The sequence below is a fragment of the Urocitellus parryii genome, chromosome 1, assembly GCF_045843805.1.
Source record: "Urocitellus parryii isolate mUroPar1 chromosome 1, mUroPar1.hap1, whole genome shotgun sequence".
Taxonomy (NCBI): domain Eukaryota; kingdom Metazoa; phylum Chordata; class Mammalia; order Rodentia; family Sciuridae; genus Urocitellus; species Urocitellus parryii.
This window is the reverse complement of record NC_135531.1, coordinates 6,077,200-6,221,378: the sequence shown is the minus strand read 5'-3', so window position 1 is coordinate 6,221,378 and position 144,179 is coordinate 6,077,200. Positions and strand designations below refer to the sequence as shown.

Sequence of the window (144,179 nt, the reverse complement as noted above, 5' to 3'; positions counted from 1 at the left end):
GCCTTGAAGATAAATGTATCTAGGCCCTCTGTTCCTGGAAAACTGGACTTCAAAATTCCCAACACGAATACTTCATCCAAAGTAGTTTTGTTTGTGCCACTATCACAGGGGTAGAAAGACCCCAGTCCCCAGGTAAGGCCACCACCACGGGTCCCCAGCACCTCCCCCACCCCCAGCATGGCCTCCTCTGGCCTCTGTACCATCAGCTGGGCTTGCTGGAAGCAGGAAGGAGACGGGAGAGGAAAGGACGAGGACCAGGGGGGCACAGGGAAAGGGGAGAGGAGCGCTCCCTGGAGGAGGGGTGGAAGGGAGGCTGCTAACGTGCCAGCGGTTCTGGCTCAGAACAGGAAGACAGACGGGGAGCCCTGGATCTGAGAGGCCCCCCTAGTAGGAGGCTGGGGACAAGCCCTGAGGAGGAGCCCAGGGGCCGGGCCAGGGACCACAAATCTGCAAGGGGTCCAGCTCTCGTGGGCTCCATCCCTCATGGATGCGAAGTTGGGTGCTTTCCTTTTCAGCAGTTTGCCCAGCGCCATGAGCCCCTCTCCAGCTGCGCCCAGTTTAATCACCTCTTTTCTAGAATCACGTTGAATACGCGGCTTCTTTCCCGCTCTCCAGTCATTTTTCTCAAACAAAACAAACCCTGCGAAACCGAGGGAGATGCACGTGGACCTCCACCAACATCTGGGGTCATCTATGTTCAGGAGAACCACAAAGAAGCGTCATTCTCCTTGAACAAGCAGTGAATTAGCAAATGCCTTTCCCTGTCATAAACATTTGCTGAAAACAGCCCCAGGGTTTTGCATGAAGGATGCAGAACAGCTATTTTTAACTCACAAATGAGAGCAGCAGCATCTAATTTTGGACTATGCTCAGTCTAGTGCTGGGGACTGACTGGGAATGGAGGGAAATGCAAAGAAAAATGTCCTCCTGGTGTGGCCCCCACCAGCCACTGCAGAACAGACCCATTTAGCCATGGGGCCGGTCACTTAGTCCATGAGGCCATAGCAGTGCTGACCAGGCTGCCCAGCCCGCCCCATCCAGGCGATCTGGAAAAGAAAGCACAGACATTGGAGAACGGTGCATGTGGAGAAACCCAGACCATTAACAGGAAGACCCTTAGGTGGAGAGGGGGGAAGGGCTACAACTTCCTGGAAGAAAATTGGCAGCAAGCCCCAGTAGGATGAGAAACTAGGCCTTTATGGTGCTTTGAAGGGATGCTCTGACATATGAACTTTTAAATTTCTTTAAAAGAATATAAATAGATGGCATTAGTAGTGCTGAAAGTAATTAAAACCATTATCTCTCATGAGCAACCCCCAAATTAGCAGTTGTCCAAAGAGCACCATTAATCCACCTTCTAAAGCATCAGATAAGTGCCTGGCTCCCCATTTCTGCCGGGTGAAGTCTCTCTCCTGCAAGGAGCAAGCTTCAAGTCCTGGTCACCCAAGACCTGCCCTGTAACAGGGGACGCGAGCAAGTAGTAGAAGGAATTAAGAGACGAGGGAGAAAAGAAAAGATGTTGCAGCCCGATTTCCTTGCTAAGGTCCTCTCTCACAATAGAATGTCTCAGGATCCGTGATGCCGGCAGATCTCTGAGGGAAATAGAGCATGCCAGTCCTTCTGACTCAGAACAAGGAGACAGGGAAGCCCGGGTCAGAAGGGCAAATGGTGCCTCCTGGCTACAAGGGATAATGTTATCTGAGCAGAGCGATGAGGGAGCCAGCAAGACAAGTCTCCACAAGGCCCTGACTATCTTTTTAAGGATACTGAACAGCCTTGGAGAATTGAGGGCAGATCTCCATCCAGAGCAAAGGACAGGCATTGTATTACCAACTGGTAAAAGCTTGGGGTCCCAAGCTTGGGTTCCCGTTGCTCTCATGGAACATGACCCAAGTGTGAGCAACTTCCTATTTGCTTTGCCCTGTGGACATCAAGGCAGTCGATATGACTGTGAGCAATACTCTGCCCTTTTCTCTGACCCAGGAGTTTCATGTCTCCTACCAGTATCCATGAAGGGCAACAAGCTAACATTTTACAAACAGGATAAAATCTTGGACCTTTCATAGTTTTGTCCACCTGATTTTGACAACAGCTGTTGATGCCTTTGAACAATATTATCTCAGGTGTATACAGGATACTGAGAGATTAGACCTTCAGGCAGAAGCTACTAGTAGCCCTCTTTAATATCCATTTTCTCCATCTTCTGATCCACACAGAACCAGGCTGGGGCTCTCCATGATTGAAACCACATTCTCCAGCTCTCTTGTAAGTGGTGTGTTCCTGACAGTTCTGGATTCTGAGATGGGAGGGAAGTGGAAGGAACACTTCCAGGCACATTGCCTCTGAGAGCCGGGATTTTGTACCTTCTGCACCCTCTTCCTCTCTTCTCGATTTTGGAGCACAGCTGCGATGATGGGCTGCAGCCGGCCATGAGGACGAGGGCCCTGCTTGGCAGCATGATGAAACTGCTGATGTTTTGAAGAACCACAGCTGCCCTGGACGGATGCACGAAAATCCATCTTGTTCAAGAGATTTTGAATTTTCTGTTATTATTTTATTGTTATTATTATTCTGGTGCCGGGCTTGATGCCTAAAGTGGAATGCAGCAAGGAAAGACCCCCAAACCTGGAGCAAATGACTTGGTATCACCTGGCCTGGCCTGGCCAGTCTGAGGAAGGGAGGAGGCGAGGCCCTGCCCACCTCCACCTCACCATCCTGGCTGTGCCCTCTGCCCCAGTGGCTCTCAAGCCCCAGGTACCCTGGGGATCCTGCCGCAGAGCCTCACCCAGGTCCTGCTCCAGGTTTTCCACGACCTGGACTGTTCCCACCAGAGACAGCCACCTCCCCACAAGACACATGGAGGGGAAGGTTTTGAGAAAACAGCTTCCAATCTCCTCTTGCTGCTTAAAATTCTTAAAAATAAATCAATCTGGAAGCACATCTCCACAGGGACTTGAATCATGGCATGGCCCTCTCATGGGGGGACTCAGCACCCGTCAATGAGGTGGAAGCGAAGTCGGGACAGGAGTCCTCTGAGTGCCTTAACAATCCCACCAGGAGGACTGAATCAGAGGCCCATGCCCAGGCATGATTGGCAATCTCTGCCCAGAGAAGCAGGCCTCCCCTGAGCAGGCGCACCACCCCAGGGAAACCCCGTCCACATCACACACTGAGCACCAGGCCACATCCCATCTATAGTTGGTTGTCTACTCGCTCACTTAACATACACTTATTAGGCACTTAGTATGTCAGGACCTACCACACACAGGGAATGGGAAGGTGAATTTAGCAGGATCCACTCCCTAAATGTGCACAAACTCTAGGCAGCCTCAGGCTCACCCAGGACAGGAACTGGAACACCATTATCTGGAGATTGTCACCTTCATTGAGCAAAAAGGGCACACAGTGAGGGTGAACCCTCACACATGGGAGAGGCCTCACAAATGCCCTGTGATATGGCACTCGTCAAAACATACAGCTTCATGATATACAGCCCTTTTCTGAGCTCTAGTGGCAGGACAGGATTTTCTATGAAATATTTTTTAAAGGAATCATTCCCAACTCTGCCCACTGAAATTTCAATCCTAAAATCCTAAGTGAAGTGTGTATATGTCTATATAGTTACACTCACATATGGTTCAGAAAGGAATGCTTTAGCATTTGTTTTGTTGTTTTGTTTTGTTTTTGTGGTACAGGGTATTGAACCACAGGCCTTGCACATGCTAGGCAATGCTACATCCCCAGCCCCCAGAAAGGAATGCTTTGGGCTGCAAGTAAAACAAAAATTCAACCAGTTGGTACCATTTAAAAATAGAGATTGATGGTGAGGTCTGAGTTAGGTCTAGAGATGAACTAACAGAATGTGACAGCATCGGTTTCCTGGCTTTGACAGCGTATGGCAGTTATGCAACACCTCAGTGGGAGACTGACCAACAATATACAGGCACTCTCTATTCTTTGTGCAACTTCTTGGGAGTCTTAAACTACTTCCACATTAAAATATTTTTTTTAAAGCTACAAGTTTGGGGTTTTTTGCAATTAGAGCTCCAGAGGTTGCTGGCAGCTGTTGGCATTAGGTGTTTGTCCAGGCCATCCATGGCCCAAGCCTCTGTCTTCCTGTTTCCCTACCCACTGCCACTGGTCTGCCCTAGTCCCCACGTGGTCTCAGATGTGGGTGGTGGCTGCTACTCCAGCCCTGAGCCAGAACCACATCAGGAGAATAGGAAGGAGAAGCCAGTTCCTGTCCTGCCTCCTCCCAGAAGCCAGGACTCAGACACAGTTCACAGACCGTCCCACCCTTCCTCCTTCAGAATACAGTGGAGACTCGCTCCCCTCATCTTGAAAGCTATGGTCTGATGCCTTGTCCCTTCCAAAATTCAAGTTGAAATTTAATTGCCACTGTAATAAGATTAAGAGGTGGCCTTTTAAGAGGGGATGGGGCACAGAAGCTGTGCCCTGATGAGGGAGAATAATGCACTTAGGAAAGGGCAGTTTCAGCAACCCGCCCCCTCCTGCCTTCCACCACATCAGGATGCAGCAAGACCCTCACAGAAGCTGGCACTTTGATATTGCACTTCCCAGCCTCCAGATTTGTTGGAAATAAAACTTCTGTTCTTTATAAACAAGCTGGGCTGTGGTATTTTTGTTACAGCAGCACAGAGGAAGTCAGTTCCCTTTGTACAACTAGAAGGTAACAGGACAGAGTGATGTGGCAGAAAGACACTGAGGCAGGTGCCTGTGGAGGGTCCCCTCCCCTCCAATGTGGGCAGTGCTGTGACTCCCAACCCATAGAACACAGAAGAAGCAATAGGCTGTCACTTGGAGACTGTGTGGAATACGGACAGCTACAGACACTCCCTACTGACGCTTCCTTCTGGGCTTGGACAAGATGACCGAGTTGAAGAGGCCCAGCGCTGAGGCAGCCTCCAGAGAAGACCAGCAAGCAGCAAGGCCTCCAGTCAACTAGTGCAAAGGCCTGAATCTTGCAGATAACCGTGAACTTGGACGAGCCTTCCTCATGGAGACTCAGATGAGACCCCAGCTCTGGCTGACACCTCAATGGCAGCCTCATGAGGGTCCCGAAGCAGAGGACCTGGGTAAGGTGCCACCAGGATCCTGCCCCAGAGCAGCCGTCCGAAGCAGCTAGGTGAATGGTGATTTGTTACCCAGCAACAGTATCATGATGCCACATGGCCCCAGGGCAAGGTCCCAAAATGGACAGCTACCCTGCTCCTGACTCATCCCTGTCTCCCTCAGCGGCTTGCTCCTGGGGAAGACAGCTTGTGACACAGTGGAGAGGCCCATGTAGGGACCACTGAAGTTCCACCCAGCAGGCTCACAAACCAGCCAGCCATGAAACGCAACCCCTTAAAGGTGGACTGTCCAGCCTCAGATGCCCACAGTCCACGTCAGTATCCTGACCCCAAGCTCTTAGGGAAGAACAAGCAGGAATGCCCAGCTGACCCCCTCACACAGACAGTGGGACAGGAGGGAGGCACTCACTGTCACCTAAGCCACCGTGTTTTAGGGGAACTTGTTGTAAAGCCACAACAACTGTCCAGTCCCCTGGGCTAGCGCTGGCCAACAGGAGTGGGATCACCCTGGCCGGCTGAGCCCTGTCGGGACTCATCTTCCCTAGGACCTTCCAGATTGGGGTTTTGTTAGCATTGAGGAAAAGGGGGGGAGAGAAAGAAAAAGGATTTGACAGGCAAATCTTTGCATTTGACACTCAGAATAAAAAGATGAACAAAAAACCCAGGAGGAAGATAAAATTTAAAACCAACCAACTGAGGACAACCACAACAGAACCCCTGGGAGTCAGGTTTGGAGGTGGAGCCATGCTCGGCTCCTGCTTCCACTCCCACGGCTACACCACAGACAGAGATCCACCAAGCAGAATCAGTAGTGAGTGGGTGTTAGTAAAATACAGGTATATTTATCTCTATGATTGATTTGGGAAGCCAAAAATACACAAGTTAGAGCAGGTTGATAATGGGGTGAAAAACTGCACTGGACCCCCAAGTCTGCTGCAGTCCTTTGGTGAAGCTATCATGTGCAATACTTCCATGAGAAATTATAACATCAGAATTTCCATGAAAAAACAGCAAAGAAAGGCAAAATAGATTTAGATAGCGCACACTTGGTGTCCAAGGCTAGAGAGTGAGGAAGAGCTCTTCCAAAATCCTGAGCTGCCGGCCACCAGGGTAATGGGAAGACGTGGGGCAGAGACCCATGACCTGAGCCCAGCCATGCCAAGGGGACATGCCTGGGGAGGGACAGACAGGTGTGTCCCCACATCAGTGACAGGAGGCCAGTCTCAGCCCATGTCGTGCACTCCCAGGATCTGCGGGCAGGAAGCAGCAGCTCTGCTCACTGCCTCTGCCACGCCCTAAGGATGGTGTGTGCTCTGAATTCCGCCATCAGTGACCTGCCCCAGGGGATTTTCCATCTCCAAGGCTGTGAAAATGCTCAACTGAACACTGAAGATTCAGATTTAACTACAGCTTCCCCCCAGTCAACGCAGCTTAGATTCATGAGCATATTTGTTTATGAGGAAAGAAATGACTTCAAAACTCCAGCCAGGCAAATTATTTATAATTAAACTTCTTTCTCAAAACCTGATACTGCAGCATAATATAAAACAGCAATTATTCAAAAGGGAGGAAAATAAACAGAGGACAGAGGAAGCAGGAGGAGGTCTACAGTGTGCTCACTGCCCATTTGGCTCCCCGGATGAGCACTTGGGGACAAATTCTAAGAAAAGTCTTTCTGAACAGAGGTTTTCAGGAGTGTTTATGTGCACTTTAAGCTAGTGAGAAGCAGCCAGAGACAATGGCGAAACATTGCCCCAGAAGATCTTTCCAGGTCAGAGCAGGCTCATGGTGGGGACTCAGCACGCAGTTCCTTTAATAATTAGCAAGGGCAACCATGCTAAATCTATTAAGACTAGTCATTTCAGTGCACAAATGACAGGCTGCCAAAACCTCCAGCTCCCAGAACAAGGGGATTAAAGATTTCTTTAATGCTTTTATCAGCTACTAATTAATAGTAGTGCTTGGCTTCAGTGATTTAGTCTGAATGCATGACAAAGCTTCATTAGGCAGGAGAGTCGGAGTGTTCTTCTCTAAATCCACCCGCAAAGCCAGCCGGACTCCCAGACTGAGCTATGCTCACTCAAGTCAGGGAGCTCAGTGCATTCAGGAGGGGACCCGGCCAGGCCTGACTGCATTTCATTATCTGAGTACCTGTGCTGGTGACCCTCACATCTTGTGGGGCTGAACTAATACTGTTAGTCAGCACAATGAGTCCCCAAGGCCCTCACACAAAGAAAGATCCTTGTGATCACAAGAGAGACCCAAACCACAACCAGACACCTCAGAATGACTTAAATCACTGGGGTCTCCAGGGAGAAGAAGATATCTTAATACGTTGCACACTAAGGTGCCCATGGACAACTAGAATGTTCTATACATTTCAAAGAAGTTGGAAGCAAGGATTTTGAATGTTTCCACCACAAAGAAATGCTCAGTGTCTGAGAAGATAGATCTGCTTACCCCGATTTGAACACTGCATGATGTTTACATGCATCAGAACATCACATGGTCTCCCACGAATATGTACAATTTTTTGCATCAATTTAAAACATTTTTAAATGCTTGCCAAAAAATTGCTCAGGAGACTCCTCTTAAAAGGAATAAATGCCACTCTAGTGGTCTTAAGACACATCAAACTTTCTGAACCATTTTTTAAAAGGCATGAATCTAAGTGCTGCAAATTTTCAATTATCTCTGCTAATGCTGGTGAAGAGAGGTACAGATAATTCAAAATTAGAGATGCTAAAAGGTTGTTGTACTTGGCATGGAAAAGCAATTTGCATGTACATTTCGATAAGAGTGAGCCCAGCCTTCTGAGGATATTTGACAATTAATTCTCACCGAATAGTGACGGGCTTAAGAGCAGCCTGCATTGCCTTTCCTGCCCTCACACCTCATCCTAAGGATGAACTCTGTTCCTTTTAAGCTGGACACCACCTGACACCTGGCCTCAGAGCGACATAGTCCAGAACACCCATGTGTTGACCCAGAGGGCTGAGCTGGATGGCTGTTGACACAGGAAAAAGAGGCAAATGGATCAAATCCAAGGATGGGGGCCTCTGCTCTCCTGTCACCAGGGAAAGGCTCCAAATCTCTCCTTGAGTTTTCCCATAAAGCTTCTCAGTCTCCACTCCACTCAAAAGGGTACTGTAGAGCTAGGGAGCAAGGCCTGAGAGCCAGCCGTCCCCGCCACAGGGCTTGTATTTTGGCAGTGACATAGGACATGCCAACCTGGCCACAGGCATCAGGAAAGATGGCACTCGGAGCCGTCACTCCCGCAGCCTCCAGCACGTTACCATGTCTGAGAGATCAGAGAGCTTGCATTGCTGGAGTTCATTCTTCACGTCTGTAGAGAGACTTCACCTCTCTTGTCTAGAGAACAGCTCAGTCTACCAGCGAGAAGAAAGAAAATCCAGGGCAAATCTATTGTCCTGGAGTAACCGCCACCCCATGGTCAGCTTCCAGGTGTGGGAGTGATCTGCCCCCTTCCAGATTATGGCCACCGATGAGCTGATTCCTCAAAGTGATTTCTCACCTTAGCCTGCGGAGTTGGGGGACAAAGAGCCCCCTGTAGAGCACGTCCAGGAAAGCCCTGGAGGTGCCCAGCTGCCCTGGCTTTGGTACAATGCCCACCCAGAGGGAATGCTAGGGGAGCTCCACCTGACCTTCCCAGCCATCCTCCACCTGACACAATACCTGGAGGGAGGGGTGACTAGCGGTCCCACAGGAAGTCAGCTTTCCAAAGGGTGCCAGGTGCACTCCAGGGAGTGACTGATCTCCACGAAGCCAAAGCAAGAAAACAGTTTTGACATCCTCTAGGATGAGCCCATGACAACACATCATTATTTTTCAGTTCCTTAAAAATGTTACTCAATCAGCTAAAATGATGCACCTCTGGAGAACCTCCAGACAGCAAGCAGAGACAGAGCAAATGGATCTCCCAGCCGGAGGATCATAGCATGGGGTGGTGCCGCTGTGCTCCAGAATTAGACACACACATGCATGCTCACACATATCTGCACTCATGAACATGCATATATACATGTGTGCACACAACTTAGCACCCACTTGCAAATGCAGGCACACATGTGTATCATGAATGCACACACATTTGTATGAACACACACACTTGCATGAGCACATACACACACACTTGCATGAGCACACACACACTTGCACACCACCATAGGCACAGCTCAGTGTCCTGAAAGTCCAGTGGCTTTAATACAGCAATCTTTTCCTGACTCTCAGAGGCAGACTCCAGGAGCTCTAGTCTTGTGATTCCACTCACCAACGGTAAGTCCCTGATCTCTGAGGCAGAGAGATGAAGAGCTGATGCTGACACACGTCACAGGGAGAGAAGGTTCTGAACTTCTAGGGGGGCTCCAGAAGTGGGCAAGCCATGGGTGTCGAGTGGGCAGTGTCTCTGTGACAGTGTCCTTGAACATCTCACTTTTCAAACCCCCCTCAGAAACTTTCTATGCTTCAAAGTAAGGGTGCAGTGATTAATTTTGTGCATAAACGTGGCTGGGCCATAGTACCCAGATATTTGGTCAAACATCTCTGGATGTTTCTGCAGGGGTGTTTTTGAAGGAGATAAACATTTAAATCAGTAAACGTTATGTAAAGCAGACGACCCTCAGTAATAGAGGTGTGTTCATCCAATCAGTTAAAGGCCTGAAAAGAATAAGGGGCACAGTCCTCTGAGCAGGGAGGAAATATACAATAGAGACCCAGATGCCAACTGGCACGCTATGGTCATCTCAGCCTGGAAGTCCACCCTGCAGGCCAACTCACCAAGTCCTCCACAGGTACATGCACCTCCTTAAAATCCATCTGTCTCTTTCCCTGCCTCTGTCTCTATCTCCTCTCTCCCCCTCCCCTCGTCTCTCTCCATATAGTGTGTATAGAGAGAGAGACCACCTGAGTGAACCCAGAATATCACCCCAGGTTACACTTTGAGTACCTTATATCTTTAGGTCATTTTTTTAACACCCCACAGTAAACAGATGAACCAATGTTTTATCCTGGGCTTTTCCAAGTAAATACATAAAAGACTTGCTACCACATGGCTCTCCTTCCAGCCCTGTTCACTCCACAGCTCTCTGTTCCCATGAAGAGGAGCCACTGAGCCCAGGTGAGGTCACTGAACCAGGTATGCACTTCTCTGTTCAGCCTGTACCCCTGAGGCAGGAGGCACCCCTGCTCTGCCGCACGGGCAGCACCACCAGTCACCATGCCAAAACTGGCCCTAGTCTGACCAGGGAAACAGAACAGCCAGGAACGGTCTGAAGCCATGTGCAGAGACCACGGGAGCACACACAGCACTTTTCCCTGGGTCAAGTGGCTCATCACCATGGCGCATGGTGGAGACAACGGCTCCACCCCTCAGCACGGTGCAGATTCCCACCCTGGCCCATCCTGACTCAGTCTCCCTGTTGATGACATAAAACAGAAAGACAGATATTCCCTCAAATTTCTTGCAAGGAATCGTGTAAGCAGTGGCAAAACCCTCCATACATAGAAAGCGTCTTAAATCAGTACCTTACAATCAAGGAGCACAGTCTTCCCTCAGAGAATCAGTACTCTAACTAGAACTATGCTTTTCTTCCTTGTGGTCATCTTCTTCAAATGAGGAACACATTGTTCACAAGAACCACCTGTTGCCCTCATCTAAGTCCTAAGCTGAATGCTTCAGAAATCGTTCTACATCATTAAAAATAAAATCCATGCAGAACCTAAAATACCAGTGTCAAATCATTGGAGCTGAATCCAGTTTGTACTTTTAAGAGCATCTATAAAGCCATTTATAAATAGGAAGTCTTCCCTGTTATTTTTTTTTTAAAGAGAGAGTGAGAGAGAAGAGAGAGAGAGAGAGAGAGAGAGAGAGAGAGAGAGAGAGACAGAGAGAGAGACAGAGAGAATTTTTAATATTTATTTTTTAGTTCTCGGCGGACACAACATCTTTGTTGGTATGTGGTGCTGAGGATCGAACCCGGGCCGCACGCATGCCAGGCGAGTGCGCTACCGCTTGAGCCACATCCCCAGCCCTTCCCTGTTATTTTTAATGACTTAATTTTCAGCAGATTCCACAGATTAGGACTTGGAGACAGCACCTAACACTTACAGCTGCAGTCAGGGTCAGTACAGGGCCCCCTCCTCCTGGAGGGAAGGCCAACTCTGCCAAGGACTCTGGGGTGAGGTGTGATTGCACCAAGTGTCTCTGGGGATTTCTCCTTCTGGTCAGTGGCTGCAAAGCCTCCCTGGAGTTATCCCAGGGTGTCACCATCCTCCTAGGAGTCTGCTGATGCTTCGGTCCACTTACATTTAGGTTCCAAGTGGACCCTGAGTGCTTCCTGGGAGCTGGGGAGGGTGCTCCAGGGCCAGCCCCTTGTGGGCGGGCCAGCCAGGCCTTGAGAACAGGGCAGAGGGAGGCTCACCACTGCCTCACAGTGGCCAAGGGAGGGTGGAGGACACCCAGGGGTGCTCTGGCAGCACTTGCTTGCCTTGACATCTGGCCAGATGTTGGGGGCAGCTCTGGTCTGCCCAGGAGGGACGGAACACAAGGCATCCCGCTGACAGGCAGAAGGACTGGCCCAAGGAGAGATGTCTTGCTGTCCCCGCAAGAGCCAGGTCTCCATGACAGCCCAAACCACTGTCTGCTGCTGTACAGGCCACCTCAGTGGCCCAGAGCCATGGTGGCCATACTGCTGCCCAGACAGACATAGGACGTCCCTGTCTCTGCACTCCTGTCTGGGTCACTAACCCCAAGGTCACAACGAGCCAGGTAATACTCATGGAGGGACCTGAGGCTGTCACTCTGCCGGTCAACAGCTGTCCCTTGGCCCTTCAGAGCCCCTCTGTTGCCTCACCTGCACCTTCTCTTGGGGCCATGGTGAGGAGCCTGGAGAAGGTCCTGGCACAGAGTCAGCCCTGTATCCAGCTGGGTGATCACTAAAGGCACAATGTACATAATTGTATCCTGGATCCACAAGAACAGTCAATGTCACAGGAACGCTACAAAATTGTTCTAATTGAGTCTATTCTGTCCAAGAAGAGGGCAGAGTCTCCTTGGCGACAAAGTGCCACGTGTGTGCTCCTGTCTGTGCAGGTATTGTGGTTCACTTGATTTCCTCCCAGGATGGCGGTTTTATCATTTTCCCATCTCTCCCCCCCTCCCACAGAAAGCAGGTAGCAGAGCCATCCCTTCGTATGTGTAAGGTGAAATGTGCCCTTCAAACAGGAAGCCGTGACGAGCCACCACAGCACCTACTCTCCTACGCTTCTGGCCATGCCTCCCAGTGGGGAGGACGAGGGGGCTCCCTCCTGGCCTTCCAGGGTGGGGCACTCGGGTGTGCAGCAGGAGGGCTCCGAGGACACGCAGAAGAGCTGGAGCCAGGGCCCCTTCTGCCACCGAGAGAAGCCACACCGCAGCGCTGGCCGTCAGCCTCCCGACCCAAAAGGGGATTTAACAAGACTAACTCCAGCCCTGCTCGGACTTCTCAGTTCTATATCGCAGAGTGAGAGTTGCTCAAAGAACCAAAGGAAGAATAGAAAAGAAAAGAGAGGAGAGGAAGATTTACTCATCCATGACATTTAGGTCTGCGGGATACATCAGTGGAACTCTGTAAGAATCCCCTGGTGATTTTCCAGCAAGCAGAGTTCCTTCCACACCTCTGGCCAGCTCCTCCTTCAACCTTGTTTGTTTCTTCTTGAACAACAGCTTCATAGGCGCAGGTCTCATGAGCCCGGCTCACTTCATGATCAGAACAGGAAAGGCAGCTACTGAGTCCAAAGCTGGCCACAGCCCACCCTGGGAAGGACATGCTTGTCGTAACAGAAGCATCTATGGAACCTTCGAGTGCCAGCAGGACAGGAGGACACTGGCAGAACCCACCTGACCCCAGAGGTCTTCCAACTCATGAAGTGAGAGACCACAGCACGTGGGACATTTTGCATTCATAGTGAGGGACTGTGGTGGGGGGTAGGGGTAGAAACAAAACACTGGAACTACACTGGAGTCCCACATAAAACTGTATAAATGTGAAATTCTATTCAAAAATCAATGCCATGCTACCCTTGCACTGGGCCTCTGCTCCACGTCCCCCCTCATGGGGCCTGCAGGATGGGTCCTTGACAGATGAGGATGCTGCCTGCAACACAGTGCGTCAGCGTGATGCTGGGATCCAGCCTGTAGGAGTGTGGGCAAGGTGCCTTCACCTGCCCCATGTCACCTCCAGCAGATCAGCCTCTGTGCCTCAGTCTCCCCCTTCCCACCATGGGAATGCTAGGACCTCTCTCAGGTTCATGGTGATGGCTGGCTGAGCTAATGTTCATAAGTGTTTCAAACTGCTCCAGACACATCATTCACTGCTGTTACCATGGTTACCGCCCAAGCATGCCATCTGACCCTTAGTCACCCTGACCTCGCTTGCTAGGACACAGGATCATGTCAGATGCCCAAAGACTTATGCTTAAGTTTGTGGCATCTTTAAGACAGAGAATCAAAAGCATTCAGTAAAACAGAGGGTTTACAGACCATTGTTGAGTGTTTAAATGCATTAATTACAACTTGAAAGGTAAACTGAGTCAAGGTCATAATTTTGTAGAGAGGTCAGCGAACTGCAGCCCACGGGACAAATCTGACTTGAAAACAAAAAAAATCAAACCAAGACTAATATCCTGGGACACATGAGAATCACATGAAGTTGAAATTTGAATATCCATAAATACTTCGGCACACGGCCACCCTGGTCACTCTGTCTTGTCTCTGGCTGCTTTTGTGCTACAACAGCAGGGCTGGCAAGTGACCCAAGTTCAGAAGCTCATCCCACAGAAAAACGAGTGTGTGTTGGGAGAAAGAAAAGCTTTACTCGGCGGCCACAGAATGGAAAAGAGGAGCTCTGCTCACAAATCCGCTTCTCACCTCCTGGGGTGAGGGGTGACAGAGGTCAGATGGAAACAGTGAGGGTGAGGGACAGCCACAACTCTTCTGGGAATAGGCCCAGGTGAGCTCTGGTGCCTCCTCTTTTCACTCCTGGCGTGGTCTGTTGCCTCCTGTCCTGGAGGCTGGTAGGTGTCCTTAGCCTCCAAGCAGGGGAGAGGGTAGACAAGTCTAGGTCAAGTTCACCCCGTGTCATGGCATTAGACAAAACATTTCTCAAATGTCCAACAGGTCCCCCAAGAGCCCAGTGGAATCTGACCCGGAGGTTAAGACAGCGAAGGAGACAGACATAACATGAAGGCAGAGATGTTGAGCCTCCTCATCCTGGTCCATCACCATGGGACACCTGCAGGCCCAAGTCAGTGTTTCCAGTAGAATCAGCCTTCGGGTCCCTGAAAAGTAACCTAGGCAACCACTATCCTCATGAACCACAGGTCAGCAGAAGGACCTACAGCAAAGCTAGTGGGAGACCAACCATGCATTGCCCAACTCTAAAAGTAGCAATTTTTGAGTCGATCAAGAGCAAATAAAGCTACAGGCCTTTTTAGCTTTGCCTGGTATTTGTCCTTTACAGAAAATTTTGCATACCCTGATTTATTCCCTTGTTGGCTCCATTCTTAATTTTCCTTTATCCATTTTTGCTGACAAAGTTTCACAGACTTGAAGAAATGAAAGGTAAACCCAAGAGACACAGGCTTAAAGGCAAGCTCGTGAGTCTCACCCAGTTCATGTCAAATGACAACTGATTTCCAGTGAAAACCAGAGGGGAAATGTCAAACCAGACGTTTTTCTGAGGAAAAATAAAAAATGGAATAAAATGACCTTCATTCCCACACCTTCATGGTTCTCCCGAGTAATGTATATATTCATGAAACCTCAGGAAGAAAGATGATTAAAAGTTAAATATAGGGCTGGGGTTGTGGCTCAGTGGTAGAGCAATTGCCTAGAATGTGTAAGGCACTGGGTTTGATTCTCAGCATATAAACAAATAAATGAATAAGGTCCACTGATAACTAATAAAAAGAAAAACACATGAAAATGTTCCTTGGGTTTGTTTGACCTTTTTCATGCTCAGTGTTTGCTAGGGACTTTTTTCCTCCTGATTTTACCTATAGATGTCTTCCTTCTAATCTTTTTTCAAGATTCCCTTGAAGGAATCATATAAATCAAAGAAAGCTCTTTATCTTCAGCTGATTTGTATAAAAATACATAACAGAGATGTTTCTCACATACTGTTCCCCACAGGCTGTTTTTGTAATCACTGTAAACACCTAGGGCTCCAGAGAAGGGATAAGGGAACAATTTCTGTCTTAATCTCCCCAGCTGGTGTTCACTTGGTTCATCCCTGCAGCTGAGGGGCAGGGGCTGGGCCGTCCTGAAGGGCACAGAGATAAGAGCACCTCCCACACCCAGGCCTGGAGCACGGTTCAGCAGATCCAATCTCACACTTTCTAGGGTGATTTTTTAGGAAAATCAGGTGGAGCAATAATTTCAGTGCTGATAACATGATGCTTCACCTTGTGGAAAGAGTCTTTGGTAGCATACTTTGGGGTTTACTGAATGCAGCTGGTTTTCATTCTGTTTTAGGGCTGGGACATAACCTAGAGCCAGGTGTGGACGATCCTCTCACTGAGTCCCTCCAGGAAGAGCAGAGTGCCGGGAAGCCAACCTACCAGTTCCCCTAAGGGCCTGGAAGTGAAGCAACAGGCTCCCCCGACCCCAACCGTGCTGTCCTGGATCCGTCGGTCCCTCCTCCCTCCATCCCTCCACCCTCCACCCCTCCCTCCCGGGTCACCCCTTCTCTCAGACACCTTCGGCCTCCCCTCCAGGGCTACTGGTCATTTTCAGAAATTTCCAATGGAATCCCCCACACTAACTTCCTTGAAGGAGTAACTTTCCGGGATACGTGGAATGCAGTTAAGCGAGCCCTCTCGTTACACCAGACTCTCCCGGTGCCCCGATCTGCTTAGTAGCCATGTATGACTTCATGTCCATCACATGAAAGAACTAATGTTAGCTCAAGTGTTAATGGAATGGACAGAGTCCCGGCCTCCCTCCTCCTCCATGACATTCCCATTTCATGAGGTTCAGGATTCCAGGTGTTATCAGCCCACGGAGAAGGTCAGGGTCAAGGCTGGAGGAGGAAGAGAAGAAGCAGGGGAAGAACAAGAGCCACAGCTCAGAGAGACGGGGCTCCTCAGAGGGAGGCCTTCTGGGGCAGCCCAAGATGGTTGTAGTTAGGCCCTCACCGAGACCTCCGGCCAGCTATGTTTTAGCAGGTAGCCAAGGTCATGAATACCTTGGTGCAGCATATGGACTCAAGGTCAAAACACCTGCTCCTGAGCATGCACACCTGAGGACACCTGTTGGCACTGCCTGCCTGTGTCTGGCCTGACTATGAAATAGGCCTGGGGAAGGATTCCGGAGATTGGGGCTACTCCCACCTTCAAATAAAGCATGTCTGCTACCCCAACTGTGCCTCTGTCTTCCCACCTGCTGGATCCCTAATCTGTTTCCAGGGTCTGAGCTCCTGCAGGACACCCTCCACAGGGAAAGTCAGAATTCCAAACCACAAGCACTCAAAGATGGCCAGTCCCCAGCCTCCCCGGCTCAGGAGATGCCCAGGCCCCAGCCAGGGTGCAAGAGGGGAGGGTGTGGCAGCGGGGCCGCGGCACAGGGGAACACCTGAGCCAGAGACCATGGAGACAAGAAGGTGGCAAAAGTGGGCTGGGCTCGGTCCTGGGTCCGTGTCACTCCAGGGAGCTCGGTAGGGAAGGAAACGAGAGCAGCACCAAGGCAGCCTTGCCTGTGGGGAGCTGAAGAGGGGTCACTATCTCAAGCGTCCCTGGGCTTCCCCGCCAGAGCCTCAGAGGCCAAGCACATGGAATTCCCGGCTGAGCAGCAGTTGGTTGGGCCATTGACCTAGATTGTGCCCAGGGCCCATGGGCAGGCAGTGCTGTGCAGAGTCCATTCCAGGAATCACACCGTGGACATGCAGAGAACCAATTCATAAGAACATCGAGAATCAAGGGGGAAGATGAGCCAAGACAAACTCTCCCCAACTCCTCCCTTCACCCCTCGAAAGGACAAAGGGGAACACCTGATCTTCAAAGACAAAGTAAATCCACTAGGCCTGTGAAGTAGCCCCTCAGTGTTCTGGATCAATCACGTGTGCATCAGCTCACGTGAATCACCCAGCCAACACAAAACTCAGTGACCTGCAGGAGGATGCAGGCCCAGAGTCCCTCCTGCAAGATGCTTGGCATCAGGAATGAGGCAGAGCTTGGATAATGAGATACCTCAGAGAGGGGACCCAAGGCTAAACGTGAAATTTACTTAAGCTTCATATATTCACACGGCCTGAAGGTAATTTTACATGCCGTTCTTGGCGCCTGTGTTTGGGCTGTGACCCGTCTACGAGGTCTGCTGTGGGATTTCCCACTTGCGCATCATGTTGGTGCTCAAACATCCCAGATTTGAGAACACTTCAGATTTCATATTTTCAAATTAGGGATGCTCATCCTGTACTTAGTATTCTAAAAGAATAATAAAACCTAAAATAGCAGCTTTGGGGTTGTTGGTAAAAAAAAAAATGGTACTAAAGACAGGGAAAAGTAAATCAACAACCTTGTTGGAGCAAGATACTCAGTAAAATTCTCTGACTAGTTCTTGGAAGGCAGGCCGTGCCAGAAGACCTTCAGTTCTGGAGACGAGCAGAGGATGTTAGCAGAGGGTACTGGCTAGAGCTGTACTTGGAAAGCAGTTACAAGAGACAAGTTTAGAATAAAAAGGGGCCGGTGTGCAATCAGCAGTCACAGAACCCTGAGCCCACATGGTTGGGATGGAAGGAGCTCAGCACATCAAATCATCACTTAGGGGAAGCTGGCCCAGCTGCCATCAGAGTCCTCATCAAGAGATTAAAGACCCTGGTGTGAAAGGACTGAAACCGTGGGGCTGCTTGTTACAGCCTCAGATATGAGTCGCCCTAACACATTTCTCCATATGCTAGTCACAGCAGTGAGAAAGCATAATAGGCAAGAACGATCCCAACCGTGGTATGGTAACAAGAGAACAAAAACTCAGACATCTCTGACGAAAAAAATGGGCAAGAGCTTCGTGGCTGCCTGTAAGAGGCACCGGTGCTCCCAATCTGTCCACAGTTCCCAAGCAACCCTGACGGAAATCCCAACAACATGGTTTTTGGAACCTGACCCACTGATTCTCACACTCACCTGGCAAAGAAAACCAAAGTACCAAAGCAACTAATGCAATTCTGATTTGAACTGTAAAACAAGCTGGAGACGGAGCTCAGTGGAAGAGTGCTTGCCTGGCAGGCAGGGCCCCGAGTTCCATTCCCAGCGTGACAAAAAAGCACACATGCATGAGAGAGAGAGAGAGAGAGAGAGAGAGAGAGAGAGAGAGAGAGAGTGAGTTAGTTAGTTATGGGTTGGATGTAGTGTCCCCCAAAAGCTCACAGTGAGACGCTGCAAGAATGTGTAGGTCATGAGAAGTGTGACCTAATCAGTGGTTTAACCCACGGATGGGGATTAACTGGTGGTAACTGTAGCCAGGTGGGGTGAGGCCGGAGGAGGTGGCTCACTGGGCCTTGCTGTTTATATTCTGTCCCTGGTCGGTGGAGCTCTCTCTGCTTCCTGCTGTCATGTCCTGAGCTGCTGTCCCCCGCCACACCCTTCCGCCATGTGTGCTGCCTCACTCAAGCTCAGAGCAGTGGAGTTGGCCGTCTACGGACGGAGACCTCGGAAACCAGGAGCCCCGAGTAAACTTCTCCACCTCTAATTGTTCTTGTTGGGTCTTTAGTGACAATCAAGCTGTCTAAAACAGAGAGAGAAAGAACATAAAACTAAGAAAAGCAGGCCAGATAGCTAAACACACCGTCTTGTTAAAGAAATTAAAAATGTCTTTGTGAAGGAACAAACCACTAAAACCAACAGAACTGAACGGAAATCTAGACGTGTCACTGATGTGCCATTTCAAATCAGTGTGATAAAATACGCTCTTCAGTGACTGGTATTAAAGTAGCCGGCCAACCATTAAGGAAAAAAATAAAGTCAGGTACTTGTATGTTGACCCAAAATTAATTTAAACCATTTGAATAAATTAACAGCAAAATCTCATGATGGGGGCATTCCCAAGTGGGTCACAGAACTCAGAAGGAAATGCCAATGGTTCCCCACATGGAAACACAACCCAGGCACATGACCAAGGAACAGGGGACACTGGAGTACGAGAAGAGAGATTTGTAACAAACAGCTGAAGATTAACATCCAGGATATAGGGTGAAAAATCACTTACCCCCACAAGGACGAAAAATCACATCAGAGGAAAAGGAGGGACATCACCGCCAGTGAGCAGGAGGAGCTAATGGGACAGAACGAGGAGGGTCCTCGAGGTGGGACAGAGGAAAATGGGAAAGCCCCAGAGAGGTGCAGAAAACGGGAGCCTGCTCTTCCATGTTATAATTATGTGTGTGAGGTTGTGTGTTGTGTCTGGGGTGTGTGTGTATGCTGTGAATGCCTGGGGTGTGTGTGTGTGTGTGTGTGTGTGTGTGAGTGAGTGTGAGTGTGTGTGTGTGAAGGTATAGAAAAGAATCTAGAAAACAGGATTGTTCACTGTGGAGCAACTGTGGAAAGATCATTTAAAGAAAAAAAACAGCAAATCTATGCTTTAGTGTAAGGTCTCCATATTATTTTTTAATTATAAGGAGATTGCTACAGTATATGTCTATATGTTAAAAGACTATATATTTAGGGCAGTTTTTAGGTTGACGGTAAAACTGAGCAGACCATGCAGAGCCTTCCCAGAAACTCCCTGCCCCACTCACGCCCAGCGTACCCACTGTCAACAGCCCCACCAGAATGCACCACCTATAAACCTACAGTGACACATCCTCATCACTCGGAATCTACAGGAACATTCGGTTCCCTCTTGGTATTGCATGCTTTCTGGGTTTCCACAGATATACAAGACACACCCACCACTGCAGCATCATGCAGAGAAGGTCTGCTGCCCTCAGCCTCCTCTCGCTCTGCGGATTCATCCCTCCCTCTCACTAAATCCCCACAATCACTTTTTTTTTAACCATCTCCATTGTTTTGTTTTATCCATCATGACAGAGACAGAATCATACAGGATGTAATCTGTATTTCAAAGTTTCCAAAGACACAGATGTGCATCTGGAAGTGTCTGTGAACTCAGACATGCAGTTGACAGCTGCTGCAGCTGTCTAGGCTGGAGAAGTGCAGGAGAGCCCCGTGGACAAGACCAAGAGGAGCTGACCAGAGAGAGAAGAAAAGCAGCCTGTCCATGCTGAGAAACCCTAGCACAGGGTGGCCTCACTGAATGTGAATACAACCCTCCCTCCATGGGAGAACCACACTGTCTAGGACAAGTGCACTAAACACTCAGAATGGGGTGAAATTCTATAAGATGGAAAAGAACTAGGCTTAGAAGAGAGCAAGAAAACAGACAAAGGACGTAAATAAAGCGAAGTGTCAGCCTGCCTAAAAAATAAAACCAGAATGAACGCAGATCCAACGTGCTTAACCAACACCTGGCCATGTCAAGGTCAACTCGTTAGACCTTGACAAAATCCATTGTTTTTTCACCTACTAGAGAGGGAGGCTGCTAACCTAATCATGTTGCACCTGGGGTACCTCCAGATTGTAAGCTCAAGTGTAAAACCATATTCATTTAAAAATAACCTAATTAGCCACCGAGGACTTTTATGGGATATTTTACTATGCGAAAATGCTGTGGAGTCATTAATAACAAGCAGAGGCTGTTCCCTAACCCCAAGCAGCATGGCCCTGCACCCAGTGGGGGTGGGGGATGCTGTCAGGAGGGGGTTTCCCAAAGGGATGTAAACAGCGGGAGGCTGTGTGTCCTGGAGAGGGAACGGAGGTGGACAAGGGGAAGAAGAGAGTGGCACAGTCAGTGGGAGGCCACTGGATTCACCAGGGTCTTCACACAGGGAACTTAACACAGGGGGTTGGTCACACCTGACGGAGGGCCAGATACCAAGCAGGAGGTGATAAGACCCAGAGGCCAGCAATGACAGGAGCAGAGACCACCCTAGCCTGAGACTGGAAGCAGCACAGTCGTCTGACTGGCGGACACTGGGCCTCAGAGGGGACACTACCTGGGCAATCAAGGGAGAGGCACCTGGGTTCCCCCCCAGAACCCCCTTCTGTGCCCATGTTGGTCTAACCCAACCAGAAGCCACCCAACTGGGACCCTGTGACCACGGAGCAGAGGGTGGAGGCGGAGGAGAGCTCCTGCCCTGGAGAGGCGGCCGAGCAGAAGCTGCTCCCCAGGGCCTCATGCACCCCCTGGAGGGATCCTCACAAAGACCAGGCAGCTCTGCTTTGGTCAAGTTCCTGGAGAAGGTGGCCATATTGGCTGCCATTCTCTTGGGAAGAAGGAACTACTTTGCAAGGCCATCTTCAGTAGGGACTGAGAAAACCAGGATAGAGAGAGGTCAGCAACCTGCTAGGCGCTGGAAAACAGTCCAGGGAGGGCCTGGCTGAGGGAGCCTCCTTGGTGGAGGACATCGAGGGCAGGGACACCAAAGCCAAGGGACACCTGTGAGGCATGTGCCAGCCTAAGACTGCTCTAAAAACAGACCCTTCAGAGAATGCGATGGAAGCTCCTTCAGCTGTGCTTTACAGAAGAAGGCACAGCTGGATCTCCTTGGCTGTGCTCAGCTCTTACTTGGTCACTGCCAGCTTATAGCTTCCTTGACACCAAACAAGGGCAATGAGTCCTGCAATCAGGGCATGATCTCCAACCTTGATATTGCCAAACTTTTTCCAGACCTTTCAAACATTAGAATATTTAAGGGCTGTACCTGGAAACATCCAATAGCGTTTGAAATGCCCTCGCTATCCACTCGGCCCTCCCTGGCTGCGCTGCCACCTACAATGCAGGCAACCCCCTGGCGTCTGGACCAAACGCTGCCAACTCAAGCTCAACTCACCCGCTGAGGTAAGCACAGGCCCTTGTGGGGCACCCAGCTCCACTGGCCCGTCACTCGCTTTGTGGCACCTAACAGACTGGGTGACAACACTTCACATCCTCCTGTGGAGCATGAGGCACACCCACGCCTCCTCTCCAGAGCCTTGGTCCGTCTGCTCACCTGGGTGCTTTCATGCCAAGCAGGACCACCCACATTCTGCCCATCAAAACAAACACAGCTGTGCCCAGGGGTCCATCTTTCTGTGCAGACCCAGGGAAGAGTCCTGCAAACCCCTTTCTCCTGGAAATTCTCTGAATCCTCTCAGAGCTTCCTGCTTCATGTTTTCCCAGGCTGAGTTCTCTCTGGTGCAAGAAAGAGAAGTCTACGAAGAAGCAAGCAAGCAGCTCTGGGGGTTTGTACTCTAATCTCAAGATTTTAAGAAAGATTTAAAAAACAAAAATCAAAAAACAGCACAGGCTCAACCATTAGCCAGAAAGCATGGGTCACCTGCTCTGGGTTCCCGATGAGCAAGAAGATAATCTCCTGCCATTCAGCTAACAAAGGAGCCTCTGGGAAGGGCCCCAGGAATCATCCCATTATTTCCTGGCTGAGAAGAACACAGAGTGCAGGAAACTTCAGTCAGATTTGTACCGTGCTTGTGTAAGCATTTCTTTATTAAATCTACTTCTAAAATGTTGCCACAAATAAATTATAATCAGTAATGAAAAGAAGTTGGAAGGTCACCACTTAAAGAAACCCTGATGGGAATGATTTTGCAGATCATGCAATCACTCTCGAGTTTATTTCATTCAATATGTACCTTCACAAACACTTTGAACTTTACTAGGAAAGCAAATATCTAAATTTAGGGGATAATTTCAACTGAACTCTCTAACATTGATTTTAAAGACTGCTGCACATAAAAAATTACTTCCAGAATATAAAAACAACTCAAGTTTCTCGTGGTCTTCATCACTCCCAGCAGCCTTCATTGACCTGGCTGACCAGCTATCGTGGGAAGGTGGCGGCCCCTAGAGGCCAGCCTCGGACCTGTCTGGTGTGAACCCCTGGCCATCCCCAAATCCTGAATTCTCTCTGCCTCTCCTGATCCTCACGGCCACACCCAAGGTACTTGCACCTAAGGTGACCCTTTCCTCACACATACATGGAAAATGTGTCCCCTTCCCTTTCTGATATTCTTAGAAGAGGAATTTTTCTTTCTGTTTCTACTTGTGAGTGAACATTCCTAAAGACTATGCCTGGAGCCGGTGTCAAGGTCACAAAGAAGATCACCTCTGAAGGGAGAGCGAGAAGCCTTGCTCACTGCCAGCCTTGATTCTCCCAGAGGCACATTCCCAGGAACCCCACAAACCCTTTCCTGAGCACGAGGGTCCCAGTTTTCTATAGGGCTACTGAAGGGCGCCTGCCTCTTTGTTGACACATTCATTCCCTCCTTAACTGCTGCAGCTGTGCTGGTTTCTAATGCTAAAATGTCTTGCATACTCATCAGCAGAAGGTGAGTTATGCTCAGCCACAGGCGGATCCTGAAATCCAGGGGCTCCTTGCAGGAATCCCCAGGAGCCCCACGCTTCCCACCCACCCCCAGAGTCCTGAGCCATCTCAGCTGCCTCTAGGGATCTCTCAGTGAGTTGCTTCCCACAGCTGCATGTCTGCACCTCATGGCTTCCATGTCTCTGCATCAATGCAGACAGAACTGGAGGGTCTGGATCCTGTCTCCTGTTCACAGCTTGCTGTATGGCCCTGCCTAACCCCAAGGGACTGGGAAACATGGTTGTCAGTGGGCATTCACTTAAGCAGGAAATACTGCTGACACACAGGAGTGTATTTCAAAAATACTTTAAATTTGATATGCATAAGGGAGGGGTGGATCTAGCCCACAATTTCAACCATGCGTATACCACACTCCATAAGAAAAAGTAAACTTCTTTGTAAACTGCTGTATCACCTTTAGGAGTACAGAAAGGGAGGGGGAAATGCAACTTCCTTCAAAATAAAAGTCTCAGAGGCACCTTAGTCAGGAACCTCTCTGAGATGAAGAGATGAGCCTGGTCACTGGGAGCAAGCTGTGCCGCCAGGCAGCAGCTGAAACGATGCTTCATGGGCTACAGACACCGCAACACAATCACGGCCAAGAGAGAAACGTTAAATAGAGCACCGAGTCCCCAAGGCTCCGTGGAGAAGCAGCGCCCCCCTGTGGCCCCTCCTCATCCCTTCCCTTCCTGCTGGTGGTTTTATTTTCTCATCCTGAGCATCCCTCACAGGCAAAGGAGTTCAGCTTGGCTTTACTGCAGGGGTGGAACTCTGACACATTTCTGGGCATTTTAAATTGCTTCCCGAAAAATGGATGGGCCACAATCTTATATAACCGTCCATCACAGATGATTTTTCAAGTAGCTTTTGGAGCCAATCAATGGCACTAAAAATAGATGCAGTGAAACAGCATAATAGCCCCCCTGTGGACATGGTCCACAAAGAGGCCAGACAAACAGGGTAGAAGAGAAGGAAGAGAGCAAATAAGAAAACAGGATTCATGGGGGCAGCTCAGCCAGCTGTGTTCAGCACTGCCTACCATGGAATAGTGACCACATGCTGCATGTGAGGCTTGGTCCTCCAGGAGTGAGACATGAACCAATTCTGCTTTCCTCCCTTGCAGCCCCACAGATGCACAAGGAAGCCCACAATCACACAGGGCATCCGGGAAGCATACTATTGCAAAGTGTCAGGCTCCGTGAGAGGTTTCCAGGTGAGGGGTTTCCGGGCACTGCCCTCTGGGACACAGTAGTCTCACAGAACACTCACCTTGGTTTGTGAGATTTGACGAAGTGAAGCAAAGCAAGGCCACAAGTGACTTTGCTTATGCACAAAACAAGGCCATTTCCCCACTCCCCACGTGTAATGCCAACCAAGCCCTCTCTGCACTGCTCTGCCTGTCTTGCCCGGCAGTCTACCCTCCCTGTAGGGCAGGTGCATTGAGATGTCTTGTTCCCTGCTTTCTGACAGCACCCACCTACTGCAGACACCTGCGTCCTCAAACCCTCCCTAATCACCCAGCCCAAGTGCCTCCTGACCCCCCCCCCCGACACTGAGATTCCCCATGGCGGCTCACATGTGCGTGTTCCCTTGCAGAAATGAACTGCTAACCTGCAGAGGAGCTCCTGGTGGCCCCAGGTGCTGCTGTTGACACAGAGTGAGACTGTCCCGCCTGCAGAGTGCACACAAGGGCCCTCCCCACTGGGAGAGGAGGCACCAAAACAGGCTGGAGGATCGGGGAGAGGAGGGCTGTGAGGACAATAAGGAGAGAGAGTTCCTTCTTGTTTGCTCTCCCCTCTCCAGGGCCCTGCATTGCTCTGGGTGCTCACAAACACACAAAAGCTCAGGGGGTGAACGTGTTGGGAAATAAAGTGCTGATTCTCATTCCTGCTGGGGTGTCTGCATGCCAGGACCCACAAACATTCCCGCAGCACCGCAACAGGGAGAAGGCAGTATGGGGGTGAGAGGGGCGGTAAGGACATGGGACAGAGCAAACACCCATGCAGCCAAATTTGGCACAGCCAAACACCTGTTTCCAGAGGGGGACAGCAGAGAGCAGAAAACCTGCCACGTTTCCAGCCCCAAAAGGCCCCACAAAGCCATCCACCAGAAGACGCCCCCATCAGAAGCTGACTCCTGTTGGGCAAGTGGCTGCTCCACTCAGGTCCTCCAGTCAGGGGACCCTGAGCAACCACCTGGATTTCTAAGAACAGGATCAGCCCTCAGGCTGCTGAAACCAAAAAAGCAACAATGTAGCATCTGGAAAAGCTGGTACAGAGACCATGAGGAACTGGCAGGGAGCCCACAGTGACCGCACATGCTCACCAACTGCAATGCTCAGGAAATCCTGGGAGCTGACACCTCTCCTGCTTCAGCCTCATGCAGCAAGTGGCTCAAGCTGTATGGAGTAGGGAGAGGAGACCCAGCGGGAAGAGGGGACCTTGAGAGCAGTTGGATTAACCCCACGATGCCAGAGGAGGCTCATCATAGAATAGAAGTGACCAGAATGCCTAGGACTCAACTGAAACAATGAAAATGCCAGAGAAATTAAAATGGCCAGCAAAGTTATGTGCATAACATAAAAGAAGGCAGTAAGGAGGTTCAGGAACCAGCATAACACAGGACATTGAAAAAAATGCATTTCTACAGCAAACCAGCAGACACAACTGCACCCACATCAATGAATTCAACCCTACAGCCAAAGGCAGAGATCGTCAGAAAGGCAAGCAGGGTCCAGCTCTACCGTCTGCGAAGACACGTTAGAGGTGAAGATGCAAAGCAGGTGAAAGTAAAACCATGAAAAAGTGTCCATCTTGGAAATAGCAAGCATGGGTGAGCTGGACAGGCAACAGTAACGTTAAACAAGACTGAAGACTAGATACACTGTCGGTACTCTATAGGCCAAAGAAGAGACCACAGGAGAAGCTGGAAGCACCTTCAACTGAATGGAAATGAACCCATGTTGCAAAACTCCCCAACAGAATTGTAAAACCAGATCCAGCAAGATGTAAGAAGAACTGTACACCACGGTAAGGTGAGGCTTATTGCAACAAGAGTCCAACATCTGAAATTCAGTTAAAGTAACCAACCATGCAAAGAGAATAAAGACAAAAACTTCTTGTTCATCTCCATATATGCCAAAAGATCATGTGACAAAGTGCACTACCAATAGGGTTCCTATGGCGAAGGCTGAACACTTCTCCCCAACTTCAAAGCCAAGGTGAGGAGCTCTGCTCTCACCACCCGTGCTCCACGTTATACAGGAGTCTCGCCTGTCAAGAAGAGAAGAAATGGAGATTAACTGCAGCCAAATTAGAAAGGAAGGAGCAAAATTGTCTTTATTCTCAGAGAAGATGAACTTTTATGTAGAAAATTCATGTTGGAATTTCCAAGAAACTACAAAAAAAAAAATCTGCTAGAACTAAAAAGTGAGTTTAGCAAGCTCAATACACAACAGCAATATATAAAAACCTATTGTATTTTATATACTAGTCATAGCATTCCAAGTGAAATTAAAATTCTATTTCCTTTAACACCAAAAATAATTAAACATTTAGCAATAAATTTAACAAAAGAAGTGGAAGATCTGTATATTGAGAACTATAAAATACTATAGAAGTAAATTAAAAATCTAAATCACTGTAAAAATATCTTATACACATGTTTGGAAGGTCCAAAAGCGTCAACATAGTAAGGTTCTCCAAAACTGTTAATAAATGCAAACAAGTCACTACTAAAATCCCCTCTGGGAAATATCTCCCATGTTCATGGATAGGCAGAATTAATATCATCAAAATGGCCTTACTACCAAAAGCACTATACAGAGTTAATCCAATTCCTATTAAAAATCCAATGACATTACTCACAGAAATAGAAAAAGTGGTCATGAAACTTATTTGGAAAAATAAGAGGCCCAGAATAGCCAAAGCAATTCTTAGCAAGAAAAGTAAAGCAAGAGGCATCACAATACCAGACATTAAATTATACTACACAAGTTCAGTAACAAAAACTGCATGGTATTGGCATCCAAATAGACATGAAGACCAGTGGAACAGAATGCAAGACACAGAGACAAACCCACATAAATACAGTGACCTCATCCTAGACAAAGGTGCCATAAACATACACTGGAGAAAAGATAGCCTCTTCAAAAACTGGTGCTGAGAAAACTGGAAATCCATACATAGCAGAATGTTTTAGTCAGCTTTTTTGCCACTGTGACTAAAAGACCCAACCAGCACAATTGTAGAGGAGGAAAAATTTATTTGGGGGCTCACAATTTCAGAGGTCTCAATCCATAGACAGCCAGCTCCTTTCCTCCAGGCTCAAGGTGAGTCAGGACATTGTGGAGGAAGAGTGTGGTAAAGGGAAATGGCTCACATGATGTCAGGAAGCAGAGAGAGCTCTTCACCTGCCAAATACAAATATATACCCCAAAGCCATGCCCCAATGACTCACTTCCTCTAGCCACACCCCACCTGCCTCCAGTTACCACTCATTTAAACCATCAGGGGATTAACCCACTGATTATCAAGGCTCTCACAACCCAATCATTTCCCTCTGAACCCTCTTGCATTGTGTCGCACATTAGCTTTTGGGAGACACCTCACATCCAAACCATACCAACCACACAAAACTCAACTCTAAATGTATCAAGGACCTAGGCATTAGACCAGAAAACCTGCACCTACCAGAAGAAAATACATGCCTGGCTCTCCATCATGTCAGCTTAAAAAACAGCTTCCTCAATAAGACTCCTAAAGTGCAAGAAGTAGAATCAAGGATCAATAAATGGGGTGGTTTCAAACTAAAAAGCTTCTTCACAGCAAAGGATACAATCAAGAACAAAGTGAGAGCCTGCAGAATAGTAGAAAATCTTTGCCACCTGAACCTCAGATGGAGCATTAATCTCCAAAATATACAAAGAGCTCAAAAAACTAAATACCAAAAAAAAAAAAAAACCCAATCAATAAATGGGCAAAGGAACTGAAACGGCACTTCACAGAAGAAATACAAATAAATATACAAAAAAAAATGTTCAACTTCTCTAGCAATTAGACAAATGCAAATTAAAACTACACTGAGATTTCATCGAACTCCAGTCAGAATGAAAATTATCAAGAATACAAGTAATAATAACTGTTGGTAAGGATATGGGGAAAAGGGTTCCCTCATACATTGCTGCTGGGACTTCAAATTGATGCAACCACTCTGGAAAGCAGTATGGAGATTCCTCAGAAAACCTGGAGTGGAACCACTATTTGACCCAGCTATCCTACTCCTTGGTATATACACAAAGGACTTAAAATCAGAATACTACAGTGATGCAGCTACACTATTTTTATAGCAGCTCAATTCACAATATAGCTAAGCTATGCAACCAACTAGGTGCCCTTCAACACATGACTGGGAAAAGAAAATGTGGCATATATGCACAATGAAATATTACTCAGAAGAATAAAATTATGTCATTTGCTAGTAAATGGATGGAACTGGAGACTATCATGCTGAGTAAAATAAGCCAATACCCAAAACCACAGGCCAAATGTTTTCTCTGATACGCAGATGCTAACACACAATGAGGCAGAGGAGGGGGAGAATAGAAGTTCATTGGATTAGACAAAGGAAGGAAGAAAGGATGGGGATAGTTTATATTCAAATATACCACCAGCCGAAACTCCACATCATGTACTACACAAGAATGGGAATCTAAGTTATACTGCATGTATATATGTCAAAATACACTCTACTGTCATGTGTATCTAAAAAGAATTAAAAAAAAATTTGACCCCCCCCCCCACCAAAAAAAAATCCCACATAGATTGTAAAACCACACGAAAACATGAAAAAATCTTGGTGACCTTGAGTTAGGCAAAATTTTCTTAGATATAACCCAAAAGAATGAGTAGAAGAGAAAAAGCAATGAATTATAACTGTTTTCAGCATTAAGAGCTTTTACTCCTCCAAATATATGAATAAGAAAGTAAGAAGATGCCTGTAATCCCAGCAGCTCAGGAGCCTAAGGCAGAAGGATCACAAGTTCCAGGTCAGCCTCAGCAACTTAGAGAGGCCTTAAGGAACTTAGCAAACTCTGTCTCAAAATTAAAAAAGGGCTGGGGATGTAGCTGGGTGGTGAAGCACACCTGGGTTCAATTCCCAGAACCCACAAAGAAAGTGAAGAGCCAACCCACCGACCAGAGAGAACATCCTCAAATCACACATCTCACAAATGGCTTTTACCTAGAAAAATAAGTTCAAATGGGCGAGAGATTTGAAAAGAGCATTTTGCCAAAGAGAACGTACACCCTTCATCATCAAGGAGATGGAAATCCCAGAGAGACCGTCCACCCACTGGAACGTCCGCCGCCAACACCAGGTGAAGTATCCAGCACGGCGCTCAAGGGTGGGGGGTGGAGGGGGGGGGTGGGGGGCGGAGGGGGGGGGTGGGGGGCGGAGGGCGGGGGGCGGGGGGTGGAGGGGGGGCGGGGGGCGAGGGGGGGCGGGGGGCGGAGGTCCCTCATCCCTAGGGTTTGGCAGTTTCTTAAAGCGTTGAACAAACGCGGTTTGCCACCCAGCCCAGCCGTTTTGCCCCCAGCGCCTACCCCACAGAAACGGGTGCCCACAGAGACGGCTGCACAAATGACACGGGGCAGCACCCACGACAGCCCCAAACTGGAAACCCCCGACACCCCTTCTTTAGTCAGCTTTTTCACTGCTGCAACTCAAAGATCTGACCAGAATGATTTAGGGAGGAAAAGTTTATTTGGAGACGCAGGGTTTCCGAGGTCTCAGTCCCCAGACAGCAGGCTCCCCTCCTGGGGGCTCCAGGTGAGGCAGGACGTCGCGGAGAGGGAGTGTGGCAGAGGGAGGCGCTCACCCGGGGGTCAGGAAGCAGAGACCCCCAGCAGCAGAGACCCCTATGCCCCCAAAGCACGCCCCAGCCCCGCTCCCCACCCGCCACCTGCCTCCAGTTAGCGCTCAGCTGACCCCTCTGGCTGGGTTGCGGCTCTCCCGACCCCGTTCCTTCTCTGAACCCTCTTCCACTGTCTCACCTGTGAGCCTCTGGGGACACCTCGCGGCCCACCCTAACAGTCCCTCCATAGGAAAATCAGCCCCTTCACACCGGGAAGCCCCAAAGCCCTGCGTCTGGCCCGCGGGAGAAGCGGCCGAGAGCCAGCACGGATTGTGTGGTTGAATTTGTATGAAAACTTTGGGGGTAGGGGGACAAAAGTTGGAAAAAATAGAAAGGTCAGTAGTCTCTGAGTGGCGGAAAGGAGCAGGATGGACGGCAGGTGGGCCTGAGGCGCAGTGGAGATGGGGAGGGGTCCACCAGCCGAGCCGTCCAGGTCCAGGCACGGGAGGAACCGGCTGAAATCCGCTGAAACGCTCCTGGTGCATGGCAGAGATGGTTCAGGCTCCTTGGAGGGTTCCGCCCTAAACAAATGAACTCTCATCTGGCCACCAAGGAACGAACGTAGGAGTTTCCCATTCCTAGAGGTAAGGTCATTTCCCACGATGCCACTGCTCCCCAGCTCTGTCCCTGGGGAGGACCCCTGGGTTTCCTTCATCGGACAGTGTGGTATGCCCACAGCGCCACCTCGGAGTGCAACAGGAGGGTCGACCCCTGGACCGCTGGGCCACCTGTGAGTCTTACATGCAAATTCTCTTCTCCCTGGGAAACAAAATGTGTTTGCTTTGACGTTGGCATTCTGAAAAGAAGCTGTGAAACCAAGAGAGATGGTATTTACATGTCCTAACGTCCCCAGGGTCAGCAGGAGAGTGCCCACACTGTCACAGCAATGCCACTGGTCAAGACATTCCCCCCCACACACACACACCTGTTAAAGGGGCCTCTGTCCCAAAGCCCACCACTTCGTGGGCACGCACTTTCTTCAGAGAGACTCCTGGCTTTGCCCATAAAACTAGAGCCCCCACATGGAGGCTGGACTCCCCAGCACTGAGGAGAGGAGCAGCGGGCTGCAGGTATCTGCTCCATGCCTGGCCCTGGTGGGAGAAGAAGGACCTCCCTGTGCACGTGGGGCTGGTCCTGGTGTGAATGCCCTGGACAGGCTCATTCCAAGCTGCTGGCTACTGTGGCTGAACGTGGAGTGGGCAGAGAAATGCACAGTGAGCTTCCAGCAGCACCTGTGTGCAGGACAGGTGGAGGATCAGGAGGACACGCTGCCCACCGACTGCTGCTTAGTGGAGATTTGAAATGCCAGGTGAAACCACGCAGCCTGCCCCAAGGCCACGTGGGCCTTCAGGCTGCTCCACAGCCGTGCCCACTGCAGAACAGGTGCACAACATTAGCAACCCTCCTCCGTGGTGACCCCCTCACAACCAGGCTGCTAGTCCAAGGGCACGCTGGGGACCTACCCCACCAAGGATCACATCAGACCAGGCCAGAGTGTGGAGGTGGGGTATTTGAGACCACTTTTGACTTAAAGTGGTACTAATGGTGACTCCCAACCGATGCGCTCCACAAAACCCCAACCTTTTCCAGGGCTCACTGTCAACCACTGTGGGGAAGGTTCGCCCTCATGTTGTGCGTGTTGGTGCTCAGAGAGGAGAAGCAGTATGGCAGGTACCACCAGCTACTAACTGGGGAGCGGGATCAGGGCTCATGAATCTCTCACTAACAGGGAATTTAATTTCTGTGGTAAAAGTCCTCATGCTTGATCGGGCAAGACTCCAGGTCTATAATTATGAGGCCAAAATCCTGGAGGAAACAGGCCCCCAGAGCCCCCCAAAAATAGCAATAACCCCTGCACTCTTCCTCTGTGCGGACTGCATCCTCCTTGAACACCTGACTTCAGCCCCTCCCCTCCCCTGAGTATGGACATCAACTCCTTCCTATAGCGACACCCTGAGCTTTGGCCAAGACCAAGACTCCTGTGGCCTCAAGCTCTTTTGTTTCTGCACCCTTTGTTGACCTCAGGGAGAAGTGCCAAGCTCCCACAGTGCTGAGGTCTGCAGCTGACTTGCTACTGTACAGAAGCTCTGCCATTAAAGGGTTTCACTCACTCCCAGAAGGTGGACTCGTCTGGCTGCTAGCAAGCCACCATTTTTCCAAAGGTGGTCTTATGACCCAGAACCTTGGGGGGAACCCTCCAGGGTGACCCAGGAAGACCTCCTGGAGCCAGAGACATGTGAGCAAAATAGATGTGGCTGCAGCCAAGAGCCAGAAACAGGTTATGATTGAAATTTTGCTGTCAGGACTCACAGTAGCCAGGGAGAGAAATCCACCTAGGTGTCTATCAGTGGACAGGGCATGGAAAAAAGGTGGCGTAGTGGCATATATAACCCAATACCTTTCAGTTGTCATTTGCAGCAACATGTATGGCCCTGGGGGATATTATATTAAGTGAAATAAGCCACATGCCTCGGGTTCTCATGAGGAGGCTAAAATAAGTGAAATAAGTTGATCTCATATTCAGGAATTCCTTCAAATGCAAGACAATAAGTTGTTGCTGGGTGCGGTGGCACATGCCTCTTATCCCAGCAGCTCAGGAGGCTGAAGCAGGAGGATCGCAAGTTCAAAGCCAGCATCAACAACTTAGCAAGGCCCTAAGCAAATTAGTGAGACCCTGTCTCAATAAGGGGTAGGGATGTGGTTCAATAGTTAAGCACCCTTGGGTTCAACCCCCAATATAAAAAAAAAGTAATTGCATTAGCTAATTTCAAAAAATTAAATAATTTGACTTTTTAAAATAAAGTTGCTCTCACAGACGTAGAGACTAGAATAGTGGTTACCAAAGATGGGGAAGGGTCTGGGGGTAGACGTAGAAAGGATGACTGATGGCTGGGCTGAAGTTCCATAGCACAGTGGGATAACTAGGGCTGATGACAATTAATTAGATATTTCAAAATAACTCACAGAGAACACTTGAACATTCCCGGTGCGAACGAATGATAAATGTGTGAGGATGAAGAAGCCATTGCCCTGATGTGATCGAAGGTTGAGTCCATGCATTGGAACACTCCTCCTCTCCGGAGCCCCCAGCATGGAGTCTGGGTCTCTGCTCGTGGTGCTAGTAGATGTGGATGTCAGGCCAGCACCCAGCTGGTTTGCCTCCGCTGGACACAGCACTGGGGCACTTTCCACTGTCCTAGACAGGCAGTGAGAGAGGGAAGATTTGCAGAAATGACAGACAGAAGCTGCGGGGCTGGCAGAGAACGTGGAGACCTGATAACTCACCTTGCCTTCTGGCTAAGATGTGGAGCGAAAACTCTGCCCCCTCCTGTCATGGCACTTGGCAAACTCGAACGACATCTGCGAGTTGGATTCCGACGTTCAGCTTTCCTCAAGCCTCTTCAGAAAAGATCCCGTCTTAGTTCTCACTTCCAAAGAAAGTCAAAGGGTACAGGGCAGGGATCGGAAGCCACTGTCACCTCAGCTTTGACGAGGCCTCTGGCATCTGTACAGTGCTTTCCTCTCCTCTCTCCCCATGCTGCTCCGAGCCCTGTGGGTGGAGGGTGGCGATGATTGTCCCTGTCTCCTCAGAGAACTACTGGGGGCCATAACAGTGATCATGGGGAAAAGGTGGCAGAATATCAAGTGGAGCTGGAGGTAAACGACACCTTTGCCTCAATTTAGAGTGCACTTTCAAAAGTCCCTAGGAGGGAGGTAAGTGGCATCATCGGCTGCATTAGCAGAGAGCACGGAGCTTGTTTTCTTCTTACTATATCACAGCCCCACGATCAAACAGGTGTCTAAAAATATCACCAAGAGCAAGGGCCGTAGAGGGCTTACTTTAGTAAAAGGCAGAAGACTTAGACATCTGAAGAGAAAGCAGAATATATACTTTAGGACATGACTTGTTATTTAAAAGCAGAGCACTTAAAATGTGCATGTGTGTGATTCACACTTTGGAGACACAAGCATTCAGACTACGATATCTATGAACACTAAGCAAGGCTTACCTCTGCTGGGCACAGGACAAGTATGTCCTCAGCCCACGAGGCAGTTCTGTGGTCTTCGCCACTGTTTCAGATATGAGAGAGTCACCAGGAGGAAGGAGACCTCTCTTTGCTGTAGATTTGAGCCCCTGTCTTTTCCTGGGCACACACTAAGCTGTTCCCTGCCTGCACTGGAGGGGAGCTCCATTGTACATCCACAAAACCATGACAGGTGATGGAGTGTGGGTAACAGAGAGCAGGTAAAGGGCCTGGGAAAGTGATGTTGAGCTGAAGTGTTGGGGAATAGGTGATGACTGGCAGGGAAGAGGAGCAGCATGTTCAAAGGCCCTGAGGTAGCAGTTGTATAATTCCCTGAAGGGATTAAAGTAAGGTTGAAAGTCCAAAGCTCAAAAAATAGAGGTACAGAAAGAGAAAGTGGCATAAACTCTGACCTCCAGAAACAGGAGCGAGGCAAGCCTAGAGCTTCAGGTCAGCCCACGAAGGCAGGGCTTAAAAGCTTGGGCTCCAAACTGAGCACGCCTGACCCTCCTCAGTGGTCACCCCTGAGCCCCTCAGAATCCTGAGCTGCAACTTCCTCATCTGGACCCTGGGTAGCGATGGAATGTGCCTGGCATCCTTGCTGGGAAGATGCAGCTCTCAGCTGTCTGTAAAGTACTTCAGAAGAACAAGTGTCAAGGGTCAAGATCTGGCCGTTCACACTGTGGCCCGTACTGTCCTCCTCCTAATGCTCTCTGATCTTTAGGACAGTTTCCTGGCTTGGGTTCTGTGGGCACATCCTATAACAGGTCTGAGAGACCCTGCCCTGAGGTCGGAAAACAGTGCACCCTGGGATCCTGAAGAATCCCGATGCCCACGGTGCAGACCTTGGCTTTCTTACCAAGTACGTGCCGGAAGGAACTGACTACCCCAGGCGTCCCTTTTTGCCGGAGGGGAGTCACCTATTAATAGTCTATGTCCCTGACTCTGCAGAGGGTCCATGGACAGCACGTTGAGAGGCACCAGCTCAGACTAGTTTTAGACCTTGGCTTATGCACTGCAAGCTGCAGCAGAGCCGTTTCCCTGGTGTTACTTAGAAGATAAACTGTCATCTCAAAGCTCCCATTTATGAGACAGATCCTTAGGTGGTCCCCATGCCAGAATTCTGTCCTCACCCACAGCTATTTTCAGGTAATGAACCCTTGTCACTGGAACAAGGGGATCTTGTTAGCATCCCTCCATCTCTGACATGAGGATCGTGTGATTCCAAGCCAACAGCTTCCTGTACTTCTGTGACCCTGGAGACCAGCGGTCTCAATATGAGTGGACAGACACACGTCCACCACAGGTGAGCCGACTCTAGGCTTGCAGGCCTTTCCACTCGCCTGTCTCTGAGCAGAGTGAAGAATGCACCAAATCAAGATCATGGTTTTTTATGTGATTTTTTTTGTAAAATATTTTTATGAAAAATTTTGTTTTAAATTTTTTTTTGTACTAGGGATTGAACCCAAGGGCACTTAACCACTGAATTCCTTGGTCCTTTTTATTTTTTATTTTGAGGGTCTCACTTAAGGTGCTCAAAGCCTCACTAAATTGCTGAAGCTGGCCTCAACGACACAATCCACCTGCCTCAGCCCCCCAAGTCCCCAGGACTACAGGCTTGTACGACTGTACCCAGCTGGTGTCATTTTCTTTGCCTATTTTTCTAAATGCATTATCTGCAGAAGAGTACAAAACATAATAATAAAAAAGAACGTTAAGCAAAAGTTCCCAGGTATTAACATTTCTTAAATCATGATGTCCGTGTTTCCAGTATTCTTCTCTAGGCTTTTAAATCTTAGAAAATGTAAAAATTATGATCTTCAGTAAGTGATATATCTCTTCAAATAGTGATCTCAAAGAAGTCTCAGAAGCCATCCTTTATACACCCCTCATAATTCCCTTGAGCTAACTGTCTCCGGGCTTAAATTCAGAAATAAAATACAGTCCTCTTCCTGCCCTGCAGAGTTCTCGGTTGGCCACCGTGTCTCGGGCACAGGGGTGACCTCCTAGAAGCCAAGATGAAGCTCTCACTAGTGGCAACCTGGAGCCGAGACACACAGAAACGACCTACGTGCATCTCAGAAGTGCTCCTGTCACCTTCCTGTCCAGGGCCGGGGGAGTCAATGTCCCATCATGCCCCTGCCAGGAAGGCCACACTGCTCCATCCAGGTCACCTGGGGAGCAGCCAAATGATTTAAAGTGACATTCAGCATAGTGTGTGGTGGCACTTCCCACTCTGTGCACGTTGCTGCAGGTGGGCGACTCCTAGCTGGGGCCGATTGGGACAGCCTCCCTGTTCCCCAGGGCTGCCTTGGTGGCTTCACTTGACCCCGGGCGCCTCTGACTGCAGCCTGTTTAAAGCCTTTTCTTGGAGTCGAAGGGAAGATTCTGGCTCCCACCAACCTGGACTGGCATGGCTCCAGGCTCCCTCCGCCAAAACCAAGGTAGACAGCTCTGGAGGGGAAAGGCCCCAGGGAGAAGGTGGCAACAGCGGCCTCACCCCTCCCCTCCCCTCGAGGTGGACAGGGCTGGGCAGGGCAGCCTGGGGCACCGCGGGGCTCAGCTCAGCTCCCTCACGGCAGGAGACCTGTCTGCAGGGAAAACTGTGGGGACGCCACCCTCACGGGACCACAGGAGGACATGGGAGGTACTCACAGGAGCCGTGCCCACAAGGAGCTGTGCAGAAATCAGTGGGAGTTGAAGGACCTCAGGTGGTAGCTCGTCCCTCCACGGGGAGGTCACTCCGAGCCCAGGTGCCGCCTCTCCCAGCAGGGCGGGGGCGGGGAGCTGAGCTGAGGGCTCTGCGGGGAAGGAGATGGTACAGTTTGCACCTTGAATGTCCCCCGAAGGCCCAGGCATTGAAGGCTTCGCCACAGCCCTGGGTGGTCCCAGGAGGTGGCGGAGCCTGTAGGAGCTGTGGTGGAGGGGAAGGAGGTTAGGACGGGGTGAGCCCTGGAAGGGGAAATCCCTCGCTCCTGCACCCCCCCATAGAGTGAGCAGGTTCCTGGGCCACACCCCCCTACTGTGATGATCTGCTGGCCACAGACCCCAAAGCAACAGAGCAGTGACCATGAACTGAACCCAGGAGCCAAAATAAACCTATCCTTATAGAGCGTGTTTCAGGTGGTCCCCCTGCCACGGCAACGGGGGGCTGGCTAACCAGGGGACACTGTGGCTGCGTTTCCTGGCCTTGGGTCACCACAGAGTTTGCACCCATGCTTGAGTCCTGGAGCCAAGGTCCAGAGGTTAGACCCTCCTCCCTAACAGGACTGACAGCCAATCAGAAGCATCTGCCATGAAAACAGGAACGAGGATGAAGTGAAATCCTCCCCGGGACAGATGTCATCAGGGAAGCCGCTGAGGAACACAGCAGAGCTGGAAGACCCCCTGCCAGGGGATAGCCACCCCAGAAAGAAGAAGGGGCAAACCAGGACATGCAGAAAAGAGTGAGATGGAGAAAGAAAGCCAGGCACCAAGTCCAAAGAAAGGAACCCGGGGGAAAGAAGAGGGAAGTTAAGACGGACTCATCGACCATTGAAGGAAAAATACACAAACGCCCCAGAACTTTATTAAAAATGCAATAGTTCATATTGACAAGGCCCACAGAGTGCCAAAGAAGAGAAAAATCAAACACATTTTAATGACATTTCAAGATGTCAAAGATTTAAAAAATTAAAGTGGCCAGAGATTAAAAAAATATATATATCATATCATACAAAATGGAACAAGAATTGGGTCATCATCAGATTTTCAAATAGAAATGATGGATGTAAGAATAAAATGAGACAGTGTCTTCCAAATATTGAACCTAGATTATTACATCTAGGTAAACCATCATTAAACAGGAATATCACCAGGCTGACCAGGACTTGTCACAGGACCACAGTAACAAGAGTTTTAGATGAAGTGTTTCAGAGTCAGAAACAAATCCAAGAGGCATTGCAAGTGATATAGATGATATATGAAATATATGCAGCTAAATGTCTCGGTAACATCTGTTGTTATATTTAGCAAGTCATTAGAAACACAGAAAAAGATAAAATATACACAGAATAATACAGAATTAATAGCATAGATACTTTCCAATATGGTAGCCATTATCCTCATGTGGCTATTTAAATTTAAATTTGAATTAGTTAAAATTAACTAAAATCCTAGACCTTGTTGCACATTTCACGTTTCCTAGTCTGTTTGGCTCCTGGCTACATTATGGAACATCCCAGCAGCAGAACATCTCTATTATCACAGAAGGCTCCATCAGTCAGCCCGAAACAGAGAAGAACAATACTGTGTCAGTTTCTTAGGGAGGGTGAGACCAGGGAATGTGAGGGCATGTGGAGGTTCCTGTCCTATTATTGGGGAAAGAAAAATACCAATTTTAAAAAATTGAAAGGTGAGACAGTAAGAATAATACATTGGGATGGCAGAAGTGGATCCAGCTATACCCCTTAAGAGAGTAAACGTAAATGGGCTACACTCACAGGTCAAAGACACAGATGAAAGAAGAGTTCAAAAACAAAGTTCACCGGATACCTTATGTAAGACACCCACCAAAACACAGGGATGGGAAAAAAGCTTTGAAAGTCAAGGAGTCTCCTGGGGAACAGCTGGGGGAGGGGCAGGAAGGTTGAATGCCCCCCTGACTGGGGTTCAACTACCCAGGCTGCAAAGACTCCCCAGTCCAGCTCAGTGGGGCTCACTCAGTGAACAACTGTGAGAGCTCCAGGGGACCTGATGTCCACTCCAAAGACAGGCATTTCAGGCCTGAAAAACTGAAGGAGGCTCCACTAAGGACCAAGCCCTCCCATGACCCACGATCCTGTTTCCTTATGGTGTTGACCACCTCCCACTCCCCACAGCATGACTTGCCTGTCTGCCAGGCTCTGTACCTCACTCTCAGGCCAGGAACCCCTGGGAAGAGCACCTGAGAGAAGGGAGACCTCAGTCACTGACGTGAGACAGAAGAGGCTGGAGAGCTGAGGAAGTTTAGGAAGCAGGATGCTTTAGCTGCAGCCGTCCAAAGTGGCTATCGTCTAAAACTCTCTGGACCTCGAGTCTAGAAATTCTTTAAAGTTTATACTCAGTGGGCTGGTTGGTTACATGTCAGTGGGTGGGCATTTAACAGTTACTCTTTGTACCATATTTTTAGGCTAGACAGAGGTTTCACAGTTTTGTCTGTAAGCCTGGCATTTACCAGAAAGAGGAAGCTTTAAGCCACATTGTGCTGACATCCTGTGTAAAAATCAGAGAAGCTTAATTATGGGAAGGGGGAGGGCCCCTGGAGAAGCTTATATGTTACCAACATGGTAGGGGTCTCTTTGGTGGGGGTACCTGGTCTGCTCTGATACCCACTGAAGATTTCCAGCCAGCATCCTGCTCTGTGCTCGGAGGACCTGGTGCGGGCAGCTGGGATCCCGGCCCACCCCACGGCGCCACCGTCGCGCTCTCTGCTGCCACATTTCTGTTCAAGAATGTTGCCCAGAAATTTCAATAGTTCCAACAAAAAGTGACCCAAATAAAGAAGAAAAAACACCGTTCATTCTTAAATGCCTTACAATCCAGACTCTTAGTCATCTGCTACTATCATGCATCTGAATGACACCTCACATCACCAGGGAATTAAGGTCCAGAAGGGTTAGCTGAGCCACAGCTCCTCCCCACACATCCGAGTTTTTCTTTATTTGATCAACTGAACAGGTCATGAATGTGGGGAAAATGAGATTAAAATTCAGCCTGGTGTGGTGGCGCACGCCTGGAATCCCGGCTGCTCAGGAGGCTGAGGCAGAAGGATCAAGAGTTCAAAGCCAGGCTCAGCGACTTAGCAAGGTCCTGAGCAACTCAGCAAGACCCTGTCTTTAGATAAGAGGGGCTGGGGATGTGGTTCAGGGGTTAAGCACCCTGGGTTGAATCCCTGGAACCAAAAAAGAAAAAAAAAACAAAAGTTCAAACAGCTGTGCATGGTTTTTCCCCCAAAAAATAGAATTAAATCACAAATCACAGTAACTAAAGTCTTGTCTTTCTTGTGTTTCTTAAATCCTCACTGGTCAATGTATTTTTCCAGATCATTTTCATTAACTCCAAAAACAATCCTTCATAGAACAAAAACATAGTTAATAAATTTTTGCATATAAAATGACCCTGCATCTTATAAAATATTTGCCAGTGTGTTTTTCTAAAGGATTTCTTCGGTTTCTTTGTTTAAAAGGTCTAAGCAGTGAATATTTCATGTCCTAAAACTGCAAGAAAGGATTTTTTTCCTGTAATTACATTGCTCTTTACAACCTGATTTCCATCACCTTTGCTCAAAGCATAAATCCAATTCCTCAGGTTCCAGCAGGAGAACAGCTGTCCTGTGGCTGGTGCACAATCAGGCACCTGCGGCTCTCACACCACGGCAGGCTCACCATCAGCCTGGTGTGCCTCTGTCCCTCGCAGTTTCTGTGGGAGGACCTCCCTGCAGCAGCCCAGCCTTGCTGTATCTGGTGGAGAACTGGGAAGCGCTGACTCCCACATGCCTGGACTCCTCCTCAGGCTGGGCCAACCTTGGGTCCTGCTGTGGTGACCGCAGCCTCTCAGGCTGGTTCAGCACAGAGGGCCCTCACAGTTGCCTTGGTTGTTGATCAGCCCGGGTGCTTCCCGGGGCCCCAAGCCCTTCCTTTCCCTCCTCCACAGTGTCCCTTCCTGCAGTCAATTGAGGAAACTTGAAACAAGTGGCCTTCCGGTGGCACACGCTTCCTTCTCAACTCCTGTTCCTCAGGTAGACACAGTTTACAGTTAAGATCCACGTGGCTCCGGAAACCTGGACACCACTTACAAAGTCCCCTGTGACCCAGGTCCTTTCCTCCAGCCATGCTCGGCCGCCTCCCCAACACCTGGGCTCTCTGAAGAAGAGTAAGATTAGCCACTGCCATGCCTTCTCTGCCGGGCAGACAATCCCTATCACCAAAAGAGTGACAAGTCAGAACAGCACCACGTGCTTAAAATGCAACAGCCTCAAAAAGCTTTGCTCGTATTAATTCAGTTAAACCAGTAAGAAAAAGAGCAGCTACGGCTAACGAGCACCACTGTATTCAAAGCGCTGACATGGTTCCGATGTAACCACTTTATTCAACCTTCTGGAAACTCCTGGCAGTTATTACCAGGATGGGAAACACCTGGTAACCTGCCCTGTGTAGGGCCAGGGGGAGCCATGGCAGGGACAGGTACAGATGGGCCCAAAGCCCACACTCATGACCAACTTGCTGCCCTCTTGAGCCCATCCTCTTAAGGAGATGGGACTCTCACCGGCGTGTGGTCACAACATCAGCAACGGCTACATACAGTCAGGGCTCCGCATGCACAGGCTGGGAGGAATCACCTCCTACTAGGAGATGGGGCTGGAGGACTCTGGGACGTGGTGGAAGTCGAGGACCACTTCTGGAAAGTCCAGGTGGCGGGGGCCAAGGATGGAGGTGGCAGCCGCCGCAGGTGGGCACTCCCTCTGCATCCAGCCCCGCCCCCCATACCGTGAGCATCCATCCTTGCTTGGTTGCCTTCCTCTCACAGGAATGGACTGGCCTCTCATTTCCAAGACTGAAGCCACTTCACGAGGCTGTAGCCACAGCAGCCAGCAAAACCACGTGTCCCACTCTGTGGCTCCCTCTTCTCCTGAGAGAAGTGTCCCCGAAGTGCTTCTTACTTTCTCTCCCCTTCAGTGACAACCCTGCTGGGTGTGAGTCACAGCTCTGCCTGATTCAGCACCAGCCCAGGACAGTGTCATGCTCGCTGGATGACAGAGGTCATCAGAGAAGCTTGTCAGCAGCTCGAGTCTGCAAGCCAAGGGCAGGCACAGCGGGCGCTGCTGAAGAGCAGCGGGAGAACCCACCCAGCTGACCCTCCCGGTGGACCATGGCTGCTCAGCCCAGAGAGGGAAAGAGAAAAGAGAACTCTGGTAGAACCGTGTCTGGCCTGGTATAACCCTGTGCAGATCTGTGTGTACTATGTGCCCACACCAAGAGCCGGGACCTCCAGGCTGACTCTGCCACATCCATGGCTTGGAAAAGAAAACTGCAAAATCAAGGGAGGACCACAGAGGGTTCCCACCGCAGAGCATTCTCTAGCTGCATCGTTATTTTGTATGACAAAAAAACTAGGGGGGAAATCATACTTTTATTTCAATGGACATAAAAATAAATTCTGATACAGATCAACACTTCTTCATGACTATTTAAAAACTCACATTAACAAGGGGGACAATAAAATGGGGATTCTTCTAGGAACCTGGCAGGTCATTTCTCGATGTGGGTGTTCATTACAGAGCGATTCATCTTGAAATAATTCACTATCATCTGTTAATTACTCAGTATACATCTATTTGAGTTTTCCTGTATCTATTATTTATTTTATCATAAAAATATAAAAGAAAAGGAAGAAGTTAGCAAGATGAATTGTGTATCCTGAATCACATTAAGAACTTGTTTTTCCAAACTGTGAAAGGTGTCTGCCTTTGTGTTCAGAACTAGAAATTCAAACACATGTCCCACAACATTTAAGTTTAAGTAAAACGGCACTGTGTCATCTTCCTTCATAAATAGGACTAATTATCTTTAAATGATCCATTTATAGATTTAGTCAGAGGGAAAAGGTGCGAAACAGAGCAGACAGAAGCCCAGCATAATAACAAAAGGACTCAGCACCATACGCTGACGTCACCATGGCAAAGCAGCTGTGGGTCATCTTTGATGTCCCCACTTGGCCTTGCAAGTTTCTGTCAGGATTTGTAATTATTAAGAGATCCAAGAGAAGGGAGGGGCAGAGAGGGGCAGTTGGAATGCCCTAATGTGACATTAGGGCTCTATGTACTGTGTGCATGAGTGTGTACATGTCATATACATTTGCCTTGTACAAGGATTATCCGTGTACATTGTGTGCATCTGCGTGTTGGGGGGCTGTGTGTTTGGTGTATTACGTGGTATGGGTGTGGAGTGCTATGTTCTGTTGCAGATGGGTTAAGTAGACATTGTTCAGTGCATGAAGACTCTGAGGTGTGTGTGTGTAGATAAGTGTATTGTGTGGTGCTGTTGCATTTTACGTTAGAGTGTTTCTATCATGAGTTGTGTACACATATTCAGGGTGTGTGTGTGCATATGTGATTTGAAGATTTACCTCTCACTAGTGTTGTGCTAATGACAACGGTAAGACCATGTCAACGAGGACCTCCGCAAGCTGTCCTTAGATGTAGCCATCTCGTAAGTAACCACGGGTGCTCCCAGAGCCACCCCTCGGTGTGAGGAGGACTGAGGACAGGAAGAACCAACGAGCAGACTCTACCCGTCCATTCAGGATGTTCGGAGACTGTCTCTCATAGCAAAACCTGTCCTGACCCATCTGGGTGGACCATGTGAGTGTTCCTGTGAATCAATCAATAAGGAGCTCAAATGCAAGGCAGCCAACTGCCTGGCCAGCTGCAGCTATGTGCAGCCCTCCTTGGACACAGGAAGCAGTGCATGAACCTCAAAGGAGCTGAAACAGTTGGGTGCAGCCCTTCCTGTGGCCTCTCCACATGTTCTGCTAACTTCATTTGTTAATGAACGTGATTCTTTTAAAATTATAAATGAATTGATTGAAATGCAGAAAAAAAATTTTTAAATGCAAAGAAAAAACATTAATTTTATAACCAGACAGTCAATGGATTTTCAGGCTTAACATTTTTAACCTACATGTGCACATGTGGGTGTATGACAACATTTTTTGTCATTGTACTTTATGTGACATTTTTTATTTTGATTTTTCATGGGACCTTTGAAAACAAGAATTTCTGAGATGTCAAAACTCTAAGGTGATTAGAAAGGTATAATGTCATAGTCTGAGGATACAAATGACACTCCAAGAGGAGAGTGCCCAGGGCACAGAGGATGGATGGACGGATGGATTTCTTACTTAAATAATCACCTCTTGCATTTGTACAGCCCTTTGTAATTGACAAAATCACATTCACCGTCTCCTTTTAAGAGCAGTAGTTTCCCTGTGTCTTGTAGATGAGGAAACCAGAGCTGAGGAGAGCGCCCAGGGCCCAGCACAGCGTGTCGGCCCTGTCTTGTCACCGTGAGAACGCTCACACAGAGCCGCTGAGGAGTGGAGGAGTGGAGCGGCACCGGCCGGACACTAGTTCCATCGTACTCTGGGCCATGAGGTCTTGCCAGGCAGTTAGGAGCTCAGGCTCTGGAACTGGGAATGCTCCTGAAGCTTGAGCTTGTAAATAAGAACGGGGTCACAAATGGCAGCAGCGGGTTTTTGTTCTCCTAGTAACTCTTGTGTCACACAAAGTCTGCTTCTCCTCCGAGTTGTGCGTCCTGCCAGTCTTTGAGACTGTTCCTGCTGACTGATGGTTTCTGTGCATCTCAGAGAAAACTCATGACAGAAAGAAGAATCTGACCAGAAACGAGGATAACGTTCAGTTGTATTCAGCCACTGCTCTGTGCAACAGGACACAGGCGAAGTCAAAAGGGACATGAAGTGAATTGCTTGACATCTGCCCAGAGGTTCCCTGGGATGTTAGTGACAAGGGGGGTGAACAGAAATGTATCTCTGCTCTGAAAGCGTTTTAAAACATTTCCTAAAGAGGTGAGTCTTGAATTGCATTGATTGACAGATTTGGTACCTAGAATACAGTGTGTGAAAATGGGAACATCAGAAGATTAAACCAGGAGCCAGAATTAAGTATGATTTTCACTTCGTGCATTAAAAAACAGATAAATTTGTTTTAAAAAGAAATGTAATTTATTCATGTCTTACTCGTCTATCTTCTATTTTTATAACAGAATACCAGGGATTGGTTTATGCATAAAGAAAAGAGTTTTGTTTAGCTCACAGTTTTGGAGCTGAAAGTCCAATATCAAGCAGCCCCAAGGGTTTGGGGTCTGGCAAAGGCCTCCGGATGGATCACACTAGGGCGGGTGGCATCAAATGTCAGGAGCATGTGCAGAACAGCTCACGTGGCAAGACAGGAAGGAAGCAGAGAGATTCTGGGATCAGGCTTGATATTTTTATAGCAACCTACTGTGATGGGAACTAACCAGGGTCCCAAGAGAACCGCATGAATCTCTCCTGAGGGTCGTTGTCCCAGTGTCCTGACCACCTTTTACAAGGCCCACCTCTTACAAACACCACCACCCTGGGGACCAAGTGTCCAGCACATGACCCTCTGGGGTCGCACACAAGTCACAATCAAACCACTGTTTTGTAAATGCTTAGAGAAAGTGGATTACAAGCTCTGAAGAGCTATTCAACAGCACGGTGACTGTGATTAATGACAATGTACTGAACACTTGAAATTGCTGAGTCAGTCTTAATGTTCTCATAGCACAGAGAAATATAATAAATATATTGATTAGCCCCATTTAGTCATTTCACAGTACACACACATGTCGAGACACTGAATACCACAAGCATGTATGATTTTTGTCAATTTAACAAAGCAGACAAAACAATTCAAGTAAAAACAATTCAAATAAAACTAGGGGAAAAAAAGAAACTGATTTGACCAAAACTGTTCAATAAATGCTAAAAAGATTTTTTTAGCCCAGATATTGGGTAAGGACATAGTTTACTACCCACTAGCAACAGGGAAAGAAATCTGTGGCTATCGGAATCAGGTGATGAGGTGTAGCGATGCCACAGTCACACCGTCTGATGACCGTCTGACGCTACATGCCCTGCTGTGACAAAAGAGTGTCAGTGTCCCCTCTGAACATCCCTGATGGAAATCTGTCATTTGAATCTAACCAGACTTTCAAGACTAACTTCCTGATTCCAGAAGTTCTTCAGGAATTCAATAAGGAACACAGCGAAGAAACTATCAGAAAATTTCAGAAGACAAAACATTCTGCAAGTTAAATGTCTCAATCTGGTTTTTTAAATGTCATTAAAAAATGGAGACTGGTGAATGGAGACTAAGAAAGAACATGACCAAACACAATGCATGAAGCTAATTGGATCCTGGTTGTAAATAAAACACCACCAAGAAAGTATGAGAGGGAAGTCCGCACACAGCCTCAGAGCCATGTAAGATCTCTACACATTCTCTACATTAAATATGTGACCGAGCTTGGATTACACAATCAAAGCCTCTTCACTTTTCCCTTTGTGGCCACAATTTCAGAAAATATTAGAAAATAAAGAAGTTTGCTTTAAATGTGAGGTTTTTAAACATCATTATATACTTCATGATATTTTCTCAAAAGGCAAGATACGGCCTGAACAAGAACCTCAGCTGACAGAGCAATTGTGTATTGGAAACAAAGAGGCAGCTGGGAGTCTAAGGAGGTGACTTTGTGGGCTATGTATCCTTAATCCATGAGATTTCCTGCAAAGGAAGTTATCTTCTGCTTCCAGATCATTCTATACCTAATATGTAAAATATTTATATATTTTTATTTTATTTTATTTATTTTTATTTATTTATAAATAAATATTTAAAATATTTATTTATATTTATATAATATATAAAAATATTCTATTTTTGGCTCCACCCTCCTTATTTCCCAGCCCCTGAGGATTAGGAATGAGACTTAGAAATGCCAGAGTGACTCCTGCCCAGTACAAACTCCACAAGTCCATTTTCAGGGAATTCACCAGTAGTCAAGGATATTTTAAATATCAAACAGCCCAATTAGAATGCAATGTTCCTATTTCCTTCTGCACATTGCATCAAAACCATATGGATTTCCTGTGGGTCCGTTCTTTTAGTATTCCTGCATGCCCAGCTCTGCAAGGCAAAGGTCTAACAAAACAAGGTAATATTATTTACCATAAACTCAAGATGAACCCAAGAAGATTCCCAGCAACTCTAAAGCAGTCCCAAACTAGAATCAACTCAAATTTACATCAGCGAGAGAAAGGACAGGTCTATTCTGGCCTATTTTACAGTGAGATATGGCCCAGTGTCTTAGTCTGGGCTCTACAACAGACTGGCTGGCTTCAACAACCAACTTTATTTCTCACAGTTCTGGAGCCTGGGAAGTCCAAGACCAAGGTGCCAGCAGAGCTGGCGTCTGGTGAGGGCTGGCCTTCTGGTTTGCAGATAGCCACCTTTGCAACCTGTCCTCACAAGGTGAAGAGCAGAGAGTTCTTGGGGCCTCTTTCATAAGGGCACTAGTCCCATTTATAGGATGCCACCCTTAGGATATTCTCAGAACCTTCCAAAAGCCCCACCTTCCTCTACACCATACATAGAGGATTTGGGCTTCAACATGTGAATTTGGGGAGAACACAAGCACTCAGTCCATAGCACACAGCGAGAGAAAGAATGGAAGCACTACAGAAACTTGACTGTGTTCAAAGACATGGCTGAGCAAAGAAGCCAAACAGAAAGGAGCGGGTACTGTGCAGAGCCTTTGATGTCAAGTGCAAGACGAAGCAAGGCCAATGGATGGTGACAGAGGTCATACAGACATTACCCCTGGGGGCCAGGATGGGAACTGAGGAGGAATTCTTGGGTGCCAGGAAAGTTCTGTGTCTTGCTCTAGCTAATGAAATACATGAAGGTGCTTAGGTTTGAAAATTCATGGGGCTGCACACTCAGTAAATATATAAACAGGAAATAATAAATAAATGAGCTCAGCAGGAATTTAGAATTTCCCCCACAGGAGTGTTGGTTGGATGCAAATATAACACAGCCAGAATCCTAATGTCATTTTGGAAACTTTTGTGACCTCAAGCAATGTCAGGAATTTCACAAAGGAAGAAGGGACCGCTCAAGGCCTCAGGATTCCACTAGGACTAACGGACATTGGAGACCCTCTAAGCCACATCCCCCTGTTTACAGATTCAGAAATGAGGCTTCGGGATTTCTGTCCATCAGCAAATGTTGTCTGAGAAAGCAAGGCCCTCACTCAGTGGAGTTCAGCCCTGGCTGCTTATCAAAAATGCCAAGAGAACTTTAAAACACATTGCCCTCCAGGCTCCACCCGACCTAATTTCGTCTTAATAGGTGGAATGAGGCCCCGCCTGGATATTTTTACAAGCTCCCAGGTGAATCTAATGAGCAGCCAGGGTTGAGAAATAACTGCAGCAAATCCTCATAGCACTCACATCTTAAATTTGTTCCAGATGGATCTGCCAGGCCCCTTGCAGTGCCCTGAAGCCATGAGCCCAGGAAAAGTAAGCTCTGTTGGGCCTGGAGGAGAAGCACAGGGTCCTGCCTCAAAGAGTGGCTCAGTGAGGAAGAGGGCCACCCACCCCACCTTGCCTGGCAGTCCCCAGCACCACCTGCCTGGGAGAAGGTGGGGGATGCTCTTCCGTTTCTTTTGCAAGATTTCCTATTACTTCTTCCAACTCACACTCGCTAAGGTGCCAGTTACATAACCCAAGGAGCTGTTTTCTTAAAGTTCAAAGTCAAATTGGATCTGGCGCAGCAGGAAACAGATAAATTTAGTCAGGATCTCAGCTCTACCAGCAGAGGCAAGGCTCGCCGTCGGTGGCGCTGGGCCAGCATTCCCAGGCAGCAGGGACACACCCAAGTATTCAACCCCCACCAAGACAACCAAAGGTAGCTCCCGGCCCTTCCACCCCTGGAGGGGTGCTGTTCCCATCGACCCCACCTTCCGTGTCCTCCACCTGTGGAAGGAGCGCGACATCAAGCCCTTGCCACCCTCACAGGTTTGGGTTTCCTCGAAAGGGACATTTCCTAGCGGAACAGAGGTGGCAGTCATCAGATTGGCAAGTGAGACTCTCTCACAGGGGACAAACTCCAGGTAATACCCACCAACTCCTGGGCCATTGGCATTTCCTTTAACCATTACACATGGAACTTTCAACCCATTTGCTAATATTTGACCACCAGAAAACACCAAAATTCAACCTCATTGGGAAGTTACAGGGACAATTCCAGATAGGACTGGGTTTAAAGTCATATCTTTGGGCTATGAAAACCATGCATTTTCTTAAATATTTTTGCTCTCTCTGTAGTCTTTCATTAAGAACATTGAGAGACTGAAGACTAAATAAAATATCATTTTATTTAACTCATTGGCTCCCTTTTTTCAACCCACTCTTCATGAGTACTCACTCCATATAAAGTTCCGAATGGATAGGGACAGCATTTACCCAGACAATTCAGAATTAATAGAAAAAGGATGCCAATGAATAGAAAAAGGAGTCAGACTGGTGATGATGAAGAATGCCAACCTTGGGACCTGCGAAGGCTGAGCGAAGGATGGCACAGGGAGAGGGACAGGGCCTCACAGCCCTTCTCTTAAGTGAATTGACCCCCCAAATCTGCAAGCCTGCCCTTTGGGAGAGCAGCTACCCTCACCTCATGGGAGAGTGGGCAGGTAAGCATGTTCAGTGTAGACAAAACGTCTAGGACAGGCAAGCCCAGGGGCTCAAAGTAGATTCCAAGTGACCAGGGCAGGAGGGAGAGGGAGGGAGGGATGGCTCACCGAGCTCAGCCATGTGTTTTTATTTTACCACCTGGACACAAAGGCTCCATCCCACCAAGGGATGATGAAGCAGTTTTGGAAGGAGTGGTGATGTTTGGCTACACAATGCTGCAGATGTTTGAATCTGGGCATGAGCATCAAAGTAGAAAATTGTATATGCATTTTTCCACAACAATTTTTTTAAAAAATCCTGTCAAGACCCCTTTTTCCTCCAACAACCATCCTACTTCCTTTTTAAAAGTGTTGATTAGGAGTGAGGTGGAGTGGGGTGGGGCGTGCCTATAATCCTAGTGACTCCAGAAGCTGAGCAGGAGGATCACAAGTTCAAGCCCAGCCGCAGCCATCTACCATGACCTGTCTCAAAATAAAATAGGGTGTTGGTAGTGTAGCTCAATGGTAGAGCACCCCTGGGTTCAATCCCCAGTACACACACAAAAAAGAAAAAAGCATTGATGAGTCTTGCTGTTCGAAATGACTTCTTCCCACCTCCTGTGAACCAACCCAGCAGCTTGCTAGTCCCCACACTCACCAGCCTGGAGGAGGTGATGGCCTAAGTGTAGTGGGGCTCCAGGGAGAAAAAGGAGGGGAGGACATGCCCCAAAGGCAGCTGGAACCATGGGGCAGACCCCAGACCCAGGGACCAGAGACGGGGTCAGAGAAGGGTCCTTGGTTGCTCTGGGAAAGACTAGAAGAGACAGGCAGCGATGATTGGGGAAGGGAGGGATAGCCCAGGACTGTAGAGCTACAGGGCCACAGGGAAGCAGGGTGGCCAGTCTATTGGGCCCTGGGAGCTATGGGATGCTGACCTGATCACTCCTTCTCTTTGTACCAAAGTTATCCCTGAGCCAGGAGAGGGAGTTGGGGCTGTGAGCATGCAGGGATAAGACTGGAAGGAGCCACTGCAGAGACCAAGTGGGTAAGCAGACAGTAATGCAGTGGATCACTGGGTCTTGCCAGTCCCAAGATGGCGCTCATGGGTTAAGAATGACAGCGCTGAGATGAATTGCATAGATCCAGGAATAACTAACACAGAGTAAAAGACAAGGGCCATCTTGGACATTATAGTTCTTCTCTGGGGCTTCAGTAGCAAACAGTGTGAGTTAAAAAGCACAAATGCATTCTGTTCGTCCTGGAGGCCCCAAGTTTGAGATCCAGGTGTCTTTAAGACTGGTTTCTCTGGCAGCTCTGAGGCCACCTGTCCCTGGCCTCTCTCCCAGATCCTGGCATCCCTGAGCTCACAGGCACAAGTCTCCATTCCCTGCTTCCATCAGGACTCACATGGAGCCCTCCTCTCTGCATCTCTGAGTTTCCGTACTTTTACATGACTTCCATGGGACACCAGTCACTGCATTGTGGGCCACCCTAAATCCTGTATGAACTCATCTTGACCTGAGACATCTGCAAAGATCCTATTTCCAAACAAAGTCATATTCACAGGTGGCAGGGTTAAGATAGGAAGATATCTTTTTGAGGACATAATGCAAAACAAGACAGGGACAGAGATGAAATGTCATGAGAGTTCAGAAGAGGAGATAAGATTGCTTCCATCCAGGGCATCCAGATGACCCCAGAAGAGCTCTGAAGGTTTGAACATCCAGGGCTGTCTTCAATCCCAGCCCATTTCCTGCCTGACAGGTGGTCATTCATTAGAGCAGGTACACACACATAAATAAGCAAGGTTGAAGGAAGGACAGACTTCCTGCCTGCCTCAAATCCCAGTTTCCCTCTTCCTCCCTCATGTGACTTGGTTACTTTATTTCTTGGTGCCTCAGTGTTCACAGCAATAAAACAAGTATAGGCATTAATGAGTTCTCTTCAGGGGAAATTCCAGAATGAGTCTACTATTGGCTGTAAGATGTAGGTCACGCTGCTCCACTTTGATTTGCAGACAGTTTGGTACCTGGTCCCTTTCCAATGCACTGGCCTAACAAGGCAGAGTGTTTCCAAGTGAGAAATTCTGCATGCATCATCTTGGAGTGGGACTGTGCAATAGTGGAGAACAACCTCCTTTTCATGTGACAGACAGAGGTGGAGATGCACCCTTGATCATTTATGAGCTTGACACACTTCCTTCTCTCTGAGCAGGGAAGCTTAAAGATCGAGGCCTGAATCACAGGTGCAAATGACCCCTCAGGAGGGGTGGTGTGTTTCAAGGGAACTCCCTCTCCTCTGTTTCACTGCTGAAAGTGAGACCCGTGCATTGGACAATGTGTGGGATGAAATGCCTGAGGCACACTCTGCTCATGGCTTACCTTAAAAACATGGTCTTGACTGAGTCATGCTGCTATAACAAAACACCCAAGACTGATTGATTCAGAAATAGATGTCTCACAGTTCTAAGGCTGGGAAGTCCAAGGTCAGGGTGTCCACAGGTTCATTGTGTCATGATGGCATCTTCTCAGGGTGGCATCTTCCCATGAAGGAAGGAAGGGGGCAAAAGGGGATGAGTGCGGGGTCCTTATATGGGTCAGAAGAGTGACCTCAAGCTCTTTTATAGGGACCCTAATCCCCTCCATGAGCATTCTGCCTCATGAACAAATCACTCCAAAGGACCCTCCTATCACTGCCACATTTCAATTTTTTTTCAACTTGGTTGTGACATGAATTTTTGGAGGGGACCTAGTCAGAACAAAGCAATTCCCCTCCTTCTTTGGCAACTGAATCTGATTCTGTTCATCCATCAGATATGCTCCCTTGACGGCAGAGAGTTGGGGGTTTCCTGGGCGAGTCAGAAACAGGTGGGGAGTCCTGGCCGAGGAGGCACAGGGAAGTCTTCCAGGGGTGGAGGAGCCCCTGAAATCTTCTTTTCTTTCTGGGGAAAGGCAGGAGGAGCCCTTCTCTGACCAGCCGACAATCATTTGCTTCTTTTCCAGTGGTCTGGGGACATCATCCACTGGATTACTGGTGGCTTCCAGAACAGCAATTTTATCCTGAAACCCAGGAGTCCATGAGACATAGCAGAAAGACATCTGGCTACTCAAGAGCCCAGGAAACTGGGAATCCATGTGGCCTGGAGCTAGATCAGGTACAGAAGCAAAGAAAGTGACGTCCAGGCGAGAGGCTCAGCACCGTCTTTGTGTCCGTCTGCCACAGCCCAGCCCAGCCCTGTACTCCCAGCACAACTGTCCCCTAACCTCTCAGACTTCCTGCAGACATCCCACAGCACACATGTCCCCCCTCCGTGGATGAGAGTCCCCGTCGCTCTCTGTCACATAGGTGCTGTGGCCTCCTGCGCATCCACCTCCTGAGGACAGTCTTTGCCACACACTGTCCAGGTTCAGGGGATCGAAATCCATTCATCCAGGCTAAAAAGCCCAGGATAGGCCAGCATGTCCCGGGGCTGCCTTTGTCAGTGCCACACACTGTCAGCAACCCGCATGGCTCCTTGCTCCCTCCCCAGGGCAGGCCCTTGTACCATGGGTGTGGAAGTGAGTTTTATGTGGCAATGATAGAGAGCGGTTATGGTTGGATATCAGGTGTCCCCCGAAGGCTCAGTGTGAGACTGCAGTAGGCTTAGCAGGGAAATGATGGTGTTATGAGAGCCTCAACCCGACTCGTGAAGAAATCCCCTGATGGGGACTAGCTGAGTGGTAACTGGAGGCACATGGGGTGTGGCTGGAGGAGGGGGCCCATGGGGGCGTGCCTCTGGGGCTTAAATCTTGTATCTGGCAAGTGGAGTCTCTCTCTCTGCTTCCTGATCATCATGTGAGCTGCTTCCCTCCACCACACTCTTCCTCCATGATGTTCAGCCTCACCTTGAGTCCCGAGGAACGGAGCCTGCTGTCTAGGGACTGAGACCTCTGGGACCATGAGCCCCTAAATAAGCTTTTCCTCCTCTACAATTGTTCTGGTCAGGTCTTTTAGTCACAGTGGCAAAAAAGCTGACTAAAACAGGGGACTTGCCTGTTATTTAGAGTCCCCTTTGGTTCATCTTTGAGGCTAAAAAACATTTTAGTTTTTCTTTCCACAGATGACCTGGTCCCCACACAGCACTTAGGATCCACAGATGACCATGTGGTTCCAGGACACCAGCAGTGGGGGAGGAAGGAAGAATTTCACAGGCCCCAGGAATGCTGGCCCCAAGTAAAGCAGAGGCTGTGGAGGAAGGGAGGGGCACTTATGTGCAATTAGGACACGCTTATTTCCTGAAGCTGCACAGATTTCTCTTTGAGACCCCATTATTCCCACTCCTGAGGCATTTAGCCCAAGCTGATAATGCTCAGTCTGATCTGAAGGTTCTTGGTTGCCTGGTTTAGAACAGACTCATTGAAGACACACACTGACTCCACTCTGAACATTCTCGGCCTGGCCACAGCTCCCAGCCCAGGCTCACGCACAGAGCCCCCTCCACAGGGTGGGGCAGCTGCCTGGGAGGGCCAGCATGCTAGGCTGCCTCAGACTGCTCGGGTCCTCACGGTGAATGGCACCTGACTTTGCCCTGAGACCCTCAGGGAGACTCTGGGCATGGGGCAGAGAAGTCCCTGCACAGCCTCCCTTGGCCTGGGAGCCCAACTCCCCAGCAGCAACACCCATGGTGGGTGGCCCAGGGCCAACATCTTCATGGGTGTCTTCTGTGGAGACCAGGAAGGAACAGGGACCTAGAAAAGCTGTAGGGCCCCAGTGCCATGCCCAGGCTCACCCTGCTCCTGGGAAGTGGGGTGGGTGGAGAAGCACATCTGCACCTCTCTGCCACCTTTCTGGGGACCTCAGGGGGTGGAGGCAGGGGTGTCTCTCCCCATCCATCATGTGTAAGTGTGTGAGTCCATCAGACCAATCATGGTGACTGTCACAAATGCACTCTTGTTGGTGATATTAAAGGTATTCCCCACCTCAAGGATCTCCTTCCAAGTCCTTTTCCCTTCACAGAGAGATATGACCATCACACATATCTGTCCTCTAAGCTGGGGTGGGTTTGGGTACAATAAAAAATCTCCCATTTCTGTAATACTTAAGCCAAGAAAAATGAAGTTAGAAATCACACAACTACCTAGTGAGGTAGCTCCAAGGGTACAAAACATTCAAAACACTGGTAGCAGTTCTCATTAGTTGAAAACAGAAGGAAACTCTTTATCAGATTCTAAATTAAATTTCCTATGCCTTTTGAAAGCACTTACTACGTGAATTTTAAGATACTAAATATGTGCATCTCTTTAAACCAACTGATATGTGAAAATACAAATTCACACAGAATGGGGTTATAATTACTAACTTTGTAATATGATTCATATTATGATTTCCTTGCCTACGGTTTTTGATTCTGTGTGGCAGTTAAAAATAAAGGTTTTATTTCTATGTACATTTATGAAACATAGCTTGAACATAAATTGATGAATAATAACTTATGAAAATCTTACTTATATTCAGTAGCATCTTTATTCAAAAAAAGATCTATGAATCACCGATAAATTCTGAATTTAAATGATGAAAATAAAAACTTTCCTGAAAGCAGTGCTGCCAAATCAGGTACTTTTATGGTAGAATTTAGGGGGAAAGATCTAAGGAAGACTAAGGACTTATGAAAAGAACCAGTGGCCTTTCTACAGAGGAAATAAAGCCACAGAGCAGGCTTCTGGGAGCACTTCCCAGTGTGGAAGTTATTATTGCTGATGGCAATTTTGTTGGTAACTGTGATGACTTGAAAATCATGTCCAAACAAAATTTCTGAAAAATTTAGGATGTCAGTTAGAAGAAGGCTGCATTTCCAATTGCCCTGTGGATGAGGATTTGAGCAGTGAGAGTACTACTTCTCAGCAAGTTTCTGGGAATCTCCAGGGACACTACAAGATCAAAGGATAGAGACTCTACTGCTGAGCTAAAGACAGACACAGACAATACATCTTGTTCCACACACGAATTAACCTTCAGAAATACCTTAATACAAAGAATAGAAGAGATGAAACTCCCAAACTAATGACCAGGCTCCAAGTAGGAAGGGCTAGGGGAGGCCCTCATGTCCCACTCCGGATACCTACAGTGGAAACAAAAACAATTAACACAAAGACTATGGACGCCACCCATGACGGGTGTCAATCTAGATCACTCTGGGACATTTTGACAAGAGAAGGCAGTGCCCTAAAAGGCTCAGGAAGGAGAATATAGGAGAAATCCATCCCCCAGGATACATAAAACCCAACATAAGAATAGAAGAAATATTAAAAACAAAGTAACACAATACCTCCTGAAGTCTGTGACTCACCAGCAACTGGATTCAAAGAGATTAAAGTGGATGAAATAACCCAATCCAAAATGTAAAGGAAAAATTATGAAAATGATTACTAGAGAACTCAGAAAAACAACTGAATGAATTAAGGAAGTCAGTGCAAGATATGAATGAGAAATTAAATAAGAAAATATAAATAGTGAAAAACAACCAAACAGAAATCTTAAAAATGGAAGATACAATAAATAAATCAAGTAAATGTCTAGTTGCCAGTCTCTCTAATGGAGGAGGCCGGATTTCAGAGTTGGAAGACAAAGTGGCCAGCCTTGAACATTCAGACAGTATTAAGGAAAAGAAAAGAAGTAACCACGTCAGAATATACAAGAACTCTGGGACACTAAGAGACTGCTGCAGTCAGCTTTTTCACTACTGTGACCAAAAGACCTGTCAAGAACAACATAGAGGGGGAAGTTTTGCAAATGTCATTGCTCTGGACCCAAGGTGAGACAGAACATCAAAGCAGAAAGATGTGATAGAGGAAATCATCAGGAAGCAGAGAGAAACTCCTCTCACCACAGACTAAATATCAACCCCAAAGGCATGCATGCTCCTGGTGACCCACCTCCTCCAGCCCACCCTATCTACCAATAGTTACCACCCAGTTCATCTCTATCAGTGGATTAATGCACTGATTAGGTGAAGGCTTGCATAACCCAATTTCACCTCTGAACTTTCTTCCCATTGTCTCACACACAAGCTTTTCAGGGATACCTCATATCTAAACCAAAACAGAAACTCAATTTAAGCATCACTGTAAATGATCAGTGTTGTGAGGTGCAGGCTAATGGAATGAATCCTTTTAGGGAAATAATAACAGAAAGATTTTCAAATCTTGAAAATGAATGGACCTGCAGATATAGGATGCATCCAGAACTCCAAATAGATAAAATCAAAAAAAAAAGAAACTCTCCACAATGCATTATATAAAATGCTTAACATAACAAGGATAGAATGTTAAAAGCATCAAAAGAAAAATTTTAGGTCACATTAAGAGGAAAGCTAATCAGAATTATTTAGAGTTTTCAGCAAGAAATCTAAAAGCCAGGACAGTTTGGAATGATATGTTTCAAGTCCTGAAAGAAAATAACTGTCGACCAAGGTTGGATATCAACATAACTATCCCACAGCATCAATGAAAAATTTTTAAAAACTTCTAAGAGCCAGGTGAAGTGGCACATGCCTGTAATACCAGTGGCTTGGGAGACTGAGGCAGGAGGATGGCAAGCTCAAAGCCAGCCTCAGTCCTCAAGTCCCTGTCTCAAAATTGTAAAATTGTAAAATTGTAGGTCAGTGATTACGCATCTCTGGGTTCAATTTTTAGTGCCAACAAAACAAAACAACAAACAAACAAAAATCATTTTATGTATTCAAGGGAAGAACTGAAAGCATTTCCTTAAACATTTGGGACAAATATATCCATTCTCACCACTCCTGTCCAACATAGTACTAGAAATTCTAGCCAGAGGAATTAGGAAAGAGAAGAAAATAAAAGGGATAAAACAGGAAAGGAAGAAGTCAATTATCACTGTTTGCATATACAACCCTAAATTTATGATATTCAAAAAGCTCTACCAGAAGACTGAAAAGCTAACAAGAAAATTTAGCAAAGTAGCAGGTTGCAAAATAACATACAAAAATCAATAGTTCCCCTATACATCGATAATGAATCTGCTGAGAAAGAAATCAGGAAAACAATCCCATTCATAATAGTCTTTAAAATAAATCTAGGAATAAATCTAACCAAGAAGGTGAAAGACATCTAAAATGAAAACTATAGAACATTAAAGAAATAAATTAAATAAGATCCAAGGAGGAGAGACTGACATCTTCATGGATAGGCAGAATTAATACAGTTAAAATGGTCATACTGCCAAAAAAATAACACAGATTCAATGAAAACTCCATCAAAATATCAGTGACATTCTTCACAGAACTAGAGAAAACAACCCTAAAATTTGGAAGAATTAAAAAAACCAGAATAGCCAAAACAATTATAAGCCCCCCAAAAGCAATATTAGAGCCATCACAATATGTGACTTCAAATTATACTCTAAAGATATGATAACAAAAACAGCATGGTACTGTTATAAAAACAGACACACAGAGCAATGGGACAAATAGAAGAACGAGAGACACACCCACCGAGACATGGTCATGTGATCTTTGACAAAGGTGCCAAAAACATACATTGGAGAATAGACAGCCTTTTAAACAAATGTGCTGGGAAAACTTATTGTCCACGTGTATAAGAATGAGACTAGACCCTTCTCTCTCTCCTAGTGCAAAAGCCAACTCAAAATGAATCAAAGACCTGGGAATTAGACCAGAAACTATCCAACTCCTGGAAGAAAATGTAGGGTCAACATTCCAGCATATAGGCACAGGCAAGGATTTTCTCTGTGGGACCACTAAAGCTCAGAAAATAATGCCCCAAATTAATAAATGTGATGGCATCAAATTGAAAAGCTTCTGCACAGCTAAGGAAACCATTGGGATGTAAAGAGAGAATCTACAGAATGGGAGAAAATCTTGGTCAGATACTCTCTGGTAGAGGATTCACATCCAGATTACACAAATGACTCAAAAAACTTAGCACCAAAAAACTAATAATTAATAAATGGGAAAAATGAACTAAACAGATACTTTTCAAAAGAAGAAATATAAACGGCCAACAGATATGTGAAAAAAATGTTCAGCATCTAGAGTAGTTAGGGAAATGCAAATCAAAACTACATTGAGATTTCCTCTCACACCAGTCAGAATGGCAGCCACCAAAAACATAAAACAATAATAAATATGGAGAAAAATGAAAACTTTTACAGTGCTGATGGAATTGTAAGTTAGTACAACCACTATGGAAATCGGTAAAGGAGCTTCCTCAATAGACTGGGAATGGTACCACCCTACGACCCAGCTGCACCACTCTTGGCATCGATCCTGAAGGGTTAAAGTCGCCATCCTGTAGCAATACATGCATGCCCAGGTTTATAGCAGCTCAATTCACAAAAGCCAAATGATGGAACCAGCCATTCACCCCCAATGGATGAAGAAAATGGGATGTATATACACATGGAGTTTTTCAGTCATAAAGAAAAATGGAATTATTTCATATCAGGAAAATGGATGGAATTTGAGAACATTTTGTAAAGTGAAATAAGCCAGACTCAGAAAGTCCAGGGTCATAGGTTTTCTCCCATATGTGGAAGCTACAGAAGAAAAAGGAAAAGAAATGTGGGACAGGGGTCTCACTGAAGGGAGATCAGTGGGGAAGAGGAAAGAGACCTGGGGGAGAAAGGGTGGGGAAGGGGAAATACCGGGGAGTGATATGGACAAACTACATTGTCGTATTGTGTGTGTGTATGAACCCCGCCACTGTGTACAACTATAATGCACCAATCAAAACACGGAAAACAGAAGCCAACTCAGCACAGCAGAAGAGCTCTTTTTGAGGTGGACTTTTAAGCACATGGGCCAAAACTTGTTAGCCCATCTTTAATTCCATGGTCCAGCTATTGCCTTGTGGAAGGTACCCTCCTTCCTACCATGTATTCAGCCTCCCCTCTGGTTGGTGTTTCTGTGTTGTGCATGTAAATGCATGAGTCACTAACTAGCTGCCATTTTCAAATCCTATGGCATCTGCAGACCCTTAACTCGGCTGTCTTCTCTGTGACATTTGCTACTGCTGGGGACACCCTCCTCCTGAGCTGTAGGTGTCTTCCTCCTCTTTGATCCTCTTTTCCTGCCCAAGATCAGCTCCACACAACACATTCCCCATTGAAGTCTTCCTGTTCTACTCTGCCACTCACCTTTATGCATGCCCACAGCCTCCACCATCACCAAGATTTCTGTTCCCAGCCACCTTCCCACACAGAACACTCTCCCAGCTTTCCCCTGAAAATGCCAACCAACAAAACCAGCCTTAATGTCCCCAGAAAATTCAAAAGTTGCTCTTGCTAGAGGCCCTTCCCTAAGACCTACAGAACGTATTGTCCTTATGCATCTGTCATATGTAGTACACACACACACACACACACACACACACTAAACACCTCCCTACTGAGCCAGACCAGGAGAGCTGGCCCAACCTCTCCCTTGGAAGCGGGTGTAGGTGGCCACACCAGCTGGAAGGTAGTGCTTGGTCCCAGGCCACGGACTGGACTCCCTTGGCTAGGGGAGAGGATAGGTCACCCTTGAGTCTGATGGCTCAAATATCCCGATGACAACCCAAGAATAAACCACAGTAAATGGGAAGCCTGCGGCCGACTCTGGGCTGCTGACCTGCTTTGCTTGGCTTGCCGAGGTCTGTGAAGTTCGTAATTAGTTGCTGACCTTTAAAAATTAGGAAATGTCACATAAAAAAGGACTAAAATTCAGACTTTCTGGCTCCTCTTAAACAGGAGAGCACCTGCTCGCTCCCGTCTTGTGTTCATACTTAGCAACAGCGAGCTGGAGCCGTGGGGCTGTAAAAGCTCTCACTTTTTCTCCAGCATGTATTATTGTTTTATATTATTGATGGCTGCCATTCTTATTGGTGTGAGAGAAAGTCTCAAGAAACCCACTTCCCTTTTGATACAGCTTGGTTCTTAAAGGGCTGGAGGTGTGGCTCAGTGGTTAAGCACCCCTGTTTTCAACCCTAAAAAATAAAAATAAAAAAGTTAATGGGTAATGGGCATAGGGATGCAGTTAGACAGGAAGAATAACTTCTAATGTTCTATAGCACAATAGGTAGGATGGTTAATAGCAGTTAACTGACTATTTCCAAATAGCTAGTGGACAGGATTTTGAATCATCTCAATACAAAGAAATGATACCCGTTCAGCGTGACAGATATACCAATTACCCCGATCCGATCATTGCATGTTGTATACACGTGTTGAGCTTTCACCCTGTACCCCAGAAATATGTACAATTACTGGGTGGCAATAAAAAAATAAAAACATATTTTTAAAAGAATGAAAAAATAGACAAAGAATCTGCAGCTCATGGTAAAAGAAAATTAAAATGACCAATAAACATAAGAAGATGTTCAAATTACAAACAGTATAATTAAAATCAAAACACAATGAGACCCTGCGTCTCCCCATCAGTGTGGCCAGTGACAATAACAGGGAGGTTGTGGGAAACAGACGTCCCCATGGACTGCTTCAGGAGTGGGAGTGCCCCGGCCCTCAAGGACTATGCCGCATATAAGCTGCAATAATCATCAGTGTGCCTCCCTTTTGACCCATGGGCCCTGTGCTTCTCCTCCGTCCCAGTGCTTCCCCACAGGGAGAGAGCCAAGTTTGCCCTCGATATTTGACCATGTCTCGAGACACTGTTGGTTGTGATAACTGGGGACACTACTGCACCGGTGGGTAGAGTCCAGGATGCTGCTAAACACCCTACAGTGCACATCACAGGCCCAAAGGGTCTGATCCAAGGGTCAACAGTGCCAAAGTGGGAATCCAAATTCTGAAGAAATCCTCCCACCTGCCCAAGAAGCCATAGCTAAGGACGTTCACTGAAGTGTCAGGGGTAGAAAACTGGAAACAGCCCAGATGTCCATCAGGGAAAGAAGAAAGAACTACAGAAATGGATGCATGCACCTTGTAGACCCTGGGGGACCAGGGGAGAAGACACTGCACCCAGCCTCAGAGGGTTGGAAAACCGTCCTCGTGGGTAAGTCGTAATCTAGCATCAGAATTGCTCAAAACAGGGGCTGGGGATGTGGCTCAAGCGGTAGCACGCTCGCCTGGCAAGCATGTGGCCCGGTCCAATCCTCAGCACCACATACAAACAAAGATGTTGTGTCTGCTGAAAACTGAAAAATAAATATTAAAAAAACTTCTAAAAAAAAAAAAAGAATTGCTCAAAACAGGGGAAGCAGCCCAGTGCCTGCCCTCCTCAACCCTCTGGCCAGGGCTCACTGGAAGGAGGGCTCATCACCACGCCCCTCCAGGGATCGGACGGGCTCCCTCACTGCCACCACGTGAACTAGGACTGGTGGACCCTGTTGATTCCCATGGAGGCAGAGTGATCTGTCCATGGGCTTTGGTTAGCAACAAGGTCAACAGCTGCTCTGTCAAAAGCTAGATCTATCTGTGAGGTGACCGAGGACCACAGACTAGTTCTGAGCACCCCCGGGAACACTTCAGGGTCCTCAGGCACAGACACTTACACTGCAGTCAAATCAAAGTTTACTGGTTTAGAGAATATAAATGATCATGCCCACACGCCCTTCGCCACCTCCACTGTCATCCCCAGCACCTGTAACCTTAGCCCTGTGTTCCTTAAGACCACCTCTCTCGAGCCCACAGGGAAGCCTCCGGCCTGGCTATTGATGTCTGGATTCCTTTCCAAGAGCTTCTGAAACAAAATACCACCCATTAAGTGGCTTAGAACAATTGACCTTTGCTCCTCACAGTTCTGTGGGCCAGAAGTCCAAAGCAAAATGCCAGCAAGGCTGGTGCCTTCCGGAGGCTCCCAGGGCACATCCCTTCCACACTGCGGCTGCCAGCCGGCCTGGTATTCCTCGCCTGGTAGGAATGACTCCAGATTCTTCAGTCCCAGCCTCACCTTCAGGGGGTCTTCTTCTCGCCATCTCTCTCTGCACCAATTTTTCTCTCTCTCTTTCTCTTTCATTATTGTTGTTTAGTATTTTGCTTCTGTTTGTTTGTTTGTTTATTGTTGTTGTTGTTGTTGTTGTTCTTGATGCTGGGGATCAAATCCAGGGCCACGTACAATCCAGGCAAGTGCTCTGTCACTGAGCCACATCCCCAGCCCAAATTTCTCTTTGTATGATACCATTCATTAGGTTTGTGTGTACCTCAATTCCCTTTGACTTCCTCTTAATTGGATTATGTCTGCAAAGACCTGTTTCCAGATGAGATCGCAGTCACAAGTTCCAGGGGGTAGGTAGGACTTCAGCACATACCTTGAGGGAACACAAGACTGAGCTATGCACCAGTCAGACCTGAGGAATTTACCTAACAGGACCTGACTAGCACAGCCTTGAACTTGGAGAGAAGAGGAGCAGCCATCCCAACAGGTTAATGTCAGCTGGCCAGTGCCACTGAAATGGACAGTCCATTGATCTTAAGAGACAGGTAGAGGGTGGCCCAATATTAGACAGAAAGCCCATCTTAGCTCCACTTTGGACCCAGAAGGATCCTGAACAAACTGAAAGAGCTCTGTTCAGTGCCTCAGTCTATTTGAGGTGCTGTAACAAAATACCACATATCCATGCTTCTACCCACAGAACTCCTCCCCACATCTCTGGAGGTTGGTAAGTCTGTGCCCAAGGTGTGGCAGACCCCCTGCCAGGTGAGGCTCCATTCTGAGGAGGCTGTGTCCTCCACAGCAGGAGTGGTGAGGCAGCCCTCGCGGGCCTCTCCTATCAGGACCCAGTCCCACTCATGAGAGCTCCTTCCTCAGGGCCCAGTCACCTCCCGGAGGGCTCACCTCCTAAGTCCATCACCTTGGGAGTTATGTTTCAAATACTAATTTGGGGGACACATTCAGTCTCCGCCATTCTGTTCCCAGTGAGGAGACTGTAGCCCACAGACTCCAGTTTGATGGCATACTGAGCAAAAGACCTGCAGAGAGCTCTAACAGATACTAGGAGCAGCAGGTCATTCTCGGCCCCCGGGTCCCTGTGTGTCTTGAACATCACAGGCCCCTCCCTTGAACACCCACCTATGAGCTTAGCTACTTCTCTGGTTCTCAGATCTGAGTGGCCAACCAGAGGAGTGGGTCAGGCTTCCAGAACTGCTCACTGGCCCATCTTCTGAACTGTCAGGGAACGAGGCAGCCATGCCGGAGGGCTAACCTGAGAGGAAGCAGGGCCCAGCCCAGGGAGCCCACCTTAGGGGGCCAGGGCAGCAGGGGGAGCTAATGGTCTTGGTGAAGACGAGTCTTGGCAATCCCCAGTGGGAAAAGTCCTTGACAGAGTTTCTTATGTTGCCATAGGTCAGGATCTGACCCTGGTTTGAAATCAGACTTACTCAGTGAATCGAGTAGCCACCTAAGAACTGCACAGTCACAAACACCCAACTGGAGCTTTCTGTGGGCTGCAGCTGCTGCCCAGGCAAAGCCTTGCTGCAGTCTCCCCTCTAACACCTGCAGGGGCTGGGGCAGGGGCAGGGGCTGGGCAGGGGCTGGGGCTGGGGCTGAGCCAGGGGCAGGGGCAGGGGCTGGGGCTGGGGCTGGGGCAGGAGCAGGGGCTGGGGCTGGGGCTGGGGCTGGGGCTGGGGCTGGGGCAGAGGCTGGGGCAGGAGTAGGGGCTGGGGCAGGGGCAGGGGCAGGGGCTAGGGCTAGGGCAGGGGCAGGGGCAGGGGCAGGGGCTGGGGCTGGGACAGGGCCAGGGGCAGGGGCTGGGGCTAAGGCAGGGGCTGGGGCAGGAGCAGGGGCTGGGGCAGGGCCTGGGCCTGGGGCTGGGGCTGAGGCAGGGACAGAGGCAGGGGCTGGGGCTGGGGCTGAGCCAGGGGCAGGGGCAGGGGCAGGGGCTGGGGCTAAGGCAGGTGCTGGGGCAGGGGCAGGGGCTGGGGCTGGGGCAGTCTGCTGCCCTGAGGCCACCAACAGGCCGAAGCATTCCTTCATAGCACAGCATTCTGCCTAAAGTGGGGCCGAGTCGCTGCGTTCCCTCCAGTGGAGTGTGGAGGAAGGAGGTGACGACGTCACCTGCAGACCCCTTCCTTCCATGCTGTGACCCTCATGCTTCACAGGGTAGCCCCCTTCTGACGTGTGTGGCCGACTGTCCTGGGGTGAGCGCAGGCTGGGAGAGGGCCACGTGGGCCCACCCTCACCAAGATGGCCTGTGAGAGGGACAAGGGCAGATCTCACTCTTCAGCCCTAAAGAGACCAGATCACCAGCCTGTGTCCTGGGTCTAAGGAGGTATCAGCCTGCTGTGGAAGAATCACTTGGGCAGGTGGCCCAGATTTTGATCTTCTAACTTCTTAGAAGATACCCAAAGAGTGGTTTGACATAGTCTCCTCGAATGCCTGAGCAGCCCTGGAGCAGTCCTCCCGCTGAGCCACTGTCCCTGCCTGGGCGTTCCATCTTCTGAAGAGTCTGTGATCCACCTCGCAGAGAGCTCAGCACAGGGCAGCCTCCTGGCCCGGGCTGCGCAGCACTCCTCCGGTGGCCCGTGCATGCCGTGAAGGACCGGACCTGCCTTTGAAGCAGCGCTGCCGCTTGTGGGGTTCTCCCTGGTGGAGGTTCTGGGGAGAGTGTGCTCTCCAGGGAGGCTCTCACCCCATAGGCAGCTGCGACCAGGCCTGAAGCACAGCCTTGTCCAAGCTCACTCGGGGCCAGTGGGCACGGTCACCCTGAAGCAGCACTAGCACGACCTGAGGAGCTGCCCCACTGCTGGCAGAACCAAACGCACTCCGAGCCTCCGGACTCCACAGTGTGTTTTAGATACAAGAAGCCAGGAGACGGGAGAGCACGCAGCGGGTCCCTCTGGAGTGTCACTCAATGAGGCCAGCAGTGACAGGAGGTGACGAAGAGTCCTGACAAATCCCAATGGGAAAACTCGTTGATGGAGTTCTTGGGTGGCCATAGGAACAGGGTTGATCCCAACACTGGGCTTCTGACAATTCAGTCACGTGGGCTGAGCAACCATCTGGGGTACTACACAGTCACCATAGAATTCATTTTGACGTAATTACAAAAGCATAAAATATAACTTGCTCTCATTCAGCCCCTCTCCTCCCTTCTTCCCTATTTCCTTCCCTCTGCTGATCTTTCTGCTATTTACTTGTAGCTTTTTTTTTAAATTAATGCTTTATGGATGCTCACGATGGTCAGATTCGCTGTGGTATTTAAGAAAATGTGATGTACCTACCTAATGGAATATTAGTCAGTCATAAAGAAGACTGGTTTTATGGCACTTGCCAAAAAAAGTATGAAACTGGAGAGCATCATGCTAAGTGAAGTAATCCAGTCCCACAAAGTCGAAGCCTGAAGGTTTTCTCCGATATATGGTAGCTAGTCCAAAGTAAAAGGGGGGTAAAAAAAATTTCCTTTTCTGACCAAGAACCTTCACTTTCTTATAGCACATCCAACATGGTCAAGAATGATTGGCTTACCTTCAGAACTTCATTACTTAGAAACCCAGTTCCTGCCACACCCAGCTGGTGGATTCTTTCCTGGGAAACTTCAGAAAGAGCTCAGAGTGTGGAGGGGGCACGGGCAAGGGCCAGCTCCAAACACCAGCCCATTCCTCCCGCCCATCCTCAAATGCCGGCAAGAGTCACACCTGCGAAACTACACTGCCACCGTTTGGTGGACAGCGGGGGCCTCTGACCAGCTGAGGACACGGCTGTCAGTCAACCTGAGGAGCCCCCTGACCACATCCAGAGATGAGGGTCCCCCCAGGACACGTGAGGCAGAGGGCGGTCCTCCAAGGAGGAGAGAGGGCACTGAGTCTCACGGGGGAACAGCACGTCTCTTCCCTGTACCTGTTTAGTCCACTCCATTCACCACGCTGTGCAGCCGTCACCACCAGTTCCGGAATGTTCTCTCTTCCTCCCTGCACCCCCAAAGCCACTGCCCTGTTCATGTCCGTAGGGATCTGCCTCCCAGGAAACAGAAACAGAAACCACGGTGGACACTCTTCGTGCCCATGAGGGACGGCTACCATCAAAAGGCGGATCACACAAACCTAAGAGCTCCCTCAGTCTCCCACGGTCTCCCTGTGGCTGCTGACTCCACTCCCACGTACGTGTCCGAGAGAAATGGAAAGACACGTCACGCAAAATCTTGCCGAGGAATGTTGAGAGCGCATGACCTAAAATAGCTGAAAGGTGGACACAACCCAAATCTCCGCCCGCCCCCACGCTACACAGCCACGAGAAGGGAGGAAGGGGCACCCACGGGACCGCAGCGTGGGAGCGACCTCGCGGGCACCGTGCTCAGGGCGACAGGCCAGACGGAAGGCCAAGGACCGCAGAGTCCCACCAGGAGGCTAGTGTGTGGGCAGACTGAGGGCCTGGGGAAACGGCCATGCGGTATAAATAGCTGCATTCAGCGGGGCCACGTGGCACACGCCTGTCATCCTAGCAGCTCAGGAGGCTGAGGTAGGAGGATGGCAAGTTCAAAGCCGGCCTCAGCAACTTAGTGAGGCCCTAAGCAGCTTAGCAAGACCCTGTCTGTAAAGAAAAAATAAAAAGGGCCAGAGATGTGGCTCAGTGGCTTAGCTTTAGTGGTTTGGATGTGGCCCAGTGGCTTAGCTTTAGTGGTTTAGATGTGGCTCAGTGGCTTAGCTTTAGTGGTTTAGATGTGGCCCAGTGGCTTAGCTTTAGTGGTTTGGATGTGGCCCAGTGGCTTAGCTTTAGTGGTTTAGATGTGGCTCAGTGGCTTAGCTTTAGTGGTTTAGATGTGGCTCAGTGGTTTACCTTTAGTGGTTTGGATGTGGCTCAGTGGCTTAGCTTTAGTGGTTTAGATGTGGCTCAGTGGCTTAGCTTTAGTGGTTTAGATGTGGCTCAGTGGCTTAGCTTTAGTGGTTTAGATGTGGCTCAGTGGCTTAGCTTTAGTGGTTTGGATGTGGCCCAGTGGTTTAGCTTTAGTGGTTTAGATGTGGCTCAGTGGCTTAGCTTTAGTGGTTTAGATGTGGCTCAGTGGCTTAGCTTTAGTGGTTTGGATGTGGCCCAGTGGTTTAGCTTTAGTGGTTTAGATGTGGCTCAGTGGCTTAGCTTTAGTGGTTTAGATGTGGCTCAGTGGCTTAGCTTTAGTGGTTTAGATGTGGCTCAGTGGCTTAGCTTTAGTGGTTTAGATGTGGCTCAGTGGCTTAGCTTTAGTGGTTTAGATGTGGCTCAGTGGCTTAGCTTTAGTGGTTTAGATGTGGCTCAGTGGCTTAGCTTTAGTGGTTTAGATGTGGCCCAGTGGCTTAGCTTTAGTGGTTTGGATGTGGCCCAGTGGTTTAGCTTTAGTGGTTTAGATGTGGCTCAGTGGCTTAGCTTTAGTGGTTTAGATGTGGCTCAGTGGCTTAGCTTTAGTGGTTTAGATGTGGCTCAGTGGCTTAGCTTTAGTGGTTTAGATGTGGCTCAGTGGCTTAGCTTTAGTGGTTTAGATGTGGCTCAGTGGCTTAGCTTTAGTGGTTTGGATGTGGCCCAGTGGTTTAGCTTTAGTGGTTTAGATGTGGCTCAGTGGCTTAGCTTTAGTGGTTTAGATGTGGCTCAGTGGCTTAGCTTTAGTGGTTTAGATGTGGCTCAGTGGCTTAGCTTTAGTGGTTTGGATGTGGCCCAGTGGTTTAGCTTTAGTGGTTTAGATGTGGCCCAGTGGCTTAGCTTTAGTGGTTTGGATGTGGCCCAGTGGCTTAGCTTTAGTGGTTTAGATGTGGCTCAGTGGCTTAGCTTTAGTGGTTTAGATGTGGCTCAGTGGTTTACCTTTAGTGGTTTGGATGTGGCCCAGTGGTTTAGCTTTAGTGGTTTAGATGTGGCTCAGTGGCTTAGCTTTAGTGGTTTAGATGTGGCTCAGTGGCTTAGCTTTAGTGGTTTGGATGTGGCCCAGTGGTTTAGCTTTAGTGGTTTAGATGTGGCTCAGTGGCTTAGCTTTAGTGGTTTAGATGTGGCTCAGTGGCTTAGCTTTAGTGGTTTAGATGTGGCTCAGTGGCTTAGCTTTAGTGGTTTAGATGTGGCTCAGTGGCTTAGCTTTAGTGGTTTAGATGTGGCTCAGTGGCTTAGCTTTAGTGGTTTAGATGTGGCTCAGTGGCTTAGCTTTAGTGGTTTAGATGTGGCTCAGTGGCTTAGCTTTAGTGGTTTGGATGTGGCCCAGTGGTTTAGCTTTAGTGGTTTAGATGTGGCTCAGTGGCTTAGCTTTAGTGGTTTAGATGTGGCTCAGTGGCTTAGCTTTAGTGGTTTAGATGTGGCTCAGTGGCTTAGCTTTAGTGGTTTAGATGTGGCTCAGTGGCTTAGCTTTAGTGGTTTAGATGTGGCTCAGTGGCTTAGCTTTAGTGGTTTAGATGTGGCTCAGTGGCTTAGCTTTAGTGGTTTAGATGTGGCTCAGTGGCTTAGCTTTAGTGGTTTGGATGTGGCCCAGTGGTTTAGCTTTAGTGGTTTAGATGTGGCTCAGTGGCTTAGCTTTAGTGGTTTAGATGTGGCTCAGTGGCTTAGCTTTAGTGGTTTAGATGTGGCTCAGTGGCTTAGCTTTAGTGGTTTAGATGTGGCTCAGTGGCTTAGCTTTAGTGGTTTAGATGTGGCTCAGTGGCTTAGCTTTAGTGGTTTGGATGTGGCCCAGTGGTTTAGCTTTAGTGGTTTAGATGTGGCTCAGTGGCTTAGCTTTAGTGGTTTAGATGTGGCTCAGTGGCTTAGCTTTAGTGGTTTAGATGTGGCTCAGTGGCTTAGCTTTAGTGGTTTGGATGTGGCCCAGTGGTTTAGCTTTAGTGGTTTAGATGTGGCCCAGTGGCTTAGCTTTAGTGGTTTGGATGTGGCCCAGTGGCTTAGCTTTAGTGGTTTAGATGTGGCTCAGTGGCTTAGCTTTAGTGGTTTAGATGTGGCTCAGTGGTTTACCTTTAGTGGTTTGGATGTGGCCCAGTGGTTTAGCTTTAGTGGTTTAGATGTGGCTCAGTGGCTTAGCTTTAGTGGTTTAGATGTGGCTCAGTGGCTTAGCTTTAGTGGTTTGGATGTGGCCCAGTGGTTTAGCTTTAGTGGTTTAGATGTGGCTCAGTGGCTTAGCTTTAGTGGTTTAGATGTGGCTCAGTGGCTTAGCTTTAGTGGTTTAGATGTGGCTCAGTGGCTTAGCTTTAGTGGTTTAGATGTGGCTCAGTGGCTTAGCTTTAGTGGTTTAGATGTGGCTCAGTGGCTTAGCTTTAGTGGTTTAGATGTGGCTCAGTGGCTTAGCTTTAGTGGTTTAGATGTGGCTCAGTGGCTTAGCTTTAGTGGTTTAGATGTGGCTCAGTGGCTTAGCTTTAGTGGTTTAGATGTGGCTCAGTGGCTTAGCTTTAGTGGTTTAGATGTGGCTCAGTGGCTTAGCTTTAGTGGTTTAGATGTGGCTCAGTGGCTTAGCTTTAGTGGTTTGGATGTGGCCCAGTGGTTTAGCTTTAGTGGTTTAGATGTGGCTCAGTGGCTTAGCTTTAGTGGTTTAGATGTGGCTCAGTGGCTTAGCTTTAGTGGTTTAGATGTGGCTCAGTGGCTTAGCTTTAGTGGTTTAGATGTGGCTCAGTGGCTTAGCTTTAGTGGTTTAGATGTGGCTCAGTGGCTTAGCTTTAGTGGTTTGGATGTGGCCCAGTGGTTTAGCTTTAGTGGTTTAGATGTGGCTCAGTGGCTTAGCTTTAGTGGTTTAGATGTGGCTCAGTGGCTTAGCTTTAGTGGTTTAGATGTGGCTCAGTGGCTTAGCTTTAGTGGTTTGGATGTGGCCCAGTGGTTTAGCTTTAGTGGTTTAGATGTGGCCCAGTGGCTTAGCTTTAGTGGTTTGGATGTGGCCCAGTGGCTTAGCTTTAGTGGTTTAGATGTGGCTCAGTGGCTTAGCTTTAGTGGTTTAGATGTGGCTCAGTGGTTTACCTTTAGTGGTTTGGATGTGGCCCAGTGGTTTAGCTTTAGTGGTTTAGATGTGGCTCAGTGGCTTAGCTTTAGTGGTTTAGATGTGGCTCAGTGGCTTAGCTTTAGTGGTTTGGATGTGGCCCAGTGGTTTAGCTTTAGTGGTTTAGATGTGGCTCAGTGGCTTAGCTTTAGTGGTTTAGATGTGGCTCAGTGGCTTAGCTTTAGTGGTTTAGATGTGGCTCAGTGGCTTAGCTTTAGTGGTTTAGATGTGGCTCAGTGGCTTAGCTTTAGTGGTTTAGATGTGGCTCAGTGGCTTAGCTTTAGTGGTTTAGATGTGGCTCAGTGGCTTAGCTTTAGTGGTTTAGATGTGGCTCAGTGGCTTAGCTTTAGTGGTTTGGATGTGGCCCAGTGGTTTAGCTTTAGTGGTTTAGATGTGGCTCAGTGGCTTAGCTTTAGTGGTTTAGATGTGGCTCAGTGGCTTAGCTTTAGTGGTTTAGATGTGGCTCAGTGGCTTAGCTTTAGTGGTTTAGATGTGGCTCAGTGGCTTAGCTTTAGTGGTTTAGATGTGGCTCAGTGGCTTAGCTTTAGTGGTTTGGATGTGGCCCAGTGGTTTAGCTTTAGTGGTTTAGATGTGGCTCAGTGGCTTAGCTTTAGTGGTTTAGATATGGCTCAGTGGTTCCAACCCCTGGTACTGAAAAACAAACAAACAAACAGCTGCAGTCAGTGCAGATGCTCTTCTGCTTGGGGGTGATGCATCGAAAGCACTGTTGGGTCAAAGTGCACTGAATGCAGCTGACCTCTGAGCTCACCGCGTGGCCTGCTTGCCTCTGACTGCTCAGAACCCTACGCTAGCCCACACAGGGAGATCGTCTACCACGGGGCCTGATTTACAGATGAGACGCAGGACCAGGCTGCATAGCGGAGAAACAACGGTGGAGTTCCTCCTGCCATCGGCTCCCAAATCCAAGTCCTCCCCACTCGCCTCCCACACAGACTCCTGCGCCCCAGGGAGAGCGTGGAGAGGTGCCCACGTGGGAGCCCACGGGCCTGAGTGGCTGGGGCAGTTTACCACAACCACCTCACACTCTGGGGAGACAGACGCTGGGATCCCACAGGAGCCGAGGGGCGGGGAGGGTCCAAGGGGCTGATTTGTACCCCGCAGGTTGTTCCGGTTCTCCACGAGGCTGACAGCACATCAAGCCGTCGCCTTGCAGATGTCAGAAGGAGTGAGCTGCTGCAGAGACGCGCCGGACCCCGAGGCTCACGTTAGTTAACGTAGGATGAGGTCACACCAGACCTGAGCCCCGATGCAATGCCTGGTGTCCTGATAACGGAGGGAATTCTGGAAGCACAGGGAGGAAGAGTCCCACGAAGATGAAGGTAGCAGTCGCAGCAACTGCAGTCAAGAAAGGACGAGGAGCTGGAAGCAGCAGGAAGGGTCCTTCAGAGACAGCCTGGCCATGCGACGCTGGGCGTGGGCTTCGGCCCCAGGGATCTGAGAACACCTGCTGCCTGAGCCCTCCTGGTTGGGGTCCTCTGTTACAGCCCTGGGCACCAGGGCAGGCCCGGTGTGCTGCTTGTCGGCAGAGGTCTGGCACCCAGGGGGTTGCAAAGCTGCTGTAGAGCTCGGTCTCATCCATCTGTGCCATGCGTCCTCCCAGACCTCGAAGCTAGGTGCACCTGTGGACACTTGCAGCAGCCCCCACCTGCAGGTGCTCAGCCAGTGGTCTGCGAGGCTGCAGGTGCAGCTGGACATGCAGGCCTGGAGCCAGCAGCTGAGCAGGAGTCCCCGCCTGCCCATTGCTCACTGATGACTCTTGGGAAGTTTACTCACATCCTCCACCCTGTCTCCTCACCCATACCCTAGGACAGTGGTCAGGATTAATAGATGGACACCTGCCAGCGCTCAGGGCAGCACTGGGCACACAGTGAGTCCTGCATAAGGCCGGCTGATAAGTTCTCACTTGGATCAAGAACAGGGCTGTGGGCTCTGTGGACTCTCAGGTGTCCCAGGCTGGGACTAGGGAGCACCTTCTCCCACCAGCCACAGGGAACCAAGCTCCCAGTCACCTCTGTGATCCCTTATTCACAGTCGAGGCCCACTGTCTCCATTACGTCCAGCATGGAAAGGTTAATTCAGGATGAAAAGGGTGAGTTGCAAAGATGAAAAGCTTTGCTGCCATTTTCCAGGTCACTTGGTCCTCCTCAAACAAAGTCTACCTGAAAACTGTCTCAGGCCAACACAGAACTGTGAGAAGACGAAATGAACAGGCCCACCTTGGGAGGTCGTCCAACAGGTTCTGGATCGGAGTCCAACCACAGACTTTCCCATGTGGGTGCACACCATGCACACACGCCTGCAAGCACACACACCCACACGTGCACACACGAGAGTGAGCACGCCGTACCAAGAGCCACTCCATTGGATCACCATGCTCTCCAGGCTGTGCCAGATGGAGTCTTTGGACCAGGATGCTGCCCCAGGAGGGCGGGGCAGTGATGTTCCCCTAAAGTCACTGACTTGCTGGGAGTGTCGGGCTGGGGGCAGGCCAGCTTCTCTGAGGAGGTGACATGGGGCTAGAGTAGAGTTTTCCACATGGAGGAACAGGATCTCAGGCACGGAGGGAAGTTCCCTTCACCTTCAAGCCCCAAAGACAGTGGGGCCAGCTAGGCCAATGGCACACACGCCCCAGCCACGTGGCTTTTGAGACTTTGCCCTTCTCCACATGCAGACACTCACCAAGCACCTGTGTATCCAGCCAGGGAAGAGGAGCAGGAGAAAGCTGGGCCCTCCGCTCCCCTCGGGGATGCGTCTGGAACTCACCGTCCAGCCAGGTTGCCAGAGCAGGGCTTTGAAGGGTCGTGGGAATCTTCCCAGGCAGCACTTAGCATAAAGCAGTCTCCAAGGAAGGTTCTAGAAGCACCCCCCGCCCATGCTTTCTTTCATTCCTTGACTCCCTCAGCAAACATCGGCTGAGCACCGCCTTGTGTCAGTGCAAGATCCAAAATTAGATTCCACGGGAAGTGCTAGTTGAACACCTGAACCTCAAGAGGGCTTGCCACGTGGAGACCCTTCCCCACAGCACAGTCCCCAACCAAGCACCCTCCCACGAGGGGTGAGGCCCCACCTGCTCTTCTCTGAGCCGTGACTGCTGGGCTCCCAAGTCTCCCAGGTAAGAAGTGTGGCTCTCTGTGCCTTCACTGTCTGTAGGGACAGTGTGGCTCATGCTGAACCTGCTCTCCTTCCAGGACGCTGGGACCTGGGTACATCCCAGTCCCTGGGTGCCGATGGGACCAGCCCCAATAAACACGGAGACACTGGAGCCCTTATGCCCTTCCCTTAGTGACAGCACTTCACATGAGATGTCACACCTGCCAGAGGAATTTAAGCATGTCCTGGATGACTCCACCTGACTCCGCCCATGTGCCCCTGACTCCGCCCACATGCCTTTTCCTTTGGCTGTCTCCTCTCCCTGCAATAAGCCACGCCCATGAGTACATGTCTACACCTCCATTCCTAGGACTCCTAAGAAAATCAGTGAAATTCAAGGTGGTCTTGGGACCCCCAACACAATCCCCTAAGCCAAACAGTTCAATAAGTCCCAAAGCAAACTTCAAATATGAGGGGCCCACGCCAGCTGAGAATCTGGTTTCCAGAGTGTGCTCGGAAAGTCAATGCCCAGTGCTCCACCCTGAATGGCAGGGCAGGGGACCTGGCTCCTCCCTCCAGGCCCGGTCAGGCCCAGCCCCCCAGGGGGCTCCCAACTGCAGATGAAAGCAACCCTCAGACCTGCTATGCCAAAGCCACCTTGCTGGAGCACAGGAGCATCCACCAAGCAGGAGAGGACAAAGCAAGACTGCCCTTTCCCCGCAGTGTAGCCAGAGGGGCCAGGGGCTCCATTCACAGGCACATGCATGCTGAGCAGTGCTGAGGCCACAGAACAGACCCATACCCACCCCGCCAGGTATAGGGAGCATTATTCAAACCCAAGGGAAGGGCTACTCAAGACACGCAGGAAGTCCCTTGCTCTGTGTGCAGGTCACGGTATGCACCCAGCCCTGTCCTGGCTCCTGGAGTACTCGCCTGCCTGCACAGAGACACTGAGAGCCTTCCACCTACAAGGTCCTGCAAAGCTCCTGAGGGTGTGCAGAAGTCGGGCAAACTAGGGAAAGAAGGTGGGTGCAGGCCAGGTGAGGTCCAGGGCACCCAGACACTGTCTGAGGCGCAGTTCCGGGAGGTGCAGCCCCATGCTGGCTCCTCTTTCCTGTCAACTGGGGCCAAGAAAAATCAATGTCGCTGGTGGATGCTGTTAAGTTGTAGGCAGTTTCTGTGAGGTAGGAAAAAATCTCTCTAGAGGATGCGGCTCTGCCACCACTCAGGATGTGCTGCAAGTTTGCATTTAATTTAGACAACCTCACACCCGCTCACATGTGCTCTCCCTGTCTCTCCCTCTCTCTCTCTCTCTCCATCTGGTTCGGATATCCTCCTTTGAACCAATCAAACAGGGAGGGGGAAAGGGAGGACACGCAAGGTGTAAAGGAGGACATGCAAATCCAGGAGTCTCCCCCAGGTGCATTCCAGGGTCACTGAAGTTCACTGCCCCAGTGGACAGGCATCTGAGGGACCACATCCTGCCTCAGGAGCCTCACGTGAGCTGAACATCCAAGTGCCCAGAGGCCCTATGCCCAGGGGATCTGTGTCTCCCAGCACCTCGTCCAACCAGCCAACAGGACGGCAAGCCTGAGAACCACCCAGCTCCCACAAGGGTCAGGCCACACATACTCCCAGAAGGAGGGACCGGGAACACCACATCTCCTATGGAAATCCCCGTCACCTCCCTTCCCTGATGTCAAGGAAAAGCCCCCTCCTGTGTAGGAGGACTTCCTCCTGTCTGCCTGCGGTTGCCTTAGTGTTTGGTATCACCCATCACTGGGCCACCATCAACCACAGTGCTTACCTCATCCTGAAAGTCACCTTGCCTGCACCTAGCTGCCCAGCTCTTCAGCTGACTGTCCCCCAAGCCAGCATTCCTCCCACCTAAGTCTCCCCAAGGCACCAGGCAACTAGAGTCCATAACCACCCCGACAGCCCGGAGCCCACAGAGCTGCGCAGACCAGCCCATCCTAGACCACACACACGCGGGGCCTGACCTTTCCCAAGGACACCCCAGTACAGACCGCGCCTACACATGCCCCTGCTCTTGCCTTCTGCCTCCTGATCACCCAAGAGTCTCCTGAAGCCCTCGATGGTGTGGCCTGTCCCTTCCTCTGGGGAAATGTAAGTGACAAATTCTTCCTTCAATGGTGTTGGTCTCTCTGTGTGGTCTCTATAAAACCCTGTAAATGAAATCTTGATGTGGTTGTAAAGGCTGCCCTTGGGAGTGGGCATCCCTTAAGATGGCCTTGCTGACCCCTGCCTGAGCTCCTTAGAGTGGAAAAGGGTGAGGCAAGAGTCAGGTAGGGGTCTTGGAATCCTGTAAGACTTGTGACTTAATAATGTCACCAAGAACAAGGAGATAGACACTTAGGAAGTAAAACAGGCCCCTGGTTGTGTGGTCAAACCACCCAGTACACCAAACACTGAATCCCAGGGCAGAGGAGTCAGGCTTCCAAGGAAGATGCAGGACTCTACAGACCCCGTGGGTGCGCTTCCTGAGCCTCACCCACTGGTGACAGGGCCAGGCCACCCTGTGAAGGACAAGCAAGGGGGATGTGGAAATGTGTGCCAGCCACCATGGTGGAGTCTTTGCCTGATCCCCAGCACTGAGGGGACAGCTGGTGGGGGCCAGCACAGCTTGGAAGACCAGAGGCTGCTCAGACCCAGCCAGACCCACCAACACTGCCTGAATGTGAAATAACAGGCAGGAAAGAGGCAGACATTGCCAAAAATGGCAAGAGACGGAAAAGCAAGTTTGAGTGTTTTTTTGGTTTTTTTAACTGATAAAATATGAAATATTTATTAACCACCTACTAGGTTGTGCCTGTCTATCGGGCTTTCACCAAACTGCTATTCTCTTAATGCAGCCATAAACTAATATCCAAAATAGGACACAGTAGCCTTGTGATTAGGGGTCTTCTCTGCCCAGAAGGGCTCTGCTCCTGCAGAACCAGGTCTTGGTGACTCCCCAGACTTCTGAGGCCCCTGTGGGGCCACCCCAGAGGTCCCACCCAGCCCCGGCCTCCTGCAGCTGCCCTGTGCTCCGCCTCCTCAGCCCTCAGGTGGTACCTGAAGAGCATGCTGGGGATGGGCCACCAGGCCCCAAGCAGCCGACGGCCAGGGCAGGCCGGCCAAGAGCACCAGGAGGGAGGAGGGAGAAGGGCAAGAATCTCATAGCCAGAGCCCTGACCTGCAGGCTAGGGTTGGAGGAGCAGGTGCAGGGCAGGAGTTGGCGGGGTATCTGGTGGTTTACAAAGCGCTCTGCACACTGGCTGCTACAGGCCGCACCTCCAGGTGGTGGACGGCATCTCCCCCAGGGCGAAGGGGCTGGACACACACCATCGCTTGCCAGGGCTGACACAGCAAGACAGAGACCTGGAACCTGGAGCCAGCCTCAGCCCCCGACGGGTCTCCCTGATCCTTCCCAACTCCCAGGCCTCTGAGTCTGAGAGGGGCCAGACTCCTGGGAAGGACAGGCAGCAATGTGGGAAACAGTCCCTCAACTCCTCAAGCCAGGATCTCCCTCCCAGCCCATCAGGACCCCCTCCCCAGAGTCACTGTCCCCAGCCTCATCCTCTTTGTCACTGTGAGGATTTTACAGATCGTTCTTTTTTTCAATAGAGAAAAACATTCCAGCCTCATTTCCCTGGGATTTCTAAGTCTGAGTGCTGTATAGGTTTCTCCTTAATACTAGCTTCATGCCCAGCCTACCTTAGGGAACAACCCGCCTGGAGGCGAGATGCCAGCCCAGCCCACAAGAAGCCTGGGCGGGGGACGGCAGGAGTGTGGAGGAGAAAATCTGCAGGCGGAGGCTAGAGTGCCCCCTGCCTTCTCACGGTGAGACTGCTCCTGCAGCTGGAACTTCAGGAAGGCCTGCAGAGAGCTCAGCCTGGCTGGGGGAGGCAGCCCCAGTCGGATGGTCCTCAGGGATTCCAGGGGGACAGCGGTGCCCACCCGGAGCTGGCTCACCATGCCAGTTCCCCTCTGGGCAGGAGCACAGCAGTCAGGCCAACCCATCGGGGATTAAGACATGGAAACGACTGAGATGAAACACTGGTAAGGACCTGCCTCACTGTGGCTCCAGCTCATCCTCAGCCTATGATGGTCAGCTGGCAAAGTCATCCCAGATGGGCCACGGTCACAAGGCCACAGTCATGGACCTGCCTCAGAGGTGGTCAACATTTATCTATTTAGATTCAAATTGAACTTGGATTTTTGCACTTAATTTTTTCAAAATCTAGAAATCCTAGGAAGTAATAAAAGTAAACAGATACTGGGCTAATAATCAGCAGCATCTACTATGGTGTGTTAGAATAATTTGAAAACCACTGTACTGGAATGTCCAATGACAGCATTAAACCATACCACTTTTCTTTGAAATTGCTCAAAGCCCCAGACTAAGAATTTTAGATATGAAATGAGCAACGTTATAAACTTGAATGCAAGAAGAAAGGGAAAGGAAAACACACGGCCATTTATTAAAATACTTTCCCTTTGCCTCTCAGGGAAATCGGCTCCTCGTCGCACTCCCTTCTGAGGGGGCAGCTTGGTCTCCCCCAGCAGTCCCATGACAGCACGAGTGGGCTGAAGCAGGGAGGGGAGGGAGGAGCCCCCAGAGGGTGAAGAGCGCTTTCAGGACAGGAGATGCCTGGATGGGGTTAAGGGTTGGTGGGACAGAGGACAAGGAAGAGCAGGTCTCCTGCAAAGAGGACCTGTCCCTAGAAAGCAGGCGCCTCTCTGTGATTGTGTGATCTGCTGGTCAGGGAGGCAGGCAGGAAGGGGGTCACTCTGGAGAGCTCTCCGACAGGGAGGTGAGGCCCTCTAGGGGACATGGAAGGAGAGCTGGGGGAAGGGACAAGAGTTACAACCAAGTGGAGGTCAGGGAAGGGAAAAGGATCAGGAGAAAGGGCTGCTCAGGGCAGAGGGTTCCCTCTGACACATGTCCTACAATCCTGGCTGAGGCCCTGGAGCCCTCTGCTTCAGCCAAGTCACCTGTGCCACCGAGGCTGGACTCTATGGCTTTCCCTGTGCTGGGCACAGGGCTGAGGGCCCTGGGAGTCAGGGAGTCCACACGGAGCTTTTGCCAGGAGGACACTATGGAAAGACAGGGGATGAGGACTTTCACCCCGTGGGCCACGTATCCTGAAGCAGGTGCACGGCCAGTCAGCCAGGAGACGAGGGAGGAGGCAGCACCGCAGCGACCCAGTGAGAGCAGACGGACAAGCTGCCGCGACCCAGAGCGGGAGGCAGCCTGCTCAACGGTCAGAGCCAACGTCTCGTCTCCAGAATCCACTTTTTCAGAGGGCAGAATCTTGTACCTATAAAAACCACCATGACAACCAAGCCCAGCAGGAAATCTCCCACACTTTGTGAGCCTGAGTAGTTTTATCACAGACACGTCAACACTCTCACCAAGCTGAAGAGACACGGTGTCACCAGGCAGCACCACGGATGCACAGCAAAGCATGGACACAGGCCACGTGTGGAATTCGGTGGGGCTCAATAATAACGTTGGCCTGCTCCCAGCGGAAGACACAGCTGCCATCAGAGAAAGAGGAGGGGTGCCACATTGTGTGACCAACAGCCCGTGTGGCCCCGCTCTGCACACGGCCTGGCTGCTGCATCTCACCGAGGACAGAGCAGACTTGGGAACTCTAGCCTGCTCTGGGTTATGAGGCAGGGGTTGCAGTCTCCTGAGATGGGAATTGGCCCCCACCATCTGCACCCACAACTCACTTGGGACTTGAAACACAGGCTGCGATCCTAGAAATCTGCATCAAGTAACACACTTCTTACCAAAAATGCTAATAATGAACACTCACCTGGTTACAGTCCTAAGCATCATCACAGCTTTGAAGTTCATCTTGGAGGAGGGTCCACACTTGCTGCAAGGGTACAGCCTTGGAGGACCCCGAGTGGTGGTACTCCATGGCAGAGGGCCCCTAAGACAGGTTCAGACTCCGGGTGACTCATGCACAGCCCCTTTCCCTCTAAGTCTGGTTTCTTGACATCACTTGAGATTCATCCTCATGCATCTAAAGCCATGGACTGTCCTCTAAGACTGAGTCATGTGCTGGAGTTAAAGGTGAACGAGGCTACCATGTGCTCACCCCTCATGCCCAGGGCTGGCAGGACCCAGCACCTCCCCACAGGCCTTGGAGACAGCAAATAAAACACCTTGAGCAGTTCTCAGGCAATGAGGACAGCCCTCAGTGTGGGGTGTCCAGGATGTCTGTTCAATGTTGGCGTGGCCCCTTCTAAACCAGCACCCTTTGTCATCGAAGCCTGTGAGCAGGCAAGCACCTCACAGTGGTATAGCACACGGGTGAGCCACATGTGGCCCTAGACATCTTGGTAACACCACGGGGGGGGGGGCGGTGATTAAAGCCATGCATTATGCATTGTGGGGACAGGTGCGTGTGGATCACAGATGTCACCGTGTGCCATGCATCTGTGGGTTGGGCGCCTCCACTCATTGGTACCACTAGGCGTCAGGCACGGAGATATAACTTGCCACTCGCCATCCTGTGACATTGGGCATGGGGACACAGTTTGCCACTTGCCATCCTGTGACATCAGGCATGGGGACACAACTTGCCACTCTCCATCTTGTGACATCAGGCATGGGGACACAACTTGCCATCTCCATCCTGTGACACTGGGCATGGGGACATAGCTTGCCACTCTCCATCCTGTGACAAGCAGCACAGGGACACAGCTTCCCACTCGCCATCCTGTGGTGAAATCAGGAGGAATCCTGGAATGTGGATCGGATGGAGAGGACCTTGCCAGTGATCAAAAGGAGGCACGGCCACCCTGCATACCAGTGGCCGGTGGGAGCAGCCTCCAGTGTGCTGATGCATACCACTAGGTATGGACAGGGGTGCACAGCACCTGCTTGGATAGGACCCCTCCGTCCCTCAGAAGCCCCCAGCTTCCCAAGAGAGCACAGTCAACCCCCCCGTAGGCGACTGCAGTCCCTACTCTGTGGCTCCTTCTGGCCCCCTCAAGCTGTCCTGCAGGCAGGCCCCTCAGTGAGACCCAGGGGCAGGACAAGGCAAGTCCCCTCCCCCCACCAGCCCTTCAGATGGTCTTATGGCTCCATCTCCACTCAGAACACCTGCAGCCTTAGATCAGTCTTACCTGCTGTAGCGTCGTCCTACAGCACCCAACCTCCAGTGGCCCCCATGACCCGGCTCATCTGCTACCAGCCTCTGCTGGCACGGCCATTGCTGCGTCTGCACGGGGCTGGCTCCCTCTGTTGTCCGGGCCAGTGCTGGAGGCCTCACTGCCTGAGAGCTTTCCCAGACCCACACTGGCCCTCCCGCTCCTGTGCTTTCCTAACCAGCACCACCAGGTACTTCTGCCTCCACAAACTCATTAGAATGGCGTGCTGCAGGGGTGGGGCTGTCTTCTCCCGGCAGCACTGCTGGGAGCCCTTGTGAACCCCTTGAGGAGGGTGATTTTTACCCCAATGTCCACCTGTGCCAAGCCAGGGCGCTGAGGCTAGTGGTCTCAGAGCACACACTGCAGGGGCCAGACAACCTGGGCAGAGTTTTGCCACTGCTGGCCGTAAGCACCCTAGGAAGCGTCCTAAGAGCCACACCCAAGGGATAGTAGCTCCACTGTGACTGCTGGGTGGCTGGAACCCTGGGGCACTGCTGAGCTAGACCACCACTGCACTGTGGACACCATACGGCCGCTGGGAACCCCCTTAGCATGTTGGCACAGAGCAAGCTTCTGTTACTTTTCTCTCACTTTGGACTTTTCTCTCACTTTGGACTCACGCAGAAGGCTGGAACCCAAGGCCTCAATGTGCCAATGATAAAATAAGCCCAGTCACCTCTTTCGCTATTCCAGGCTGGATAATCCTGCTTAACCAGGTCATGAGCTAACATATCACCACCTCACCCATGCATCTACTAACACACAAAACTGGTTTCCAAAGTTTATTAAAAATCAAAGAATAGAAAAACTTTACATAAAAATATGTCAATTTTAGCTTCCACATTGTTGTCCACACACAAAAGAAAATCAAAACATGATATCTTTTTGTTAACCTGCAGCACGTGACCACAGTGGCAGCCAGACCAATTCATTTGGTTCACCATGACGGGAACGGACATGGTACCTGTGTCTCCGAATGGAGCTTTAAAACACGCACCTACGGGACACTCACTGTCCCCACGATGGTTTCCTTAATGTAGGCTTACAGTCAGTATTGCTAACGCGTAGAGATTAGTACAGGCCTATAGATCAGTGTTTATAAATATTCTCTATCAATAGGTTCACAATTTAAATATTTTTAAATATTCTGGGTGATTCCGATCGTCACGAGCTGTAGATCACGAGCTGCTGATCAGGAGCTGCTGCTCTGGAAGGCTTCCTGGACACCGCAGCAGCAGCAGGCGGCAGCACTGACGACAGGGCCGGTCCTGCTTCAGAGGCAGACCCTGACCCGTGGAGCTGGTCCTCGTCGGGTGTCACTGCGGTCAGACATCAGTCTAGAACTCCCCACCACCGGGTATCGATCAGATGTCATGGCCGTTAGCTTCTTTCCTTGACACTCTCCACTAGTGGGCTTCAAAGACCAATCTACCTTAGTGTTTATTTAGCAGGGCCAGAACCCATTTTAAAAACAGGAAGTCAGAGGGCCTACAGGACACAAACCAACTCCCAGGACAACTGTGGTGCTCCCAAAACTCAGGGTCAGGCAGAATGGATATAATCTTGTTCAAAAAAAGGTAACAAAGACAGTGGTTGTGGCAGAATACACTTGCATAGTATACCTGTATGCTTCTGACAGCGGCCCCAGCCGCCCGGCCACCCTGGCTGTGCTCTCCTGTGATACGTTAGGTGCTCCCCTGGCGCGCTGGCAGCGCAGGTGCTTCTCAGGTATTTGCTCTTAACAGAACGAATGCATACTGCTATGCAGATTCCTCCACGGAATCAACGGAATTCCTTTCTCCACATTCCTAAAACTGGGTGCCATTGTCTGTAATGATATCCATCAACCCACCATTACAGGCCATGCCACTAAAACTGACTGACGCTTCCCACGTTCACATTTAAGATTTTATAATGTGACAACCTTTTCACTCCTTAGAAAGTTATACTTCTGGCACTTTAAATGCTGGGTTTGTTGTCTAGTTTAAAAGAACCAAAAGCAAAAATGTTAGAACTCCTGGTCAGAGCAGGCAGCACCTGGGGCTTGAGGAAGGGCCCCTGGGGTGCTGCTCAGAGGCGGTTTCCCTGCACCTGACCAAGAGAAAGACGTAAAAGTAAAACTCCAAACCCTCTGTGGTGTTCGTAATGATGCTCATCAGACAACCAGCCAACACGATGAACCCAACTTAGAAAATGTAACTTGGGAAAGGATCTAAGCTTGTTTAAAAAAATTCCCTCTTCCCTTAAATATAACTTATGTGAAAATATGAAATTAAATAAAAAATATTTGAGTTATTGCACAAATCATAAGTTTTCAATATTTACATAGAAAAACAGTTCTGAAGTTTCAAACAAAACTTGAGGGCAGTAAAACACGGCCTCCAGCCCTGCGCGCTGGGGAAGACGGACGGCGGCTCTCGGCTGACGACAGGAAACGAAAACCCCACCCGCAAAGGACCCACACGGCTACTGCAGACACGAGAGTGGCCCGCATCCCAGCGGTCCTGAGCCGGCGCTGCTGGGCTGGGCGGGGGCTCCTGGAAGGCGCGGTGCACCCCTTTCTGGTGAGGTTCCGTGGGCGCCACAGGGGCTGTTCTTTAAAATGGGCGCGACCACCACACAAAGACATGCAGAGTGATCAGCCGGGTGCTGGGCAGCCACGTCGCAGGTGCTAGTTGTTGGTCTCGGCTCCCCGTGGTGCCGAGGCCACTGGGCAGTCTGGGGGTGGGCGCACAGCCAGGAGCCATTATCTGCTGAGACTCACGGGCAGGCTGTCCCTGGTGTGCGCATGCTTTTTCCTCCTCCAGCCGGTGCGGTTATACTGGTGGTGTCCCCGGTTGCCCACAGGGGGCCGCACGCCTCCGCTGCCCACAGAGCTGTAGCCACCACCTTGGGCATGGCTGTGGGAGCCTTTCATGGACAGTTTCATTCCGTTGTGCTGCTGGAGGGAAAAAGAGGAAAGCAGTGTGGGAGCACAGCACACACACAGGCCCACCAAGACCCTCCCAGTGGAGCCCCGCCAGGCCCAGTCCTCAGGCAGCACACTCGAGCGCCCACGAGCACCCTCCATCTCCAGTGGCAGGAAGTCACCAAGTAGAAAGGGAGAATATACAATGCCTAACGCACCACCCTGCCATGCTGCCCACATGGAAACACTGATGTGACATCACCCAGGCAGGAGTGACAGACATCTGCACTCTCACACCTTGAAGAGAAAAACAGCTTTACTTCCACTGAGCTGAGGGAAGTATGGAGGGCCCATGTCCAACTACAAAAATTCATTAGACTCACTTCCAGCTGGTCTGCACACAGGAGCAAGGTCTTGGCCACGTCTTCCCTGCCACCTGGCATCACCCGCCAAGCTGGCACGCCCCCGCCCTCAGGCCTGCTCACTAGTACATGCACATCCAGGGCCTTCCAAGGCACATTCCCTGCACTGCACGGCTCATGGAGCTGGTCTCAGGGCAACTCTGAGCAAAACGAACAGTTGTTCGTTGGGAAAGAAGGAAAGCAACCCACACGGGAGTGACAAAGCTGCTTTCCCTCGTCTGACAGGTCCCACAGCCATGAGGGGAAAAAGGCCCGCTGCAATGGGGTGGACACAGCCAAGGAGTGCTCGTTACTGAATTACTTAAAGAAAACTAATAATCAGGAATGAATGACACAGGGCCAAGAATAAAGAATTTACCAGCAAAAGAGCATTAGATGAGCTAAGAGGGACCGAGGAAGAGGCATGAGGACTAGCAAAGGCACCAAGCATCACCAGCATCCAGGGGAAGGCCTCAGTCCCTGCAGAGGTCCCTGGAAGGTTGTCCTCCAACACTCAGGTGCACCAAGGGCACAGGAACAAAGAAGACCTGTTTTCTCAGTGCACGCTTCCAATTCCTTGGGCCTGAGAGGCAAGCGGCCAGGGGTGTGCAAGAAGCACTCTGGCCCATGGAGACCAAGTGAGCTGAGCACACCAAACAGGGCTGGGCCATCCAGCTACCCCTACTGACCTCCACTGGGGACAGGGAAGATTAAACCAGGAAATTAAAACAGCACTGTGCAGAGGTGTGGCAACAGTGGTTCTTAACTTTGTCTTTTGTTTCTTGAAAACCAAAATATTTAGCAATAAAATGAACTTAAAAAGTAAGTGGGAAAACAGTCTTCATTTTGAACTTGCCTTCTTCAAGTTTTTGTTTTATACTAATCAGTTCAACAAAAGAAGGATGCTTTGGGTGAATAATTACACTATATTACATTTTAAAATAATATTTTAAAAGTTTTGTTTAGAAAAGAAAGCAAACGTAAAACTGAATGACAGCAAACAAATTCCCTTTTAAAACACTCTCCCTGGGATTCTCTTAAGAGAGGATGCACGCACTAGCCTCTCGGAGCAGACGCAGCAGGTAGGCGTCATAGGCCATGGGCATGTGGGCCCTGTGTGGCACGTACCTTGTGATACAGGTGAGGACTCGACAGTGGGTTGGGGGACGCCGAGGGAATGGCTGGGGAAGACACGTGGTGGACGGCTTTCAAGGACACAGTTCCTTCAACACCTGCCTGTCTGCAAGGAACAGGAGCAACCCCAAGGGTCGGCGGAGGGATAGTGAACCTGGTCTAGGAACAAAACAGAAACATCCCCATGTACAAGTGGAAGCACCAAGTCCCAGTACCACAGCAAAGGCAACAGCTGCACCCAGGCTCGACAGAGCAGCTGTGTCTGTTATAAGCTGTCAGCATTTCCTTTGAATTAGAAAGATCTTATATTCTGAAATAGCAACAATATGAAGTATGCCCAATAATATAACTCGTAAGTTTTAAAACTCATTGAGGACCAAACCAAGATTCAAAAAAATTAGTCCTCAGAAAACTGCCACTCAGATCCCTAGTAAATCCCCTGCTCCAACCTGGCTGAACACAGGACAGGACAATAGTGGGCAAAACAGTCCCTGCCTGGGCCCCTCCCCGGCTCTGGACTACTCTACATGGCCCTTGCCCCTCCACCTCAGAGGCCTGCTGGTGGGAAGGACTCCCCAAATGCCACCACCTAACCGTCAGGCATCACAGACGCAGGCAGCCCTCCAGTGCAGGGGGCCAGCAGCCAAAAGCCAGCAGACACCACCATGACACTGGCTACACCTCACTGTAAGCACAGACACCTGGGGAAATGGGTCACCAGGACAGCAAGCTCTATCCCCAGGGGTCTCTCTGACAACTTAATGTGCACCAACTCTAGCATCTTTTTTTCTTTTTCCTTTTTGTTACCAAGGCTTGAACCAAGCAGCTTTAACCACTGAGCAACATCCACGGCCCTTTTTTATTTTGAGACAAGGTCTCTGCTAAGTTGTTGAGGCTGATTTGAACTCTCAATCCTCTTGCCTCGACCTCCCAAGTTGCTAGGATTATAGGCGAGAGCCACTCCGCCCAGCTCTAACATCATCTGGCTTAGTCCCCAGATTTGGACATCCTGTTTTTTTGAGCTGCACAGGACAGACAACGCATACAAGTGCTTCAAGACAATGCTTTGCTCAATATTCCACTGGAAGGAGGGAGGCCTCAGCCTGTGTGGACACTGCAACAAGCTGCACACTTGGCCTCACTCTACTGGCCTGAGACAGATGGGTAAGTGGCAAACTGGACCACGGTCTGACGTTCTGTTAAACGACATAGGCTATATGAGGACCAAGCAGCAACAGCAGCATGAGGCTGAAGCTCAGTGGCTGCCAGGGGCTCTCAGAGCCCTGAAGAAGCTGAACAAATGCCTTGTGACACAAGAAGGTCAGATGCCAGGGCCAATGTCATAACCAGGAAAAGGCAACTGAACATCCGGGACAGAATTCCCTTTGATAGCTTAGGCACATGCTGCGGTCCTGTATGCTGGGTCAGTGAAGGATGGCAGGCTATGTGACACATCTTGAGCAAGGCATGTCACACTCAGTAACAGGTGAGATCATGGAGCTGGGCTTTGAGTGACTGGGAGCCTAGGAGTTCCTCCTGTGAGAATAGATCCCTGTAGAGCCAAACTACTCCAAGAAGCATATCTGCACACACCAACGTCTTTTCAGAAACTGGCTGCCTTTTCTTCTAAGGAAATCAGTATGTTGGTTTGTACACATTCAATTTATATATAATGGGACAGAGATACAATGAGAGAATTTCTATGAAAAGATAAAAATGCTGACCAAATCGAAATCTGAGAAAGCTCTTCTCCTAATTCAAAAGCGTCTCATATCTCCTCTAGTGCTCCTCACAGCTGGGCTCCATCCTGGAAGTAAAGCCATACCTGACTGTTGGTTGTCATGATCAGTGCTCTGGAGGGAGTGGACTGAGGCTTGCCACTGGGCACTGGCAAGGCAGCGGGTAGGCTGGCCATCAGAGCTGCTGGCGCCTGCAGGCTGAACTGGTAAACGCTGGGTGTGGTACAGGGTGGTGTGTCGGAATCCTGGAGTCCAACACAAAAAAACAACAAGGATTGCTGCTCACGGAGGAGCACTGCCTGGTACAGGTGGGACACAGGGTCTGCTCTGGGAATAAGTAAGCCCTGCTCTGAACAACAGGAGAATGCAGTAGGCCACACTGCCCTCTGGGGGTCTCAGGACTAGAGAGGCCTCGTGAAACACAGAGGACACAGCTGGGTTCCTACTATTTTCATTTCTATACAGGCTTTTTAAAAACTGTTTAAGAAAGTCCATTGACTTGACTGGAACAGTATCACTGCTCTTGACCAAGAGGTCACAAGAGTGACCAGGACCCCAGGTTCTCAAGGGGATGCAGACTCAGGGTGCGTACACACACAAAGAGGGATGCAGACTCAGGGTGCACACACACATACGCACACGCACAAGGAGATGCAGACTCAGGGTGTGCGCACACACATACATACACGCACACAGGGGGATGCAGACTCAGGGTGCACATACATACACACACAAGGGGATGCAGACTCAGGTGCACACATACATACACACACGCACAAGGAGATGAAGACTCAGGGTGCATGCGTGCGCGCGCGCACACACAGAAAAACCAAAAATTCCTAAAACTGAGAAATGGGTTTTGGACTCGCTGGGGGGGTGCCTACCAAGAACACAAACCATCCAGCAGACACATCAGAAGGTGGTGGAGGGCAAGGTTATACTCACAATGTCACTTCCAGAAAGTGAAGACACAGAGGAAGCAGAGGAGCCTGAAGAGAGGAGCTGGGGACTAGACAGGGACAAAGTCAGGCGCTGGCTATAGGGTGACCCGGGCTCTCGGCTCTGAGTCTGCTCCCCGTTGCACGTAGTGACTCGTTCCTTTATCTTGATCCTGTTGTCTGTCGCAGGGCACAAAGGACGGGTTATGAGAAGAGCAGATGCACACCGTCCCGAAGGGCAGCATCAGGCCCTGGTGCCGGCAAGCCCAGGAGAGCTGCCAGTGTGACTGACAGAGTCCATTCCACATTTTCATAAATCTCATATTAACAACTATATTTGATTAGTTACTAGAAAACATTAAAATGTTGTAATAATGTAAATAAATCATCTCCAACTGCAGCTTTTCTGAATTCTAAATACAGATCAAGTTATTTCTCTTTTTTTAAACTGTTATGAAGGGTTTGTCATCATGAAAATTTTATTTTTATTGGTTCTGTTTATACACGACGGTAGACTCCATTTTGATATAATTATAAAGCATGGACTAAACCTTGTTCTGATTCAGTCCCCTCCCCACCTCTGCCCCCTTCCCTCATCTTTCTGCCATTCACCCAAAGTTATGTTTTTAATTAATTTCTTCTAGATATACACAATGGTGATATTTAGCACCTGAACTAGGATGTGCTATAAGTATAAAAAATGCTGTATTTCAAAGAGTTAATGCAAAAAAAGGGCTATATAATAATTCAATAATTTTATTTTGATTACATTGAAATGTTAATATTTTAAGATAAGTTGAATAAAATTATTGAAATTAATTTCATCTGTTTCTTTTTATATTTTTAATGCAGCCATTAAAAGTTTTAAATTCTACATGTGGCACAAACCATATTTCTACTGAGGAGTGTTGTCTAGAGCGTATTAATGATTATAGAAAAAGACCTAGCTATTTTCTTAGTCCAAAGAACTGACCACAAAGAAACAAAGAAGTACTTGTGCACAAGCACGTGGAATCGCTTCTCACCGAGATCTGGTGCTGCATGGACTCTGCTGCCCCACTTCTCCTTGATCCACCTCCGGTAGTCGATCACTTCCTGAGTCACTTTGATGATTCTTCCTAGAGTACTGTAAGGGACAAGGTGGACATCAACATGGTACAACAGGCAGCCATGGCCCCTTGAGGAGCTTCTTCATCTCAAGAACAGTGTGCCATCTCAGTAAAGCAGAGATGGTGGGGAAGAGCAAAAGTGACTTCCAGAAGCATGAAGACTACAAGAGTAGCTCAAATGCACTGAGACCACAGTGCAGAAAAGTGGGTCCACACAGGTGACATCCTTGACCCTTCATCTGCTAAGTAAGACAGCTGCTCGAACCCAGGGGAGCTGCTTCCCACCCACAGGGCAACACACATCTAACACTTCCATTTGTGCTGGGGCACTGTCAGTGGAGGGACAGTGCCAAGAGACACTGAGTGCCTGTCACTGGGCCCAGGACTGACCCCATGGTCTCTACCACCACCAGGGCAGGGAGATGCTCCTGGGACAGGCCTCCAAGTCCATCTATGCCATCATCCTCCCCAGGAATGGAAGTAAGGATGCTGTGAGCTACTAAGCTCAAGAACCACATTCTTCCTCCTTTCTATGACCACTCATTTTCCTCCCTCCACCATGGCAGCATAAACCAGCATCAGAAAAAATATTTCTGGCTGCCAATAAAGTGTACATGGTAAAAGTGTTCCACAATGTAGCACAAGGGACATCCACACATGCGGAAGGCAACTGAGGCAAGTGTTCAGATACCTTCACTTAGAAACCGCACGTGCACGCCTAAGGACTGCCCGGAGGGGAAGCACCAGTCCAAAGCTTTAAAAGCCTACTATCACCTCCCAAAACAGTATACCCCAATAAACATCAGTTCCCCAAACATTATCCACAGGCAAATCGACAGCCGCCCTGAGTTCTTGCAAAGGTCTCCCTTTACAAACACAGGCAAGTTCAACTAAACAGGAGTGTGCATCCACTAATAAAGGCCACGGAAGTACAAGACACAGGAAGGGCATAGCTGCCATCCTGTAGGAGCTGAGGGACACAAACATAGGACATCAGCTACCTTTCGGAGTCCCTGTTGGGATAGGACCTGGCGAGCGGTGACACAGCATGACTGAGCACAATGTAGGCGTAGTCAAACACCTGTTTCACCTGCATGGCCCCGTAGGAGCTCCGGCCAACATCATTTCCTGTAAAACAAAGGTAAATGTCAAACTCACCACAGACTTGAGCCAGTTTCCAGAAATGTCTCTGAGCTTCTCACAGTGTTATTCGAAGTCAGGTCCAAGCCACCAAAACACTTCCAGCCTCTACCAGCAAAGTGGAGTTGGGCTAACAACAGCACTCCTGGAAACCAGATCTGTGGATGCCTGTCAATCACAGAGTGCGACTCTTGGCAGCCAAGTGCCCAAGGCCCAGCATGAATCAGCGTCTGTGTGGTTGCAGTCTACCGCCAACAGGGAGGTAGGCGTCAGCCTCAGGAGGTGTGACAGTTCCTAAAAAGTCTGCTCATTTCCCAGGTGGTAAACACACAAAGAAGCCAAAGGCCACTGAAACAGACCAGCTGCGCTGACCTGCTATGATCGATGGCTCCAGCTGTGCACATGGGCACTTCACCCCGAGGACCTTGGGATTCAGTTAAAGGTAGTGGAACGTGAAGGAAGCAATCCTTAGGACAGAACATTTCAGATATGAATCCTCAGGTGTTGGAAAGAGGGCAAATAGCTAACTCAAACAAGGCCACCACTGAAACCAGCTGCAAGGAGCTCCACATTCCCAGGGAAAGCGGTTCAACCTCAGAACCATCCTCTTCGCAGCCCAGGCCAAGTATGGACTTTTAAGGAGATGTGTTCCAAGTATTAAAATTTTACCTTTTCTAAATTTAAATTAACCTAGTGATAATGCAGGTTTGTGTTTTTCCTGTACAATTTAAGTGGACACTTGAAGACAATGGAGTCTCCAGTGACAGATCCAACAGACACAGCCACCATTGTCACCATGCCACCAAGAAAATCAGTTCTCCAGACCATAGTACAAGCCACACACTCCAAAATCACAACCAAAGGCAATAGTGTATTTTCTTTCAAATGATATTTAGGAAATAAATCTCACATCCTAGAAACCATAAAACAAAATTGAAAGAATTACTAAATCTGAAGATGTTAAAACAACAACTGTACAGGAGCAGAACAATAAAAACAGCCAATACAGAGGAAGAACAAACTGGAGGGAAGTGTGGTATGTGGGTCAGAAAGGTCTCCCTAGCACACACAGCCAGTGAGAAGACAGCCCAGCAGAAAGAGCGAGCACAGGAAAGGAGCACAAAGGGGCGATGTGCCTGCAGCTGGTCTCCTCCACCCTTTCTGTCACCTGTCGGCACTGCTTCAATAAGAACACCATTTCAAAAAACATTTGTGGAATTGACAAATAACAACGTATCAAACCCACTGTCACTAAAGAAATGTAAATTAAATAAAAATGTACATCACATGATTTTATCAGGTTGGCAAAGATTAAAAAACTGTTGCCAAAGGAATGGAGACAATAAGCACCCTCAACACACCAAGGGGACCAAGGCTGGGAGGGGCGGAGGCCCAGCCCCAAGTCTTCCACGTGGCCATCCCTAAACTGGATCATGACCTATAGGCAGAGTGGGGTCCGGGCCTGTCGAGTCCAAAGCCAAGTGCAGTCTTGTTGTTATGGAATCTACCCCTGAACTCGTAATGGTGAATACTGCTCTTCACACAGGGAAAACTGGAGAAATGGACATCTACAGGGGAGGAGGTCAAAGAAAACTCTGCTTTTCTACTAGATACCCCTGTGAAGTGAATGCTTGTGGTGAATATGTAATGCTTTTGTAATCTAAAAAAAAAAAAACAAAAAAACCTTTTTCTTAATTCTGGCTGATTACAGAATGTAAGACGTTTAGAAGACAGGAAGCTAATCATAAGAATTAAAGGAATCCTCAAAGTGTGACTATTAACTATGTTGATAGCGGGAGGAACCTGCATCCAGAGCAGACTACCTACCCTGGGCTCTCAGGGCCCAACTTGTCACCCCCACTTGCCAGGGCACCCACGAGGCCTCCCGGCCCCCTGCTGTGTGGAGCAAGGTGCTCTTACCAGGCAGCAGGGGGTCCTCGATACATAGCATCGATGGTCTGTACCCGCTGGTCATGGCTTTCATGATCTCTTCTTTGGCGATATAGGCACCTCCTTCTTTTATTCTAATACCAGTTTTCAAGTAATTAAAATTTCTTCCGTAGAGTTCAAAAAATTCTACGAGAAGCATTCCAAGGTTTTCATCAGCTCTCCGGGCATCAATTCTTGGATGCAACTGTAAAAGCAAGGCAGCCACAATTTGTGTGGATTCAAGCAGGGCTGGAAAAAAGGCGGCAGATGATGGAGCAGGCTGCTTAGCAGCCTCTGCAGGGAACCCCACTCCGGGGCACTCGCTCACACATCAGCCAGGAGGAGTCAGAGCGCCAGGGAGGAGGCACCCAGAGCCTGAACACAACCGGGACCAAATGTCAATAAAGGACGTTGAAAAGAGATCAGATACCCTGCTATGAACATTTTATTACTCTGAAGTTTCGAAATTGGTAATCCATACAAGCAACATCCTATAAACACAGACATCTGATTGGCCTCAAGTTGCCAAATATCGATAAAAACACTGACCACATTCTGCATAATTTAGTCATCTAGATGGTGAATGTACCTTGATAGATTCCAGTCATCTTAATGTCATCATTCTGAAAGAGGACCATTAGGTGGCAGTATTAGATAGAACAGTATCATATCACATATAACTAGAAGGTACAACGATGGATTTAAGCTGTGCATAGGTAAGGAGTATTGTATCATAATATACATGTCATACTCACACCCTGATTGTCATGCAGAAGAGCGCCAGTGCTGGTGTTGCCCCACCCTGTCTTCAAGCTGATCTGTCCCTACCTAAGCTACTGTCGGCTGGCAACTCCTGAGTACACCAATTTAACAGACCCAGAGTTCTCAGCTGCCCCCAGCCTGCATTGCCTACATGCAGCAACTGCTATCTGAATGAATTTAGACGCTGATGAAAAGTCCAGCCACACTCTAAGCACTTAGGAGTCACGTGGCCTGTGGCCTTCCTGTGTGAGCTGTGCGGACATAGAGCACTATCATACGAACAGAAAACTCTGCTGGGCAGCAACCGTCCTACCAACAATGGTTAGGTTACCTCCAAGAAAAAGTTGTGGCAGAGGAGGGGATGAAAACACGAGGCTCAGAGCTCCATGAGGTGAAAACAAGAATCTGAATGGCGGTAGCTTCTGAAGATTTGCTTATTTCCACAGTGCAAGCCAAGTTGTCTCACTTCTGCCCCACCCTTAGTCCCTCCTGTCAGTGAAGACAAATATCTGAGAGCCAGCCTGGCACAGAGTTTAGACACCATGCCCATCAGCTAGAAAATGATCATGGGTGCTACATGGCCCCGCTCCGAGGCAGGCCAGGCTGGGGGCACAGGCAAGGCACTGGGTGAAGGGGCGAGGGCCACAAAGCTGTAACAGGAGGCCTGACAGGCCCCACACAACACACAGTGCAAGTCTAGGCTGTCATTACAACATGGCCACTGAACCAGCCCCAATCAAGACCAGAGACAGAACAGAAGGCTGAGTTCAGCTCAACGTGTCCAAGCACTAGGGAGGGACGGCTGAGAGCCACATTACAAGGACAGGCAGACTAGTTGTATGTGCAGGCAACAGTGGGACTGTCTCCACCCAGCCTCTGTGGATATGCTGGAAGCTACAGGGGCCACAGGCAGTAACACTACAGTCAGTCCTGCTCTCCACTGCTCAGCGGCAATGGGAGACACCAACCCCAGGCAGACAGTCCTCACTGCACACAATCACACATGTAAAACGTGTGGCTACGGGGGCACAGCAGTGTGACTAAAACACAGGCAAGAATGGGTCGAGAATGAAACCCTAGGTGGGGTTGTGGGCAGTGGTAGAGCACTTGCCTAGCAAGTATGAGGCCTGGGTTCAATTCTGAGCACTGCATATAAATAAATGAATAAAATGAAGGTCTGCCAACATCTAAAAAAAAATTTAAAAAAAGAACGAAACTCCCACTCAAGAAACTGTAAGCGAAACAATCAATGCTTTAATGAAGACTCTGCCATGCATTAAAAATCAAAGATAAATCCAATGACATATCCATAAGCTTTAACAATTATATTTTCTATCACGTTCGTTACTCAACAAAATAAGGACCATGTATAATTTAGGGCAAAAAATTGATGTTTCATCAATGCTAGAAGACTTGCTCTCAAATTTTTTTCCCCAGATATTTTTTCTTTAGATATTGGTACTGGACTTGATTCTGACATTTTTTTTTTCATTATAAATCACATTTGAGTACCATGAAAAACACTTTTTTTTTTTTTTTTTTTAAATAAAGGAATGAACACTTTCTTAATGCTGATGACCGAGAGTGTTTTCCTGGGCTCGGACTGACGTGACTCGACTTTGGATCTGGAAGAGCACCCTGTACCCATACAGTGGGTTAGCCAGGAAACAAGCTGCCATGGGGCAGGAAGCAGTGCTGACCTGGAGGGGATGTACCACAGCCAGAAATCTCCTCCTCAAATCAGAACAGAACTGGGAAGGGAAGGCCAGACCTGTGGGCAACTCAGGAAGCAACTGGTCAGAGCCTCAGAGCCTGCCTCCCACCGTCTTCTCAAGGAAGCACATACGCACCTGCAGAAAGCTGATGGCCATTAAAATCAGGCTGTACGAGCTGATTCCACCTGTGAAGACTTCATTCAGGTCCCTCTGCAGGAGGAACTGCTTCAACACTAAGATCAAGTAAGGCAGCAGAGAATACTTCTGGAAATTCCAAAGAAGAAGATCGACTGGTTAGTTGATATACCTTTAAGGAAATTTCAGACAGCAAATTTCATGAGAGAAAGCAAAGCTCCACTGATCCTCATCAAGAGTGTGAGTTGATCGGTCTCAATTTTAGGGACCTAAGAACACATTTCCCAATGGGCTGTGAGCATCTGCAAGTGAAGACCCCTCCCAGGCAGTGATGCCAGGGCAGAGGGGGACCTGCCTGAGGAGCTCCAGGCACAGAGGGGTTAAGTACGTTTGTGCCATAAGGTGAGCAGGGAACGCCGTCACCCCGTGGGCACTGGGGCCTCCAGAATGAGTCACTCTAAACTTCCTCATGATTATTCCAACCTCCGAGGACCCTGGGATTAGATGTGTCCATGTGGCACACCAACCTCAGGCAACATCACTTTGCAGGAACAGGAAAGCACACTTCAACAAGCTCTCCAAAATAAGATCAATTTCAGGAAATGGTGATGTAAGAAAAGCAAATCTGAAAAACAGTTATGCTTTCAGAGCATCTATAGGAAAACTGCTGCAACGTGTGGTCTACATTGTAAAGAGGCCTACATTCAGGTGAAGGTTTTTAACATGTGAAAGAACAAGGACACCCAATGTCAGGCCTCGACTCCCTTGTCTGGATTGTGCCCTGCCAATGACAATACCTTCATGTAATTCTTGATGAACTCTGCTGCCCGGACACCAGTCTCCATGTTAAAGCTGATGTCGACTTTAACTTCAGTCTCCTGATCTGTGAGTTTTATTATCGGTACCTGTAAAGATTTAATTTTAAAAACTATACTTTAATATGCAACATCCTCCACAGTCAGGCTTCAAAATGTCTCCAAAGTTGAAGAGAAGTTTTAGTTTCCTTTCTTATTCCCCAGAAGAGCTTAGACATCATGAATACCAGTTTTTAAAAGGAAAAGAGGCCTTTGTCAGGATTTAACCTCAGTGGTCCCTGAAAACTATAACAAGCCCCAGCATCTAATGGTCACACAGTGGCACTCTCGCTCTGCGTCCCACGCTCCACCCCACCGATGATGACTTTACAGAAAAAAGGGAGGGGGCAGCTCAAGTAGAACAGGTGTCTGATGGAAGGAGGAGGCAGGTGGGAAGGCCCAAACCCACATGAATACACCCCGAGGAGATGCCACACCACAGGCCTGGTGATGGTCCCCCACTTCTGCTGAGTTTTTGAATACGTTAATAGACACAGTCAACTTCTGACAATGAGCAGTAACTCTACAGTACTGATGTTTGGATGCTTGTTCCAAATAGACTGTGCCTTAAATAGAGCCTTCACTCATAGGCTCCTGCCCATGATGGCTTTATTGGAGGGTATACAGCAGAGAAGAGCTGCCAGTCAACAGCAGAAACTGGCCCTCAGACAGCAGAGAGAAAGGTACTCAGTAACCAATCTGCTATAGCAGCAGGCCCACTGAGACAGAGAAATTATTACAACAACGACTCAAAGCACTGCCTGCCTTCAGATGCTAGTGATATGGCATGCACAGAGTGAAAATGCATCAAGATGTTCACCTGGTTTTTATTTAAACTCCCTCTCTGCCCAGGGAAAACATCTGACAGAGTGGACGCTGGAGGGAAGTGGAGTACCTTGACCCCACGTCATAGTGAGAAGGACTACAACCCAGCCTTAACTCTGACAATCTGCTGTGGGACATCACCACACTGAGAATGAGTGGACGCTCCAGCTCAAGACTGAAATGCCAGTGCACAGCACAGCTCAGCTCAGCTGATGACTGTCACATCACAGGTGAGTGCCCTCCAGGCCCTAAGCTGCTTCCATGTTGAACTGCTATTCCTGAACAAGCACACATGGGAAGCAGTCTCCATTCCAATTTCTCCCCAGGGCAAGAGGCTTTCCACATGCAGTGTTAGCAGCAAAAAGTACAGGAAGTTTACTTTCTGGAATATAAATTAGCAGACGGCAATCTCTTCCAAGTCAATCATAAATGTCAGTGTGATCACTGAGATATACACTCCAAAATGGGCAGCACCCAGTGCTGGTGTTCCCTCTGTAGACATGTCTCTCCTTTTCTTATCCACACTCACAAGGGATGTATTCAGTCTGAAGATTCACAAATTTCCACAGTTCAGACTGTCACTAAACCTTTTCTCAGCTAACAACCATGAACATAGTAATCACATTTACTCCAGAAATAGAGAACTACGGGAAACACAGCATGGGTTAGTCATTCAGGGAACCAGAAGCTCCTGCAGGGTGAGGAGGCTCCCCCCCCAGGCAGAGCCCATACACTCACTGTAGCTTTGTCAAGGACTTTGATGGAACACGGCTCAGCCACGTTGTGCTTCCGCAGGGCTTGTTCCAACAGCTGTAAAGGAGGGCGTTCCCATTTTCCAAAGACCACCAGATCTATGTCACTGGGCAGATGAGAAAGCACATATCAACCACGCCTCCCGAGCCACAACACAATCCCATGACATGCACCTCCCTTGGGAACGTGCGGCACAGCTTACGACTATGTGTCATGATGGAGAGCAGAGGATGGAAAGCTTTTCCCAACAGCACCAAGTTACCCAGGGGGTTACAAAGAAAACTCCCTCCAAACCACACTGTGCCCATACTTCCCAGCACCCACTCCTGGGCTGCCCACACCGGACCATGCTTCCTGGCCCAGGGATCTCTGAGTGCCCTGGATCTGCTCAGTACCCCACTGTCCCTGCCAACACCAACCCCAAAATTATGCCATCACAGCCTCTCAGCCTCCAGATGCTAACCAGCCATGGGTAACAGAAACAATCACATGACATTTATTTAAATATCATGAGACCTTAATGAGAAGACACTGAAAATAATGTGAACTTTACATTTTTCTATCATAAAAAAAATCCTCAAAAAATATTAAGTAGAATTTTGTTTCTTAAGACTTTATTTATTTACTTATTTATTTACTGGTGCTGGGGGTCAAACACAGGGCCTTCTGCATGCCAGGTACGCTGCTCTATACTGAGCTACACACCCAGTCCTTCATTACCACTTCATAAAGCAGCATTTCAAAAACATCCCCCCAAACCATCAGCAGAACATTCTCCACTGTGTTTACTCCCATAGTCCCTGCAGTCCCTCCAGAACCTCCGCTGTCATGGGACGGAAACCTGCCTGTGCTGAGGCAGGGCCTTCAGGAGTGGATTAAGGGTTCCGTGTGAAGCGGTCTGCCCCCACCACCATAGAGATGGTGCTTGCAGATATGGCCTCTGGAGCTCAGACTCCACAGTCTCCACAATCAAAAGCAAATGAACCTGTTGATTATAACTTACTCCATCTCTGGGATTTTGTAACAGCAGCAGAAAATGGACTAAAACCTCTCATTTTTCTTCTGCTTCTCACATCCAGCATTTTTGTTCCCCAACACATTAAGTATAAGAGGAAATTAAATTTTACTTTCTGTCCATTTTCTCCTTGGGCCTCCAAACTTTTCCTTTGGCTGCCATTTTTAGACTTCGATTGACCACCAGGAACCGTGTTTCAGCCTTCATGTGCACACGGACACCATCTGCCCCCAGAAGCATGAACACTAACCCGTGCAGTGCGATCTGCTACTCACCTTGTTGGAAGGTAGAGACCTGTGCTAAAGCTGCCAAATATCTGCACCTGAAAGAAAGTGGGGCTCTGTTAAAACAGGCACCACAATTCAGTAGGCAACTTCCCAAAAGGCCTCACTATGCTCTAGGTAAATAGTAAAGCCTCCTTGGAAATTGAGGAGAGTGAATAAGTGAAAATCCTACAACCAACAAGAAAATTCCTTATGTCTTTGTATTAAAGACCAGCCCCAGAAATATTTTTAGGATTCAATATTAAAGAGATGAAATTACTATGGTCCTTGAAAAAAAAAAAAAAACACATTATATATATATCAACTCGCAGATGCGAACTTCCCCAAAGCCTGTTTCCAACCTTCCAGTAATTTCTCAGAGCCACAGTTACAGTACCGGGTAGGGCTCTGTTCTAGGGCACTGAAGCTTACAGCCTTATTTAAGCAATTGTATTGCTTTAAAAGAGATGCTGCCCTTGCCCACTAAGCATGTATGCAGCTTGGCAGCAGGGCTCCGACCAGCAGACGGTCACCCTTCCCTGTGCAGGTCAGGTCATTGGTAGGCCAGGCTGATGGTCAGAACAGGAGGCCTGAGGGTCATCAGCAACCTGGTCAGGGGCACAAGCTCTCCCATCACTCACAATCTTTCTTTAATCAACACCTGGACGTTCACGGGAAAGCAACAGGTGAGAAATACTTGCAGTGGTCACAAACTGTGCCATATGCCTTCAGGTTGATGGGACAGAGGCTGGGTTGGGGAAGGGGATAAGCTCTCCAGCCTCTAGGTGAATTTAATGCAAGAACAACCTTCACACAGTTTAAAAAACAATCCCTCAGGCCACGGGTCCTGTGTGTGCACCAGTGAGCTGCAGGGCAGAGGGCTGGCGCTGGAGCAGGAGCAGTGAAACACACCCTCCCCGGACAGCCTGGAGAGCCACCTGGCTGTGAGAAACCCTGGTCTGTGCAGCCAGCTGACAGGAACAGCTGTGGCGGACCTGAATGTGCTGTGTGATACCCAAGATACCCACATCAGCCGTTGGCCAGAGGTCTTTGACTACAGTTTCGATCCGCTTCACCACCTCCCTTCTCATGGCTGCTTCTTCAGGACAAGGGGACATGAAGTTATAAAAGTCAATTATTTCCTCATGAAGTCTGGTGAATAAAAGAGAAAACATCCTAGAGTTACAATTACACTCAAATGTTTCCCATTGCATTAGATCAGTATGGCATGAACACATATTTCTGGTCACAACCCTGTTTCTTTCCTCCCCTGAAAATCTAACGAAGTGAAACTCTGGTGGATGAAATTACACTGAATGATTCAGTACCTCAGCTTAACACACGGGAATTGGGTCAATACCAAATATCAATACATTTCCAATTGGCCTTTAAAAGATACATTTAAAAAAAAAAACATGTTAACGACTTTACATTAAAAATGAAAGAATTACATATACAAAAAAATGAGAGGCTTACAAGGTATGCAGGGCAGCACAGGAGATGGCCAAAGGTGGGACCCAGCCTCAGGCCCCATCAGCACCTCCCTAGGTGCTGCACACTAAGGAGCATCGAAGGCCTGAGAGAAGAACAGGACATGTGTCCCTGGGAGCCCTTGAGCCCATCACAGCAGACACGGTTTGCCAGAACCTGCTGACACTCTGCTGAGTCGTGTGTCGATACATCACCTCCCGTCACAGAGCAGCAGACACTGGAGGTGGCAAGCACTTGGTCTAATGCACACCCAGCATTTGCTCCTCAGGCTTGAGTGAGGGGACAACCCAGGGGGAGTAGCCAGCTCCACACCATGAGAAGTGAGATTCGAGGAGCACCTCGCACCTCCACAGTGGACTTCAAGGAGCCAGCCCCGCAGTGGATGGCACCAGCCTGTGGAGTGAGGTAAGGGGCACGCTGGCAGAAAGACAGGGCTATCGACCTTTTCAACTTTAAGAGACTAATTAGAGATGGGAACAGGCAAAGCAATCCAATCTGAGGACTTACAGCAAATCAAATCCACCTGCTTCTGTTTGATTAACAAAGCAAATAGTAAAAGACAAAAATAAAATGTGATCAGCTCCACAGCTAGAAAAACAGTCTGCATAGAGCAGGGAATAGTTTTTGACAGAACCTATTAAGCCAAGCTAGACAGGCAACTGACTGACATCACCTTGTTTCACAGTCTGATGCTTATTCAAGGTTAATTTCAACCATCTCTCACCCAAGTATCCTCCGCCCCTGAAAACACCCTTTGAAGTCATCCCTCCAAAGACCCCAAAGGAAGCTTACAGGCTGGTCAGGCCTACTCCATGAGGAGGAGTGCAAATACTGGAGGCCCTTCTTCACTGCAGGGCCATAGTGTCAGGCCATCCTGAGACCTGATTCCATCTCATTTAACTTAAAAAAAAAAAAAAAAAAGGAAAGAAACCCTCACCCAGGCACATTCTTGATGCAAAGCCACAAGCCATTTTTAATAAATCCAGAAAGGTAGAACTCATACAACATTAAACCATGTTTTCCAAATTATATGTCAAACTATAAACTCTCAGAGTAGAGCTTCCATCTTCTCACAGCTACTGAGTACCAACCACACAGTAGGCCCTGGTCTTCCTCCTCCATGGCATACTCCACAAAAGCAGTGTCACCTCAATTGGAAGTGTTCCTAATTCCTGCCATTTAGAAATGTTAGCAGGACAGCTATGCCCAGCCAGAAGGCCAACAGCCATAGCTGGAGGAGCTGCAGGCCACCATCTCTGTCAGCAAGGTGTCTGGCGGGGTGCCCTTCAACTTCAGACTCACTGTCACTGCAGAGCTCAGCAGGGAGGAAGCCCTGGGCTCTCCAAGAGAATAGCACAACCAGGGCCATCAGCAGGCACATCTCTCCTGTGCCTTTCAGCCCCATGCTAAGGACCACAGGACTAAGGAATCTAGAGGCATGTTAGAGAGACACAGGCTGAAAATAATCAAACACCTGGCCCAGAGTCCAGTGTGCTAAATTCTATCCATATCCCAGGGATTTACCACATCAAAACAGCCAGTAAACAGGGCACCCCAACGGGCCAAACCACCCCTCCAGGTCTCCACCTGCGGAGCAGAATGTGCTATCAACCTTCTTTTAAGTTGTGTCTGAAATCACAACAATGTCAAACAGTCTCTCCTCCGTGCTGCCCAGGCCTCCTCAGATGCAGCCCCCACCATCAGCCCCATCCCTGACACTCGGGAGAAGGAAGTGCGCAAGGTGACTGGCACCTGCTACCCTCCACAGCAGACATGATGCGATTGATGCTGCCCTGGGTGTGTTTGATCAGATGTCTGCTTGCTTGCTGGGCCAAGAACAGGTGGCCTGGCACTTGTGCGACAGCAAGACCCAGCCTGCCCACATGCCCAGAGGAACAGAGACCGCCTGACTTCAAGCGTTGTGTCCTCCCAATAAGATATGACAATCACCACACCTTTTTGAAATCTGCAATAAATGAAGCCTAGACATGAGTGACTGCTGTAAGGAATACGAGGCAGAGTCAAGAATATTTGTTTGGTGTTCTCAGAATAGAATGGACAACACTGGGGGCCTGCCTCGTGTTGTCTGTAGGATGAGGGAGCCAGGCAAGAGGACTCGGGCGCCGTTTACTGGGACACCAAGGACTGGGGAGTATGACTTATGCTGACAGCCAAGACAGAGAAGGGACTGGAAAGTCTGAAGGGCTCTCTGGCTGCCTCAGGCTCCCGTTCTTTGTGAAACCTGGAGGGTTGCTGGGTGGAGACCCAGGTGGCCAGTGGCACAGTGGAGAAGCAGCATGGAACCGGAGCAATCGAACAAAACTACACCTCTGCCCGAGCCGCCAGATCCCTCCCCGGGCCCTCGCTTCCTTGCCAGCACAGGCTGACAGGCTGGGTCCACCTGCCCCGGGAGGTGACCTCCAGCAGGAGGGCTCGCACCAGACAGTGATAGGCTGCAGTGTGCAGTGAAGTACCAGGTCGCCCGTGTGGCCTTGTGGCTGCTGCTCCACGCTGCTCGCAATGGACTATCACGACGGAAGTTCCTTCTATCCCTCCACAGGACGACTTGTCAACAGGAGACCCCCACAGCAAGAACCCTTTTATAAAAATGTGACCAGTACTAAATAAAATATGGGAAATTACCCAGGCAAGAGGCCTGCTCATGTAATCCCAGCAATTTGGGAGGCTGAGGCAGAAGAATCACAAATTCAAGGCCTATCTCAGCAACTTAGTCCCTGTCTCAAAATAAAAAATACACAAATAAAGGCCTGGGGATGTAGCTCAGTGGAAGAGTGCTCCTGGTTTCCATCCCCAGAACCACAAAATAAAATGCTGGGAATTATTTTACTCCATACCAACATTACCAGTAGTTTTTAGGGCATGACACTGTGCTGTCCCTCAGTATCTGTCAGGTCCTGGCTGCAAAACCCAGGACACCAAAGCCCATGGCGGCCCAAGTGGCTTATATAGAATGGTGTGGTGCCTGCATGTGCCCACATACATCCTCCCAGGTGCTCACAGCACCACACAAACACTGCTAAGACCGCAAACACACGTCCATCCACGCTCAGTAGACACACGATCTTCTGAATGCTCTCAATCTGCAGTTGCCTGACTCCACGGATGTGGAACACACAGAGCCAGCCACTTCCACACTGAGGTGCCACCAGCCAGGCAACAAGTGCACTTTTACCAGGCTACGCCTCTCAACACTGGACATACACACAGGTTCCATTCTCCAAGATGGTCCACAGAACTGTGTTAATGAAAAGTTTTAATCTTTTGCTTCTTCTTCCCACTTAACAAAAGCCCCAGGGAATTTCAGTGAGGTGACATCGGCATGAAACCACACCAGGCCTCCTATCTGCAGACAATGCAGGCATCAAGACCTCCTGGAGTTCAAGCTCCAGTCAGCTCACTGACATTCAGTCTCAAAATCAAGATCTGGAGGACACTGCTAGCCTCCAGATCTGCAGCCAGGCTGCTCCCAAGGAGAAGCTTCCTGTGGCAGACAGCAGCGCCAAGAAAGAGGGCCTAGGCTGACCGCCTCCTCCACAGCCTCAGGGGCCAGGGAGCCTGGTGGAGGCCCTGGTGGAGCCCCCCGTGGAGGCCCTGGGAGGACTTCCTAAGTAACTCATGCCTGCCCTTTCCTCTCTCCGGAGTTGTGGAGCACCGACTGATGGTTGGGGCTCCAGGAATGGGGACATCCGGGTAGCCCTGAGAAAGACAGCCAGGTGTGGAGTGAGGTAAGTGGGGCAGGAAGGTGCACTGGAGCCCTGGTGTTTACTGCGTTAATCTCATCTCCATACGCTGTGTCCTGACATCCCCCAGCTCTGGCGAATGACCCAGGAAGGTTCTGTGCCTCACGGATGCCTTCTTCGAGAGGCACCAAGCTGCAGGCCAGCTGCAGATGCTACAGGGCAGAACACATGGGCCGCAGCACCCACCAGGAGCAGAGCTATGCTGCTCTGCAGTGGGCTGGAGCTTCCTGTGGAGTCCTAGGTTTTGTCTTCAGTTTGGGGATTCTGTCGTGTAGAAAAGGAACCCTGCAAGCAATGGACATATAAGGCAGCAAGATTCTGATGGCTCATCCTGGAGAAGTGAATCCTGAGCTCCAGCAACAGCCCTGCCCACACAGACCAGGTGAGCTTGGAGACTCTTCTGCAGGAAGCCTGCAGACACCTCACAGTGGAGCGAGCCCAGCGCTTCACAGTCTGGTTATTTTAAGGATGGAAATGATGAGACCAGAGGTTTTGGGTGAATTTTAGTTTTTATCATGAAACTATTAAAGAACAATACAAAAACATTATTTTCCAGTATACTTTTGTACTAAAAATTGAAAAACAAACCAACAAAAAAGCTCTCATTTACAATCACTTCCTTAAGGGTCCAAACCCATTCAAGAGGTAATAACTGACTTTTCACAATGTTAATAAGTTTCACAAACTTCTGTTTCTAGTACCCAAAAGCAAGATTGATAGCCTCTGATGTCTTGGTATCAAGTGCACGCTCACCGTACGTACTGAGGAAGCCCAAATCTCTGTGCTATTTTAAGAGCAAAGGAAGGACCACAGAGAACCAAACTAAACCACTTAACAGATAATACAGCTATTGACGAAAACAGATGACCACCCCAGGATGACCTTCACCTGCAGAAGCTGAGCTGCTTGGATTAAGTGGTTCCCAACTGTCCAGGTCTGAATCAAAGCCAAGGATGACTGGTTGGTTCTGCCACAGATGTGGAGTGATGGGAGTGGTGGGGCAGCATCCTTCCCCCACTACCCGCACAGGGAAGAACACATTCTGCCCTAGGCTAAGCTGCCTTGTGCCCAACTCCCAGCCCCTGTGGCTCTGACCTCCACTCAGACCAAGCACAATGTGCACCTTGTTCAAAGGTGACTTCTCTGTATTCGACCCAATAAAGACTGGTTGGCAGCTGTGCTGTGGTTAAGTCAGCATGCAGAGAAACAGGGGACAGACCAGAGCCCACAGCCCCAGGAAGGACAACTGAGATTAAATGGCTATGGAGAGAACGGGGCGGAAGGACACCCAGATGGTGAGTGGAGCATCCTGCATGGGGACACATGTGGCTCTGCTCCCTGGGGCAGCTCCTGAAATTCTGCATCCCAAGGGTTCTCTAAGCAAACTACTGGTCAAAGGTCAGGATTCACTCAACATTTCCTTCAGGGAAAAGAAAGGTCAGAAAGAAAGGTGCACCATCCTCCAGAGTGGCCACAGACACGTCAGCCCTAAACCCACAGCCAGGAGTAGGTGCCCCCGAAGGCCGCGCTGCAGCTCCCAGCTCACCGAGGCTCCAGCACCCCTGGGTCCCTGGTCCTTGCTACCTATTCACCTGCCTTGGCTTACACTGAACAGCCCGTGACTCCTGTGAATTCCAGGTCCTAGGGGGAAAGGTGATTTTATGAATCGTACTTGACCTCAGTTCCCAGTCCTTCCTTTTATGATGTAAAATGCAACTGAAAATGCTGGAAACTCTTGTCAACCATTACTTTATTCCCTCTCTCCCTCTTCTCACTCTTCCTTCAAAAGCCTTCTCAGAAATCTGGGCTCCTTCACTCCAACTCCACAAGGTTGCTGCCTGCATTTTGCCAGAAAACAATGGCTCAGTAAAAATACGAGGCCTTAACTACAGCAGTTTTATAGATGTTATGACATGCTTTGATGCAATCAAAGTAAAACGACGCCTCCGAACCTGCTCTGTTGCACGGACAGGGTCTGGAAAGCGCAGGTTGCTAAGCAAATGACAAGTCCCAACACCCACAAGGGAATGACTGAATTGCTTCTACTAATCAGAGGGGTGATGATCCTCTTCAAAGAATCCCTTTACTGATGCAATTAATGGGCTAATTAGAAAGCATTTTTACTTATCTTTAACTATGTTATAAGGCAACTAGTATCTGCACAAATTAGTAAATCTTGAAGCGGGCTTTGAACGTGATTTTTTTTGTTTTTTTAATCTAGGCTTAGAACAAGTGAAAGAAAATAGACTGACACGTTAAATGAGAACCACCAGTGTTTCTAGGGCACCCACCACTGCTGTCAGAGCCTGCCCCGGCTTCCGTGCACACAGAGCTCTGAATGAAGCTGTGGGTGTTTTCAAATATGAATGGAAAGCAGGCAAGGCCCGGGAGAGTTCACGTAGGAGGAGGGCTGACGGCTGGGCAACAGAGAGGCACAGCCCTGGAGAGCAACAGGAGCAGCAGCTGGACCGAGAGGTGCGTCGTCCATGCAGTACACTCCCTGGGGCAGCCGAGTCTGCTCAAGTGATAGGTTAGATAGGTCAAGGCCAACAACACACCAGGACAGAAGGGCTCCACTGCTCTGAAGTCAATGTGGGACTCTGGTCCACACAAGCTCAGCTTCCAGGGAAAAGGAGCCTTCTCTCATCTTCCCTTTCAGATTTCCTTCTGGGGTCAGTCACACGGACACTGCAGCAGGTGGACATTCAAGGGCCTTTCAGAGCCTAGTCTGGTGAACAGAGATACCTTTGTGCAGCATGGGAAACACTAACACTCATCTCCCCTAGCAGAGCAAAACCAACCACACTGCAAATTTCAAGCAAAGGCCCTGGGGCCACTCAGTGGAGCACAAACCACAACAAGCCTTTCCTCCCCTCAGAAGAGAGAGCTAGATCTTAGGCACGAGCAGCAGCTTAGAGGAGTAAAGCCATGGAGTAAGTATTTAACGTGGGAGTCCACACTCTGGCTAAGCCCCGTACCAATGAAGAGATCTACAAAGAAAACTCTGTTGAGGACCAAGACGAAGCCAACACCAGCAATCCACCAACCCAGGGTACCCATGTCCCACTACTAAAAACCATTACTAGTCACTCTATCACAAGCCTGAGAAGCACTGAGTCTCAGGCACAGAGGTGGCAAACCCAGGGATGGGCACCCACCTTGCTTAGCACAGACTGGACCAGCTGAGAGCAAAGCCCCCCACGAGCTTGAGGGGTCATCTCCTAACACACTGTCTGTGGGAACTCACAGCTGGGGACCTGCAGACTCTGCAAACGCTGGCAGCCAGGGGAGCAGCTGGGGATCAAAGAGGCCCAGAGGGGCTGCCACAGAGCCTCACCTTCTGGCTTCCCTGGCTGGCCGGCTGGCCAGTCTTACAGCACAGTCACATTACAACCACTGACCACTGCAGACCACTCTGGGCTGTTCTGAAGGAACCCCCCACCACTGTGAAACTGCAGAAGTATCTGGAAGCCACAGTTCCCAAGCCCAGCTTGGTAGCTCAGGCAGCGAGATCATTTTTGAAACGGAAACAGCTTTCCTCCCTGTTATCCTTCCAGACATCCTTACTCTGGATGAAAGAAAAGTGAGGGTTACTGTTTGGAACAAAAATGTGTAATAAAAGGCAGGAATCCCCAAACTCAGTATTCTGGGTATACCACAGCTACCTCACCAGTATTTCCTTAGATCTCCCAAACAGTTCCTGAAGCAGATAATACTGTCTCCATTTTACAGATGAGAAAGTTAAGTCAGGACTCACTAGACAGGTGGTGGACTGGCCTGAGACTACAGAGCCAGGATTTGAAGGCAGAGTTGAGCAGCTCTTCAATTTGAACCCTTATCCAACCCGTGCCACACCCAGGAAGTGACCAGACACAGAAACAAGAGGTCACTGTGGTACTCTAACCAAGAGGGAAAAGTATAAATATAATCCTCCAATTACTCAGTAAACAATGTAGCATTATACAATATTTTTTAATTGTGTGAAAGAGCTTGTCCATGACAGGAGAAATACTGGTCAAAACTCTCCTCCAGAATTAGATTCTAACAAATACAAAATGAAACATTTGTTACATAATTAAAGCAACATTGAAAATAATGAAAACAAATATGCTCAAATGTTAATTATAGCAAAATCATGAATAGCTACTTTGTATTTTCCAAATTTTTCTCAGTGAGTTTATTATTGCTTTTATAGCAACCAGAACAGGTACCAGCACTTCAGATTTACTAATCCACACTCACCTATCACAAAGATCAAAGAATAGATGCCACCCCAAGTCAACAGTTTTAGAAACCACCTGAGACAGCAGCACCCATCCCACCCCATCTGCAAATCCATTCTCCTGAAAGCTACCCCACAATCCCAGGAAACCTGTGCCAATGTGGAAGCTGAGCACCAGAACAACTATGTGCTAAGGGAGCACCTGCCCCAGAGGTCCCAGGGTTCTCAGCAGAGGCACTGCATCTGGACCAGACAGGACTCCAGGACGCATTCAGACTCATGGAAAGAAATGCTCCCGTTCACTAGCAGTGATACCACACTACTATTCTTCCTAACTGCCATCTGCCTCTCTGCCCAGGCACTCACTGTATGACACACGTCACTCTGTGTGACCCCAATAACCACCACGGCCATCCATTCTGCACGCTAACTGGCCTCAGTCACACAGCCAGCATGCGACCCTGGACAGGGGCAGCAGCAGCACCTGCCTTCTTCCCCAGCACTCAACCTTCTGGGGCCCTGCCAAATGACAGAAAGAAAAAGGGCAACCGGGCAGGTTCAACAGTTAATAGAACTTACAGACAGAAGGAAAAAAATCGAGAGAGAAAATGAGAGAAGAGAACCTAATGGGTGCGCACACTTACCTCAGTTCTATAGTTGAGAAAGCAGAAGTGGCTCTCTCACGGCAAACCTACCACGGTGCAGGCTCTGCCCTGAGAGCCGGCAGAGCAGGAGCAAGACAGAGCCACGCCAGGCCCTGCTCTCGACAAGGAGAGGGAAAGATAAGTGAATAATCAAAACATACCCAAAACACACATGTATAAATTTAGCCTGGTGGCACACAGCCATGAACAAGGCTACTTCAGGATGAGTAGCCAGGGACAGTCTCCCAAGAGCTGGAGTTAAGGCTGGGTAGGAAGGAGGAGCAGCCAGCCAAGTATAGTGGGACAAGGACCCCAAGTGAGTCCAGAAAGAGAGGGAGCAGCCCAGCCTACAGCAGTCAAATGCCTGAGCTAATGTTACAGTTCAGAGTGAGCCCCTCCCTGTCCCCAGTGCACTGACTATAGGGCAAACAGGAGGCCACAAGGCAGTCGAGAAAACCCAGTTCCACAAAAGACAAGACTTGACCAAGAGAAATGAGCCATCAGAAAGTCGAAATTATTCAGGGTATACAGTCCAGACCCCAATGAGGGCAGCCCACCGCCCACTCCAACCTCCACTCTCCACCACTCAGTGCCAGCAGGCCAAAGACAGCCCAAAACACGGCCGGACTTTCAGGCCTGCAGCCTGGGCAAAAAGAGGAAGTTCCAGGTATGGTGGAGGGGCTTCCTAAGAACGTACTGTACCCACGGGCAGGGCACGGCACGGGACGGCACCACATGGTAAATACTGGAGACCATACCATAGAAATATGCCATAAGTAGGAGGAGCCATAAGTAAGAGGGAGCAGGAGAGGGGTCAGAGCCCTACACACAGTAAAACTAGTGACCATGCAGGAAAAAAAGACTTGAGAATCAGAAAGAAACCAGTACAGTGCCTGGTGCTGTAGAAAGACAGGGGAGGGGGGCAACAAGCTAGAAAGGAGACAGGCGGAGGAAGAGGCCACAAGAAGCTACTGCACCCCAGTAACAGAAGACCAGGGCAAGCAGTCAAGCAAGTGATGGCAGCCATCCAGGCGTTCCCACCCACAAATGGTGACCACAGCAACAAGGCAGCAGGACTCCAGGAGGTCTGCCTCCTACACCAAAGGCGCACCAGCAGGGTCTGAGCAGACTACGCTCTCCAGAGGACCACATGCAGATGGAGGTGTGGTCCAGACAGTGGCCACCAGTCACCGGCCACAACTGTAAGCCAGAAATGAGGGCAGCACACATGGCTCAGGGCCACAGAGGCCATTCACTGGTGGTGAGGCACAGCAGACTTCAGGGAATGCGGCCCCACCGGCTCTTCCTTCAACCCTGGCCATTCAGCACACACAACAGAGCAGCACTGGCAGTGGCTCCCATGTGCAGATGGAGCAAAGAAGCACAGCGCTGGGCCTCAGGACAAGGACAAGATGCCAGGGTCACGGCAAAGCAACTCACCACGTCACAGCTGGGAACACTGTGATGCTTCACAGGGAAAACGAGGCCCTACAAAGCTGAGTGGAACAGGCGAGCAGGCACAAAGGGGCAGCACCAGCCTTGAGAACTAGGGAGAAGGCGGAGACCTCCAGGAGCCCCGGGAGTCCTACAGGCCAGCACCAGTCTGCACACAGGACCAAGATGCACCAAGGAGGGAGGCCTGGACTGCCTGGGTCAGCGTGCGCCCTGCTGCTTTTCAGCCACCAACCTTGCAAGACCCTCAGACACTCACTCTGTGCCTGGATCCCCTCATGTGGAACAGGGGCATCCTGGTACACCACAAGGACTACTATGGGGACTTAATAAACCCACAGTAAAGTTCTGAGAAAAGGACTTGGAACTCAGAGCAATAAATATTAGTGAGTATAACTAGAGAACAAAACACAAATGCTTAAAAATTATGGCAATGTGTAAATTATTATGTGTAAATTAAATGTGCCATTATTACGTAAATAACGTAATACAAATTGGGAGGTTTATATATTCATAAAGAACTGATTTCTACAAACTGCAAAGCGGCAGGCAAATCAATGTTTCATGAAAATGACTTTTTTGCACTTGGCCACCTAAGATTTCCACCATGTTTCATGTTCTTAGTCTCAGCTATACCTCTTAGAAACTAGTATTTCTATCTGAAGTTGTACATCTCTCACTTTTAAGCAAAATTAATAATTTATCAAATTTTAAATAAAGACAACACGATTTTAATGAAAGTTTTTCTGTGTCTATTTTTTCATTTGTCTATGGATTGATAGGCACATAAGTTGAGAAAGAAGGATCTACAACCAGAGTCACCTAATTGTACGTTGGTTATTTCTGGGTGGTGAGATTTAAAAAAAAAAAGAATCAGTTTTATAAAAGCAATGTTATTGTTTATAAATTAGCATAAAGCATTCTTAGAAATAATCTCTAAAGTGATTAGCAACATAAGCGACACAGTGTCACACAGCAGTGTTGTCACCAGCCTTGTAAAGTAGCCACTCTCACCAGCAGGAGACAGTGCCAGGTCCTCCCGTCTGGTCTGTACAAATCTACTCTCAGATTCCTTTTGGGGGAAATGAGGGCACTAGCTGTCTGCCTCTGGGGCACCTGACCACTTCAGGGACTAGGCTAGGTAGAGCTTCATGAGAATCTGCAATTCCTCCTTAGAAGTCAGTGTCACTTTTCTGGACCCAGAAACTGGAATTCAATGTAACTGTCTTCTTCCTATATATAGTCTTACCTCTTTGGACAATTCCCTTTCTGCTATGCATTTCCAGTGACTTAAAATGATGGACAATGACTCAGAGTGACTGGGCTCCAACACTGCCTCTGCACATACCAGCTGTGACCTCAGTGAGCCCTCTGCTTAGCTTCTAAGCCTCAATTTCTGTTTTGGAAGTGTGCACCAGAGTCTCTCCAGGGAGGATCCAGGGAGGACTCAGGAGAGGCCACATAAAGGAGCAAGAACAGAGCCTGGCCCAGGGTGTGGGAACAGACTCAGGAAGGCCAGCAATGGTCACTACTGTAGCTAGTTTTGAACATCACAGCCAGATGGGAACAGGGGAAAAGCAGCAGCACCCACCTGGTAAAGGAGGTCTGTGAACAGTAAGTTACCTTCCTCAACCACAGACCTTTCTTTTTTATTTTTAATTTTTTTAGTTGTAGATGGACACAATACCTTTATTCTATTTATATATTTATATGTGGTGCTGAGGATCAAACCCCAGTGCCTCACACATGCTAGGCAAGCGCTCTACCACTAAGCCATAACCCCAGCCCCACCACAGACCTTTCAATTTCTATGGTTTTACTCTAAAATTGCTCCTGAAAGACCCTTTTATCCTTAACAATTCCCTAAGCCTGAGTTCATTCCAAGGCTTCACCTCACTTGACAGTTATCTCAAATTTCCATTCTTTAGTGTCTCAGCATTTCTTTCTGTCCATCCTGACTGTACTTCAGTGTATACATCAGTATCCTGCAAGTCAGGCTTTGATGGAACATGAACTCCAGGCAGATCACCTTTTGCCTTCTTTTATAGAGTAACTCATGGCTATACTTTAGAATTTCCTTGAATTTCACAGACCATGCAAAGTATCTTCTTTTATATTCAGGTTATCATCTCCTACCTGTTCTCCTCTTTTTGAAAATCCATGTTGCTTAACGTTAAAGATGTCCATTACCAAAATAGACATCTTTACAGTGCTGTCCTACAGCTCCCATCTCTGCCAATTCACCAAGTTCAGCTCCCTTTCTGGGAGGCAGTGGAGAGGAACCCGGCTATCCCTACTAAGGGCCTGCATATGGTCCCCAGTTCTATTTCTAGGTGCCCTTGGCCAAAATGCTTCCACCTCCTGATGATTAACCTCTCTCTAGCAGGAGCTGCTGTGGAGGTCTGTGGGATGCAGGTCATGCCCCCTGCCTGGGGGTCTGATGTGCACTCCACTGCTATTCCCACCTCAGATCTTCCAGAGTCCTTGCACAGAACAACAGTCTGCAAGTCAATAGCTCATCAGGTGATCCCAGGCAGAACGCAACTGCTCAGAACATTCCGGCTCCCGCCCTCCCTACTGCCTCCTTCAAGCCACCTGTGCAAAGCTGAAGAAAGTTTGGGTCCAGTGCGCTGCAGCAGAGGACTCTCCTCACACTCCCCTCTCCAGATCCAGCACCTTCCTGACTGGGTGACCTTCAACGAATCCTCACCAGAGGAACTATGCCATGGCCTGTGACTCTGATCTCTCCCTCTAGGAAACAGGAAAAGCCCTTTTACCCAAGATACCTTATCAGGTATGCCAGTGACTAGATAAATGTCATCCCCAGTCCTGGTCATACTTCTTTCACCTGACACTCTTCAGAGTTCTTAGACATAGTCCTGGGCTGACATTTCCAATTCTGCACTCTTTGCCTGATCACATTAGGCGGTTTAGGCTAGGCTTTTTATCTGCAGAATGGGAGTGACCCTGCTCATCTCATCGCTATGATCTGCAAATTCATGAAGGAAAATCCAGGAGAGCAACAGCCCCAAAGAGCCCCATGTATTGATGCACTGGGTGCTGGTGACTGAGGAAGCTGCCAGATGGAGAAAAGATCACCTAGACTACTGTCAGTAACTGTGCACAAGCCAACAATCTGCACCTTAAAAGTTTTTCCAAGTATACAGGGGTGGTGACGCACACCTGTAATCCCAGCAGCTTGGAAGGCTGAAGCAGGAGGATCAAAGCCAGCCTCAGCAACTTAGGCCCTAAGCAACTCAGTGAGATCCTGACTCTAAAAAAATATATAAAAAAGGGCTGGGGTTATGGCTCAGTGGTTATATATCCCTGGGTTCAATCCTCCGTACCAAAAAAAAAAAAAATTCTTCCAAGTTACACTTTGCCTTTGAACCTATTTTATGCTTCATGTGTTATTAAAATAGCCTTTTGAAAGGATTTTCATTGGAAACTCAAACACAATTACTAGAGCTTTCCAAGTGGAGACTTGCTGAGCAACACATTTTTTTTTTACCGCCATTTGAGTTGTGATTTATTTCAACAACTGTCACCAAATCAAGCACTATGTTTCAAATACAGTCTTAAAAGTCACACCAGTTCAGCACTGTCCAAATGTATGGTCATATGTATTTTTCCTGAAATTAAATAAAATTTAAATTCAGTTCTTTGATCACATCAGTCATACTTTAAGTGCTGGCTAGCCGCGTAGGGCCTGTGGCTGCTGTGTTGGACAGTCCAAGCACCACCGTGCCCTCTTCACAAAGCACTGCTGTACCGTGTTTTTCCAGCTGAATGCTCCCATCCCATACTCTGTCTTCCTTCGCCACCTATGGAACACCATGCTGGAGGGCCCAGAGAAACAGCAGCACTTCTCTCCACTCGCCCTTCCCCGTGAGCACAGAAAGCAAGCATAGCCGACCTGAAACAAGCTGCACCTTGAACCAGCTGCACAGCAGCATGTGCACACCTGAGCAAGTCCCGAGGACCCCGGGAGCTACCATTCTTGTTTACATACTGCAGAGCAAGCACTACTGCACTGCTTAAGTTTATAAAAATCAAAGGTATCTCTCAGTGCAAAGGAAGGATTTCCAGAATTTCCACAGCATCACCTTAGTCTGACGGTGCCTACACCTCCTCCCCTCTCCAACACTGGAACTTCAGTCTCTAGTTCTCCAAGAGAAAAATTTTGGCCTAAAAGAGAAAGATGTCTGCATTTTCCAAGACCAAGTGAAAGGCTTTTCCTGCTGGCAACAATAACTCCCTAATTTAGGGTTTCAACTTCCTTTGAGAAGAGGAGAAAGAAGGAAAGGAGTGGCATTAACCCTTCCCCTGGCAATTCACAAAGCGCTTCCAGGTCTTCCTTTGAGATGCTCTGTGAAGTGGACATCTTAGACTCTGCTTCTTGGGTGGGGAAAGGGGGGCTCAGAAGTTAGAACTGAGGTGAACCCAATAAACCCAGACTACAGAATGTGTGTCCTGGGCCAACCACGGGCTCCGGAGGCCATGCCATGCTTCCCAACACCAGGGAATGGGTTTGAGGCAAAATCCATTTTACTTTCCATTTGAAATAGTTTAACTTTCCATTTTCCTTAAACTCCTGCACCCTGGCCATTCCTTCAAATCAACAGGATTCCAGAAAGACAATGATAACCTGGGATCTTTTAAGCATGCAGAGATATAGATACTACCTACACTCAACACGCTATCACCAATCTTAAACCACAGGAGAGAATGCTTGGTTGTGCAGAGCCATTGTCTTGGAAAAGGAAAAAACCACAAACCCACAATAAAAAAAAATGTGTTGTGATAATCAAGGACGTTCCTAGCCAACCTAAGAGTGCTTCCTTCTAGTCCACCCTGTCATCTGTGAGATAGTCTGCACAGAGACCTACTTTCCTGAATACTGTTTTGCATTCTATACTGCAAGACATAACGCCAATATAATCTCTCTTCAGGAAGGCAAGCACAAATAAATTGCTATAGGCAATTAATTATTATGCATTTAATTCCTTCAGAATTGACAATCAAACTTTTAAAATGTCTAAGACGACAAAAGTTTTCCTCAGCATTTGGTTTATGAATACCATGTAGATTTGCCATCCCTCACCAACTTTCCTGAGTTGGCAGGTCCTGTCTTTCATTTGACATGTGTCCAGTGCCTGGTGTGGGTGTGGGTGTGGGTGTGGGTGTGTGTGTGTGTGTGTGTGTGTGTGTGTGTATGCGCGCACTGAGAATGCAAGCCGAAGGGACCCAGGAGAGCCGTGGTCTGTTTTCTCAGAAGGATACTGAAGTCCGTAAGTGGAACACACAAATACGGGGAAGGGCTGAGGAAAGGACAGAAAAAGAACTGTGAGGGGTCTTCTTGCTCCTCCTGAAGGAAGCACAGTGCTGAGGTCCCGAGCAAGTCACCATTCCCTGGATCCCGGGCTGCAGGCCAAGTGTTGCCCACCTCTTCTGAAGAGCAAAGATGGACTGTTGTACATCTACAATGAGGTGAAACACCAACCCCCACCTGCACAGGAATGACAACTTTCCTAAACTGGCCAATGCAGGACACCTCATCAACAGGACTTTTCAATCACAATGTTTTCAAGTGTCACATGGGTCTCCTGTAAATGCTTCTTAAATGACTTATTTTAAAAAACAGTGTATCTATAAGAGGCACAGAAACATTCTCATTGCTCTCATGGTCACTCTAGTTGCCCAATTCTAGAGGTGACAATCAAGCTAGAGGACAGGCCCAGCAATATACAAGTTACCGCAACAGACTGGAGTCCAGTCAAGAGACAGAAATGCTGGACAAGACAAGCAGAGCCTCCTCAGTGTCCAGAGGACAGAGGAAACTCCAGGCAAGGACATCTGCACTGTAGCAGGCAGCACCCTAATGCCCAGAACCTGGGTCTCTAATGAGACTGACATGCCAGGATCGTACTGTACTGGTATGTGGCCGCAGCAGGCGGGTATCTGGCGGGGCCCATCTAGTCATGTGAGTCCTGAGAAGCAGAAGGCTTTCTCCCATTGACAGGGGACATCCTAAGAGATTCAAAGCACCTTGCTGGTTTGAAGATGGACAAGGCCATGAGCCAAAGAATACAGGTGCCCTGAAGCTGAAGGAGGGTCCAGTTAGCAGTCAGCAAAGAATGAGGGACCTAGTAGTACCACTGCAAGAAAGTGAACTCTGCCATACTAAGAACATGCTACTAAGTGAGTGGACCTTGAGAACCAGATGAAAAGGCAACCAGCCCATGCTCCGACTTTAGCCTTACAAGTCTGAGCAGAGAACTGAGTCCACCACCCCAATTTAACTAAGACAAAATAGTGCTGCTCTAAGCTGGAATTTGTGGTGAACTGTTATATAGCAACAGAAAACTAGAACAGCACAGAGCTCTCAAGAACAAGATGCTGAATTACTGTGCATCTCAACACTGGGGGAGGAGACAGGATGTCTGGGGCACACATCACTGCCTACCTAGATCACTGGCGCCCAAGCTCAGAGCCTGGCCCTCACAGAAGCCCTCTGCAAGGCATGCCTTCCCATCCAACTCTGCTTCAGAGGAGAGCAGCCACAGCACCACAGTCCTGGGCAAGTCTTAGCAACACTGTGGCTTCAGTCTCCTGTGAGCCTGGGGACCAATTCTGTCCCTGGTATCGCCACCTGTGGCCTGACTGGCTGCCCCATCAAAATTAAGTTTCTGAACTTGAGCTTTTTTTTTTTTTTTTTTTTTTTTGGTGTTGCTAGGGATTAGAACCCAGGACCTAGTGCATATAAGGCAAGCACTCTACCAACTGAGCTATGTTCCCAGCCTAAACTTGAGCATTTTTAATTACAATACCCCCACTTTTTTTTTTCTGCACAACTAGAAGATCTGATCCCAAACCATAAGACCTAACCAATGAATACAATGTTTTTATTTTCAACCAAGGTGGACAATTATCGCTCCTCCTGCTAGCCACTTGCATGAATCCAGCTAGGATGAGAACCAGGAAGGTATATTAAACAGTGACCAAATTCTGGGAGCTTACATTAAAATACAAATCTTAACATTATAAAAAACTTTTTTCTCTAAAATATTAACCTAAAAATTATTTTTTTAAATAATAAGTCACAACCATGTGTTATTTCTATTAAAGGAAATAGCATTGGTTTTTCATTGAATGCTCCCAGCAATAAGATGAACAGAATCTGCTCTCACTTGCACAGCTTGAGTATGAAGCCATTTTTTTCAAAAACTTTGAGGAGTCTCATTTTTCCAGAGGACCAGCCTACGGACAACTCTAACCTTCCTTTTCCTACGGACAACTCTAACCTTCCTTTTCCCAAGAGAGGGTCTACAGCACCCCGGTGGGCAGCACCTTCTCCAGCATCAGCTGTCCTATGTGGGTTCTGGCGCATCAGTGACCGGGCATGGGGTTTAAGCAGTTCTCCAGCAGGACTTTCCTCAGCTCTATGCCAGGCAGCAGCCTGCACTTTGTGGAGAACGGCCACTGTACGATGGGAAGGAATAAACGATGTTATTATGAAGTGGGAAGGATCTGGGGGAAACTGACTTTGTAAGTGATCCATGTGGCAGAAAACATTTGTGGAGTGGGGTCATTCTCGCTTCCACTCCAACAATCTACCTTAAAGGCCTCCGAGAATGGAACCCAGAAAGCAAGATCCACTTGTGCCATTGAGAGCCTTGGAGGCAGATCTCACAATAAGCTCGCCCACCAGCATGTCCCATGATGTTCACAGAAAGACAGAGAAGAGGAAAAAGGCAATTGGAGTGCTGACAGCAGGCCTTGCCAGGCCTTCACCTTGCCTCCCACTCAGGCCTCCCAGGGATGTTCCGCGAGAGGTCCCACGGCTCTACTGGACATCCTGTAAAGTCAGGTTACAGTCATGGAGGCAAAAGAGGGATTCCAGTTGCCTCACCACGTACTGACTCCCTCAGGAGAACAGAGCCAAGGGAGCACGCACGGAGCTGGAAGGAGCTAGCCAGGGCCTGGAGGCACATCTAATACATGCCAACACTGGTCAGCTTCTCACAGACTTCAGACAAGGAACAGAATTTGTGTTAGGAGTACAGAAGACGTTAAAAGACCAACTACTGTCAAGGGACCTGCACAGGAAGCTATGTACAACTGCTGCCCATCTGAGTAAGCCAGCCTTCAGATGCCAAACTGAAGTGCAGCTGGTCAGAGTGCTGATCCATAGGTGTCTGCTGGGTCATCCACCCGCAACCTTCCTGGGGCTTTGCAACATTCTAGTGAGGGAGAAGCCAGGTATCTGAAGGCCACTCTCTCACCTCACTTATGGAGAACATTTCTTTACCACTAACCTGAGGCTTCTAAAGTTACTGGGACTGACCAGTGCAAAGAAGTAACAGCTAAAAGCACTGCACAAAAAGTGGCAGCAGCCAGAGGCTGGAGTCCACACTCCTTTCATGTCTCCAGACCAGAAAATCAAAAAGCTGGCATGTCTTGCACTATGCACCTAATTCCCAAAACAAAGGCTCTTGAGTGTTCAAAGAGAAATGGGATAACAACCAGAGGCAATGGCCAATTCCTAAACCAGGACCACCCTTTCTCCACTGGAGACGTAACTGCACTAATCCCTGTCTTCTCACCAGCTCCTTCACCCTAGTAGAGCCGGAAAGCAATCTGGCAGTCTCACAAGCCCAGTCAACAAGCAAAGTTTTCAAGGCATAAAACTCCTCCCAAGCAAAGGATGAATGGAGCAGGTTGCTATGTGGGCCACCAAACCAAGACCCACATGGGCCAAGTAGTGCTACTCAGACTCCTACCACAGGCCATGGCTTCTCCTTTCTTGAACTGCAGACACTGTCTTTCCAGAAATGCATACCCTGGAACCAAAGAAACTCTACACAGCTCCTCATCAACAAGGTCCTTCTCTGTTTGACAGCTAGACACACCCTGACATCACTTTTTTTCCTTTCTAAGCAACAAGGGAAGACCTGGTACTGGTCTTGTCCAGGGCCAAGTACCAGACACGGCTCTATCTTGACACCACAGGTTGTTTCACTTAAGACCAACAGGCGATACGGAAACAATCACTAATGCTACCTCCTTTCCTCTGACCACAGGCTGGGCCCCATCTCTGCTTTGATTTACTACTTCCTCTCCTGTCCCTTCTGAAAGGCGCCTGGAGCAGGCAACCTAGTGGAGAGCACCCCACCCTCCTCGGCACCTGGCATGCAGTGCTGGCAGGCTTCTCCTCTAGGCAGACATGGTAGAAAGTGTATTCACCTCCAAAATTCCTACTGTGGACGTGGCATATACCACCAGAGACAGGAAAGGAAGAGTCCCCAGGCAAAGGAGAAAGGAGGATTCATAGCTTCATAGCACATGATGGTAGCATCAACCTAGGTGGGAATCAAACCAGCCCTCCTACTGGCTTTAGAGCCCACTCTTAAACCCTACACCATGTTGTCTCTGAACTGAGCTGAAAAGCTGGGTAGCAGGGCAAGTAGATCGCTGAGCTTCCGGCCTTGGTATTTAGCCTGGGAGTGAGGGTGGAAAGAGGTTTCAGTAGAGGACTGGGAGGTTAGGGAATCTGATCACACCAGCTGACAGAGTATCTCAACCCACTGGCAGCATGGAAGACACCAGCCATGGGTTGCTTGGGAAGTCTCCACCACAGTGGCTGGAGGGCAAAGAGAATGAGGTATGGAGCGAGAGTGGAGCCAAACAGACAGCATCTGATCAATGACTGGACGTGGGGGGCAACAGGGTTGAGAGAAGCCAGATCTGCAAAAGCCGGACAGCCAGTGCTGATATGCACTAGGCAGGGGGCACTCAGAAGAGGGCCCAGTTTGGGGTTCAAGATCATAAGGGTGGGTGTTACAAACACCAGATCTTAGCATGGCACCTGGCCGACATGGCTCATCATCCAATGAAAGCAACAATACCACACACACCTAGAAGCCTACAGGTTACCAGTAAGAAAACTCCAAGAGCATGGGCGATACACACAATGACATGATGCCACCAATGCTTGTAAAGGACATATGTGCAACACCGTAAGGGGCCAAAACATGCTCTTCAACCAAAGACAATGTCTTCCAACACTTTCTACTTCAAAGAAGTAATAGGCTGGAAACCCAAAAGCCCCCAACATGAGACCCTAGGTTTACTGCCCTCAGCAAGAAGAGCCTGCCACGACCACTATACTCAGAGTTCTAAGACAAGGAAGTGAAAGGGCATAAGCAGAGAAGACTGGGCTCCACTTTGGTCTAAAGTGCATGCTCAAGCTTCAGGAATTTTAAGAAAGTAACATTTCTAGCCCAAACCAGGTGAAACAATTTGCAGAATGTGAAGCTATTACTATGTAGCATACACCACCCTTTAAAGTAGTATCTACTGGTGTTTCCAACATACTCCAAGTGGGAAATACACTGAGCTGTAAGAAGAAACATTTTAAGAAAGAATCCCAAAGCCTAGAATTTATGAGTGTCTTGTATAAGGCTCTACTATCCCTAACAACCCTAACACCCTGAGAAATCCTTCAGTCATTTTAAATCAGCAGAAACCGTTACAGCAAAGCTCATGGTTGAAGTCTTGAAACACAGACACAAAACTGTATGTACAAATATTTTGTTTCTAGAAATCTGGGAAAGTAAAACAAGGCAAAGTGGCCGGGTGAACAGCATCACACCTGAACAACTTCACCTGGGAGGAGTCCAGCCCACATACCCCTCATTGAGATCTGTTCCACACCTTGCTGTTTTTAGGTGCACTGAACTTGCAGAGACCTTTCAAGGCCCTCTTGGGCTGACGTGAGGTGTTCAAAATAAAGACAGCATCTTCCAAAGAACAAGTATACAGAGCAAGTCATTTTTTTTTCTTTTCTTTCCTTTTTTTTTTTTTCACCAGTAGCCAGCATTTAAATGCTTCAGATGATACTCTTTACGTTAATTTCTGCACAGAATTAAAACATAACTTGCAACTTCATCTCACCACCACCACCTACCCAAATCACTTCTAAAGTCACTTTTGGCTAAATTGCATCAGTACAAAAGCCTCATCCTTTAAAAGAGCTTTCTCAAAAGAGAAAAAAAAATTAAGTATTTACCTTCAATTTGACTCGAGTTCCCGACAATACTAAAACACTGAACTCACTTGAAACGCCAAACCTATCTAGCCCCACTTGGACAATGGGTCCCTAACTTTCCTGCTGGGAAAAAGAAAGAGAAAGTGCCAGTTACCCCTTCCACTGTCGGGGGCAGAGGAGTGAAACTTCAGCACCACGGGAGTCAGCCCCTTTCCAGCACTGACAGCCCCGGGCCGGCAGGCCACTCCTTCCTAAGGGAATCTAAAAAGCCTTTAGAGCACGGCAGGGCCTTGGCCTTCAACCCCATCCCGGAAACGCCGCGCGGCGGCCGCACTCACCCCTGGATGCCGGGGCTGTACGCGCGGCTCTTCCACGGCGTGCCGGGCCGCGGCGCCTGGGCCCCCGGGCCGCCCCCTCCGCTCAGCGCGGCCGCGCGGCTGCCCGACAGCAGGTAGTTGAGGCCGTAGGTGCTGGCCTTGTTCTCGCGTTTCCGGCGGCCGGGATGGAACTGGTGCTGCGGTGGGGAGCCTGCGGGCGCGGGGCCGCGCGGCCCGGAGTGCCCGTTAGCCGCGCCGGGAGCGCTGGGCGCGCCGTCGGCGAAGCCAAAGAAGGCGCCGCCGCGGCCGCCGCCCGCCCGGCCCAGCGAGGCGCTGCTGGAGGACGACGAGGAGCAGCCGGGGCTCTCGGTGCCCGACTCCGCGTTGGACGAGGACGAGGACGAGGACGAGGACGACAGCGACGGCGACTTGTGCAGGCGCCGCGCGCCCTCGGCCGCGGGCCCGAGCGCCGTCAGCAGTGCAGGGGGCAGAGCGGAGGGCCCGGGCGCCGGCGGCGGGGGCGACGCGGCGGACAGAGCGGGGCCCAGGCCGCCGCCCCGCCCGGCCGCCCCCGGCGCGGCCGCCGTGTCCAGCGCCGGCGAGTTGAGGCAGAAGTAGGACGCGAAGCCCGCGCCGCCGCGGCCCACGCCCTGCGAGGTCTCCCAGATCTGCATCCACAGGGCATTGGCCGGCCCCTTCTGCTCCGGCTGGATCCAGGCCACGCGCGGATCCATCCACGCGCCGCCCCCGCGGGGCCCGCGCCGCCGCCGCCGCGGCCCCGCCCCCGCCGCGCCCCGGGCCGCGCGCGGACGGACGGACGGACAGACGGACGGGCCTCGGGGCGCGCGGGCCCGGCTTGGGGCGCGCTCCCGCGGGTGCGGCGGCGGCCGGACAGGCGCGGCGCTCGGCGTTCGGCGCGGCCGCGGACGGCTGCGGCTCTGGCTCCCGCTCACACGGCGCGGGACGGGCGCGGGGGCCGGGGCGGCGGTGGCGGTGGCGGCGTTGCGCTCGGGCAGCGGGGAGAGGCCATCGGAGGGGCGGCGACCGGCCGAGGGGGCGGGCCCAGGCCCCGCGGCGGGACCCGCGGAGGCGCCGCCGCCCGAGCGCCGGGCCCTCGGTCACGCCCGCGCCGCGCGCTCCGTGTTCCTGCAGCGGCGGCGGCGGCGGCGAAAAGACACTGTCGGCGGCGACACGGCGTGGGGGAAGGAGGGGGCCGCCGCCTCCGCTCCAATGAGGGGCGGGGAGGGGGCGGGGGCGGCGGCAGGAGCGAGCCTCCCTCGCCGGGCCGCGGCGCAGTGCGCACGCGCGGCCGATTTCAAATCCTCACTAGACAGCGCCGCCTTGGTTACCGCGCCTGCGCACTGAGCGCCCGCGGCCCGGCAGGGAGGCCGGCGACGGAAGGCTGCGCGACGGGGCGGAGCTGAGGGCTGGAGGGCGGCGGCGGCGGCGGGTCGCTTCCAGACGGGGAAGGGGAAGGGTTGGGCTGGAGAGGAGGCCACGGCTGCCGCAGCGCGCAAGCTAGGCGTGCGGACATGCGCGCATTGGAATGTGATTCCGGCAGCCGTGGGCCGCGCCGCGCGTGCGCATGACCGCCGCCGCCTGCTGGAAGTTCTTTGCAGCCGGGCACGGGCTGCAGATGCGGTCTCGGCTTTTCCTGTGGCGGGTGGATCATCTCCATGAGTTCCAGTCCCCTCTAGGAAAGAACGAAATCACCCGGCTACCCGCCTGTGTGCGTTAGGGGGCCGTCAGGGTGGTCGCGCTGCGGTCAGTGTTGTCGGCGCCCCCTCCCACGTGCACCCCGCAACGGGACTGGCCGGCAAGTGCCTGTGCGCTGAGCTGCAGGAAGGGACGCGCCTCCGAAGGGCTGCGGCACAAGCCGCCTTCCCGGCAGGTCTGTTGCAGGTGTTTAATTCCCTTTAAAAATTCTTTTTTTTTTAAGAGAGAATTTTTAATATTTGTTTTTTAGTTTTCTGCGGACACAACATCTTTGTATGTGGTGCTGAGGATTGAACCCGGGCCGCACGCATGCCAGGTGAGCGCGCTACCACTTGAGCCACATGCCCAGCGCCCCCTTTAAAAATTATTTACTGTGCAAAAATAAACTTGCAAATCAGTTCCCCAGGCAGTGTGGACAGTGCTCGGCATTGGAGATGCAACTCCTGGGCCTGCCTGGGCGTCCAACCCGGGAGTTGGTCACACTGGGCAGCACCGAGTTGGCAGCACTCTTTAGGGAACTGCCCCCATCATTTGCCTCCTGGGTGATGCGGGTGTCCAGAGTGAGGGTATCGAGGTTGACAGTGGCATTGTTTGGAATGCAACGCTGACCGTGCGTTCTGTGAAGTCTGAAGCACAGGCCAGTCACTGTTGGTATTTGCTGTGGCAGGCAGACGAGCCTAGAACGCGCAAGGGCCCTGGTCTCCCACCAATGCAGATCCTCTAAGGTGGCACCTACTGGGGCCCTGACTCTGCCTTGGCCCCACAGCGCCTGGCTCCATCCTTTGGAAGCATAATGGAGTAAGGCCGTTTTAAAAGACAAATCTTAAAAGCTCTCCTTCTTGTCTGCATCACAGATGAACAGATATTATTAATTGCTGGACACTTTAAATATTGCACCAACTTGAAGTCCATGTATTGGTACTAAGGACTTTAGGCGAGTGGTGTTATTTACTACTAAAAATGAATGTTTCGGTTTAGACAGTTTTTAAGCAACTGTATATTGTACATGTGGAAAATATGACCAATTAGAATATGTGAGTTAAATGAACTACAGGAAACCCAGTACATTCCTTGTTAGTTTTGAACTCTGCTTCCAGTAGCTTCAACCAAAATCCTTGAAGTCATACCTGGTTTGTCTGTTGATAACCAACACACTCTTCCACTGGCCAGAAACATCCAGTACCAAACTGCTATCCTCCCGCATCTTTCCCCGTTTCAACTACCACTGTGTGTAGCCTGTGTTAAAACAGTGTCTCCAAGCTGATTTCCCACATTACATTCTTGCTCACTTCAGCATTTACCCACACAAGGACCTGAGTGAAAAAGTGTTTCTTTTTAAAAATTGGATCACCCAAGTCTATTCCAAACCTTTTCATGGCTTGCTTTCTCAGGAAAATATAACAGTCTTCCTGCTACCTATGCAACATTGTGCTGTTGTCCCTCCTCTCCCAGCTCTTTCCCTAACTCAGTCTTGAAGTCACAAGTTGGGCATACTGCTGCCATTACAGGGCCATTACACTTGCTGTTCTCCCTGCCTGGCTGTTCTTCCCAGACATCCTCAGGGTCCCTCCCTTCCCTCTAGCATAATGGCTTCCAAGTGGTTCTATTTAAACTGCACACTTAACATCTCCTATTTCCCTTTCCTGCTGTATTTTTCTCTTAGCATTTATCTCCATTGGTTTCCTGGGACTATTTAAACAAATTGAGTGGCATAAAAGAATGAATTTGTTCCCTCACAGTTCTGGAGACTACAAGTCTGCAATCAAGGTGTCAGCAAGACCACACTCTCTGAAGTTTCTATAGGAGTATCTGTTCATGCTTTCCCCTTAGCCTCTGGTGTTGTTGGCTAAGCATGACACTCCTTGGCTTGTAGACACATCATTCCAATCCCTGCCTCCTTCATGGCATCGTGTTTTCCCCAGCTCTGTCTTTTAAGAACACCATTTGTATTAGATTAGGACACACCAGAATGACATCATCTTAACCAATAACACATGGGGAGACCCTTTTTCCAAATAAGCATTCACAGTCACCAAGCCTAAGGATTTCAACATATCTTTGGGGACATACAATTCTATCCATGAGACTAACTCGTAGTTTATTGTCATATGTATTATCTATGTTCCTGCACTCCAATAAAATGTAAGGGCCACAAAAAAGAAATGTTTCTCCCTTTCTCTGCTGTGTGCCAGCTCCAGGACTGCCTGGCACATGTGGTTAGGTCCTCCATATACCCAGGTGGAATCAGCCAGCTCGACCACTGGGCATGACTGTGGGCAGCCGCCCTTACAAATCTCCCGGGGTCTGTTGCACAGGTTCTCATTGTCACTTGTCCAACGTTGGGCGCTTCTTCCCTGCTGTCTCGTGCACTGTCTTTGCAGTTTGCCTTCAGCCTACCCCTTTGATTTGATTCTTCAGCCACCAGACAACTTTTTATATTTATAGTCAGAGTTTTATTATTTATATATTTAATCACAAATCTTTTCATGTAAAAGGAGCAATATATTTCTGAATGCAAATCAAGAAACAATATTGAGAGTAAAATGCAGTTCTTGAGACCCAGATCAAGGGTCTTTGCTTATCAATATCTACAGAGAAGCCCAGCAGTTTGCCCTTGGGGCTAATACACACACACACACTCTCTCTCTCTCTCTCTCTCTCTCTCTCTCTCTCTCTCTCTCTCTCTCTTCCTCCCTCTGATTTTGGAGGAGGGATAAGATTAGACATTACACTATGTTTTTTGAGATTTTTTACCATGGAAAAATGGTTTGCAATGTATATTCCATGGACTACCCATGCCAGAATCAGCTGAACTGGTCAAAATGCAGATGTCTGGAGTTTACCCAATCTACCAAAAATCTACCAAAACTCTTGTTAGGAGCAAGCTCAGGAGTCTAGCTTAAGCAAATTCCCTGAGCGACTCTTAAGTACAGTGAAGTTTAAAAACTTCTGCCTTAACCAGTATTCCCAAACTCAGTAATGTAAGTATCTGGAAAAAATCAAAGTGTGTGTTTATTAGTTACTACTGAGTAACAAGCCACCCTCAAATGCAATGGCTTTACTGTTTCTCAAAGACGACCTCAGTCACCTGAGTTGTTCTACTGCTCAGATTGGACAAGGCCATGGTTGCAGTCATCTGGCAGGGCCGCAGAAGAGGGCTGCCCTAGAGCTACCACACTCTCACATGGCTGGCAGATGGCTGGCTGGCAGCTAGGGTGTCAGGTTCGACGGGCCCAAGGCTAGCCCCAGCTTGTTCTTAGCCTGGCTGAACATGATCTCCAGAAACAAGCAGATGTGCACAGGCTCAGAGCTGGTATCCCTCACTTCCTCAACATTCCCTGAGCCCAAGTGAGAGGCAAGGCCTTGATAAGAGAGCCATGGGGTGTGGAAATAGCCTCCATGTCCTGACTGAAGAAACTGCACGGGGCATGGGAAACTGGACAGGGAATAACTGGGGCTGCATTGTCCGAACCTCTGTCTTCACAAGGCATTTTTCCAGCGTGTCTCTGGGTCTTCGCCTCTTGTAAGGATGCCAGTCATTGGATTTAGGGTCCAACCAAAAACCAGGATGATTTCATCTTAAGATCTTTAACTGACTGCATCTGGAAAGACTCCCATTTCCAAATAAAGTCATATTCTGAGATCGTGGCTGGACTTGATTTTGGGGAGGACACCATTCAACCTACTACCAAAGCCTAAACAAAAGCAGAGGGTCATTTAGCTCACCTTGTAAGAAATTCAGAAATAGAGGTCCAGTGCTCTGGACTGTCCAAGCTGACCTGTCGGTCATCTGGCCTTTGCCCCGTGGCTGCCCTGCCCCAGTGCTCACATCCACACTCAAGTAGGAAGGGGAAACAGGGTGGACGGTGTCCATTGTATGTGACCCTTTTGATTGGAAAAGGGAGACCTTTCCAAGAACCCTCCAGATTTCTCCTTAAATATCCTTGACCAGAACTAGCTATGATGCCACTCCTAACTGCAAGAGAGGCTGGGAAAAGAGGCAGAAGCCAGCTGTACACCTCTGTTCATGCATGGGCCATGTTGAAAGACAAACTGAAAACACTCGCGGTGGGCATCCTGTAGATGTGAGGTCTGCCACCAGTCTCCTCCCCAGAGCCTGCTCTACCAAAACCCAGTTTTAAGTTTGACCTTGAACAGGGTGTCCCCACCATCATGTGCCCTGTGATTTCTTGTTAGGACAGCCAGAGGGCCTCCTCTCCCACATCACTCCAAAGCAGGATTTCTGTTGGGCTGATTAATCCCCTGGGCTTGGTAATGTCTAGAAACATTCTTGATCATTAGAACTAGAGTTTGCTCACTGCTGTGTTTCAGGTGCCTATGGATGAAGTGTAGAAGACACGGGGTTTTTTGTGGGAACATGTGGTGACTGGGAGCACAAAAGAGAAAGGAACCAGAAGGTGTTGCCAGACAGATCCTAGAAGATGCAGAGAAGTCATCTGATAGAGGAAGGACATTTCAGGTGTTAAAGTTTGAATATGAGGCGTACCCTAACAGATCCTGTTAATGCAGGAATATTCAGGGGTAGAATTATTGGATTGTGAGAGCTGTAACCTAATCAGTCCCTCCTAGTTTGAATGGACCCATGAGTGGGGCATGGCTGGGGGAGGTGGGTCACTGGAGCCTACCCTGGAAGGGTGCACCAGCAGCCCCTACTCCCCCCACCCTGCTTCCTGACACCACCATGAACTGAGTAATTTTCCTAAGCTGGACCCTTCCACCTGAGTAATTTTCCTAAGCTGGACCCTTCCACCGTGATGGGCTACCTCACCTCTGGCGCAGAGCAATGGAGTCGGCCATCTATGGACAGACCTCTGAAACCAGTGTCCTCAGTAAACTTTCTTCCTCTAAGTTGTTCTTGTTGGTTATTTGGGGGTATGTTGATCACCGTGACACAAAAGGTAACTAAAATACCAGGTGAGAGAACTGAGGACAGAATGGCCCAGGGTTCTCTGCATCCAGGGCTCGTGTATGGCAGCAGAAATCTACCCAGGTGGGTGATGCTGGTCAGGCACAGGGAGACTGGGTGTCCCATCACAGCACTCTGGGGATCCCATTTGAACATTTCCACTGAGGAGAGGTAGGACTCTGTTTTAAGAAGTCCACTCTGCCTTAACAGCTGGAGTTGAGAGGCAGGACTGAAGGTGGGGATAAAGGCTAACAGAAGCAGAAAACTAGTAGTAAGACCAGGTTAGGCCCGGAAAGGATTAGGAGATAGATTAGGGTTGTAGCTGATCTCAGATAACAGTGGTGTGACACATCCCAGTGCAGAGCGGGTCTGTGATGACATCTAGGTGTGGGGAAGGACAGGGGCCTCGACACAGTCGTGGGGATCCATCCAGGTGCTTTCATGAAGAAGTTCTGCCATTCCCCAGGGCCTGGGGTCCTCTGCTGGTTCTCTGCTGAGGACCAGCTGGGGATAAAAAAGTAGGAAGAGGGGTCCTTCAGGAGGCTTAGGGTCCAAGCCTAGTGGTGCCAGCACATCCTGTGCCCCCAAAACTCAGGCACAGCTTCCATCCAACCCAAGAGAAGCTGGAAAACGTGGTCCAGCTGAGAGCCCAGAACAAAAGGCACTGGATCTGGCCAGCACACTGCACTGACTTCACCACCAGGCATTCAGGAAAGTGAAGTCACCCGTACTCCATGATTGATCCCATGTGGTGGAAGGAGAGGGACTCTGAGCACTTCCGGGTTTCCACTGAGGAGGGTGGGACGGGATGGCTCCAATGGGGGGCACAGGAACCACCGCCCCAGCAGGACCATGGGTCGATGTTATAGCACCATGGGACACTTGGCATTCTCTGTTGGTTTTACTGTGTGGTCTGCTCACCATTCATAGGAGAAATGCCTCCTTTTATTTTTTTAAGTGGCTATAATCTACAACATAAACATAAAAATAACTTGAATGCAAGCAGGAAAATACCTATTTTCAATATTTCTTCCTCATCCTGTGAAGACACCTCCCTTTCTTCATCTGTCCTCACTCTCTGGGTTTGGTCTGAGGTGACAACAGGAAGCAATTACTGGGCTGCTCCTCAGCTGTTGAAGACACCACAGCCCCTGGGTGCTTCCTGCAGAGCAGAGTTTGCTGCTGTCCCTGGCTGGGGTCATCGTGCCAGTGCTGGCCCATTCTTACAGCTCAGGGAGTAAGGCTGTGGCTCTGCACAGAGGACAGGTGACAGGTGAGCAGAGCTGGGTGCACAAACCAGCTCGTCCATCTCAGGGAAAGTCTGTGGAACTTCCTCTGTTTTCAAGTCTATAACAGGCCATGTAGCACATTCTCAAACCCAGCCCTGTTTTTCTGCTAAGAACAGGGGCCATGGAGTCAATTGACCTGATGTTAATCACTGTGACATTTCCTGGCTGACAGCAAATGAGTGAGCCTGTCATTCCTCATCTTCAGGATGGGGTGATGCTTGTAACTCATTCTTAGCATTAAGTGAGGACGGCGGTATTTATGTGCGGGGAGTGCTGCAGGAGTGACTGGCTCCCGGTAGTGGTAGCATCATCTGGTGTTAGAGCCTGTAATTTCTCTGTGATTCTTTAAGAAGGTGAACTTTCTCCAAGTCTTCCAAGTTTCTCCTACTCTCTCTCTCTCCCTCTCCCTCCCTCCCCCTTCCCCCCTCCCCTTCCTCTCCCTCTGATTGAGCCAAAAGGTGGTCACTGGACTGCTCCCTGCTTTCTGCTCTTGGTTTAGGCTCCTGCTTCTCCATTAATGGAGGAGAAGAGCTCTCCTGCCTCACCACCTCTAAGGAAATAATTAATTTTGTTTTTTCTAACTGTTCTCTGTCCCTGTCCAGCCCATTGTGTCTGTCCTATGTTCAAGCTTGGACTTAGTGGGTGGGCTGGAGGCCTTCCATTTCCAGTCATTGCTCACCATTCACATGAGTTATTAGCTTCTACCCAGGATGCCAAACACCAGAGCTGAGAGCAGCCTCCCGGGCCTCCAGGGGGAGGCCACCAACAGCTGTGTGTCTGCTTCACAGGCCAGGCCTTCCCTGTGCCATGCAGGGGCGAAGATCTGGAGCCCTGGGAGCCAGGCAGTGCCGGGGCATTCTGTGGAGTATTCTACAAGTTGTGGGGAAAGGGAACAGGAGGGAGAACCAGTCAAAAGGCCAAGGCAGTTCCATGGTGAGCTCGAGGGCCGGGGGTGCGGAGCAGTGGTCAGAGGCACCATGGATTTTGAAGCAGAGCCTTGGGAGTCGTGGAGGAGTAAGAGAGAGGAGCCAAGGCCCATCCAGGTGGGAAGCCTGAGCAGCAGACCACAGCCTCATGTCCTGGTTTGGGGGACACCATGTGGGGCAGGAAGCATCCCCGGGAGGTCTCAGGAGGGGGCTCACGCACAGACTTGCCTTTGGAAGAGCAGCTGGTCTGCACAGGCCTGGTCAGGAGCAGACACAGCGTGGCTGGTAGGGGACAGTGTGGCCCTGGGTGAGCTGAGCACATGGGGCTGGTGTGGAGCAGGATGGCAGAGCAGCAGTGGGACCAGCCTCAGGGTGGGCAGGGCAGTGGGGGAGGGGTGTCATTTGTCTCTGTGTATTAGCTGCATGACATTTTAAGCCTGTTTAAATTTCAAGCAGGTTTCCAACGCGTGTTATAATTTCTATGCGCTATTCTATAAAATATGTGGCTGTCACGACACTGGGGAAGCGAGCAGGAGTACGCCAAGGCCTAAAAATAGCAAGTTCACGGACCTGCAGATTCTTTTCCCCTGACTGTGCGCCTCCGCCCTGTGACGCCGGCTGGCAGCCTGGAGTGCAGGACCGCCTTCCAGAGGCCCACTGACGAGGCTGGACACGGTTCCAGGGAATTCTATGTGCCAGAAGTAGGCGATGACGGTGCTCCCTCCCACCAGTCCGCCAGCGGGCGGTTTGCTGTAAGCGCCTCCTTCTGGGTTTTTCCTTCTGAATTCCACCCTTTTTCTGAATATTTCAGTCATTATGCAGATGGAGCCTAGAACCGCACATCAGGAAGGACAGCAACAGACAAAGAAATGGTGGGTGCGAGAACAAGGACGGTGACATCCTGAACATGGGTGGCAGCCTGTCAGTGAGTGAGCGACCCCAGGACTCTGCTTCTGAGGACTCCCGTGACAGGCTGCAAGCACAGCGTTGCACTGCCAGCAGAGAATGACCAAGGGCGGTGTTCAGGAAGCACCAGGGGAGTGCAGTGTGGGCCGCTCTTGTCCACACTCTGGCTTGATGGGTGGAGTGTTGGATGCTAGCTGTGACGTGCCTTGGCACAGCGCAAGTCTCCAGTGATTCCATGGGAGGAGTTTGAGGCCTCAGCTCCACGTCTGAGCTCTGGTCTGCAGGTGCACTGCAAGGTCTCGGTGTTCTAGGAAAGTGGCCAGGAAAATCGAGTCTCCTCACCAAGGGCCTGAAGGAGGACTGGGGCTGCCAGGGCTCCCCATGTTCCACTGGCCTCTCCCTGCACAGAGAGCTGGAAGGGGGATGGCCCTCTGAGGGGAGGGGCGTGGGGCAGCCCACCTCGCAGCGCAGGTCACATTAGCCTTTCTGGAGGGGGGAGGGTGAATGGCACATTTCACAGACATGCCTGGCCGAGGCATGCTTTGTTCCACCCATTTAGTGTTGCTTAAACGTTCTAAATTTCACTCTCTTCCTAAGTTAACCTCTGCCCAGACTTGCTGCAGAAACAAACCACACCCAGGTCTCAGCGGCTGATAGAAAGGACGAGGAACACATTGAGGGCTCTTCCCTCCCACGCCACTCCACCGCCTGTCTTCCATCTCAGTCAGACGGCAAGGGAAAGAGTTGTGTTGAAAGCCCACAGTGGCCCTCCAGATTTTGCTGGATTGTGTGGATGCCACGTCAAACCGCATCTCATCAGTGACAGCGAAGCTATGGAGGCACTGCAAGCAGTGTGGCAGAGGGTGGGGTGTGTGGTCCTCTGCCAGCAGATAACAGGGACCAAAGGGAGCAACTGGGAACCCCAGCGGCATCTCCCACAATGTCTGTGAGCAAAGGATGCCTCTCCCGTGCCCTGGTCCCTGTGACGCTATACCTCATCTCTGACCAGTCCACACACACACGGTCAGAGCTGGTACTCTCACTTTCAGCCACTGAGTTAATAAATGGAGTGCTGTTTCTTGCCTCAGTCTAGCTAACAGCCATGAACAAGCTCATTGCTTTTCATCATAAAAACGTTAAGACTTGCAGATTTTTTACTTCAAGATACCTGCAAACAAGAACAAGTCGAAACTGTCCCAATGTTGCCTTGTCTTTGTGGTCCACCCTCTTGGTTGTTAGATGAACGCATCCATTCTTGTTCTTATTATTCACTCAACAAATCTATGTGAAGTTCTCTTGTGGTGGGTACTGGATGCCCAGCAATGGGCCCCTCTGGCACCTGCCATCAGAGTGTGGGAATGAGGACTCAGGGACAGGAGTGGTCCCAGCACCATTCCTGTACCTGTGACAGGCACAAGGGCAAACCTTACCCAACAGGTGCTAACTATTCTGAGTGATAAGTTTCAGTGCTGCCCACAACGTGCACAATGAATAGGATGAAAACCATCTCAGAGGACTGCACCTCCCATGCTTCATCAATTGCCCTGTGGAAGAGTTTCTAAAGAGTAGAAATAGCAAAGCAAAGCAGACCCGCCGGCACACACTGGCCTTCGCACTGTGTAAACCCAGCTTTCTTTCAGGGCAGGGTGTGTCTCCCTTCGCAGCTCCTTCCTCACTGCTGCTGTCCAGCCTCTGACTGCAGACATTGTGGGTCCCTCACCTCCACCCCCACCCCCTCCTCCCTCCTCGCTTCTGGATTTGCCACCATCTTTGGCACGCGGCTGTCGTCCCCTGAACTCCTTCAGCTTCTACTAGGCAGGCCCTGAGCCTTGTCCCCCCTGCCTGGCAAAGCCATCCATAAGCCACTCAGCTCCCCCTTCTCACTCACCCATGGCTCAGCCATCCTCAAGCCCTCTTCTTGGTCCCTGCTCCTTTGGTAAATGGTCAGTTTGTCGTGGGCTACTCACTCACATTTCTGAACTGGCTGCCTGCACTAGAGGAGATGGACAGTGCCCACCTTGTCCACTCTTCTGTGTCCCAGCTGTGCAGAGGCCCTGGTGGAGAGCTATGCCCAATACATGATTGTCCATGGAGTAAAAAACCTGGCATTTGAGATCCTCCCCAATTGGACCTCAAACTAGACCAGGCTGACTCCAGCCACTGGCATACTTGCTGCAGCCTGAACTCTGTGGGCATTTGGTTGGTTACTCCTGCCGCTCTGGCCACTCCTGCCTTGAAGCCACAGGCTTTCCTCTCTCTGACTTGTGGTTCAGGTGCCCCATTTTCTGGAAGCCTCCCTAATATTGTCTTTGCCTCTCCTGATACAGCTCAAGCCTTCCAGACCCAGGTCAACCAAAACCTTTGCAAATCTTTCCTGGCCACATCCACCCAAAGAGATAACATCAGGAGGTAGAGATTTACAGTGAGTGTCACAATGTCTGTGGTGACTTGAGAAATGAATGATAGGGCTTCTCTTATTGCCTTGAATTACACTAACTTGTTCTCTCATTGCAAACAAATGATTTAATTAACAGTGCAATTAAATCATGACTCTAGTTAATATTTCACTTTTTTGTTCACTATCCCAAGTAGACTGCAGGAGTTGTCACAGCAGGAGCCTTGCCTCTGGGAGTCTAAGCCCTTGCTGTCCCCAGTTTTGTGGCCTGTAGTCAATTAGTGAAGGTTAGTGTGGCTTGGATTTGCCCCAGTGCTTCTTGGCTCCTTTGGGATTCAGGGGTGGGCGGACGCCTCCTGGGACTGCAGCAGGCATCCCAGCTTTCCCAGAGGAGAACATTTCCTAACAGCAATTAGGCCTTGGAAAAAACTAGGCAAGTCCTAAACTAGAATGGAAGAGACCTTATTCCTTTGCAAATGCTCCAAATAACAGAAGGTTGAGGCTGGGGACCAGAAAAGCATTCGAGTCTGTAAATATTTAAGGAGGAACCACTCAAAACTGGGTGCCAGTCCTGAGCCAGCCCACTGCCAGGAAGAATGAGGGGGTGAGAGGCACAGGTGTTTGCACCCATTTGTGGTTATTAAGTAAAAATCCAAAGATTGAAATGGGTTGCTTATTTGGGAAAGTAGTGTTCATGAGCTTCAAACTTTCAAGGGCCGGGGCCAGTGGTACACACCAGTAATTCCAGTGACTTGGGAGGCTGAGACAGGAGGATCCCAAATTCAAAGCCAGCCTCAGCAATTTAGTTTGATCCTGTCTCAAAATAAAATAAAAAAGGGTTGGGGATGTGGTTCAGTGGTAAAGTGCTCCTGGGTTAAATCCCCATGCCCAAAAAACTTTCAAGGAAGCTTTCACTTAGAGTAAAAACAGATACTCTCGTTTTATTTTGTCTTCATCTCCAGCACCGTCACATACTCATTCCAAGGTCCACTCGGTTCCTCTTGCAGTGGAACACGTGGAGTTCAACTGAAACGCTATTTGCTGTCATCCAGTTACAAAGAGTGATCTTGGGGGTTGGGGTTGTGGCTCAGTAGCAGGGGGCTTGCCTAGCATATGTGAGGCGCTGTGTTCGATCCTCAGCACCACATAAAAATAAATAAGAAAAAAAATGTCTATCAACAACTAAAAAAAAAAAAAAAAGAGTGATCTTGGCTGAGTTTCTTTGGAGAAGGTGGCTCTTCAGGACGATGCTCTGAGCGTGTTTCTGAGACATGGGTCGCAGGGTATGCGTTTGCCAGAGGTGCAGGCAGTAGAAGGGAGAAGGGAGGAATTCTCGCCTCTTTCTTTGGCCAGGGATTTCCAAGGAGTCTGGGAAGTTCTGAGTGTCCGAGGAAATGTAGGCACAGATGCTGTGACGGCATTGTTGGTTAATGAAGACTCGATGAGTGACAGACAGATACATGCATCTCCAGTCTAAACAATGAGATGACCAACCCTGAGATGTCCTCATAGTATTTCAGGGGGTGATGGGACGCTCTGCTCCAAAGGCACATATTTGCAAAATGCCCAAAGGAAACAAAACGTGCTGCCTTGGGAAAGGCATTTCCAGAATTCAGACTTTCAAAATAACTGTGAACGATAATGCCAACACTGACGCTCACTTATATTCTGATACAGGTTTTAAAAAACAGACAAGTTTACATTCAAGTTCCAATCTTGTCTCCCAATGTCTAAAATTTGACATATTTTATGGGAGAAAAAAAAATGGAATTTATGGTAAATAAATTATACATAAATATAATGTACATTATATGTTAATATATACAAATTATAAGAAAAATCTTCTGCTTTTGTGAGTTTTTCTTACAAAAGAATGATTTAGGGGCACAATTTATACTGTTTCCGACTGGTGGATCACGGGTTAGTATTGTCAAACTAAGTAACAGGCAGAGAGACTCTCCAAAGAGAATCAAGTTCATCCAGGGTCCACTGCAGCCAGAACACAGTGCCATGGTGAGCGGCACGTTCAAAGAGGTTGAGGCAAGGGGAAGCTGTCAAGGAAAATCCAGGACGACAGCACGAGACATTCCGATGCAATTCTCCTTGACCTCAAGGATCAAGCCCAAGGGGGATGCCAGTCCATGGCAGTGGCTGGACAGTGGCTGGACAGGCATCCTGGCAGGTGGGCTCTGTGCAGGGCTACAGGGACTTTATGCATTTCCGTGGCTCTGGTAGAACCTTTCCTGACAGTCATTGTTGGCAACTGTGAAGAACTTTCCTTCATAACCTCTTAACTTTATTTATTTTCTGTTAAAGTTGACACAAGTGACATTTTGATTCTGGAAGCTTGATACTTTAAGAAAATGACCAACCAAGTTGAAAGGAAGAACTATTCATAGGTTAGTTTTTTCTAACTTAAGTCATGCTTACTATTTCCTCACCCAAATATCTATATTCATTTCCAATATCTATTTTTTTTTGTATTTTTACATTGAAAATGTTAAAGCCTTTTAAATGTATTTTTTGTGTGTGTGTAAAATATGAGATAGAAATATTTTTTTCTGGCACACTCATACACTGCTGGTGGGAATGCAAATTGGTGCAACTGATCTGAAAAGCAGTACGGAGATTCCTTAGAAAATTTGGAATGAAACCACCATTTGACCCATCTATCCCACTCCTTGGTCTGTACCTAAAGGACTTAAAAACAGCATACTATAGTGACAAAACCACATCAATGTTCATAGCAGTACTATTCACAATATCCAAACTGTGGAACCAAACTAGATGCCTGTCAGTAGATGAATGGATAAAGAAACTATATATATATATATATATATATATATACACACATACACACACACACACACACACATACACACAATGGAATATTACTCAGCAAAAAGAGAATAAAATTATGGCATTTACAGGTAAATGGATGGAGTTGGCAAATATCATGCTAAGTGAAGTAAGCCAATCCCAAAAAAACCAAAGGCTGAATGTTTTCTCTGATAAGTGGATGATAATCCATAAAGGGGGGGGGGCATAGGATGAGTGGAGGAACTTTGGATGGGGCAAAGGGGAGTGGGAAATGGGGTATGGGGCTAAGAAATATGGTGGAATGAGATGGACATTATTATCCTAGTACATGTGTGATTGTGTGAATGGTGTGACCCTACTTTGGGTACAACCAGAGAAGTAAAAAATTGTGCTCCATTTGTGTACAATGAATCAAAGAGAATTCTGCTGTCATGTATAACTGATTAAATAAATAAATAGATAGAAAATCCTTTTTCCTAAATAATTAGTCCTTCATTCCATGTATAATTTTTTTTCTCCAATGATTGAGAGTATGACATAATAAAGTCTTGCAAACTCTTAGTATGTTTCTAAAGTTTCTATTTTGTTCCAAACATTTGCTTATCCACTACTTGACAAAAAGAAAAATCTTTTTAATTTTTAGGTTATAAATTGGTATATTTAATATCTGATAGATATCCTTCCACTGAGACGTATTTTTTAAAATTATATATTCCAGCAAATGTATTATTCCAGGTAAATCTTAAAATAATTTTGTTAAATTCAAAACAAAATCCTGATGAAGATGCAGAACTTAAATATAATAAGTTATGTTATTGTTTTAGATTCTATAAATTGATTTTATCAAATTGTATTAAGTAAATATATATAAGAATTAGCCCAAGTCTCCTATCCAAAAGAATGCTCCCTGTACTTATTTAAAAATTTTGACATGAACTAAAAATGTTCATTATATCAGAGTAATTCTGCACATTCTCTCTCCTTAGGTGTGTTGCTAGTACTTTATACTTTTTATTGAATATATGTAGATTTTTCTTATTAGTTATTGCTGCTATGTTGGAAAGTTATCAATTTCTATGCATTAGATCAGTGACCAATCACCAACTACAGTTTGTTATTCAAATAGCTTTATTTAGTTGACTTCCTTGTGTCTTTCAGGTAGATAATCAAATCACCTATAAAAACAGATACTGTCACCTCCTTCTTTAAGTATGCAATTTCATGTTTTTCTCATTTTACTCTAGTGTCTAAAATTTTCAAATCAGCAATATAGGAATGGTCTCTTTTTTATTTTAATGGGAATAACCATATTTTTCATTGTTAACCTAATTTTAAGCTGGTTTGCAATAGGAATGACATTTTATTCTTAGTTCTAAAAGTTTTTTTTTAATTCAGAAATGAATATTATTAAACGCATTCTTTATATTTATAAAAATATCCCAGAACCTTTCTCCCTTGACCTATTTATTCATTGAAGAATTAGAGAACAGATTCATTTTATTCCATGATCCTCCTCTCCAGCAATAAAATCTATTTAGGCATGGTGTAGTATTACTGAAATGCACTAGTAGATGATATACACAAATATTAAAGTTTTCACATCTGCAACTCTCTTATATAGCTTAAGTAGTGGTATGCTTTCCTTAAATATTTTAGGATAATGATTTGTAAAATCATCTGCTCACAGTAACATTGAAGACATATTTCTGATACATTTTAAATTTTTAAGAGTTCTCTCCTGGTGTTCTATCTATTATCAAATCCATCTGAGTTTTTTGTATCTTTCTAACAAAACATCTATTTTATCAGTGTTTTCAAATTTAGGCAGCATAAAGTTGTGTTTCTGTCAATTTTCTTTGTATTTTAAAATCGTTTTCACCTTTTGTTTCAAAGCACTCTTTCTGATCACTGAAGACTCATTATAATCATGCATTAATTCTGAACCTTACAATTTAACAATGTAAAATGTCATCTGTTTCTTTCAATTCTCAGTCTGTATTCTGTCTGAAACACAGATGTTGGTGTTGTGCAGGAACAGGGCTTATTCTAGAAGTGAGAACTCAGAGATGTGGGAGGAGCTGGAAGTGAAGGTCTAAAGAGAGTGGACACTCAGAGACGCAGTGGCCACCTGCTTACCTGGAGCAGAATGAACAGGAGTTTTCCTTTCCAGTCACAGAGGTGGGACCACAAAGGGCAGGAGACCTGCCTCCAGGAGATGTTGCCTCTAAGAACTGTCACCTGGGCAGGTCCACAGCCACATGCCTGGTGGTGGTCCAGGGACAGGGATACCCAGCAGGGCCAGTAAGCCAGATGAATCTGATGCCAACCAGGGAGGGAAAGACAGGCTGGTCTACCAGTTGTCTCTGCAGTTGTCTGTCATTACACCTGACCATGATGACCCTTTGGAGTAGTGATTTTTTTGCTCAACAGTTAATGATCTCACCTTCCAAACTGTGTGCCCTTCTACTTAGGTCAATTCCAACCAGATCCAGAGAGAAAAGTGTTCTGAAGAATGTAGTCCTCAGCTTTCAACAAGCATACAGCACATGCCAAAACACATGGACTCAATTAATTCTGGCATTAATTCATAACTGCTATTTTCATTTTTGTATGTTTTCCTAATATGTCTTGATACCTGTTCAAATATATTTAAATATATTTTTTAAATGTAAGGTTAGCAATATTTAATAAAGTGAGAAATGCTTTAGATAACCTTTACAAGAACCACCCCCCACCACCAAAAAAAATATAGCCAGAAGGGAAATGAAATATAGGGAAATGAAATGATCTGAAAGAAATCATGAAGAGAGGAAAAAAAAACCATAAGGTAGATGGATTAAATAGAAAGCAAACAGTAACATGGCAGATAAACACACAACTCTCTCAGTATAACAGTAAATATGAATGGTTTGAATATGCCAAGGGAAAAAATAGATTTCTGTCAGTTGAGGATTTTAAAATCCAATTATATTCCTGGCAAATTAAATTGTTGAGGAAGCAAATCACATAAGTAAAAATACCACAAGCACTCTGTAGTTGAAACTAAAGTGTAGGCAGGCATTGGGCAGAGGATGCATGGGCTCAAATCTCTGAGGCTTTGGCTGTATGCGGGGGAGCTTGCACTTGATCTTTGTGACACTGGGAACCACTGAAAGAACAAGGAAATGATGTCAACTGTAGTTTTAGGAGGATCTGATTTGCTGTTCAATATGGAGGAATGATGGCAGCAAAAAGACATGACTGGGGTTGTGGCTCAGAGGGGTTCCATCCTCAGCACCACATAAAGTAAAATATTGTTTCCACCTAAAACTAAAAAATAATTAAAAAAAAAAGACATGGCCCTGAACTAGGGCAGGCACAGCAGCATTGAATTATGAGTCTGTCTGTGTCTGTGTAGATGTGAAGGCAGACACAGACGTGTACCCATTGATGTGTGATCCCAATGACAACAGCATCAGCACTTTTGGTAAAGTTAGAAGTTCTTTATTGTAAATGAAATATTGAAACATACAAGAAAAACGACAGTTTGAAATCCCACTATGAGGAATTGTACCATTTTAGAAGGCTTGCTTTCCCTACCCTGACCACCTGTAGATGTGGTTAGTCTGTGTGACCTAGCCCATCCGATGGTATGTGCTTGTTTCAAAGTGCCTTTCTTGAATACTAAACAAGCTGTTTTTTCCCACATTTTTTGGCCTTTTATAAATTTTCTGCAATGTATATTTTTAAAAAAACAATTATATTCTCTTTAGAGGAGGCAGACTTTAAATATTAGGACACAGGAAGGTTAAATGTAAAAGAATAGGGAAAGGTATTCCAGGGACAGCAAAACAAAGGGAACTAGCAGACTCCTGCAAAAGTCACACTAAGGCAGCGGTAAGACAGAGACCTTACTAGAGACAGACACTTGAAAATGATAAAGCGGTCAGTCCACTAAGAAGACATTATAAATCTTATTCTGTATACATCTAAAAACAACTTCAAAATACACACAAAGCAAAATTGACAAAATACAGAGGCTAAATAGACCAGTTCCTGATCATAATGGGCAATTCTAACACATTTATCTTCAAGCCGATAGAAACAGTCGACAATTATAACCAAACAGCTAGCAAACTTGGCATAATTAGCATACATAGAATGCTACATTCTAAACCCTTGCATACACTTTATTTTTAAGTGCACATGAAACAGTTTCCAAAATTGGTCATAGCTGGGCAATAAAACAAGCCTCCAATTCTTCAAAAAAATTAAAATAAAAAGATAATGTTCTTTGACAACCGTGGAAGTCAGCTAGGGAAAAAGAAACAGTCAAATCCCCAGCTGTTTGAAAATTGAGTTATATAGTTCTGAATAAACCAAGGGCGAAGATGAAATGGGGGAGGACTTCAAGGACTATTTAGAACTAAGTAATAAGGATGGAGTGACATATCCAAATCTATGGGAAAGATTTTTAAGCCATGTTTAAAAGAAAAAACTCCTGGCCTAAAATTCATATACCACAAAGAAAAAAAGATCAAAAGTCAGCAATGTAAATTTTCATCATAATCTCAAGAAATTGGAAAAAAGGAGAGCAAATTTTAAAAACAGAAGGAAGAATGCCACAGGAACAAGGGCAGGAATCAAAGAATTATAAAATAAGCATATAATAGAGAATAATCAATCAATAAAAGTTCATTCTTTGAAAACATTAATAGAATTGATCAAGAAAAAGAAAAAGAAAGAATATGTAACCACCATCAGAAATGGCAGTGGGTTATTTGTTATCTTATTGTCTAATTTTTTGAGTTCTTTGTATACTCTGGATATTAGGGCTCTATCTGAAGTGTGAGGAGTAAAGATTTGTTCCCAGGATGTAGGCTCCCTATTTACCTCTCTTATTGTTTCTCTTGCTGAGAAAAAAACTTTTTAGTTTAAGTAAGTCCCATTTGTTGATTCTTGTTATTAACTCTTGTGCTATGGGTGTCCTGTTGAGGAATTTGGAGCCCGACCCCACAGTATGTAGATCGGAGCCAACTTTTTCTTCTATCAGACGCAGAGTCTCTGATTTGATATCAAGCTCCTTGATCCATTTTGAGTTAACTTTTGTGCATGGCGAGAGAAAGGGATTCAGTTTCATTTTGTTGCATATGGATTTCCAATTTTCCCAGCACCATTTGTTGAAGATACTATCCTTCCTCCATTGCATGCTTTTAGCCCCATTATCAAATATAAGATAGTTGTAACTTTGTGGATTAGTCTCTGTGTCCTCTGAACAGACACTTCTCAGAGGAGGATACAATCAATCAACAAGTACATGAAAAAATGCTCACCATCTCTAGCAGTCAGAGAAATGCAAATCAAAACCACCCTAAGATACCATCTCACTCCAGTAAGATTGGCAGCCACTATGAAGTCAAACAACAACAAGTGCTGGCGAGGATGTGGAGAAAAGGGTACTCTTGTACATTGCTGGTGGGACTGCAAATTGGTGCAGCCAATTTGGAAAGCAGTTTGGAGATTCCTGGGAAAGCTGGGAATGGAACCACCATTTGACCCTGCTATTGCCCTTCTCAGACTATTCCCTGAAGACCTTAAAAGAGCATGCTACAGGGATGCTGCCACATTGATGTTCATAGCAGCACAATTCACAATAGCTAGACTGTGGAACCAACCCAGATGCCCTTCAATAGATGAATGGATAAAAAAAAATGTGGCATCTATACACAATGGAGTACTATGCAGCAATAAAAAATGACAAAATCATAGAATTTGAAGGGAAATGGATGGCACTAGAGCAGATTATGCTTAGTGAAGCTAGTCAATCCCTAAAAAACAAATACCAAATGTCTTCTTTGATATAATGAGAGAAACTATGAACAGAGAGAGAAGATGTGAGGGAAGGGGAGGGGGAATAGTTGGGGATAGGAAAGGTAGCAGAATACAACAATTACTAATTGGGCATTATGTAAAATTGTGGATGTGTAACCGACATGATTCTGCAATCTGCATTTGGGGTAAAATTGGGAGTTCATAACCCACTTCAATCTAATATATGATATATGATATGTCAAGAGCTTTGTAATGTTGTGAAAAACCAATAAAAAAAATAAAATTTAAAAAAAATATATATATATATATAAAAGAAATGGCAGTGGGGACACTGTACACCTTACAGCCTCAAAGAGTTTACCTCCACTAAACTCTTTCAGGCAATGAAAAGGGGTACAGCTCTAAAGTCACTTTGAGGTCATCATTGCCTTGGTATCAGAATCTGTCAAGGATGTAATAAAAAAGGAGAGCTATGGTCCAATCTCTCATATGAATGCAGATGGAATAATCCCAGATAAAATATAAGCTAAATCTAGCAATGTATAAAAATGATAATGCAGGTTTAATTTGGATTTATTACAATGTGACATTGGTTCAAAATTTGAAAGTCAGTCTCAATGTCATTTTCCACATAACATAAAAAAGAAAAATCAGCCAGGCATGGTGGCACACTCCTGTAATCCCGGTGGCTCAGGAGGCTGAGGCTGGGAGGATCATGAGTTCAAAGCCAGCCTCAACAACAGTGAGGTGCTAAGTAATTCAGTGAGATTCTGTCTCTAAATAAAATATAAATTAGGGCTAAGGATGTGGCTCAGCGGTCAAGTGCCCCTGAGTTCAATCCCCAGTACCCCAAAAAGAAAAAAAAATCATATGATCATCTAGATGGTGGCAAGAAAACCGAATATAAGATTTAACATCTATTCACAATTTTAAGAACACTCTTGGAAAGCCAGAACTAGAATAGTACATTCTTAATCTAATAAAAACATCAACAAAAATCCTAAAGTAAACTTAACAATAAGAAGTTGAACTCTTGCCCCCAGGAGGGAAGAAAGGCTGCCCATATCACTGTGGGGTTCACACTAATTAGAGAGCCTTTCCAGTGTGATAAGCCAAGAACAATAAATAAACTAGGCCAAAGAATCAAAGGAATAAATAGAAGTCATTGTTTGCTGATGACACAAATGTGTATATAAATCATTGAAAGAACTCCATGTAGTATACAAATTGATAATCAAATTTGGCAAGAATCTTGAATGCTGTCAGTATACAAAACAATTTTATTTCCATATACCAATAAATAAGCAAAACATGAAATATTAAACATATATCATTTATAATAACGTACAAATACAATGCCTAGAAACTGATATTTGAAAAGTTGTGCAAGACTTTCACTTTGAAAACTACAAAGGAGGCGAGGTGTGTCATTCCTACAGATTGGAAAGACCCCCATTGTTAGGCTGCCTCTTCTCTCAAGCTGATTCATGGGTGAGTCTCAATTCCAGGTATAATTCTGGCATGTTCATTATTTGGGAATTGAAAGCTGATTCCAAAGCATAGGCAGACGTATAAAACCCAAAATTAGCCAAGAGAATCTTGAATCAGAAGAACAAGATTGGAGAGCCTTCTGTTCCTAGTATCTTCTTTCAACAACCCAAATCAGCTTTTAAAAAAAATTGGTATAAATATTCTACTTCTGTTTTGTTTTAAAGAATGTTCTGAAAATTTTTCTTGCTCATCATGAGATATCACACGGTTTTACTTTTAAATTCTAATTGATAAGTGTGTACTTCTATTATCTTGCTCTTTGGATTTATTTTCCACTTCTCTGTTGTTTCTTCCCTCTTTAAATCTTTTTCCTCATGCTGGTCTGCAGGAGGCATTATATATACTCTGCTCTTTTGAATT

The 144,179-nt window shown here is 48.5% G+C and overlaps 1 protein-coding gene across 2 annotated transcripts; it reads right to left on the bottom strand.

Annotated features, from left to right (window-relative positions):
• Positions 1-81,715: 81,715 nt before the first annotated feature.
• On the bottom strand, positions 81,716-122,212 carry Tent4a (terminal nucleotidyltransferase 4A). 2 transcript variants are annotated; one of them, XM_026397084.2, is made up of 13 exons: positions 121,500-122,212; positions 99,570-99,693; positions 98,554-98,600; positions 97,249-97,369; positions 95,629-95,736; positions 94,832-94,960; positions 92,211-92,424; positions 90,152-90,278; positions 89,067-89,167; positions 88,049-88,221; positions 87,190-87,348; positions 85,359-85,523; positions 81,716-83,862 (listed from the first exon to the last, which is right to left on the bottom strand). In XM_026397084.2, the coding sequence occupies exons 1-13, from the start codon at positions 122,210-122,212 to the stop codon at positions 83,668-83,670; spliced, it is 2,376 nt and encodes a 791-aa protein (XP_026252869.2). In that variant the 3' UTR covers positions 81,716-83,667. The 2 variants fall into 2 exon arrangements, with proteins under 2 accessions (XP_026252869.2, XP_026252871.2); XM_026397086.2 differs by having other exon boundaries at positions 81,716-83,859.
• Positions 122,213-144,179: the final 21,967 nt, after the last annotated feature.

Excerpts from the sequence above, each read along its gene's own strand:
- Tent4a (XM_026397084.2), bottom strand. The coding sequence starts at position 122,212 with ATGGATCCGCGCGTGGCCTGGATCCAGCCGGAGCAGAAGGGGCCGGCC. Across the intron at positions 88,222-89,066 it reads CCATGCAGCACCAGATCTCG|ACAACAGGATCAAGATAAAG; the intron begins GTGAGAAGCGAT and ends GCCCTGCGACAG. Across the intron at positions 87,349-88,048 it reads CACTTTCTGGAAGTGACATT|GATTCCGACACACCACCCTG; the intron begins GTGAGTATAACC and ends GTTGGACTCCAG.